Source organism: Erythranthe guttata, chromosome 1 (assembly GCF_056151865.1).
Source record: "Erythranthe guttata isolate IM_541 chromosome 1, IM_541, whole genome shotgun sequence".
NCBI classification, from domain to species: Eukaryota; Viridiplantae; Streptophyta; class Magnoliopsida; order Lamiales; family Phrymaceae; genus Erythranthe; species Erythranthe guttata.
This window is the reverse complement of record NC_142533.1, coordinates 6,301,280-6,445,458: the sequence shown is the minus strand read 5'-3', so window position 1 is coordinate 6,445,458 and position 144,179 is coordinate 6,301,280. Positions and strand designations below refer to the sequence as shown.

Below are 144,179 nucleotides of genomic sequence, written 5' to 3'. Positions count from 1 at the left end.
AATCCACGTATAATGTATCAATAATCCACATCTAGGGGTAATACAACAATAAAATATCACAAGAGTGAATGCATATATACATGAAAATTTTATAAATATATATTACATTGGCATTGTGTACGTAGTTCTTCATGATTGTAATTTATTTCAAATGCTATGCTTTCATATCACCGCTCGTGCAAGTTGGCATGATACATTTTTATATTACTAATTTGTTTTTCTATTTTTAGCTTGTAACACTAACCAACCATGTGTAAACTCTAATCATTGAAAATAACTCAATATATAAAAAGGGTTAAATACAAATTGTACCATATATTGTCACTATTGTCGCATATATCCCATGTATTATAAAATGCGACAAAATAACCCCTCAAGTTACCAGTCAACCCTCAGATCTTTAACACCGTTAATTTTTATAGGATAGTTACCCTTTTATGAGGTCGGCAAGGGTGTTCGGTGAAGGAGAGCGGGGGCTCAACTATGTTCAGTTTATTCCTGAAAAAGTTGCAATACAATCCATGGTCTTTGTTAAAAATTGAAGGGACTAAATTGATAATATTAAAAACTTCACATCGGGGCTTATTTCAAAAAAATTACATTAAAGAGTATACATGTCTTTCTAAGTCAAAACCAACCCCATGCCTATTTATGGAGAGTGTGTCACGCGGTCAACTCGCGCATGGACCTTGTTGGCTTTGAATAATTTTCATAAGGGGGACTTGTACAATTAGATATTAGAGAGGGGTGACTATTGTTGAAAGCCTTATTAATCCTATGAATAGTTCCATAAAAAATAAAAATACATATCTTATAAATAGTTGAGATTCTACTTTAGTAGTGAAACTATATTGATTGTTTTTACCTTTTATCGGTCATATTAAATTGATCAGGATATTGTTTAGTTTAAAATAATTTCATCAAGCAAAAACAAGATAAATAATTCGAAAATTATTCAATATACAATGAAGTGATGAACATAATCCTTTACATTAAAAACATATGTATGTCAATCCCTTTTGAACAATTATATAGTTTTAGTGGATCATATTCATATATATGAAATGCAAATAAATAAGAAATAAACATAATGATAATTTTTAATGCTTTGGATATCATTTTAACATATATATTTAATTAAAATTTATAGGACTTTCAAATACATATACTGAAAAATATACTTATTAGATAAATTGTTCATAAAAGATATCCATTATATTTCTTAAGTACATATTTATTCGTAGTAACCTCTTTTTAATTACAAAAAAAAAAAGATATATTTTTCCACTTTTGTTGTATTTTATCACATTTTTCATGAATAATAACAAATAGTGATAGATGTATTAAAAGGGGATAATTACAGTTTCAGTCCCCCAAGTTTACACGTTTTTCACTTTTGGTCCCTCAATTACCGTCGTCAACAAAATACACACTAATGTTGTCACATTTTAACAAATTTAGTCCCTCCGTCTGTTTGACTGTCAAGAAGTAATGGTCAACTGTTGAATTAGGGCTGAATTTGGGATTTTTCATAGAGAAAATTGCACTCAGACCCCTGCATTCTTTTAAAATATTCTAAAAATCCCTAAAAATTTATTCAAAACCTAATTTAACCCCAATTTCATCATTTAAATCAATTTTGACAAACGACCCCGATTCTTACGACCATTACCGCTGACCATTGACCGCCGTTGATTTTTTTTTCTTACTTTTTTTTCGGCATTGAGTTTTTTTTAATATTGTTTTTTACGCCGTTCACCGACATCGTATTCTCAGTTAACAATGTTGACTTTTTTATTTTTTTTTGTTTTTTTCGAACTATTTCCTGTGACTTTTTTTTTCCGATCAACACAATTACTATATATATAACACAATAATAATACTATATTAATATCAAGTGTTGTAATATTAAAGTTAAAAACTTCTAAAAAAGTATTTATTTAAAATTCTAGGGCCTAAATACAATTTTAAAAAAAAATCTAAAATCCATAATTTCTTCCCCAAAATTTTTTCTTCGTGGAACCGCCAGTGCATCCCAAATTTCTTGCCAAAAACATATGAAGAAGATGAAATAGGCATGTGTGGAGTAATTTGGAAATGAGATAACGACTCTAGTACAACGGTTTTTGGGGCTAACACCGGTCGTTAATTTTTTATTTTTCTTTTTGTCTTCAAAATTTTCCGTAATTGAGATGCGTTGGCTTTTTTCCTTTTTTTCTTTATTTTGACTTTTTTATGATATTATTTTCTCGCCGATTATCAGCTTTGAATTTTTTTAATTATGTTTTTCCATTACTCAACAATTTAAATAAAAGTAAAATAAAAATCAAGATAAAAAATGTCAACGTTGTTAACCCAACATTCAACATCGATCAACAACGGCAAAAAAAAGATCAATCGAAAAAAGAGTCAACCGAGTTAAAAAGAAAGTCCATGTCGGATTACCCAATTTTTAAAAATCAGGGTCATTAGTTAAAATAGGTTAATTGATGAAATTGGGTTAAATTATGGTTGGATAAAATTTTAGGGGTTTTAGAATATTTTGTAAGAATACATGGGTCTTATTGTAATTTTCTAAAAGAAAAAAACTCAAATTCAACCGTTGACCGTTACTACTTAACGGTCAAACAGACGGAGGGACTAAATGTGTTAAAATGTGACAACATTAATGTGTATTTTGTTGATGGCGGTAAATAGGAGACCAAAAGTGAAAAACGTGCAAACTTGGGGACCAAAACTGTAATTATCCCTATTAAATAAATACATATATCTAACAATATAAGGTTAGGAAAAATTGGTAAGTGAAGAAAAATATTATTTTAGATCAAAGCAAAATATTATGTTGGATGAAATTATTAGTTTAAGTTTATTGTTGAAGCACAATATAAACATATAGAGGAGGAATAGTTAAAATTAATTGTGACACCGCTTTCTCGGCGAACAAGGATTTCTTCCAATCTTCAATGATGGCGAGAGACGCCTATGGCGTCGCCTTATGGTGGAGTGTCGACCAAATTCCGGGAAGAATCCAACCGGTCGAAGGAGGATCGCTTGTAGCCTTAAAAGCAATCCACAAGGCATTGACCCAAGGTTGGACAATGATTATACTCGAAAGTGACTGTCTTCAAGTAACTACTGCTCTCCAGGACGAAGTTCGGTCGATGAGATCGTTTGGTGCATTCATTGATGATATTACTTATTAGGGTCATTTCTTCCTGTTTTCTGAATTGTTTATTTTCATTTGTTACAAGACATTGCAATAAGCATTGTCATATGCTTGTGAGTAACTTGAACCAGACATATAAGAGGGTATATACGTTTCTTCCTCCTGGTTTTGTCGATGGTTAATTAATATTGTCTTCTTTCTTAAAAACAAAGAAATGGATAAAACTACTAAAAATCCTCAAAACTATTTAAAACTAATTCTTGATGAGGAATACGTGAATTTACAAAAAATAAAATGAATAGATTTTTAGCATCAAATAGAAGAGAAAAAGGGCAATCGGTTCCGACTTAAACAACCAATAAGTATTGGTGGAGGGCAATCGATTCTGGTTTAAATAAATTAATTGACTCCAATTGAAAGGAATTTCCACCAATTAAAACTACAAAATATAAAAGCACCTGATTTACCAAAAAAATAATCATGACCATATTTTACCGGTGAAAATAAGTCCAAGTTTGCACTCCCCTGCAACATTCATTCCTACAAACCAAGAAAATTTGAGCTCATAATCACCTAAGAAATTAAAACAAATAAAGTTATCATAAAAAGGAAAAATAGCAAATAAATAAATGGGTTTTACATTGTTCTTTCCCGTTAGCATGATTATAGATCTCCATTTTAATGGTGCTCATCAGCATCACTTGAACTTGCATATCTTAATTTTTTTTATGTGCAAAGTGTTTCATAGAAATATGATTTTATCTATCCTACACCCGGTGAAGGTTACACCGGGTAGTTTTTTACCGTTGATCTACACATACCAATGTGGGTGTGTGTGTGTTTGTGTGTATATGAATGGTAAAGATCTACCCGGTGTATTTCACCCGGTGTAGGATCTCAAAAGCCTAGAAATATATATTTTTTTTTTGCATTTTGCTGAAAATTTAAACCACAATTGTGCGGGAGTTACGTACACATTGAAGACTAAACTTTAAAAATTCTCAAATCAATGAAACAATGCAAATTAAATATCAATAAACTTTAAGAATCAACTCAAGAGTCATTTTCTCATACACGTTAGAAGGTGAATCAAACATTAACTCCACCAAGTAGTTTGCCAACTAACGATTCACATTATATAATAAACTTTGAATTGTATTAATAATTAAATAATAAATAATATTACCAATATTCTCCTTCAAATCTTGTATATGAAACGGGTATTTTTGTACCTACAAAAAAGGGAAGAAACCACTAACTATATTGGTACTTTTATAAGTAGTATAGAGTATAGATAGATGAAGGAAACCGCAGCCAACCATATAGGTGCACTGGGTAAACCTACACTCTTGTATAATAGCTTGCAAACCATAGGAGAGATGTAAACCACACTAGGCTAACCATGTGTGACAAGCTCCACGTAGCGACCGTTGGCAAAATGATTAAAATTATGTCAATTGACACAAACTCACTTGCTCCAACCGCTAGGCCATCCCTTGTGGTACATTGTTCCTTATTTTAGTTGAATGAAAAGAAGTACAAGCTTCAAGAAGTTTCTCACACATCAAATACCATACCGAGATTGCAATTTAGTATTTTTCAACCGAAATCAATTTGGCAGCTTCACCAAGCAGCTCCACTTTGCACTACTCCTAATTGGGCAATTCTATTTAGTTATTGGGAAGTTAATGTATAATTTAATATAAATAGTTTTTCCTTGTTTAGTTTTTGGGTAGAGTCAAATAATTAACTTATGTCAATTTCTAGATCCTTGTCCTCTCCATATGAACAACCTATTTGGTGGAATTTTTTGTTCAATATTCTTGCATGAAACGTACCTTTGTGTGTCTTCAATTGTAATTTAAATGTACTTATTTTTGTTACATTTATCTTATAGATACTAGATTTTTGGAATGTGCGATGCACGAGATTGGAGTAAAATTAATATAGGGTAAAGTTCAATTTAAACGACAAAATTAAGATTTCAATTCATTTTGATGATGTTTTGCTATATGTATTAATGATAAATCCCCATCTATAAACGTTTTTCCCCATATTTATTAATTTAACTTTATGTAATTGATGTAATATGGTTGTATATTTATCTTATCCATGTTAAGAAAGAAGTCTGACGAATCTTCTTCTTTATCATCCATAACAGGCTTCAATTAAATGTAAATCAATGATGCCATTAAATCTCAAGGAATGACAATGAAATTGGGCTCAAATTGCTATAAAGACGTTACCTCCATAAATATAAGGGACTTGATATTTGTGGTAGCATTTTAAATGAATAAGGGTTTACAATTGAAACACGTTGTTATTTTAGACAAAAGTGTTTTTTAACTCTCTTAGTTTCAAACTAAATTTTAGTCATTACTTAGTGGGCTAAGTGTCATTACTTAGTGGGCTAAGTAGTGCTTAGTGGGTTTAATTGTGGTTTTTATTCTAACTTCCTAACTAACCCACTAACCTTTTTTCTTGAGTGCTCTTGTGGTTGGTTTCCTTGCAGATCATGGGCTGAGGAGTGGAAGCTTGGCAAGTCTATAAATACCAAACTCAAGACTCAAGAATGTTACAGATTTCGAAGAAACAAAAAGAGTGCTGAAGTTTTAATCTCGAGAATTTTAAGAGTGTTTCTAGGATCTGTTGTACGTACTCCTTACGAGTACATTCTTTGAAATCTAGAATTTTTAATATTTTTCTTTTAGTATCTAGATTTGATTGTAAGAATGATCATGAGAATGATTCATTCATAAGGAAGAAGTTTTCGCACCTCTTCTGTTTGTATTCTTAGAATACTGTTTTTAATATATTTTTCCGTCCTGTAAAGGGCAAGTTCACAAGTTTATACTTGTGAACATTTTAATATCTGAGTATTGTTTTTATCTAGTTATTTTTCCGCTGCATGTTTGTCTAAGTGTCATAACACTTAAGACAACATCTCTGTACTAAACGAATTCGGGACCATAAATTCTTTCAATTGGCATCAAGAGCCAACACTTGACGTATACTAAGTGTTTGTTCCTATTTTTCTTTACATAAACGAATTCGTGATGGATACTCAGATGACTGCTTCTATGCGACCTCCTGTACTTGATGGCACAAACTACACCTACTGGAAAGTCAAGATGAGGGCGTACATCAAAGCCATTGATGAGAGAGCCTGGAGATCTATTCTCACTGGTTGGAAGCCACCAACTATCACAGATGTGGATGGGGATGTGTTTCCAACACCAGAATTGCGGTGGACACCAGATGATCTAGCAAATGCTAACCAAAATTCAAAAGCGTTAAATGCAATTTTTAATTCAGTAGATTTAACTATGTTTAAATTGATCTCAGTATGCACTTCTGCAAAGGATGCTTGGGAAGTTCTTCAACTACATTGTGAGGGATCAGATAGTGTCAGAAGAACCAAGCTCAGATTACTCTCTTCCAAATTCGAGAGACTGAGAATGGAGGAAACTGAAACAATTTCTCAGTACAATGAGAAATTGATTGATTTAGCAAATGAATTTCAATCCTTAGGTGGTCCCTTGAGCAATGAGACTCTAGTAAATAAGGTATTGAAAACTCTTCCAGAAAGATTCAGCATGACGGTTACTGCTATTGAAGAGGCCAAAGACACATCATCTCTACGACTGGACGACTTAATTGGTAGTCTAAAGTCTAGAGAGATGAATTTTGAAGATCAAAGAAAGGAGAAAGGAAAGGCAATCTCAAATGCACTTCAGGCAGAATTAGAGAAGGAAGATGTTGCTCCGGAATATGATGATGATGCAGAAGAATGTCTCAACAATGTTGCATTTCAGATTCAGAAATTCAATAGGGCGTACAGACGAAGTGGAATCAAGCCCAGACAGTTGTTTCCAGAAAGCTCTCCACAAAATCGACAAACTCAGCCCCGGAACAGATCTATTCCACAGGGAACATTTCCTCAAACATCTTCTCCAAACACTTTGAAAAATTCTTCATTTATTCGTTCAAATTCTGAACCACCTAACTTGGATCATATTAAATGCAGGGCCTGTTCAGGATTTGGACATTATGCTAATGAATGTGCAAATACCTTGAGAAGAAGAGGAATGAGTTTGATTTGTGCTGTCAGTGATGAGGAGGAAGAACAACCTGAACAAACAGAGGAACATCAATCCTCTAAACAAGCTCTTTCTGTCAGATATCTCACTGGAAGTGCCTATGAAACAGAATCACAAGGAGTTTCTCTGGATACTGCAACACTTTCTGAAACACTTTCAGTAACTGAAATTTCTGAGTTAAATACTGATCATTATACCTGTTTAAACTCTATTTCTTTGAATGCAGCAGAATCCAGTAATGAAGCAGTTAGTGACGAGGAAGAAATGTGTAAGAAGCTGATCAGCAACTTGGAGAAGAAGACTCAAGCTCTAGATGCAGCCAACAAGGAAAATTCTTCCCTTAAAGAAACAATCACACATTTGGTGGTTGGTATCACCAAGAAGGATCTTGAACTGGCAAAGGTGAAAGATGAACTCAAAGAAGCAACTCTAGCAATCAAGAGGATGAATACCGGCACAACTAAACTCGAAGAGATTGTGTCATTGGAAAAGTACAACAAAAAGGAAGGTCTAGGGTTCAAGAAACAAGTGAAGAGACACAAGCCATTAAAGAAGAAAGAAATTGTCTTTGTCAAAGAGAAGGGTTCAAATGGCAAGGAATCCAGGAATTTCACAGTCACCACTTCAGAGTCCAGAACAAGGGGATACATTTGTCATTACTGTTTCTCACCAGGACATATTCGTCCATTTTGTGAAAAACTCAGTAGTGACAAAATGTTGTACAAAATAAGCCACATCACTCCAGGGAACACCTCAAAGAAAAAGGTAGAATGTACCAAAAAGGAGTGTAAAATATGGACTCCCAAAGGTAAACTTTTGTGCAAGGCAGTATACACCTCTTTAAATGCTAACATTTCAGGTTCATGGTACTTTGATAGTGGATGCTCTAGGCACATGACTGGAACAAAGGAATTTCTATCAAACTACCACACACTTAATGGAGGACGTGTAACCTATGGAGGAGGAGCTAAAGGCAAAGTGGCTGGACATGGAACACTCAGTATTGAAGGACTTCCAAAACTTTCAAATGTCCTACATGTTGAAGGATTGGGATCAAACCTCATCAGTATCAGTCAACTGTGTGATGATGATCTACGTGTAGAGTTTGATAAATACTGTTGTTCTGTGTTTGATAATCAAAATCATTGTGTACTGACAGGTTCCAGATCAATGGATAATTGCTATCAAACAGGTGACACCATCTCTTGCAAGAGCTCAAGAGTAAGTGAAGTAGAGCTGTGGCACCAGAAACTAGGACACACAAACTTAAAAAATCTGAAGCTGCTCAACAAGTACAATGCCATAAGAGGAGTACCAGATCTCAAGATCAAGGATATTCCTATATGTGGAATGTGCCAGAAGGGAAAGCAAACCAGAGTACCACACAAAGTGTTGCAACACGTTGGTACCACTATTTGTTTTGAACTTGTACATATGGATCTTATGGGTCCTATAGAGGTAGAAAGCCTAGGTGGTAAAAAATATGTCTTTGTATGTGTTGATGATTTTTCAAGATATACTTGGGTGTATTTTTTAAGAGAAAAATCAGACACCTTTGAGGTTTTCAAAAATCTGTACAGGTTTGTTAGAACTCAATTTCAAGTTTCTGTTCGTAGAATAAGATCTGATCATGGAAAAGAATTTGAGAATGCTTTATTTCTTGCTTTTTGTAATAAAAAGGGTATAAAGCATGAATTTTCTGCTCCAAAAACTCCTCAGCAAAATGGCATTGCTGAAAGAAAAAACAGAACCATCCAGGAAATGGCTAGGGTGATGATGAGTGCAAAAAATCTGTCTAAAAGGTTTTGGGTTGAGGCTGTCAACACAGCCTGTCACATATCAAATCGTGTGTATCTAAGATTAGGATCTACGATGACTTCATATGAAATTCTTTATGGTAAGAAACCTAATCTAGAATACATGCATGTGTTTGGATGTGTCTGCTATGTTCTAAATGATAGAGATCATCTAGCTAAATTTGATTCAAAAAGTGATTTGAGTTTGTTTATGGGATACTCTAATAACAGTCATGCTTATAGAGTATATAATCTAAGAACTCGAACCATTATTGAATCTGTAAATGTGGTATTTGATGACTTTGCTGATCTCCGCAGTAAAACAGCTGAAGATGAAGTTGATGACTTAATTGCTGAAAGAGAAACAACCGAAGAAGACACTTCTGCCACAGATGACCCAGATACAGACAATCCAGGTTCAAGAGAAGAAGGTGCTGAGCCAGGTGTTAACACATCTGACTCAGTACATCCTCCAGAGACTGAATTGCAGCCAACCATTGATGTCTGCAGAAAGGAACCCTCAAGTAGAATTCAGAAAAATCACCCATCTACTCAAGTAGTGGGAGATATCTTTGATGGAATGAGGACCAGAAGAAAAGAGAGAGTGAATTACAGAGATATGGTAAGATTTGCAAATTTATCTTCTGAATGTGCACTAACTGGAACCACTTGTTTTGTGTCTTCAGTAGAACCAAGGAATATAGCAGAAGCTCTGAATGATGAATTCTGGGTCAATGCAATGCATGAAGAATTGAATCAGTTCATAAAAAATGATGTTTAGTACTTAGTTCCCAGGCCAAACCATGTAAATGTGATAGTAACTAAGTGGATCTTCAAAAACAAAACTGATGAAAAAGGTACAGTGGTTAGATATAAGGCTAGGTTAGTAGCACAAGGTTATACCCAAATTGAGGGTATAGACTTTGATGAGACTTTTGCTCCAGCAGCTAGAATTGAATCTATTAGATTACTTATTGCTATAGCCTGCTTTCTTAAAATCAAACTATATCAGATGGATATCAAAAGTGCATTTCTGAATGGGGTTCTGAATGAGGAAGCATATGTAGAACAACCCAAGGGTTTTGAAGATTCTGCCAAGCCTAATCATGTTTTCAAACTTAAGAAGGCACTGTATGGTCTTAAACAAGCTCCTAGAGCTTGGTATCAAAGACTCACTGACTTCTTACTTGAAATACAATTCAACAGAGGAGAGGCAGACATAACTCTATTTATTAGAAGAACAAATAATCATATCATTATTGTTCAGATATATGTTGATGATATTGTTTTTGGCTCTACTTGTGCTAACCTGTTACAGTCTTTTGTAGATTCTATGTCTCACACTTTTGAAATGAGCATGGTAGGGGAGTTGAATTACTTCTTAGGACTCCAAATCAAACAGACAGGTGAAGGAATTTTCGTAAATCAAAAGAAGTATGCTCTCAATCTGGTCAAAAGGTTTGAGTTGGAGTCAGCCAAGCACATGAAAACTCCAATGGGTTCCAGCAAAAAACTGTCCAAGGATGATGTTGCAGAAGATGTTGACATCACTCTTTACAGAAGCATGATTGGAAGCCTTCTGTATCTAACAACAAGCAGGCCTGATATTATGTTTAGTGTTTGTGTGTGTGCCAGGTATCAAGCTAATCCCAAAGTCACTCATCTTAAAGCTGTGAAGAGGATTATTAGGTATGTTGCAGTTACAGTAGATTTAGGGATTCAGTTCTTCAAAGACACTAATACAAACTTGATAGGTTTTAGTGATTCTGATTGGGCTGGGGATATTAGTGACAGAAAAAGCAACTCAGGTGCATGTTTCTTTTTGGGGAATAATCTGGTTTCTTGGTTTAGTAGAAAGCAAAATTGTGTATCTCTCTCAACAGCTGAATCAGAATATGTAGCTGCTGGAGGATGTTGTGGTCAACTAATTTGGATGAAACAAATGTTGGGAGATTATGGGTTGACCAGTGATACCCTGACCATATATTGTGATAATTCAAGTGCTATTGACATTTCAAAAAATCCTGTACAACACTCACGAACTAAACACATAGATATTAAACATCATTTTATTCGTGATATAGTTGAGAAAAATATAGTGTGCTTAAAGTACATTCCTACAGAAGATCAGCTGGCTGACATCTTTACAAAGGCATTAGATTATGAGAGGTTTTCTAAACTCAGAAAATCTCTCGGGATGTGTACTCAATAAACATGTCCTGACATATGTTGCAGCACCTCATCAAACATCTTAAGCTGCAACATAGTTTACTAAAGCTTAGCTTCTTTAAATAATGACTTCACTGTGATGAATTATCTTTCTAAATAAGTAACTGGAAGTCTTTCACCTTGAAACGTGATCATGCTTCATGTAAACATTTGGGAAATAATTACACTCACATAAGTCAAACTCCTCTATTTTGATAGTCATATCTTAGTAACTGAGGAACCTTCAAACTGAACACTTGATCATGTTCCATGTGAATTGTTTGACTTGAAAAAAAAAAAAAAAAATATATATATATATATATATATATATATATATATATATATATATATATATATATATATATAGATTTAATAAAATCTATGCCTGTCAACCAATTCTTTTTCTCACTATTAATCATTAATAAATATGTTTTTTTTTTATTTTTGTGAATATTTCATGAGTGCTACGGTTTTATTTTTATTTTTTTTGAATTTCCCTATTTATATGGGTCATGGGTACATGGGATAGTCTCTTATTTTCCACTAAGTCCACTCCTTATTGTGCCATGTGTCACGATTTGCTTTAAACTGCCAAAGAAATTTTTATTCTCCTTAAACACACTTTCTCCAAGAAAAACGCACCCCACTTCTTCATCTTCTCCACTTCGATTTTTCTCAGCAAAAATTAGGGCTTATAAATTTCGTGCTTAATCTTTCAAAAATTCACACTTTCAAATCAAAAGCACAAAGAAGCAATTTTTTATCTACTGTATCATGGCATCTCCACCTAGAAATCCCCTTCCAGCCGAAGATGATGTCCACAACGATGCTGCAGCACCTGAACCAGCAGACCCAAATCTGGCCATCATCGTTCATCCGGTCAACCTTGATGCTCTTCCTATCAGCTACATTGAGCCCGGAGACGAGATGAATCCGATTGACCCAGACAACTTCGATTTCGTGGGTCCCTCTTCCACTGCCGGAAGATTTCCAACTCGCCGGTCCAAGCGCATGAACCCCTTCCCAGATCTGAATACGGCTGGGCCACAACGCCGGAGGGGAGAAAACTCTCCCAGAAGAGGAGGCAGAGGTGGAAGAAGAGGAGGCAGAGGTGGCCGTACTCCAGTTAGGCCAAATCCACCAAGAGGCCTTCATTTGGTGGATGAAGAAACTGATGATGAAGAAGGGGATCCTACTTTTGCAGCACCAGAGGCTCAAGCTCTGTCCTCCAGCTCCTCTGAGTCATCATCCAACGACTCACCTCCTCCAGCATCAACTCAGGGGGAGCCATCTCAGCCCAGCATGGCAACAGCAGCCTCTCAACATCCTGTTCCCGAAGGTGTTGCTGCACATGTTCCAGAAGATGCTGCTGCACCCACTGTCTCAGCAAATGTTCCTCAGAATGCTGCTGAGGATGCTGCTCCTTATCAGGATGAAGAAATGCCTGATTTTTCTGGGATGTCTTCTGCAGAGCATGTTGACATTCCCACTGTTGATGCTCAGGATTTCACCACTACTGAAGAAACCCCATCAGCACCTCATGCAGACCCTCTGGAAACCCTGGTAGAAGCAGCAGTTCAAGCAGATGCATCTCCTCCTCAGGCTGAAGAACTAGAGAAAAGTGATGACAGCTGGGAAGTTCCTCTAGCTGCTTTTCGCAAAACTTTGCCCTCCTCAGATTCAGACAGTGAATCTTCTGAAGACTCTTCTCAGCAGGAAGAAGATGTTGTCCCACCTGTTGCATCACCTGAACCAGCATACATTCCAGATGAACTGGAAGATTCAGAAGATGAGGACTCCTCAGAAGAAGAAGAACCAGACTTGGATGGGAAGAATTTGTCAACCCCTTTTGAGGTAAAAAATGCCTTCAGTCCTAATTTTTATTTTGAATGTGATTCCAGTTTGAGTCCTCAAGTCATGAATTGTCAATTCATTGAGGAAAAGAAAATTTCCAAGGAAGAGTTTGATAGGCATAGGATCACTGCTTTTCTTCATCAAAGAAAACTTCTTAGCCTAGTGGAGATTGCCTGTTCCTATGATCCCACTGTTGTGAAGGAATTTTATGCAAATTTGCAAACCTCTTTTTTAAAGAAAAACTCTCCTAACTTTGGAAAAGTTTTTGTGCGCAATTCCATCTTCTCCTTTTCTCCCAAAATTATCAACTCTCATTTACAAACTCCTACTGTGATTGATGAGGATAATTATGGTGATTTTAATGAGGTTTGTAAAGTTATTTCTGGAAACCGTTTAAGAAGTTGGCCTGCACACCCCAGAAAATTCAAGGTTTCTCAACTCACTGCTTTCTATTCTGTCTTGTTTAGACTCACAGTGATGAATTGGATTCCATTCAAAAATGTCTCTGTGGTAACTAAACCTCATGCAGTACTCATGTACAAATTGGGGGTGGGATTACCAGTTGATTTTGGCAAACTTTTCTTTAATACTATAGGTCATCTTGCCCAGAAAATCTCACCCACTACTCATCTCCCTTATCCTTCTCTCATCTATTCCATTTTACTCTCTCAAAACTTGGGCCAAGATGACTCAAAATATCTTCACACTCCACAAGGCATGATCTCTGTTTCTCAAAATTTTCTAAGAGCTCCTCATGTCCAAGATCTTCCCTGGAATGGAGATAACTTTCTCTCAGCTGAATCAGGTCAAAATAATCTGGGTACTGAAGGTGTTGCTCCTAATGTTGACAACACTCCTAACATTCTTGTGTCTGTTCCTAGAGATCTTCTGTTACAGCATCTTACTCACTCTCTAGCTCAGATTACCTATCATCAGTCTATGGTGGACATGCTTCAAAAGGCTCTTTCTGATCAAAAAGGGGGAGAAAAAGGTCATGAAGCTGAAGCAGGAACTTCTCACCCTTTGGATGCCAGAGGCAGAGGGCAAGAAGTTAATGAAGAGGGAGCAAAGAATGAGGGTGAAGATCAAGGAGCAGAGGAGAGCAGTGGATCCAGTGCTAGTGATGGAGGAGCAGCAGCTGACACTGAGGAGACTTTGGAGATTCTACTTTAATTGTTTTCATGAACAATTTTTTTATTTTGTTCTGTTTTTTTTATTTTCCCCTGAACTATTAATTAGGACTGCACTTTGGTTATTTCTTGTTTAAGTTTTGTTGGACTATCTTGCTGAATTTGTTTTGAATTGTTCTTTCTATATTATTTTTGGTATTTTCAAATTCAGGGGGAGTTCAAGCAATATCTCAGGGGGAGTTCTATCTAAAATTTAGTTTTGATCAGAAAGTTAAAAAGGGGGAGTTTGAAACACGTTGTTATTTTAGACAAAAGTGTTTTTTAACTCTCTTACTTTCAAACTAAATTTTAGTCATTACTTAGTGGGCTAAGTGTCATTACTTAGTGGGCTAAGCAGTGCTTAGTGGGTTTAATTGTGGTTTTTATTCTAACTTCCTAACTAACCCACTAACCCATTTTCTTGAGTGCTATTGTGGTTGGTTTCCTTGCAGATCATGGGCTGAGGAGTGGAAGCTTGGCAAGTCTATAAATACCAAACTCAAGACTCAAGAATGTTACAGATTTCGAAGAAACAAAAAGAGTGCTGAAGTTTTAATCTCGAGAATTTTAAGAGTGTTTCTAGGATCTGTTGTACGTACTCCTTACGAGTACATTCTTTGAAATCTAGAATTTTTAATATTTTTCTTTTAGTATCTAGATTTGATTGTAAGAATGATCATGAGAATGATTCATTCATAAGGAAGAAGTTTTCGCACCTCTTCTGTTTGTATTCTTAGAATACTGTTTTTAATATATTTTTCCGTCCTGTAAAGGGCAAGTTCACAAGTTTTTACTTGTGAACATTTTAATATCTGAGTATTGTTTTTATCTAGTTATTTTTCCGCTGCATGTTTGTCTAAGTGTCATAACATTTAAGACAACATCTCTGTACTAAACGAATTCGGGACCATAAATTCTTTCAACAATAATTCACTCTCTACCTCTCTTTCTCTTTCTAGAAAAAAAATCCTCTCAAGCTTTTGTATAAGAAATCGTCCCGAAAACTGTCTTATTGTAGCGATTAACGAAGGAAAATGAGTGCATCGGATGAATATTGAGATACACAATCCAATGAGGTAAAATTTGTTCGTTTTTGTTCTATAAATCGGGAAACCGTGACTCACGACCAAAGTGGGTGCTGAAAAATGATTTTCACGCTCAAACTGGACGCTAAAAAGACCAATCCACGCCCAAAGTGGGCGCCCAGTCGGCCTTTCCGTGCCCGGTTTGGGCGCGCAACACTGTTTTTCGCGCCTCGTTTGGGCGGCAACCACTTTCACAGTTTTATTTTTCTAATACTCTTTTAACATTATTTTGTTTCGTAATTATTTCAGGAAGAGCAACAAAATTTGTTTATGTTTGAAGTTGATTACAATGAGCATTTTATAGTAACAGAATTATTTAACTCGAGGGATGAGTTGATAGATTTTGACGATGTATTGGCGGGGTAGACGTCGAGCGTGGGACATTATAAACAGTAGGTGATGTATTTTTTTTGTATGTAGTTCTTGTATTGTTTAATGTTTATTCCCATTCTAAACAATTGTTGATGTATTTTCTTTTTATATAGTTCCGTGTTGTTTGATGTTTATGTAATATATTTGTTTGATGTTTACGTAAATTAAAAAAAAAACATAAAAATAAATAGTAATCCGGCCATAATTAAAAAAAAACATATAAGAATAAATAGCAGTTTGTCGATAATAAAAAACCTAAAAATACGTAGTAGTTTGACAATAATACAAATTAATTAACTAATGAATGAAATAAAAACCTGCACCAGTAGAGATTTCTCGATTGCGAAAAGATTGTAATTAAACAAATAAACTAATAAAAAGGGCATTTCCACGCCCAAAGGCATGTGAAAATCGTTTCCACGCCCATTTTGGGCGTGTAAACGATTATCACACGCTCATTTTGGGCGTGAAAATCGCGCAACATAACCCCCCAAAACACTATTTCTTGGGGATTTTCACATGATTAACACCAAATTAACCACAAATTAAACGCACATAACTAATTTAAATGAGAAATTACCTTTAATTTTAGAGAGATTTTCGAATTTGGGACGATTTGTGAGAATTGTTGTGGGGTTTTTTAAGTTATGGGGCTTTTGGGGGGTTTTGGTGGTTTTAGAGAGATAAAGTCAAGAATAGAATGAACGGTATTCGTAATTTCAATCCTGCGTAAATCATTTCAGTAAATATAATTAGTACAATTGATGATTTAACATTATCACTTAATTGCCTAATGAGAATTATCTATAATGTATAATATGATATTTTAACCCCTAAAAATACACCATTTTTTTTTCTTTTATACATAAGAGGGAAAATTACACTTTTTGTCCCTATACTTAACACATAAAACGATTTTTGTCCTTAAACATTTTTCGCCACGATTTTGGTCCTCAAACTTGTCACTTTTTGATAATTTTAGTTCGGCCGTCAAATTTAGCTGTTAAGTTGGATGGAGTCGTCACATGCGTCTCACGTGACGTCCATTTGGCAAACAAAAAATGAGGTGGAAGACACGGATCGGATAAGTCCCCATTCTCTCTACCCCATTCCCTAACCCAAAACCCTATGTAAACCCCCAAATTCACCTCAAAACAGTCATCTTGGACCACGGATTCAGATTCTTGACAAGAAATTGCAAGTTTGATTTATACACATTTATTTCATCAACCTGGCTGGATAGGAAATTTTCCGCAACTTCTTTCATGAAAATGCATTTGTTTCTTCTATTCGTCGGTTCTCTCCCTTTTTTTTAATAGTAATTTTGATACCTATAAATGTAACATTTTATTTTTATTTTTGGTAGAGTAGAGTATGAACCGGAAGTGATATGAAATTTGTTTTCAATTCCTTTATTCAATTTCATCATCCACCAAATAAATAGTTGATTGAGCATATTCGTAAGAGTTTGTCTGCAGTTAGGGATATGTTATAAAAAATTGCACGTCAAATTTATACACATGGGTTTTACCTCTCTTTCTATCTCTTGATCTATATTTCACAGTTGCTGACATGAGACTATAATAATAAATAAAAAAAATCATTTTCATTGCATGATAGGGATAGAGTTGGGTTACGAAATTGGGGAGAGAGAATGAGGAGTGATTAGCTGTCTTCCAGCTCATGTTTTGCCAAATGGATGTTATGTGAGGCGCACGTGCCTGACTCCATCCAACTTAACATCAAATCTAACGGTCGAACCAAAATTGTTAAAAAGTGTTAAGTTTGAGGACAAAAACCGTGACAAAATGTTTGAGGACAAAAATCATTTTGGGTGGTAAGTATAGGGACCAAAAGTGTAGTTATCCCTACATAAGATATATATATGGGCGAATGACAAAAAATGCCCATGACATGAGACTTAAATGCACTTTGGTCCAAAAAAAAACAGTTTCTCAATATTAAAGATGTAAGTGAAGGGACGAATTTACCCCTCAAAATCTCACGTGCAAAGCACATTTTTTAACATTCCGGTCAAAATTGCCGGAAAATTGAGTTTAGGGGGCACCGTGCAACGAATTAACGAGTTTAGGTAAAAACGTGCAAATTTTTTTTATTTGGGGAGTAAACTGCAAATCGGCCCTTAGTTTAGGGGGCAAACGGCTTTTTACTCTATATATATATATATATATATATATATATATATATATATATATATATATATATATATATATATATATATATATTGTAACACCCCACCTTTCCAAAACCCGAAAACTCTAAAACCCGAGAATAATATTCCCAACTCGAAAACCCTTAGGGAATATTATTACGTGATATTAATTATGTGAATTTAATTATGTTACTTACGTGAATAATTACATGCGCTATTATGTGTGCGAATTATATGATTTAAATTTCCGTAGATTAAAATACTATGGAATTTCGTGAATTACGTGGTTTATGTGAGTAATTGCGTATTCTTATTTATTTGATAAATTATTTGAAACTTGGTAAATTATGTGGAATATATATATGTATATACACACGTACATACATGCATGCATACGTATACATACATATATACTAGTACTTGCTCTATACATTTGAATATATATATATATATATATATATATATATATATATATATATATATATATATATGCCCGAAATTGTGTGTGTGAGTGTGTGTGTCCGGATTGTGTGTGTGTGTGGTATTTATGCAAGTTGTGTTTATTTTAATAAATAATTAGTGAATAAGTGTGCATGTTTTTACACTTGGCACACCCTAATCATTTCATCTAAACTCACACTCAACATTCTCATTAGTGAGATGAAGAGACACTCTACTATTTTCTTCTTCCAACACCTAAACCCCCTACTTGTCTTCCTCTTCTCCTTCCACCGAAACAATCACCACCATCATCGGCCCTCCTCTCTCCACCTCACTTCCCATTTTCAAAGAAAACCCCAAAATTAAAATGAGAGTTCCTTATTTAACTCTTGCCTTGGACTACTCCAAGAACACCATCAAGACCACTTGCCTTCTTGCGGGAGATCACAACTCCTCCCTCCTTGAAGCTCACACCATTTCCTTCACAATCAAGGTGGCTTGGTTGGATTTCGGTGCTTGAAAGCTTCCCTCCCTTTCGGCTATTTTTCTTTCTTCGATTTTAAGGTAAGAAATTCGATTTCTTGCTGTAATTAAGAGACATCAATAGTATTGAAAAGATTTTCATGAAATTTTAAAAGATTGGGGAAGATTTCGAAAATTTAGGGCTTTTTGAAGAAAAATGGAAAAATGAGTGTTCTTGCTAAATTCTTGTTCTTGCATGCATCATCTATGTTGATAGTGGTTAGATACAGCATTTATTGGCCAAAAGCCTTAAAAATTTCAGATTTCAAAAAAAGGGTTTTCAAGAAAAAAATGGATTTTTAACTTTTTGTGGTTGCATGTGTAGATCTTCGAAAGTTTGGGCCAAATCTGCAATTTTTGTGAAGTCTGTCCGAAAAATGTTTTCAAAATTGTTTTCCAGCAATTAATGAACTAAAATTTCAGATTTAAAGAATTTTTGTAAGAAAAAGTGATTTTTGAAACTCTAGTAGGCTTGCATGTGTAGATCTAGAGATTTTGGGGTAAATTATGTAATTTCCGAAATTTATGCATAAAGTGACTTTTCAACTTCATTTTCTGCATCTAGTAAAGTGGAATTTCAGATTTTTTAGGGGTTTTCATGAAAAAGTTGATTTTGAACTTCTAGTGTGGTTGCATGTGTAAATTTCGAAACTTTTGGGTCAAAACTGCAATTTCCGAAAAATCTTTCATTTTTAAAGTTTGGATCTGTTTTTTTTCAGCAACTATTAAATAGGAAAAAGTTTTATTTAACAAGTTTTTAAAGTGATTAGAGTTATATTAGAGTTTTGGATTTTTAAATTGAAAAAGGGATTTTTCCTAGTTTTATTTCAAGAAAATTCGAAACTTTGTAAAACTTTAAAATAATTTCAGAATCTGGAATTTGAGTCAGTTAGGAGTTCCAGGATTTAATTTGAGAAATTTTGGAATTAGTTTACTAATATTTCGAAATTTGGATAATGGGCATACCATTTAACATGTTTCGTGCTTTAATGTTATGTTCTTGATTTAATGGTGAAGAGTGCTGAATTTTGGTGTTTTGGTACTTTAATTACTGTTGGATGTGTTTAGTGGTTGTGAGAAATTGATTTGAATGGATTATTACCTAGATGTGGTAATAAGTCCATTAAATGAGAGGCAAAAAGGGGTAATTGTTCTTAAGTTTGCTTTGATGAATAATTAGTGGAGTTTAATGTGTTGAGTGCATGTGTGTGTGCTGAAAATGTGTGAATGTGTAAGTGCTGATTGTGCATGGTGTGTGTGCCGTGTGTGGTTGTGTGTTTATATGTGTGAATTTGGGATTTTTGCCCAAATCATAAATATGTGGTAAATTGTGGTATTTGTGTGATTTGTGGCACTTGATTGACATTTCTGATGTTATGTGTGGGTCATAAGCATAATTTCGAAAAGTTGCATAAAAATGATTTTTACTTGAAAGGTTAATGGAATATCGGGTAATAAACAACTCGGATATAGTGGGCCGGTATCCAACTAGGATGATGTGGTAGTGGTTTGATTCCACTTAGTGAAAACGGGCTCGTAACAGGTTTATTATCCGGTACAGAAATTAATCCTTCACGGATCCGATAAACCGAAAAATGTGTTTTTCATGATTTTCACAAAAAGAGCATTTTAGTCATTTTGCATAATTACGTGATCTTATTAAATGATGTGTTTTCGTGAGATGTGTGAATTGACCGATTGCCTTGTGTTGTTGTGCGAAACGTGGGTAAGAACGGGTATACAATAGTATATATTATATATAACGTATTTCCAAAGTTTGATAATACTCGGATTTCTTACTGAGCTTTATAGCTCATATAGATGTCTTTTAATTGCAGGTAGTAGTAATCCTCAACCGGAATGGATCGAGTAGTGGATCGAGGTCTTGCCCGGGGTTTTGGAAGACGTACGAGGACCTATGAACGATGCTAGACTTTTGGTTATTTTCTTTTGGTGGTGTAACCCTAAACCGTAATATTTCCCTTTCGTACTTTTGAACTCGTTTTTCATTATGAATCGTACTTATTCCCTACTTTAATATGTTGAGTTTCGTAAATTGCTATTTTCATGCCTTTGTTAGAAAACTTCGAATTATCCACCAAAATAACCTTTTCGAACTCTGATTTATTCTCGAACCGAAAAGAATGTTTAGTGAGAATGTAGCACTCGAATAAGAAACCTCCTTTCGAAACTTATTTCCAAACCAAGATTTATATTCGGCTAAATCAATTCAACAAAGTTTTCGAAAATGCAAAAGAGAACAAAGTTTTGATAATTGCATTTTCACCCCATTCCAACCTTTCCAAAATTACAAAGAGATCCTTGCTTCCGCTAGTTTAATAAATATTCCGATAAACCGGTTCGATTTATCGCCCGTCTAGAATGGGGGTGCTACAAGCGGTGGTATCAGAGCATTGTTCATAGATACTCGTACGAACTTCACGGGCTTAGAGACTACTCGAGACACGAAGCTCGGACCATCCGGTAACGTATGTGTACTATTTTCTTTATGTGTTTTATTTGCTTTACTTATTAATGGTAATTAATATAGAAATAATGGCGAGACTTATAACCCGAGCAAACCCGAGCAATCCCGCCGATGAACCACAAGACCCCAATCAAACCATTAATAATCTCTCGAACTTAATCCGAGAACAAGCCCAAAACCACCAACGTCAAATTGAACAACTTCTCCAACGTAACCAAACCCCGCCCCGAAATAATGCGCCTCAAGCCATATACGAACGATTCCTCCGAATGAACCCATCCGAATTCCACGGTGGAACCGACCCCACCATAGCCGAAGAGTGGATCAAATCGCTCGAGGTCATCTACGACTATATGCAAATGACCGACCGCGACCGTGTGCACTGTGCCATATTCCTACTCCGAAACGAAGCTCATCACTGGTGGGAAGGAATCAAAGAAGGAACGAACCTCGAGACTCTGCCATGGACCGATTTCAAAGTCCAATTCTTCGAAAAATATTTCTCGAAAGACGTGCGAGCCCACAAACTCAAAGAATTTCTCGAACTCCGACAAGGCGACTTACCGATGATCGAATACATCCGCCGTTTCGAACGTGGCTGCCTCTACGCCCCATTCATCGCTCGAGACGCCGAAGAAAAGAAGAACCATTTCATTCGTGGCCTTCAACCCGAAATCCGTAGAGACATTCGTATGTCCGACGCCTCAACTTTCCGCCAACTCGTAGACAAGGCACTCATGGCTGCCCAAGACGAGGGAGAAATTCAAAACAAACGCCGTACGACTCCAAATTTTCAACGTCCGTGGAAAAAGAACAACTTTGGCAACCGTCCATTCCGAGGAAAGGGAACGCAGCCCATTCGCCAAACAACCGGACCACCGCCACCGCCGCCAAGGCCAACCTGCCCAAAGTGTGGAAAGAGTCACTCCGGAGAATGCGTACACGGAACAAGAAGTTGCTTTCGATGCCATCAGCCCGGACACATGGTGAAAGACTGCCCGAAACCTCCACCGAACGTCCCCGGTCGAGTGTTCGCCATGACTCAAGAACAGATCGAGCAAGACCCGTCTATGATAGCAGGTACTATATTTATCCTCGAAGAACCCATTTACGCTCTTATCGATTCCGGCTCTACTCATTCCTTTATATCGAAAGACATAATTGCGCACTTAAATCTCGAACCGAACCGACTAAATTACGAATACCGAATTCTCATTCCCTCTGGCGAAGAGATGTGCTCTAACCTAGTCATAATCAATTGTCCAATCCGAGTTCATACTCAAACCATGAATTTCGACCTAATTCTCTTACCGATCCAAAACTTCAAAGTTATACTAGGCATGGATTGGTTAACCGAATTCAAAGCCCAAATCGACTGTGCCTCGAAAACGGTCATTTTTCCACTTCCGAACGGCGAAACCCTAAAATTCCGAAGTCAACCCAAACCCTCGATTCCAATCATATCTGCAATCAAAGCAGTCAAACTCATTCACAAGGGTCATTTCGGCTACTTAGTGGATATTCTAAAATCCGAGTCCGATCCCAAAGCCCAAATTTCCGACATTCGAGCTGTCCAAGAATTTCCCGACGTATTTCCCGATGACATTCCCGGACTCCCACCCGATCGAGAAATCGAGTTCGAAATCAATCTGATTCCCGGCGCTACGCCAATTTCCAAAGCCCCGTACCGTATGGCCCCGATGGAATTGAAGGAACTGAAGGACCAAGTCCAAGAATTGCTCGACAAAGGCTATGTTCGACCCAGCCATTCCCCGTGGGGTGCACCGGTTCTCTTTGTCAAAAAGAAGGACGGATCCCTCCGCCTGTGCATTGATTACCGTGAGCTCAACAAAGTCACAATCAAGAATAAATACCCTCTTCCTCGAATCGATGATCTCTTCGACCAACTTCAAGGCTCATCAGTCTTCTCGAAAATAGATCTCCTATCCGGCTATCATCAACTCAAAATCAAAGAATCCGATATCCCCAAAACGGCTTTCAGAACCCGATACGGCCATTATGAATTCGTTGTCATGCCCTTCGGTTTAACCAACGCCCCCGCAGCTTTCATGGACCTTATGAACCGAGTATTTCATCAATACTTGGACCAGTTCGTAATTATTTTCATCGACGACATTCTCATCTACTCCAAAACCAAAGAAGATCATATGTCTCACCTTCGTACCGTACTCCAAACCCTCCGATCGCATCAACTATACGCCAAGTTCAGCAAATGCGAGTTCTGGCTTTCGAGTGTGGCTTTCCTTGGTCACATTGCTTCAGAACAAGGAATCTCCGTTGACCCCAGCAAAATAGAAGCCGTGTCAAATTGGTCAATTCCGAAGAACGCGAAGGAAATTCGAAGTTTCCTTGGACTAGCCGGCTACTACCGCAAATTCGTAAAGGATTTCTCGAAGCTTGCCTCTCCACTCACCCGATTGACTCGAAAGGACGTCAAGTATCAGTGGACACCCGAATGCGAAGCCAGTTTCACCGAATTAAAAGCTCGACTCACATCGGCACCAATTCTCGCACTACCAGAGAAAGTCGGAGAATTCATAGTCTACAGCGACGCTTCGAAATTAGGTCTAGGCGCCGTACTCATGCAAAATGGAAAAGTCATTGCCTACGCCTCACGGCAACTCAAGGAGTACGAACGCAATTATCCAACGCACGATCTCGAATTAGCCGCCGTCGTTTTCGCACTCAAAATCTGGCGACACTACCTCTATGGTGAAAAGTGTACCATCTACACCGATCACAAGAGTTTGAAGTATTTCTTCACTCAAAAAGACTTGAACATGCGGCAACGAAGATGGCTCGAACTAGTCAAAGACTACGACTGCGAAATACTCTACCACCCCGGCAAAGCAAATGTGGTCGCCGACGCACTTAGCCGCAAATCGATCAACGCACTCATAGTCCAACCTAACTTGGGAGAATCGATCAAATCAGCCCAACAAAACGACCCTCAAATTCTCAAAATCCGCAATAACCTCGAATCCAATCCCAACTTTCAAATCACCAAAGATGGTCTCGTCCGATTCCAAAATCGCATTTACGTCCCCGAGGATCCAAATGTTCGCCGACTCATCTTAACCGAAGCTCACCAAACCACGTACACTTGCCATCCCGGAGAAACCAAAATGTACCAAGACCTCAAAAAGCTCTACTGGTGGCCTGGAATGAAGAAAGACGTGGCCCGATTCGTAGCAGAATGCCTAGTGTGCCAACAAGTTAAAGCGGAACATCAAAGACCCGGAGGTCTACTTCAATCGAACCTAATTCCGGAATGGAAATGGGAAGCTATCACAATGGACTTCGTGCAAGGATTTCCAAAGACCCAAAGAGGATCCGACGCCATTTGGGTGATCGTTGACCGACTGACCAAGACAGCTCACTTTCTTCCGATTCGAATGACGTTTAGTTTAGAGAAGCTAACCGAACTATATGTCCGCGAGATAGTCCGACTCCACGGTGTTCCCGTCTCGATTATTTCCGACCGAGATCCTCGATTTACGTCAAAATTCTGGAAAAGTTTACACGAAACCCTCGGAACGCGATTAAAATTCAGCACCGCCTATCACCCCCAAACCGATGGCCAATCCGAACGAACTATCAAAACCCTAGAAGATCTTCTCCGCGCTTGTATTCTCGACTTTGGAGGAAATTGGGAATCCCGCCTTCCACTAATCGAATTCGCATACAACAATAGCTTTCACTCGTCAATTGGAATGGCACCCTACGAAGCCCTTTATGGCCGCAAGTGTAGATCCCCGCTCCATTGGGACGAAATTGGCGAAAGAAAATTCCTTGGTCCCGACCTAGTCCAACAAACCGTCGATATCATCAAAACTATCCGAGAGAAAATGCGAATTGCCCAAGATCGACAACAAAGTTATGCCAACACTCGCCGGAGAGATCTCGAATTCGAAGTCGGGGACTCCGTTTTCTTAAAAGTAGCGCCTTTCAAAGGAATTATGCGATTTGGGAAAAAGGGAAAATTAGCACCGCGATTTATTGGCCCATTCGAAATTCTCGACAAAGTTGGTACTCGCGCCTACCGACTCGCCTTACCACCCAACTTATCCAACTTTCACAATGTCTTTCACGTTTCGATGCTTCGAAAATACATTCGCAGCCCCGACCACATATTGAAAACCGAACCGGTCGAACTAAACCCTAACCTTTCCTACGAAGAGAAACCTTCCCAAATACTTGATTTCAAAACCAAAACCCTTCGAAACCGAGACCTTAAATTCGTTAAGATCCTTTGGCAAAACCATACACCCGAAGAAGCCACGTGGGAACGAGAAGAAGAAATGCGCGAACATTACCCCGAGTTGTTCAGGTAACAATTTTGGGGACAAAATTTCTTTAAGGGGGGGAGATTGTAACACCCCACCTTTCCAAAACCCGAAAACTCTAAAACCCGAGAATAATATTCCCAACTCGAAAACCCTTAGGGAATATTATTACGTGATATTAATTATGTGAATTTAATTATGTTACTTACGTGAATAATTACATGCGCTATTATGTGTGCGAATTATATGATTTAAATTTCCGTAGATTAAAATACTATGGAATTTCGTGAATTACGTGGTTTATGTGAGTAATTGCGTATTCTTATTTATTTGATAAATTATTTGAAACTTGGTAAATTATGTGGAATATATATATGTATATACACACGTACATACATGCATGCATACGTATACATACATATATACTAGTACTTGCTCTATACATTTGAATATATATATATATATATATATATATATATATATATATATATATATATATATATATATATATATATATATATATATATATATATGCCCGAAATTGTGTGTGTGAGTGTGTGTGTCCGGATTGTGTGTGTGTGTGGTATTTATGCAAGTTGTGTTTATTTTAATAAATAATTAGTGAATAAGTGTGCATGTTTTTACACTTGGCACACCCTAATCATTTCATCTAAACTCACACTCAACATTCTCATTAGTGAGATGAAGAGACACTCTACTATTTTCTTCTTCCAACACCTAAACCCCCTACTTGTCTTCCTCTTCTCCTTCCACCGAAACAATCACCACCATCATCGGCCCTCCTCTCTCCACCTCACTTCCCATTTTCAAAGAAAACCCCAAAATTAAAATGAGAGTTCCTTATTTAACTCTTGCCTTGGACTACTCCAAGAACACCATCAAGACCACTTGCCTTCTTTCGGGAGATCACAACTCCTCCCTCCTTGAAGCTCACACCATTTCCTTCACAATCAAGGTGGCTTGGTTGGATTTCGGTGCTTGAAAGCTTCCCTCCCTTTCGGCTATTTTTCTTTCTTCGATTTTAAGGTAAGAAATTCGATTTCTTGCTGTAATTAAGAGACATCAATAGTATTGAAAAGATTTTCATGAAATTTTAAAAGATTGGGGAAGATTTCGAAAATTTAGGGCTTTTTGAAGAAAAATGGAAAAATGAGTGTTCTTGCTAAATTCTTGTTCTTGCATGCATCATCTATGTTGATAGTGGTTAGATACAGCATTTATTGGCCAAAAGCCTTAAAAATTTCAGATTTCAAAAAAAGGGTTTTCAAGAAAAAAATGGATTTTTAACTTTTTGTGGTTGCATGTGTAGATCTTCGAAAGTTTGGGCCAAATCTGCAATTTTTGTGAAGTCTGTCCGAAAAATGTTTTCAAAATTGTTTTCCAGCATTTATTGAACTAAAATTTCAGATTTAAAGAATTTTTGTAAGAAAAAGTGATTTTTGAAACTCTAGTAGGCTTGCATGTGTAGATCTAGAGATTTTGGGGTAAATTATGTAATTTCCGAAATTTCTGCATAAAGTGACTTTTCAACTTCATTTTCTGCATCTAGTAAAGTGGAATTTCAGATTTGTTAGTGGTTTTCATGAAAAAGTTGATTTTGAACTTCTAGTGTGGTTGCATGTGTAAATTTCGAAACTTTTGGGTCAAAACTGCAATTTCCGAAAAATCTTTCATTTTTAAAGTTTGGATCTTTTTTTTTCAGCAAGTATTAAATAGGAAAAAGTTTTATTTAACAAGTTTTTAAAGTGATTAGAGTTATATTAGAGTTTTGGATTTTTAAATTGAAAAAGGGATTTTTCCTAGTTTTATTTCAAGAAAATTCGAAACTTTGTAAAACTTTAAAATAATTTCAGAATCTGGAATTTGAGTCAGTTAGGAGTTCCAGGATTTAATTTGAGAAATTTTGGAATTAGTTTACTAATATTTCGAAATTTGGATAATGGGCATACCATTTAACATGTTTCGTGCTTTAATGTTATGTTCTTGATTTAATGGTGAAGAGTGCTGAATTTTGGTGTTTTGGTACTTTAATTACTGTTGGATGTGTTTAGTGGTTGTGAGAAATTGATTTGAATGGATTATTACCTAGATGTGGTAATAAGTCCATTAAATGAGAGGCAAAAAGGGGTAATTGTTCTTAAGTTTGCTTTGATGAATAATTAGTGGAGTTTAATGTGTTGAGTGCATGTGTGTGTGCTGAAAATGTGTGAATGTGTAAGTGCTGATTGTGCATGGTGTGTGTGCCGTGTGTGGTTGTGTGTTTATATGTGTGAATTTGGGATTTTTGCCCAAATCATAAATATGTGGTAAATTGTGGTATTTGTGTGATTTGTGGCACTTGATTGACATTTCTGATGTTATGTGTGGGTCATAAGCATAATTTCGAAAAGTTGCATAAAAATGATTTTTACTTGAAAGGTTAATGGAATATCGGGTAATAAACAACTCGGATATAGTGGGCCGGTATCCAACTAGGATGATGTGGTAGTGGTTTGATTCCACTTAGTGAAAACGGGCTCGTAACAGGTTTATTATCCGGTACAGAAATTAATCCTTCACGGATCCGATAAACCGAAAAATGTGTTTTTCATGATTTTCACAAAAAGAGCATTTTAGTCATTTTGCATAATTACGTGATCTTATTAAATGATGTGTTTTCGTGAGATGTGTGAATTGACCGATTGCCTTGTGTTGTTGTGCGAAACGTGGGTAAGAACGGGTATACAATAGTATATATTATATATAACGTATTTCCAAAGTTTGATAATACTCGGATTTCTTACTGAGCTTTATAGCTCATATAGATGTCTTTTAATTGCAGGTAGTAGTAATCCTCAACCGGAATGGATCGAGTAGTGGATCGAGGTCTTGCCCGGGGTTTTGGAAGACGTACGAGGACCTATGAACGATGCTAGACTTTTGGTTATTTTCTTTTGGTGGTGTAACCCTAAACCGTAATATTTCCCTTTCGTACTTTTGAACTCGTTTTTCATTATGAATCGTACTTATTCCCTACTTTAATATGTTGAGTTTCGTAAATTGCTATTTTCATTCCTTTGTTAGAAAACTTCGAATTATCCACCAAAATAACCTTTTCGAACTCTGATTTATTCTCGAATCGAAAAGAATGTTTAGTGAGAATGTAGCACTCGAATAAGAAACCTCCTTTCGAAACTTATTTCCAAACCAAGATTTATATTCGGCTAAATCAATTCAACAAAGTTTTCGAAAATGCAAAAGAGAACAAAGTTTTGATAATTGCATTTTCACCCCATTCCAACCTTTCCAAAATTACAAAGAGATCCTTGCTTCCGCTAGTTTAATAAATATTCCGATAAACCGGTTCGATTTATCGCCCGTCTAGAAGGGGGGTGCTATATATATATATATATATATATATATATATATATATATATATATATATATATATATATATATATATATATATATATATATATATATATATATATATATATATATGAAATATAAATTTGTTACCATGATTTCTGGCTGAAATCAAGGAAAATGAAATCAACCAAAATTTTCAAATTTTTTGGATCATTTAAATTGAAGATTTATTTATTTGAAGGATAGTGATATGTATAAGAAAAAAAAATGAAAATCTAAGCTATTTTAAAGGATATACGTGAATAATTATTACATAATTTTCTCATAAAAATAATATTAGGGTTTTTTTGCATAAGTTCCTGACCAATCATCTTTATTATTCTAGGTTCAGGGGCTATATCTCTTTCGCCAATAAATCTATCCCCTTAATATATATTATAATAAAGGAAAAAAATAATGTATATGACAAACTTACTCCTAACCCTTTACACCCAATTCTTAATTGTAACCCCAATTTAATCAATTTTGACCATAAAAAAATCCAATTTTGACTTTTTTTCTTTTTTTAACTTTTTTTTTCAGAAATTATTTTTTTGCCGTAGGTCTCCGGCGTTGACTTTTTCGATTTTTTTTACTCCCGCCGCTAAACGTTGACCGTAATTGTGCTGTCATTAACAGTAATTAAACCGTTAGTGACAGTAAATTAACGTAATTATGTTACTGTCGTTGACAGTAAAATAACTGTAAATACAATAATATTACTGTCAACCACATCAATATTATTATTTTTTGGGTTGTTTGTTTTGTTTGAGTTATTGACGGAGTAACGTAATAATATTATTGTCTATTATTGTAATATTAATGTAAACACAATAGTATTACTGTGGTTGACGTAATATTACTCTCAACCACAACAATACTAATTCTTTTGGTTTTTTATTATGTTTATCTTTATTGAACGGTCAACATGTTGATATGACTCTATTACACAATAATAATGACTTCTGTTGTGTTAATATTCGTGTGCTAGAGATTAATATAACAATATTATTGTGTTAAACTATAGTATAGTTAATTTTACTGTGTTTAACAGCAATATTGTTAATATTACTGTCAACCACAACAATATTGCTATATTAATCTCTAGCACACGAATTAACACAACAAAAGATATTTTAAAGAAAAAAAAAGGCAACGGCGGCGACAAACGAAATTGTCCATAAAATTGTGTTTTGGGTCAAAATTGAATAATTTGTGAAATTTGGGGTCAATGAGGTTAGACTAAATTAAAGGATGAAATTGGAGCATATTAAAATGTGAGGGGCTATTTTAGTCTTTTACAAACCTCTGGACCATGTGTGGATTTTTTTGTAAAATATTTTTTTTGTCTGGACCTCTTTATGAATAAGTACCCATGTGCTTATTTGTAAAATGGCCAACAATATTAAGTAAAATGGCAATTTTAGTGGGAAAAGATACGTAGATTTGGGGCCAAAAAATCTGGATACGTAACGAATTTTTTAAACTAGATTATATTAAATGAAATAAAATAATAAAAATATTTAATTAAATAAATAACAATTTATAACTATCAAATAAGCGGAAAAAATTTCTTAGGTTTTACCAGGAGCAATCTTACTTTTATTAATAAAGAGTGACGCGGAAAATAAAGTTAATTATATATACAATTTGTTTTTTATTTTTTAATTATTTTGACATCATGTAATTCGGACATAGCTCTCTCTTGTCGAAACTTCAAATGAAAAGATTACAATGCTACAATCCCGTAGTTTTCCTATACTTTGTGCTATGTGGAGGGCTAAGTGCATTTGCTATTGGGTCACGATTGAACCGGTCAACCGGGTTTTTTTTATTTATTTATATATTTATTTATTTATTTATGGGGTTTTTGTGCATAAGTCTCTCACCAACCATATTTATTATTCTAGGTTTATGGGCTATATCTCTTTCACCAATAACCACATCCCTTTAATATGTATTACAAATAAAGGAAATATTAATGTATATGACAAAATTACTCTCACCCCTTTACACCCAATTCTTCATTGTAACCTCAATTTAATCAATTTTGACCACAAAAATTCAATTTTGACTTTTTTTAAAAACTTTTTTCTTAAGAAATTATTTTTTTGCCGCCGGTTTTTGATTTTTTTTTTAGTTTTTTAGTTTCCGGCGTTTTTTGATTTTTTTAGTTTTTTTTTTCTGATCTGTTTTTTCCATCGCCAGTTTCCGGCGTTAACTTTTTCGAATTTTTTTTTCTGGTTTGTTTTCTCTGCCGCCTGTTTCCGGTGTTGACCGCCGGTTTCCGACGTTGATTTTTTTTAGTGAGTTTTTTTAATCCGTTGTTTACGCCCACCGGTAAACGTTGCCCGTAATTGTACTGTCACTGACAGTAAATTAACGTAATTATACTATCGTTGAGAGTGCATTAATGTAATTGTACCGTCATTGACAGTACTTTTATGTAATTGTACTGCGTTGACAGTACAATTTGAGTCAGCGACAATGTTATTATTTTTGGATTTTTTTTATGTAAAAATTTGTTTGATTTTTTGACAAGTCAACGTAATTATATTACTGTTGTTGACAGTAAAATAACTGTAAACACAATAATATTACTGTCAACCACATCAATATTATTATTTTTTGGGTTTTTGTTTTGTTTGAGTTGTTGACGGAGTAACGTAATAATATTATTGTCTACTATTGTAATATTACTGTAAACACAATAATATTATTGTGGTTGACGGTAATATTAGTGTTGTTACAGTAATATTACTGTCAAGCACAATAATGTTAATTATTTTGGCTTTTTATTATGTTTACCTTTGTTGAACGGTCAACATATTAATTTTAGTCTATTACACAATAATAATGACTTTGTTGTGTTAATATGTGCTAGAGATTAATATAACAATATTATTGTGTTCAACTGTAATATAGTTAATTTTACTGTGTTTAACAGTAATATAATTAATATTACTGTCAACCACAACAATATTGTTGTTTAAACGGTGGGGGAAGCAAAAAAATCAGGAAGAGGAAAAAAATAATTCAAAAAGTCAACACCGACGACCGGCGGAAAAATTAGAAAGAAAAAAAAAGTGTAGCACCCCCCTTAAAGAACGGGCGATAAATCGAACTGGTTTATCGGAATCTTTATTAAACTAGCGGAAGCAAAGGATCTCTTTGTAATTTTTGAAACGTTGGGATGGGGTGAAAATGCAATTATCGAAACTTTGTTCTTTTGGGTATTGAAGGCTTTGCATTTTCGAAAACTTTATTGAATTGATTTAGCCGAATATAAATCTTGGTTTGGAAATAAGTTTCGAAAGGAGGTTTCTTATTCGAGTGCTACATTCTCACTAAACATTCTTTTCGGTTCGAGAATAAATCAGAGTTCGAAAAGGTTATTTTGGTGAATAATTCGAAGTTTTCTAAAGAAGGCATGAAAATAGCAATTTACGAAACTCAACATATTAAAGTAGGAAATAAGTACGATTCATAATGAAAAACGAGTTCAAAAGTACGAAAGGGAAATATTACGGTTTTAGGGTTACACCACCAAAAGAAAATAACCAAAAGTCTAGCATCGTTCATAGGTCCTCGTACGTCTTCCAAAATCCCGGGCAAGACCTCGATCCACTACTCGATCCATCCCGGTTGAGGATTACTACTACCTGCAATTAAAAGACATCTATATGAGCTATAAAGCTCAGTAAGAAATCCGAGTATTATCAAACTTTGGAAATACGTTATATATAATATATAATATTGTATACCCGTTCTTACCCACGTTTCGCACAACAACACGAGACAATCGGTCAAATCACATATCTCACGAAAACACATCATTCAACAAGATCACGTAATTATGCAAAATGACTAGAATGCCCTTTGTGTGAAAATCATGAAAACACATTTTTCGGCTTATCGGATCCGTGAAAGATTAATTTCTGTACCGGATAATAAACCTGTTACGAGCCCGTTTTCACTAAGTGGAATCAAACCACTACCACATCATCCTAGTTGGATACCGGCCCACTATATCCGAGTTGTTTATTACCCGATATTCCATTAACCTTTCAAATAAAATCATTTTTATGCAACTTTTCGAAATTATGCTTATGACCCACACATAACATCACAAATGTCAATCAAGTGTCACAAATCACACAAATACCACAATTTACCACATATTTATGATTTGAGCAACAATCCCAATTTCACACACATAAACACACAATCACCCACGGCACACACCATGCACAATCAGCACCCACATATTCACACATTTTCAGCACACACACATGCACACTCAACCCATTAAACATTACTAATTATTCATCAAAGCAAGCTTAAGAACAAATACCCCTTTTTACCTTTCGTTTAATGGACTCATTACCACATCTAGGTAATAATCCACTCCAATCAATTTCTCACAACCATTAAACACATCCAATCAGTAATTAAAGTACCAAAATACTAAAATTCATCACTCATCACCATTAAATCAAGGACATAAACATTAAAGCACAAAATATGTTAAATAGTATGCAAATTGTCCTAATTTCGAAATATTAGCAAACTAATTCCAAAATTTCTCAAATTAAATCCTAGAACTCCTACTGACTCAAATTCCAAAATTCTGAAATTATTTTTATGTTTTACAAAGTTTCGAATTTTCTTGAAATAAAAACTAGGAAAATCCCCTTTTCAATTTAAAAATCCAAAACTCTAATATAACTCTAATTAATTTAAAAACTTGTTAAATAAAACTTTTTCCTATCTAATACTTGCTGAAAAAACAGATCCAAACTTTAAAAATGAGAGATTTTTTCAGAAATTGTAGTTTTGACCCAAAAGTTTCGAAATTTACACATGCAACCACACTAGAAGTTCAAAATCAACTTTTTCATGAAAACCCCTAACAAATCTGAAATTCCACTTTACTAGATGTAGAAAATGAAATTGAAAAGTCACTTTATGCAGAAATTTCGGAAATTACATATTTTACCCCAAAATCTCTAAATCTACACATGCAAGCCTACTAAAATTTCAAAATCAACTTTTTCTTACAAAAATTCTTTAAATCCGAAATTTTAGTTCAATAAATGCTGGAAAACAATTTTGAAAACATTTTTCAGACAAACTTTACAAAAATTACAGATTTGGCCCAAACTTTCGAAGATCTACACATGCAACCACAAAAAGTTAAAAATCTCATTTTCTTGAAAATCCCTTTTTGAAATCCGAAATTTTTTTATGCTTTTGGCCAATAAAAGATGTAGCTAACCACTATCAACCTAGATGATGCATGCAAGAACAAGAAATTGGCAAGAAACACTAAATTTCCATTTTTCTTCAAAAAACCCCTAATTTTTCGAAATCTTTCCCAATCTTTTAGAAACTTTGAAAATTCTTTTAATACTATTGATGCCATTTAATTGCAGCAAGAAATCGAAATTTCTTACCTTAAAATCGAAGAAAGAAAATATGACCGAAGGGGAGAGGGAGGCTTTCAAGCACCGAAGTTCAACCAAGCCACCTTGATTGTGAAGGAAATGGTGTGAGCTTCAAGGAGGGAGGAGTTGTGATCTCCCGTAAGGAGGCAAGTGGTTTTGATGGTGTTTTTGGAGTAATCTATAGCAAGGGTTAAATAAGGAACCTTCATTTTATTTTGGGGTTTTCTTTGAAAATGAGAAATGAGGTCGAGAGAGGGGGGCCGATGATGGTGGTGATGGTTTCGGTGGAAGGAGAAGAGGAAGACAAGTAGGGGGTTTAGGTGTTGGAAGAAGAAAGATTAAGGGTGTCTCTTCATCTAACTAATGAGAGTGTTGAGTGTGAGTTTAGGTAAAATGATTAGGGTGTGCCAAGTGTAAAAACATGCACACTTATTCACTAATTATTTATTAATATAATGACAACTTGCATAAACACTACACACACACACCATCCGAACACACACACACATTTTCGGATATATATATATATATATATTCAAATGTATAATACAAACATTAGTATATATGTATGTATACGTATGCATGCATGTATGTACGAGTATATATATATATATATATATATATATATATATATATATATATATATATATATATATATATATATATATATATATATATATATATATATATATATATATATATATATATATATATGTATATATGTATACCATTCACATAATTTACCAAGTTTCAAATAATTTATCAAATAAATAAGAATACGCAATTATTCACATAAACCACGAAATTCACGAAATTTCATAGTGTTTCAATTTACGGGAATTTAAATCATATAAGTCGCACACATAAAAGCGTACGTAATTATTCACGTAAGAAGCATAATTAAAATTCACGTAATGCATATAATCACGTAATAATATTTCCTAAGGGTTTTCGAGTTAGGAATATTAATCTCGGGTTTTAAGGTTTTCGGGTTTTGGAAAGGTGGGGTGTTACAATCTCCCCCCCTTAAAGAAATTGTGTCCCCAAAATTGTTACCTGAACAACTCGGGGTAACGTTCGCGCATTTCTTCTTCTCGTTCCCACGTGGCTTCTTCGGGCGTATGGTTTTGCCAAAGGATTTTGACAAATTTAAGGTCTCGGTTTCGAAGGGTTTTGGTTTTGAAATCGAGTATTTGGGAAGGTTTCTCTTCGTAGGATAGGTTAGGGCTTAGTTCGACCGGTTCGGTTTTCAATATGTGGTCGGGGCTGCGAATGTATTTTCGAAGCATCGAAACGTGAAAGACATTGTGAAAATTGGATAAGTTGGGCGGTAAGGCGAGTCGGTAGGCACGAGTACCAACTTTGTCGAGAACTTCGAATGGGCCAATAAATCGCGGTGCTAATTTTCCCTTTTTCCCAATTCGCATAATTCCTTTGAAAGGCGCCACTTTTAAGAATACGGAGTCTCCGACTTCGAATTCGAGGTCTCTCCTTCGGGTGTTGGCATAGCTTTGTTGCCGATCTTGGGCTATTCGCATTTTCTCTCGGATGCTTTTGATGATATCGACGGTTTGTTGGACTAGGTCGGAACCAAGGAATTTTCTTTCGCCGATTTCGTCCCAATGGAGCGGGGACCTACACTTGCGGCCATAAAGGGCTTCGTAGGGTGCCATTCCAATCGACGAGTGAAAGCTATTGTTGTACGCGAATTCGATTAGTGGAAGGCGGGATTCCCAATTTCCTCCAAAATCGAGAATACAAGCGCGGAGAAGATCTTCTAGGGTTTTGATAGTTCGTTCGGATTGACCGTCGGTTTGGGGGTGATAGGCGGTGCTGAATTTTAATCGCGTTCCAAGGGTTTCGTGTAAGCTTTTCCAGAATTTTGACGTGAATCGAGGGTCTCGGTCGGAAATAATGGAGACGGGAACACCGTGGAGTCGGACTATCTCGCGGACGTATAGTTCGGTCAGCTTCTCTAAACTAAACGTCGTTCGGATCGGAAGAAAGTGAGCCGTTTTGGTCAGTCGGTCAACGATCACCCAAATGGCGTCGGATCCTCTTTGGGTCTTCGGAAATCCTTGCACGAAGTCCATTGTGATAGCTTCCCATTTCCATTCCGGAATTAGGTTCGATTGAAGTAGACCTCCGGGCCTTTGATGTTCCGCTTTGACTTGCTGGCACACTAGGCATTCTGCTACGAATCGGGCCACGTCTTTCTTCATTCCAGGCCACCAGTAGTGCTTTTTGAGGTCTTGGTACATTTTGGTTTCTCCGGGATGGCAAGTGTACGTGGTTTGGTGAGCTTCGGTTAAGATGAGTCGGCGAACATTTGGATCATCGGGGACGTAAATGCGATTTTGGAATCGGACGAGACCATCTTTGGGGATTTGAAAATTGGGATTGGATTCGAGGTTATTGCGGATTTTGAGAATTTGCGGATCGTTTTGTTGGGCTGATTTGATCGACTCTCCCAAGTTAGGTTGGACTATGAGGGCGTTGATCGATTTGCGGCTAAGTGCGTCGGCGACTACATTTGCTTTGCCGGGGTGGTAGAGTATCTCGCAGTCGTAATCTTTGACTAGTTCGAGCCATCTTCGTTGTCTCATGTTCAAGTCTTTTTGAGTGAAGAAATATTTCAGACTCTTGTGATCGGTGTAGATGGTACACTTTTCACCATAAAGGTAGTGTCGCCAGATTTTGAGTGCGAAAACGACGGCGGCTAATTCGAGATCGTGCGTTGGATAATTGCGTTCGTACTCTTTGAGTTGACGTGAGGCGTAGGCAATGACTTTTCCATTTTGCATAAGTACGGCGCCTAGACCTAATTTCGAGGCATCGCTGTAGACTATGAATTCTCCGACTTTCTCTGGTAGTGCGAGAATTGGTGCCGATGTGAGTCGAGCCTTTAATTCGTTGAAACTGGCGTCGCATTCGGGAGTCCACTGATACTTGACGTCTTTTCGAGTTAATCGGGTGAGTGGAGAGGCAAGCTTCGAGAAATCCTTTACGAATTTGCGGTAGTAGCCGGCTAGTCCAAGGAAGCTTCGGATTTCCTTGACGTTCTTCGGAATCGACCAATTTGACACTGCTTCTATCTTGCTAGGGTCGACGGAGATTCCTTGTTCTGAAACAATGTGACCAAGGAAAGCCACACTCGAAAGCCAGAACTCGCATTTGCTGAACTTGGCGTATAGTTGATGTGATCGGAGGGTTTGGAGTACGGTTCGAAGGTGAGACATATGATCTTCTTGGGTTTTGGAATAGATGAGAATGTCGTCGATAAAAACAATCACGAACTGGTCCAAGTATGGATGAAAGACTCGGTTCATAAGGTCCATGAAAGCTGCGGGGGCGTTAGTTAAACCGAAGGGCATGACAACGAATTCGTAGTGACCGTATCGGGTTCTGAAAGCCGTTTTGGGGATATCGGATTCCTTGATTTTGAGTTGGTGATAGCCGGATCGGAGATCGATTTTCGAGAAGACTGATGAGCCTTGGAGTTGGTCGAAGAGATCATCGATTCGAGGAAGAGGGTATTTATTCTTGATTGTGACTTTGTTGAGTTCACGGTAATCGATGCAAAGGCGGAGGGATCCGTCTTTCTTTTTGACAAAGAGAACCGGTGCACCCCACGGGGAATGGCTGGGTCGAACATAGCCTTTGTCGAGCAATTCTTGGACTTGATCTTTCAGCTCCTTCAATTCCATTGGGGCCATACGGTACGGTGCTTTGGAAATTGGCGTAGCGCCGGGGATGAGATTGATTTCGAACTCGATTTCTCGGTCGGGCGGAAGTCGGGGGATGTCATCGGGAAATACGTCGGGGAATTCTTGGACAGCTCGAATGTCGGAAATTTGGGCTTTGGGGTCGGACTCGGATTTTAGAATATCCACTAGGTAGCCGGAATGACCCTTGTAAATAAGTTTAACTGCTTTGATCGTGGATATGATTGGAATCGAGGGTTTGGGTTGACTTCGAAATTTTAGGGTTTCGCCGTTCGGAAGTGGAAAAATGACCGTTTTCGAGGCACAGTCGATTTGGGCTTTGAATTCGGTTAACCAATCCATGCCTAGTATAATTTTGAAGTTTTGGATCGGTAAGAGGATTAGGTCGAAATTCATGGTTTGAGTATGAACTCGGATTGGGCAATTGAGTATGACTAGGTTAGAGCACATTTCTTCGCCAGAGGGAATGAGGATTCGGTATTCGTAATTTAATCGGTTTGGTTCGAGATTTAAGTGCGCATTTATGTCTTTCGATATAAAGGAATGAGTAGAGCCGGAATCGATAAGAGCGTAAATGGATTCTTCGAGGATAAATATGGTACCTGCTATCATAGACGGGTCTTGCTCGATCTGTTCTTGAGTCATGGCGAACACTCGACCGGGGAGGTTCGGTGGAGGTTTCGGGCAGTCTTTCACCATGTGTCCGGGCTGATGGCATCGAAAACAACTCCGTGTTCCGTGTACGCATTCTCCGGAGTGACTCTTTCCACACTTTGGGCAGGTTGGCCTTGGCGGCGGTGGCGGTGGTCCGGTTGTTTGGCGAATGGGCTGCGTTCCTTTTCCTCGGAATGGGCGGTTGCCAAAATTGTTCTTTTTTCATGGTCGTTGAGTAACTCCTTGTGGTCGGCGGCTGTTTTGAATGTCGCGTTCGTCTTGGGCAGCCATGAGTGCTTTGTCTACGAGTTGGCGGAAAGTTGAGGCGTCGGACATACGAATGTCTCTACGAATTTCGGGTTGGAGGCCACGAATGAAATGGTTCTTCTTTTCTTCAGCGTCTCGAGCGATGAATGGGGCGTAGAGGCAGCCACGTTCGAAACGGCGGATGTACTCGATCATTGGTAAGTCGCCTTGTCGGAGTTCGAGAAATTCTTTGAGTTTGTGGGCTCGCACGTCTTTCGAGAAATATTTTTCGAAAAATTGGACTTTGAAATCGGTCCATGGCAGAGTCTCGATATTTGTTCCTTCCTTGATTCCTTCCCACCAGTGACGAGCTTCGTTTCGGAGTAGGAATATGGCACAGTGCACGCGGTCGCGGTCGGTCATTTGCATGTAGTCGTAGATGACTTCGAGAGATTTGATCCATTCTTCAGCTATAGTGGGGTCGGTTCCACCGTGAAATTCGGATGGGTTCATTCGGAGAAATCGTTCGTATATGGCTTGAGGCGCATTATTTTGAGGCGGGTTTTGGTTACGTTGGAGAAGTTGTTCGATTTGACGTTGGTGGTTTTGGGCTTGTTCGCGGATTAAGTTGGAGAGATTATTAATGGTTTGATTGGGGTCGTGTGGTTCATCGGCGGGATTGCTCGGGTTTGCTCGGGTTATACGTCTCGCCATTATTTCTATATTAATTATCAATAATAAGTAAAGCAAATAAAACACATAAAGAAAATAATACACATACGTTACCGGATGGTCCGAGTTTCGCGTCTCGAGTAGTCCTTAAGCCCGTGAAGTTCGTACGAGTATCTATGAACAATGCTCTGATACCACCGCTGTAGCACCCCCCTTAAAGAACGGGCGATAAATCGAACTGGTTTATCGGAATCTTTATTAAACTAGCGGAAGCAAAGGATCTCTTTGTAATTTTTGAAACGTTGGGATGGGGTGAAAATGCAATTATCGAAACTTTGTTCTTTTGGGTATTGAAGGCTTTGCATTTTCGAAAACTTTATTGAATTGATTTAGCCGAATATAAATCTTGGTTTGGAAATAAGTTTCGAAAGGAGGTTTCTTATTCGAGTGCTACATTCTCACTAAACATTCTTTTCGGTTCGAGAATAAATCAGAGTTCGAAAAGGTTATTTTGGTGAATAATTCGAAGTTTTCTAAAGAAGGCATGAAAATAGCAATTTACGAAACTCAACATATTAAAGTAGGAAATAAGTACGATTCATAATGAAAAACGAGTTCAAAAGTACGAAAGGGAAATATTACGGTTTTAGGGTTACACCACCAAAAGAAAATAACCAAAAGTCTAGCATCGTTCATAGGTCCTCGTACGTCTTCCAAAATCCCGGGCAAGACCTCGATCCACTACTCGATCCATCCCGGTTGAGGATTACTACTACCTGCAATTAAAAGACATCTATATGAGCTATAAAGCTCAGTAAGAAATCCGAGTATTATCAAACTTTGGAAATACGTTATATATAATATATAATATTGTATACCCGTTCTTACCCACGTTTCGCACAACAACACGAGACAATCGGTCAAATCACATATCTCACGAAAACACATCATTCAACAAGATCACGTAATTATGCAAAATGACTAGAATGCCCTTTGTGTGAAAATCATGAAAACACATTTTTCGGCTTATCGGATCCGTGAAAGATTAATTTCTGTACCGGATAATAAACCTGTTACGAGCCCGTTTTCACTAAGTGGAATCAAACCACTACCACATCATCCTAGTTGGATACCGGCCCACTATATCCGAGTTGTTTATTACCCGATATTCCATTAACCTTTCAAATAAAATCATTTTTATGCAACTTTTCGAAATTATGCTTATGACCCACACATAACATCACAAATGTCAATCAAGTGTCACAAATCACACAAATACCACAATTTACCACATATTTATGATTTGAGCAACAATCCCAATTTCACACACATAAACACACAATCACCCACGGCACACACCATGCACAATCAGCACCCACATATTCACACATTTTCAGCACACACACATGCACACTCAACCCATTAAACATTACTAATTATTCATCAAAGCAAGCTTAAGAACAAATACCCCTTTTTACCTTTCGTTTAATGGACTCATTACCACATCTAGGTAATAATCCACTCCAATCAATTTCTCACAACCATTAAACACATCCAATCAGTAATTAAAGTACCAAAATACTAAAATTCATCACTCATCACCATTAAATCAAGGACATAAATATTAAAGCACAAAATATGTTAAATAGTATGCAAATTGTCCTAATTTCGAAATATTAGCAAACTAATTCCAAAATTTCTCAAATTAAATCCTAGAACTCCTACTGACTCAAATTCCAAAATTCTGAAATTATTTTTATGTTTTACAAAGTTTCGAATTTTCTTGAAATAAAAACTAGGAAAATCCCTTTTTCAATTTAAAAATCCAAAACTCTAATATAACTCTAATTAATTTAAAAACTTGTTAAATAAAACTTTTTCCTATCTAATACTTGCTGAAAAAACAGATCCAAACTTTAAAAATGAGAGATTTTTTCAGAAATTGTAGTTTTGACCCAAAAGTTTCGAAATTTACACATGCAACCACACTAGAAGTTCAAAATCAACTTTTTCATGAAAACCCCTAACAAATCTGAAATTCCACTTTACTAGATGCAGAAAATGAAATTGAAAAGTCACTTTATGCAGAAATTTCGGAAATTACATATTTTACCCCAAAATCTCTAAATCTACACATGCAAGCCTACTAAAATTTCAAAATCAACTTTTTCTTACAAAAATTCTTTAAATCCGAAATTTTAGTTCAATAAATGCTGGAAAACAATTTTGAAAACATTTTTCAGACAAACTTTACAAAAATTACAGATTTGGCCCAAACTTTCGAAGATCTACACATGCAACCACAAAAAGTTAAAAATCTCATTTTCTTGAAAATCCCTTTTTGAAATCCGAAATTTTTTTATGCTTTTGGCCAATAAAAGATGTAGCTAACCACTATCAACCTAGATGATGCATGCAAGAACAAGAAATTGGCAAGAAACACTAAATTTCCATTTTTCTTCAAAAAACCCCTAATTTTTCGAAATCTTTCCCAATCTTTTAGAAACTTTGAAAATTCTTTTAATACTATTGATGCCATTTAATTGCAGCAAGAAATCGAAATTTCTTACCTTAAAATCGAAGAAAGAAAATATGACCGAAGGGGAGAGGGAGGCTTTCAAGCACCGAAGTTCAACCAAGCCACCTTGATTGTGAAGGAAATGGTGTGAGCTTCAAGGAGGGAGGAGTTGTGATCTCCCGTAAGGAGGCAAGTGGTTTTGATGGTGTTTTTGGAGTAATCTATAGCAAGGGTTAAATAAGGAACCTTCATTTTATTTTGGGGTTTTCTTTGAAAATGAGAAATGAGGTCGAGAGAGGGGGGCCGATGATGGTGGTGATGGTTTCGGTGGAAGGAGAAGAGGAAGACAAGTAGGGGGTTTAGGTGTTGGAAGAAGAAAGATGAAGGGTGTCTCTTCATCTAACTAATGAGAGTGTTGAGTGTGAGTTTAGGTAAAATGATTAGGGTGTGCCAAGTGTAAAAACATGCACACTTATTCACTAATTATTTATTAATATAATGACAACTTGCATAAACACTACACACACACACCATCCGAACACACACACACATTTTCGGATATATATATATATATATATATTCAAATGTATAATACAAACATTAGTATATATGTATGTATACGTATGCATGCATGTATGTACGAGTATATATATATATATATATATATATATATATATATATATATATATATATATATATATATATATATATATATATATATATATATATATATATATATATGTATATATGTATACCATTCACATAATTTACCAAGTTTCAAATAATTTATCAAATAAATAAGAATACGCAATTATTCACATAAACCACGAAATTCACGAAATTTCATAGTGTTTCAATTTACGGGAATTTAAATCATATAAGTCGCACACATAAAAGCGTACGTAATTATTCACGTAAGAAGCATAATTAAAATTCACGTAATGCATATAATCACGTAATAATATTTCCTAAGGGTTTTCGAGTTAGGAATATTAATCTCGGGTTTTAAGGTTTTCGGGTTTTGGAAAGGTGGGGTGTTACAATCTCCCCCCCTTAAAGAAATTGTGTCCCCAAAATTGTTACCTGAACAACTCGGGGTAACGTTCGCGCATTTCTTCTTCTCGTTCCCACGTGGCTTCTTCGGGCGTATGGTTTTGCCAAAGGATTTTGACAAATTTAAGGTCTCGGTTTCGAAGGGTTTTGGTTTTGAAATCGAGTATTTGGGAAGGTTTCTCTTCGTAGGATAGGTTAGGGCTTAGTTCGACCGGTTCGGTTTTCAATATGTGGTCGGGGCTGCGAATGTATTTTCGAAGCATCGAAACGTGAAAGACATTGTGAAAATAGGATAAGTTGGGCGGTAAGGCGAGTCGGTAGGCACGAGTACCAACTTTGTCGAGAACTTCGAATGGGCCAATAAATCGGCGCTCTAAGATTCGGTAATGATGCAATCACTTCCATATTCTCCCAAGGCAATCCACATCCACTCAGGCTTATCTTCTTAATGTTCATAGGAAAATTCGGAACTGAACGAACGATTTGAGAGCTCAGATTAGGATTTACAACAATGCATTTGAATGACACAAATTCCTCATAGACAGAGGCTAAATGACCGAAAAAACTGAAGGTTTTGGTTGAGTCGTGTGCTGACTCAATTTGAACGGCTATTCTCGTTAGCTTGGGGATTCTTGAAAGCACTTCCATGGTACAACTGTGAATACTCACACCTGAAACTGTTAAGAGACTCTCAAGATGAGAATCACCGGGAGGAGGTGGGAGGTCGAAGCCCTTGCAATAAAGTTGCTTCAGTTTATGCATGTTCCAGATATCTATAGGCAGATAAGCTGGCCCTTTATTCGAAAATTTGATGTTATGATGCCGAGTGAAAATCAATACCTCGAGGTTCCAAAGTGTGGATATGGAGTTGGGGAGCTCTCTATCACACGTGATGGAAAGATACATCAAATGAACTAATGCAAGTAGTTGATTTGGGAACTCGTAGAAGCGGATCGCAAGTGCATCTAGTACCTTGAGCAATCTAAAACACAAGGGCAACAATACTGGATATTGTTGTTTTGGACCGAAACACAGAAGAGATCGTGCATTATGAACTAATTCCATCCATTCATGAACTTGTGTGAAAGCAAGAATAACATTATTGCGGACGCACAAACGCTGTTGCCTTCTGATGTTCTCCGGAGTACAATCGGTGTATTTTTTCAGGATATGGAAAAACTTTTCACTCATAGCTTCACTAACACATAGACTTCGAAAGGTGTAATGCAGTCTACAGTTCTTAAATCTATACGAATTGACAGAAGCGTGCTTTTCTCTCAAAACAACACTTTGCCGAATAAGTAGATCCAAGGTGTTTCCAGCAATTTTTTCAATCCCCGGCCGTGTATCCAGAAAGCCCTCAGACACCCATAATTTGATGAGCTTTGATCGAGAAATCACATAATGTTTTGGGAACACACCCATGTACAGAAATAATGGCTTTGCACACCAAGGCAACATCATGTAACTAAAAAATAGTGCCTTTGAGAGTGGCGTATCGTCATATCTTGTGATGGCGAGTGGATCTTCTTTTTCTGATAATGTCTTCCATTCTTCAAAAGATTTTCCATGTATATTTTCTGGGAAAATTACATTTTTCGTCCTCAAACTTTACCCGCTTTTTCGATATTGTTCCTAAACATTTTCAAGTTATAATAGTGGTCCCTAATGATGCCATTTTTAAACAATTTTCGTCCTACCGTTAGATTTGCTGTTAGTTTAGATGGAAGTATGACGTGGACTTGAAATGTGGACTTACTTATGTGAACAACTAATACACGTGGCCAATGGTTTTTGTTAAAAAGGTAATGAATTGAGATTTGTAGCTTTAGGCGTAGCATAATCATTTCTCCACAGTGCTACACCTCTCCACTCTCCATTTCTACGCACCGAAGCACCGACTAAGATATATCATGACACGCACCTCTCCATTTCTTAACTTTATCTCTGATCACTTTTTTTAGCTCGTATTACAGTCCTTACGTAGTTGTTTTATTATAAACTCGCTCCTCTTTTGCCTCGTTCCCTCCAACTCGTACTTTGTGCTGTTTACACATCAAAACAAATCTTAAAAAAATTGATTGAAGTATATGTACTAACAATTAAACGAGAATATATACGTATGTGAATTTTGCCGAAGACATAACATATATGAGTTGATTGTCTATTTTTCGAGGTGACCTGTTTGCATATTCAATTTTTTTGGGCTTCTCGTGGTTTTTCATATCAAAGTGGCGAAGAAGATGATGCAGATTATATGTTAGACGAATTTTATTCTTAATTTTGCACAATGTAAGCCTCACTTTGGATATTAATAACCAGCATTTTCGTCATTCTTTAGATATTTAAATTGTGTTTAAAATTAAAATTCATTTCAATTCATATTTACAACCATTTTTGATAATATTCAATAGAAGATTGATCAATAATATTGGTTTCAGACTTTGGTGGCAAATAATGAAGCCTATTTTGTTCTGGATGTTCAAATAGGAATCATTATTAACTAATAAGGACTTTAAGTTATAGAGAACGACAACGGAAAAAAAACAATCCAAACTAGCTAAAGTATATAAAGATGAAGCAGTTTGTCTCCCATATGCCATAATTATTCATCCTAAAGTAAGATGTAACAGTTTCTTTGTTTGAGGTAAGAGTTTCTTGGGTGTGAAATGAAGGAAAAATACATCGCACCAAATGGACACCGAAGCTAAGAACACATGTAAAAGTTGATCCAGGAGCTTTTGTTGAAAGGATTCAGAAAATAGAGTGGGAAAATGGTGATTATGTGGAGATGACTTAGTTTCTCGTATTTCATGACCAACACTTGAGATCTTTCATCACTTTCATCTTGTTTATCAATATGTTGGTTATGTGTGTATATCTATGTGTGTTGTGTCGTTTTGCGTAAACAACTGTACAAGGATTGTTGAACGATAAATTTCAGTCCAAAAATAAAGAAATAATTGAGAAAGAAAAACTTTCTAAATGAGTGTTTTTTTTTAGTTCAAATTTGAGATTTTCTTGTGAAGATCGAAATAACTCCAACACCACTGTATTACCAACTATTAATTCTGGGAGTTTTGAAATTGGTTTTTTGGGGGTCAAGTATGTGCTTTGTGATTCTCTTGCAAAGTGAAAATGGCTGTGTACTTGGTGTTTGTATCCTGAGGTAGTAAATGGATGGTTCTCTGGTAGTGTGCATGGCGACGTCTAACTGAGCTATGGTGCAACTCCAACCGAAACACGTGGGTGGTCATGTAGGTTATTTTTTTATTTTTTTTTATCAATTATAATAGTATTTATAATTCCACGTCATACTTTCAATCAAAATTAACAGCAAAAACTAACGGTAGGACGAAATTGTTTAAAAATGGCAACATTAGGGACCACTATTGTAACTTGAAAATGTTTAGGGACAATATCGAAAAAGCGGGTAAAGTTTGAGGACGAAAAATGTAATTTTCCCTAGATTCTCTCCAACCTGTATAATTGCTGCAGGGAGTCCTTCACAGTTCTTGGCAATCTTCTTCCCGATTTTCTCAAGTTCTCGACTGCACTTCTCCTCTCTATTACTAATAAATGCGGTCTGATGAAGTAGTTTCCAACTGTCGTCGTTGTCGTTGAGAAATGGTAATATAATAAACTTGTATGTATAAATGTAGTCATGAAATCTTTGGATCTGAGATATGATGATGATCAGACTTCCTTTTCTGTTTTCTGGAAAACCCTGAAGAATTAGATCAACGTCGGCAGCCCATACATCGTCTAAGATAATTAGACAATTTTGACTGGCTAAAGCCTCCGACAATTGCTTCTGCAAACAATCCTTGTCAAGTTTATCAGAAGGGATGACGACACCAAGTTCATCGAGAACACGCAGCATAATATCTACCGATCGAGTATAGTCTGGGCCGATGTGCAGAAATAAACGAGTTTCAAACTCTTGTATAACAAGTGGGTCGTTGTAAAATTGTTTAACAATTCCGGTCTTACCAATTCCGGTTTTACTAATTCCGGTCACAGGGATTGGGATCGAAAATCCATTTTTTTAGTGCCAATCCCACGAGAAAATTTTGTTCTTGATTCCAAGTATTATAATCTGAAGAAGTAGAATACCTGCTGCTGCTGCAGATCTGTTGTTGTTGGTCGTTGTCATTGGTGTTCAACGAACTTGCTGTGATAAACCAAGTAATTTCGTCTTTGACTATTTCCAGTTGTTGGGAGAGCGACAAAGTGAAACGGATGTCATCATGATCTGGATCCGACGAGTGGAAGTCGATAAGATGTTGGAATGTTAGGAGAGCATCTATGACTCGTCTTTCATAAGCTGCCGCATCAGCTATCTTGCTGCTAGGAAGCTCCGCCATTGTATCCACAACTGAATACATTTCACCAAGGATAGATAGCTCCGATAGGGAAAGAAGATTTTTGGATTCGGCTTCGGATTCGAAAATGCGTTTCATTGTCTGATTAAGGGAAACTACAGCAGCATAAACACCCATTTCGGAAATCCTCTCTCTCTCTGTGTGTGTGTGTGAGAAAGTACTAAGGTTTGTGCAATTTGATCCAACATGATAAATGCATCCGGTATCGATTGACTCATGAAATTTCCGCCGGTTGATGCATTTAAGACCGTTCGTGCATTCTCGTTAACCCCTTGGTAGAAGATGTGGATTTGCCGCCATTGTTCGACTCCATGTGTTGGACACTGCCTCAAAAGAGTTTTAAATCTCTCCCATGCCTCGTATAATTGCTCGCCTTGCTCTTGGACATAATTATGAATTTCTCGTCGGATTCTCTCGTCCTTCTCGGGTGAGCTATAAACTTTCATGAAAAGGTTGAGGAGCTGAGGCCACGACGAGATAGAGTGGGGGGCTTGGGACATCAACCATTGGCGAGCTCTTCCTTGTAAGGAGTGCTTGAAGAGAATTAATTGAAGCGCCTCTTGGGAAACGCCATTTTGACGGTGGGAATTACAGGTATCTAGAAAATTGACAATGTGAAGATGGGGATCTTCACCCGCCAATCTACTAAATAGCCCGTTATTTTGGAGCATCGTCAATAGGCCTTGCTTGATCTCAAAATTGTGCGCCTCAATGGGTGGATATTGGATGCTCGGACGGAATCCGTCGAGAGTAGGGATTATGTAGTCTTGAAGTGCCCGTGGCCGAACTGCTGGCTATAGTGGGAGTTGAGGGGGTTGGTTTTGGATTCGGTTTCCGTTGGCATCGAGTAAATAACCCTCTGCGTCTCTGCGTTCTTCGTCCTCCATTCTATTATTTGTGCGTTGAAGTCTCCTAGCGGCTCGAAAAGTACGTTCAATTTCTGGATCAAACGGTTCTCTAGCACGATCGAGTTTTCTACGCATAAAACGGTACCTAAAACAAAAATAAAACAAAAATTAAATGAGTGAATCGTGAAAATTGTTCAAATCTAGAGCTAGAATAAAATAAATAATTAAAATATTCCCCGGCAACGGCGCCAAAAACTTGTTGGTGGATAATACCTACACGCAAGTGCACGTATCGTACAAGTAATATAGTGGACTAAAAGTCCGGATATCGAACCCACAGGAAATATTTAATTATCTAATCCCAGACACTAAATTCTACCAATTATTATTAAGCCCACCCTACACAGTCGACTTTAGAGAGAATTAACTAAATTAAAATAAATTAAAAAGCGAATTAAAAAGACAATAGCACGAAAGCAATTAAAAACGAAGGTTTAATGAGAGTAAACAAGCCTAGGATTTTATTCTCCCCCCTATGTGATTATTATTCCTCCAATTCTTTCAATTATGCAAGCAATTAACCCGGATTATTAACCCGAGATGCTAAAATAACCATAACCCGCTTCCGCGTGTATTACGATTCTAATACTCTAGATTCAATTACTATATTCCTATGCAATTAATTCTAGAACACACCATTAAGCACAAATCTCAATAATGGCTACCTAAGAGATTAACTATATTCCTATGTTAATACCACAAAGGCTCTTCTACCACAGTTCTAATTATTAACCCGATCTTCCGATTCATGCGATTAACAATAACATAAAAGCACATAAGTTGATCAAGTTCATGCACTTAATAAAACAAGTAGGAGAAATAATCCGGAATTAAAATTTGCATAAAATCATAGAAAAGGGTTCATAAATCCCACATAGGGTTCCAAATAAAATCCTAGAAATAAGAAAATTAGCTACTCATAATTAAAGGAAAAATCGCAAATAAAATAAATCATAAACGATAAATCTTTGCTCGGAGTCTTCGAATTCTTCGTCTTCGTTATTGCTTTGTTGCTCTTGAAATTGCGTAAAAAAAATGGATACCCAATTGTGTGCTTGACTTGGTCTTATATAGGGTGAAAAACTTGGGGAAGAAGGTCGTTTCTTTGTGCAATTAAAATCTCTTTACTGCGCTGCCTCGGGGTCTTGGACGGCCGTCCCACAATTTGAACTAGCACTCGGACGGCCGTCCGAGATTTAAATCTTCAGAATTTTGATTTGTTTCACTTTTGGCCCATATTTTCTCTAAAATTGCAGTTTTGACCCCATACTTTTCCAATTCTTCAATTTGTACCTAAAATACAATAAATCAACTTTTTAAGCACCAATTATCGTTAAAAAACACCAAAAGGTCAAATAAAAAGGTACGATAAAGTGTAAAAATATACACTTAACACACCCCCAAACTTGAACTTTTGCTTGTCCTCAAGCAAAATCTACCAATAAGCAAATAACTCAACTACTACATCTCATTACATAGATCAATGATCAACTTGACGTTTTCAGAACTTGTAATTATAATGACAATTCTTAGGCATTCGCAAGCTCAAAATTCAACAACACTTAGTCACTCACCATTACCAAAAACCACAATTCATTCAATTGCTTCAAGCATCCAATATTTGCAAATTAAAAATAGAAAGAATTTATACTTACATGCATAAATTTGACTCCAAATACTCACCAAATTATTATACTCTACTAATATCGAACATTAAGCTATTGGGATCATTGGGGCTTTGTAGCTTTCAATTGTTAGACTCTTTGGTTCGAGGTAGGAAATATGAGAATATGTGGCTATTCTTCTTGAATTGAGGTGATTACGCCAAAATTTAAAGATAGGCGTTTGAAACAATGAGTTCACCTCTAAGGACATTAATAAACTCGATTGTTAAGAGTTCAAAAGTCTTCACTTTTGCTCTTAAGATAATGGATCGAGCTTTCAAAACAATTCAACAACTAGTCCTTACTTCTCCCTTCTAGTCTCTTCTTCTTTTTCTCTTTCGTTTTTTTTAATATATAAATAGAAGCATATATATTTGTCTTCTTTTTCGTTTTTTTATTTTATTTTTTATTTTATTTTATTTTTTCTGAAAAAGAAGAAGGACCTTATAAAGTTTTTCCACCGAACTCCAAGGGGTAATTTTTCAAGAATCTCCACCTATTCTACCGTACACATTGGCTAAAAGAAAGAACACCTTTTCTCCGAGGCTCAAATCAAGGTTCTAAGGATAATTTCGATAAAAAAGTCGGCTTGAAAGGCTCAAACGGTTCAAAGAAGGCCCAAATCATATCCCAAATCACTCACTACTCAATACTTCGTATCATAAATTTCCTAAGGTGAGTTCTAAAACCGAACATAGCATGATCTAGCACAAATTAATTCCAAATTTAAAATACAAAACATTCAACCAAAGCAATGCACAAAAAGTGATTCCTAGCAATAATTCGCTTCTAAGTTCCGTTGAATCGAAAGCTAAACAAACATCTAATCCTTAACACACAAAACGAGCAATCTCACCATCAAACATTGATCATCTCTCATCATCATAAATCATCGATGCATTCGACTCAAGCAATTTTTGTTTTTTGTTTTTTTATATTCCGGAAAAACGAGAAAAACGAGAAAAACAATAAAAACTAATAAAACCTAATGCATGCAAACTAAAACAAATAAGCACAAAAACATGTTTTTCACCCCCAAACTTAAAAGTTTCGTTGCCCTCAACGAAATAAGCACAAAGTTTAAGGATAGAACACACATGATTTAGTCGGAGTCGATGCGATCGGGGTGCTCCTCCCTAGCTCTCTCACGCTCCTCATCATCGGAAAGCTCGGGTACGGGAGGTGGCACTTTTCTTTCCCTTTCCCTTCCCTTTGGAAGATGATGCTTCGCTCGTGCGGCCTCGTTTGTTGGATGACATAGTTGGGAAAGAGGTTGGAATAGATTTGGTGAGAATTGGTCGACAATCGAACTCAAAATTTGGTTGGAGCAAATTGTCGAACACCTTGTGGGCGTGCCTTGAAAGAGTAGATTTTGAAGAATTTGGTTCGATTCTCTAGCCTCCATTTGTGTGTGGGAGTTTGAGAGAAGGAAAGAGGAGGGTTTAGGAAATAATGGGGGAGAAAATCTAAATTTTTAAAGTTAAAACGCCCCAAAAAATAGTCGGACGGCCGTTCCGTTTTTTGTGCTGATTTTCGGATGGCCGTCCGAATTTTTTTTTTCTTACTGGTTTTGGGACGGCCGTCCCACAAATTAGGCATGTTTTGGGACGGCCGTCCCACATGCTGTGCTGGTGGACTTTGCCTTCTGTTTCCCAGACGGTCGTCTGGGATTTTGCTTGCAATTTCGGACGGTCGTCTGGACCCCCTGACCATGTTTTCGACCTTGAAAATTAAAATTCAAATAAATTAATTAGAATGCATGCCTATGACAGTAAAAACGAAACAAAAAAGTAAAGAAAACTATGAAAAACAATAAAGCTCGGGTTGCCTCCGGAGAAGCGCTAAGTTTAAAGTCTTCAGCCGGACGTTGCTTCTTTATTTTCAAGCAAAAGTGACCGAAGTCACTTGGCAATCTTCACTCGCTTTCCAATACGGTTTGAGCCGGCTCCGCTTCACGTTGAACGTACGATTTGAATCTCGTTCCTTTATCTTGACTACCTCGTGAGGAAGAATTTCTTGGACAATAAACGGTTGCGGCCACTTTGATTTGCTCTTCCTTGGAAATAACCAAAGACGGGATTTGCACAATAACACCAATTGTCCTTTGTGCAATTCCTTTTTGATTTTATCCTTATGACCCCAATATCTAGAATCCTTATTCACTTGTGGCTTGCTCGAGTCTTTGGGTGGCAACATCTTCATTGCACTCTCATCGCCGTTAAGACTCAAACTCGTATGACTTTCTCTTGGATGAGTTGAAATTGAGTCCATGAAGTAAACTTGCTCCTTCCGATTCTCGTTTCCGCCATCATCTCCTGCACTCAAAGATGCTTTCCCATTGTCCAAGTGCAAAAGATCAAAATTTTCATGAGTTGTGAAATCCATAAGCTCAATAGCAAAACAATCATTATTATCACATGGATTTTTATTAGCGCTAAAAAAATTGAATTTGATTGTTTGATCATGAACATTCATTGTAAGATCACCACTAGCACAATCAAGAAGTGTTTTCGACGTGGCTAAAAACGGCCTCCCTACGATAAGAGGTATCTCCCTATCCTCATCTATATCAAGTATAACGAAATCTACCGGAAAGATAAATTTATTAACCTTCACTAACACATTCTCTAAAATACCTTTTGGGTAAACTAAAGATCTATCGGCTAATTGAAGAGTTATAGCCGTCGGTTCAATTTCTCCTAACCCAAGATTTTTAAAAGTAGAATAAGGCATAAGATTAATGCTCGCGCCTAAAGCAATGAGCGATCTAAAATTTTTACCTCTTATAGTACAAGGAATAGTAAACTTACCTGGATCGCCGAGTTTTTGTGGAAGGGGCCGAGTAAGAATTGCACTAATTTGCTCCGTGAGTTGGATCATCTCGTTCCCTTGCAATTTCTTACTTTTCTTTACGAGGTCCTTGAGGAATTTCACCTACTTTGGCATCTTTTGAAGTGCTTCAATGAAAGGAATATTTATGCGAATTTCTTTCAACTTGTCCAAAAATCTTTGATATTGGGCATCGAGCTTCTTCTTTATAAAATTTTGAGGATAAGGAATTGGAGGGACTTGTGAAGGCACTGTTGATGGTGGCTCTTCATGAGTTGATTCTTTTTCCTCATTCACTTTCGGCTTCTCGATTACCGTGTTTCTCTTCTCTTTTCGTGGGACTTGCTCCAATTGCTTACCGTTCTTCAAGGTGACTGCTTGGTACGTCTCGTCCTCGATCTTTTTCGTTAGCAACTTTGTGGATATGGGATTGGCTCGACCCATTCGGCTACAGTGACTCGCGGCTTGACTTGAATTTCTTCATTTTTCTCAATCTTGAAATTGATAGCTTGGCACGTCTCGAACTTTTGCTTTCGAGGATCTTCCGTATTCGATGGCAATGCTCCTTACGGACGGTTCTCTTGATTCAAAGCTAATTGAGCGACTTGATTCTCCAAATTTCGCAACGAGGCTTGGGTAGCGGTCATGAATTGGGCCAATATCTCATCCGTGTTTGATTTTTGGGCCGGTGGATTGTTGCCTTCATAGCTTTGTTGAGGAGGGGTTTGATTTTGGAATTGACCTTGAGGTCTTTGATATCCTTGGCCTTGTTGATTTCCTCCATATTGCCCTTGTGATCTCCACCCTTGATTTTGGAATTGGCGAGGCGCGTTGTTGACATAGTTGAGCGACTCCACATCTTGTTGGCATTGGAGTGTGTAATGATTTACCCCACAAATTTCACAACATGGAGAATCAATTGCTTGGACTTGTTGTGGTGGACTTGCTTTGATGTGCTGTAGAAGGAGTTGATTTTGTTGAGCAATTTGGGTCACTTGGGCTTGAAGGGCCGTAATTGCATCTAACTCCAATACTCCGGGAACTTTCTTGGCTCCACTAACCGTCCTCTCGCTTGACTTGGCAAACCTATTTTGTGCAATTTGATCCAACATGATAAATGCATCCGGTATCGATTGACTCATGAAATTTCCGCCGGTTGATGCATCTAAGACCGTTCGTGCATTCTCGTTAATCCCTTGGTAGAAGATGTGGATTTGCCGCCATTGTTCGACTCCATGTGTTGGACACTGCCTCAAAAGAGTTTTAAATCTCTCCCATGCCTCGTATAATTGCTCGCCTTGCTCTTGGACAAAATTATGAATTTCTCGTCGGATTCTCTCGTCCTTCTCGGGTGAGCTATAAACTTTCATGAAAAGGTTGAGGAGTTGAGGCCACGACGAGATAGAGTGGGGGGCTTGGGACATCAACCATTGGCGAGCTCTTCCTTGTAAGGAGTGCTTGAAGAGAATTAATTGAAGCGCCTCTTGGGAAACGCCGTTTTGACGGTGGGAATTACAGGTATCTAGAAAATTGACAATGTGAAGATGGGGATTTTCACCCGCCAATCTACTAAATAGCCCGTTATTTTGGAGCATCATCAATAGGCCTTGCTTGATCTCAAAATTGTGCGCCTCAATGGGTGGATATTGTATGCTCGGGCGGAATCCGTCGAGAGTAGGGATTATGTAGTCTTGAAGTGCCCATGGCCGAACTGCTGGCTATAGTGGGAGTTGAGGGGGTTGGTTTTGTATTCGGTTTCCGTTGGCATCGAGTAAATAACCCTCTGCGTCTCTGCGTTCTTCGTCCTCTATTCTATTATTTGTGCGTTGAAGTCTCCTAGCGGCTCGAAAAGTACGTTCAATTTTTGTGAAAGCCTGGAGAAAATATGAGACAGTAAAACGAATAAAACATATATATTCAATTATACTCTACTACATTAATCCAAGATCGTCAAAAAAAAAAAAAAAAAAGATAATGTAGGCCATTTTACAACAGGTTCTGAAAAAAGAAATACATATATATATATATATATATATATATATATATATATATATATATATATATATATATATATATATATATATATATATATATATATATATATATATATATATATATATATATATATATATATATATATATATATATTATAAATTTATTTGAATAAATGATAATATATAAATGGTATAAAAAAATTTGGGGGCCCTAATTAAAAATAAATAAAAAAATCTGAGAGGCCCCAGGCAACCGCCTACTCTGCCGCCTCTTAAAATTGGCCCTAGATCAAATAATGCTTCGATCTCTGTTGATGAAAAGTTGTCCTGTTTAACTTCGATGGGCTTCTTCAAAAGCTTCACACCTTGTTTCCAATGTCTTTTATCTGAAATATTCAGAGAAAATTAGTTTTAGTTAACAAAAGGAAACAACAAATTTCGGGTTGATTCAAATAGAACATTGAAGAAAAGACGTTAAAAATAGGAATCATTAAAGTTGAAATTAGAGTAGCGGACCCGGACCTGATGTCCACAAGGAACCAACCCTCATTGGAGTTGAAATTCCCACAATGCGGCTGTTTGTATTCGATGATAAGACTTTGCACCAACTTACTACCCCGGAACCTGTTGAGCTATACCCATGCGGGCACCAAACTTATTTCCTTCCTATATGTATGGTTGATAGAGCAATACGCATTTGTATTTCCTAGCATCAAAGTCGAGTCTTCTCAAACTCATCTGCTTCTTTTTATCACTTGCAAGCCATCCTGGCATGCTTCACTAGGAAGCCCTGAAGGGCTTCTCAGGTATGTGAAAGCTTTTGTGAATACTGAAATTATGTTTGCTAAGTGTTCTGAAGATGTTGAACTCTGTGGATATGTTGATTCTAATTTTGTTAATGACAGAGATTACATAAAATCCAATATCTCTTATTTGTTCACATTATGTGGTTCTTGCATTAGTTGAAAATCACAATTGTAAAACATTGTAGCCTTGTCAACCACTGAATCAAAATACAGTGTTGCAACTGAAGCCTTGAAAGAGGTAATTTGGTTGAAATGTTGAATTTCTGGACAAAAAAAGTAGTTGTTTATTATGATAGTCAATCTGGAATGCAACTCTCCAAAAACCTTGTTTTCCATTATAGAACAAAGAATATTGATGTGAAGTTTTATTTTATCAGATATATTGTAGAAAAAAGGGTTAATTGGTCTTGAAAAGATTTCATCCAACTTCAATCCTTCTGATATGGGCACCAAGTGTCTATCTGTTGAGAAATTTCGTTCTTGTTTGCAAATCCTGAACACTTTCTGTGTCACTTAGCAAATATTTAATAATTCAGACAATTTGTATGACCATCACTTCACTGTGTTAGCTTTTCTGTGTGAAATTGCTTGATTTGTACTGTATGATTACCCTGTTTTCTTTGTGATTACAAAACTAATATGAATGAATAAAACAGAGTGTATGTCCAAAGATATTAAAAAACGACAATGATGATTCATGTCTTAAGTTCTCAAATAATCCACTTTGGTTCCGGGTGGAGATTTGTTGGTTTTATGGCCAAATGAATTATTTCCCACTTAGTGCTCTTCACATGAGGCGGCCCAACAACACAAAGCTCATCTGAACTTAGCCCATTCTCTCGGTCATCTCTTGGAATGCTCCAGAACCATTGATCAGGACTGTTGATTCCTCCTTTTGATCTAAGACATTTATTCAAAGGGTTACACCCACCGCCTCTCTAGAAACCATAGTCTTCTATTATGCATCTTTCTCTCTCTCTCTCTCCTCTAGTCATACCACCGCATTGAATGCTCTTGGCATTTTCCGGCGACACACCAATTTGACTATGATGATGGTCGTTCCTTTGTTGTTCTCAGCTTTTGAGATCACATTGCTTTTTCATCTATATAATATAATAGACACTTTGTGAGAGAGAGAGAGTGGAACCCAAATTTTAATCTCTTCCAATGGTTTTCTTTTGTATTTTCTCTGTTTTTTGTGAAGTTGTGAGAAAACACTCTGAGCGTAGGAGCACGAGTGAGAGGTCATTTTCGGTGAGAATTGGGGTACTAGGAGAGGGTTGACAGAATCTGAGTAATTCTGGTCCGATCTAGGATTTCTGGGCTTTGTGGTGCTTCGTGATTTGTGTTGGTGCCACCTTCGGTGGTGTTAGACCGAGAAACATGACATTGGAAACTGAGCCGTTAATCATAAAGCTAGACTTCTCCGTTTTGGAGTTTCAGTCCACTGTATTGGAAAAATGTGTTTGCATTGTTTGTATTTTTCTTTACTTCAAACATGTAACAACAATTAGTTATCGATGCATAAACAGTAATAGAGCTTGTGCAAAAATGCAAACAAAATTATAAATCCAACACAAACATTAAGATATTAGTTCCAAATTTAGAGTCGCTGATTTGAAATATATCGTACATAAAAAAGCAGTTAAAGACCCTTTAAAAGAAATTTATATATATATATATATATATATATATATATATATATATATATATATATATATTGTTAGAATTTATTTCGTGCATATATTAATTATTTGTGTCAGATTCAATTTTTCGTTACTGTTGCGTGAAGTGTTGCATCAGTTCGTGAAACAGTTTGTAAAAACAGAATTAAACGAGACACAAATTTAATGTGGTTCGGATACAATTGTATCCTACATCCACGGGAACCTGCAAAAAAAATTTACTAATTTTTAGTTTTACGAATACAATAGTAGGACTTAATCAAATACAAAGACTCCCTCTTTGTTGACGCCGTTCTTGTATACTGCGCTGAATTATAAATCTTCAATTTGCAGCACGTCCCTTGCTCCGCACGGTTGAACTCCCTTCAACGCTGAATCCCTCAGTCGGCGGATCGATCTCCTCCCGAGATATGTTTAAGCCCCTCTCCCGAAGAACCGACCTTCTTTTTATATAAAAGAAGCAAACTTGTGATACTCCTTGAATCTTGGTGTCTTCACCACAAAGCCTTGAAGCCGGTACATTTTCTATGAAAATCACGTATCACCATGTAGCAATAAAAACGAGAGGAAAAAAATATTTTCTCTGAACTCTTCTCTCGATTAAAAAGGATGTTCCAGGCGCAACAATAAAAAGAGCAGAAAAATATAATTTTTCTCTCCAACGAAAGGCGTACAGTATGAGGCGCCGTTCTACTGTATTTATACATCTACGGGTGATAAGAATCCTACAAGGAAAATAGAGTCCATTAGGGTTAGGAAACTCTTAATCACGTAGGAAATAATATTTTCAATACAAGGAAACTCTTTAGAAGAATAATTCCTATTATAAATCAATTAATGACAAATTAAGAGAATTAAAAGATACAAGGACTCTTCCCTTCTTTAGCTCACGGTATATGCAAACTTCTGGTACAAGTTTTATTTAATTCTTGTATAATAGAATCCAATGGATTCTAACAATCTCCCCCTTTGTCGTTTATTGATTATAATCATTTTCTCCCCCTGAGTAAAAAACCTGAAAATAAAAACAATCAGATGATAGACGGAAGCAATAAAACTAAAGATCATCCTTAGCATTAAAGGAACAGCCAGCAGCAAGGGTGGCATCAACTGCTGCAATAGCAACTGCCACAGTTTCAGCAACTGTTCCAACAGCAGTGGCTTCGGCAGGTGGTTCACAACGGAGTCAGCTCCCCCTGCATGTGTTTCTCCCCCTATAAATGATCCTTAGGCAGCTCCTCTTGTAGATGACTTCATTCTTCCCCTTTGCTTACTTGGGTTGGTAGACTTGGAGGGCGGTGGATGACGACGTGGTAAATTATCCACTCAGCAAATAATGTCAGTATTAGCTCCTCCTTTTATATTCTTGTGAAGACCTAAACCAATTAATGACAATAAACACAATATTAGAAAAAGTGAAATTCCTTCTATTTAAGGATAACTCTTTCATGTGATTAATATGGAGAGATAATTTATTTAAACTCAAATTATCTAATAAGATAACTAAGGAAAATAAGGAAAACATGTCCCTCATATTAATGTACATCTCCATAGAATTCCACTTCGTGTTGTGGACTTAGAATCCCACGGTGATTATAACACTCTCCCCCTTTGGCATTGATTGGTCAGAACATTTACTCCCCCTAAATATATGATACATGCATGAACAAGGGTCAGCAAATTCAAAATAACATCTGCAAATATAAACTGTTGCAACAGTTTATCCAACAGTTCATCAGATTGTGTAAACTGTAAATAACCAATAGTTCCAAAATAAAAGGAGATAATTCGTTCAGATAAGCACGAGATAAAAGGATATGCGGTAGCAGAAACAACTTCTCTTCACAATGCTCATTATTTGTCCTGTATTTCTGCACTATTCTAGTAACTGTCTGATGCACTGTCATAACAGTTGTCTGAACTCACCCTGCATTCCTGCACTGTTCCAGCAACTGTTAAATGCACTGTAGCAACAGTTGTCAGAACTCCCCATGTGTTCATGCCATCTTTATTGTTCTTTTCTCCCCCTTTCTGGGCAATCACCATGCATAGATAAATCAACATTAACTAATGATCTCGATGTTTCGAGTAATCTGTTCAAACACTAACAAAAAGATCAAAACGAAGAGAAAATCTTGGAAGTAAGTGAGAAGAATCACTATACATAACGTGCACACAAAATCACAAACTCACAACCTCAATACCACACGATAATTGCAATGCGAAAATCAAAGGATAGTGATATCAAATCCAACATTAAATAACAAAGACTACATACTTTGCCAAACTTCATACGAAACGTGGAAATGTGAGGAGTAAGCTCAATAGATCCGGTTGCAACAAAAAATCAAATTTAACCAGCACATAAACAAAAATCCCGTCTTTTTTTTTTTTAAATAATGCCTAATGCAAGACAAAAAGTAAACATGAGAAATAAACATTAGTGAAGAGACATATGTGAATAGGATACTGCATGGACAAACAAAACATATGGGATTTATCTTCACATTCACGATAAGCGCAATCCCCAAAAATCCGACTACCAATGCAACCAATAAACTTAATAATTCCAAGTCAAACACAAAGATGCTCTTATTAAGTAGCGTACACACACGTCTAATGGTATCTTTTTCCTATGAAAAACAGAGCAATTAAAAGAAACGAGATTATGGTGGTCGTGCAATGTCTAGTCCCCTGGGCTTTCTAATTGAGCCTTGTAGTGAGTGTTCGGTCAAGTGGTTTACTGGCTCAACTCAACTAGGCTTCGAACTATTCACTGACCATATATATAATTTATATTGGCCGTGCAATGTGTAGTCCCCTGAGCTTTCTAATTGAGCCTTATGTGAGCTTTCGGCCACGTGATTTACTGACTCGACTCAAAAAGGCTTCGAACTATTCACTGACCAAATGGTTGTAGATATATATATTAGTAACAGTAGTTCAAGAGAACTTTCATGAAGAGGCAGCTTTTCCCTATAAAAACCAATGTTTTGAAAACCGGACCGGACCGGCCGGTCCGACCGGTTCAACCGCGAACCGGCAGGTAGTCCGGTCCGGTTGAACTTCAATACCCGGAATGTCATAAAACCCGGGTCAGTGGTCCGTGAACCGCGGAAATCCCGGTTGAACCGAAGAAAACCGGTCATAAAAACCGGTCTGTGCAAACACAAAAAAAAAAAAAAAAAAACCTGAGAAGAAATTGAAAATTTTTATACCTCTCTTCGATGTTTGTATTGTTGAAGGAGCTATCGTAGAAGATTAATACGTGATATTAGATATTGTGGTGGGGAAGCATTTGAGAAAGGAAGAGAAAAAAGAAAAGAAAAAAAAATTGTAAAAAAGAAAAGAAAAAAAAAATGTACAATAGAGAGAAGAACGTGGATGGTGGCGGCGGTAATTGGTAGTGATGTAGTATTCACAAACCAGTATTAGGTCTTTAGGGTATATATAATATATAATTGAATAAAAGTGTTATTGTAATTTTTTATTTTATTTGTATTTATTTACTTAACTTTTATTAATATATAAAATAATTTTTATTTATAAAGGCATATATGGTAAATGAAATAGACTTATCAATTTACTGTTTGAAAATATGTGAAGAATAATTAATTTTTTCTATATTTTTGCATAATAATTATTATAAAAATTATATATAAATAATTAAAAATAAAAAAATACAAAAACCCGGTCGGACCTCGGTTGGACCGGTCCAACCATGACCCAGTTATTTGTCCGGTTCAATATCCGGTCCGGTTTTGAAAACATTGATAAAAACATCCAACCATGACAAGACTATTCAGAGAAATAAATAAGTTGGAGCCTTTTAAGTAATCATTTTGGGAATTGGTGTAGTTCTACCCCCACAAAGTTTAGAACTACACGAAGTATCAAATTCACATTTGTCTCAATCATAAGCAGTATGCTTAATGCAAGTCCTATATGAGATGCAAAAACATATGAAGTGTCCTACCACTAAAAGTTGCAAGTCTGGACACACAGACTGTTGCAATAGTTCATGCAACTGCATCAGATTAAACAACATAAATTCCCAGCGATTTTCGCAAGGAATCAAATCTCTGTGCATCAAGGGTTTTTGCAAAAGCATCAGTTAATTCATTCTCCGTTGCAGCATAATCAATTGAGACAAACCCCTTTTCAACCAAGTCCATTATGAAACGATGACAAATATCAGTAAGCTTAGTTCTCGAATGCTAAATTGGATTTATAAACTTATTTTTCGCACACAAATTATCACAATTCAGATTACCAAAGTTTTTATTCCCCAAACTAGCTTTGTCACCAGAACTGTTAGAACAGTTAGTACTATCAACACTAGATTTTAAAGAAGTAATGGCAGATAAACAATTTAGATCAGACTTCTTTACCCAGATTTTTTGTTGAGTTTTATTCACTAAATCAACCTTTATCTTGGGGTTTTGAGACGACACAAAAGTGTGATCAATTTTAGCGGAAAGTGGTGAGCGGGCCATTATTCTTTTAACCATTTTCAAGTACTTAAAACACCTGGGTCGTATATGACCAGGAACATGACAAAAATGATAGGTAGGAACAAAAACTTTTCTTTGAAATGGCTGTGTTGGTGCAACTGTCGCAACAGTCTGTGAAACAGTGGATTGCTTAACAAAATTGATTTTTCTTTTAGGATTTTCTTTCTGTTTCGATGCATCAGTAGATAGATGATTACCCCCTATACCTAGACGACCATAGTTCGGCTGATTTTTGTTCAAAATCTCATTCAAAGTAACTCTACCAGAATTAAACTTAGAAATAGCATCTTGAGTCTGAGTAAACTTAGCCTGCAAACTACTTGTTTCTTTATCTACTTTAATAGCCATTTCCTCAAGAGTATAAATTCTTACCTTCAACACCTTGTTTTCCTCTATGAGAACATGCTTATACTTTTCAAGGCACTTATTTACCTCAGATACGTTGAGCCACTTCCGGTACATTTTTTTCATATGTATTTTTAATCTCTTCCAGGGTTGGCTCTTCATCATCACTACTGCTCTGAGAGTCACCTGCAAAATTAAATGGTGAAGTCGGACTCTTGTTCTTATCTGAAGATAATTCATCATACCTGATTTCTGTTGGACAGACTGTTGCCACAGTTTCAGCGACAGTCTCTTTGCACTTGCTTATCTGAGTAGTACCACTGAATGCCATAAAGTTTGTGGTTTGATCTTCTTTGTTGTTCTCATCCTCATCACTGCCCTCTTTATCACTCCAAACAGTGGTGAGTGACATCCTTTTTTTCTTCAAAGTGTTCGCACACTCGGCCTGAATATGTCCAAAACCCCCACACTCTCGACATTGCATTCTCCTAGACTTTGCATCATCAGAATAACCATTATTAGAAAACTTTTTAATTTTTTTAGGGTTAACAGACTTACCTGATTGAGAGGAACTTCCTCTATTTTCAAGCTTTTGACGCAGGCTTTCGAGGTTATTTGACATAATTGCTAAGGATTCTTCAACATCAATGTCATACTGATGAAATGTTTGGTCTTGTGAGATGCCATGGGAAGCTTCAGCCTGGAATGCCACATTCTTCACATTTTTCTTTTCTCGAATATTTGCTCTAAAATTCATTTCTTGGGTTTGCAGTTTACCGATGAGTTCATCTAGCTTCAGTGTATTGATATCCCTCACTTCTTCGATTGCTGCAACTCTGTAAGCAAATCTTTCTGGTAATGAACGTAGTGCCTTTCTTACCAACTTTGTTTCCGAGTATTGTTCACCTAGTGCATACGATTCATTTAAAATGTCACACAGTTTAGCGTGAAAATCAGCAATCGTCTCGTCCTCCTCCATATGAAGACTCTCAAATCTTGTGGCTAGCATCTGCAACTTAGATGATTTAACAGTTGATGTGCCTTCATACGTCACTTGTAGGATCTCCCATGCCCTTTTTGCTGATTCACAGATGCTATCAGTTTGAACTGATTGTCACCAACGCCACTGAAAACTGATTTTATCGCCCTCGAGTTGTAATTGGCAAGTAATATCTCTTCATTAGTCGATGCTTCTTCTGGTTTTACCGTTTGCATACCATCCGTTGGTTTAGCCATGGGCGGGGTCCAACCAGTCACGATAGCACGCCAAACTCGTTCATCAACTGACTTGATGAATATCTTCATCTTCGTTTTCCAGTAAGAGTAATTTGATCCATCCAAGAGAGGTGGTCGTACTGTAGACGCTCCTTCACGATGAAGCATATCTGCACATAACAAATTAAAAAATTAAATCCCAAAATCTCACTAAGTGTATCTAGTGACAGGCTCTTGATGTCAATTGTTAGAATTTATTTCGTGCAGATATTAATTATTTGTGTCAGATTCAATTTTTCGTTACTGTTGCGTGAAGTGTTGCATCAGTTCGTGAAACAGTTTGTAAAAACAGAAATAAACGAGACACAAATTTAATGTGTTTCGGATACAATTGTATCCTACATCCACGGGGACCTGCAAACAAAATTTACTAATTTTTAGTTTTACGAATACAATAGTAGGACTTAATCAAATACAAAGACTCCCTCTTTGTTGACGCCGTTCTTGTATACTACGCTGAATTATAAATCTTCAATTTACAGCACGTCCCTTGCTCCGCACGGTTGAACTCCCTTCAACGCTGAATCCCTCAGTCGGCGGATCGATCTCCTCCCGAGGTCTGTTTAAGCCCCTCTCCCGAAGAACCGATCTTCTTTTTATATAAAAGAAGCAAACTTGTGATACTCCTTGAATCTTGGTGTCTTCACCACAAAGCCTTGAAGCCGGTACATTTTCTATGAAAATCACGTATCACCATGTAGCAATAAAAACGAGAGGAAAAAAATATTTTCTCTGAACTCTTCTCTCGATTAAAAAGGATGTTCTAGGCGCAACAATAAAAAGAGCAGAAAAATATAATTTTTCTCTCCAACGAAAGGCGTACAGTATGAGGCGCCGTTCTACTGTATTTATACATCTACAGGTGATAAGAATCCTACAAGGAAAATAGAGTCCATTAGGGTTAGGAAACTCTTAATCACGTAGGAAATAATATTTTCAATACAAGGAAACTCTTTAGAAGAATAATTCCTATTATAAATCAATTAATGACAAATTAAGAGAATTAAAAGCTACAAGGATTCTTCCCTTCTTTAGCTCACGGTATATGCAAACTTATGGTACAAGTTTTATTTAATTCTTGTATAATAGAATCCAATGGATTCTAACATATATATTACATGCTAACTTTGATTCACGAGGAAGGCATGTTGTAGAATGACTTTCCTGTTGGACCGATCATGCTTCGATTTCATTCGACAAAAATTCATCCTCTTTAACTTCAACTGGCTTCTTCAGAAGCTTCACAATGTCGTTTATCTGCAATTTTCACAGTATAGTATTAATCAAACTTCAAGAAAACACGTACACATAATTACCTGTTGAGTGTGTATTTTACACTCAATGTATACTTTCTTACGAGGATTTTTGTATACTTTTATTGATTTAATGATGCTTAATGAGTGGTTTATTGTATTTTAGGTACAAATTGAAGAATTGGAAAAGTATGGGGTCAAAACTGCAAATTTGGAGAAAATATGGGTCAAAAGTGAAATAATCAAAAATATGCTGAAAATTGGCTGAAAACAGGCCCGCACGGCAGTGCCAAAATTTGCCTATTTTTGGCACGGCCGTGCCAAATGCAGAATTTGGGCAGAAGGTTTCGGCGATTCTCGTGCGGCCGTGTGAGATTTTAACTGATTTTCGCGCGGCCGCGCCAACACACGCTGGAGACAATTTTGGACTTTTAATCACACAAGGAAACCTAAAATCATCTACCAAGTTGGGGCATCTATTTAAGAGAAAACCAAGCACGAATCAAGGGACTTTTGACACAAGCTTGGAGCGAGAGGAGCGAGAGAACGAAGAATCGAAGACGGAGAATTGACAAATCTTCATCACAATTCTTCTTTTATCTATCTTTTCTTAATCTATGACTTTTATTACTTTTATTATGGTTTTCGTTATGAGTAGCTAAGTTTTTAATCTAGGATTTTGTTGGAACCCTATGTGGGGATGGTGAACCCGTTTTCTTGAGATTATGCAATTATGATTTTATGATTATTTCTTCTACTTGATATGATTGTTAGTGCATGAACTTGATCAATTTATGTGCTTTATCTGTGATTATTGGGATTGACTCGACAGAGCTATTTTGATAATTAGACGGTAAGTAGAAGAACCTTCGAGTAGTTTTCACCGGATGAGTGTGTCAATTGCATGTGGTGTCGTAGACATACAGATATCACCTTAGGTAGCCATTTACGAGACTTGTTAGTTAATGCTTTATTCATAATTGGTTTGCATAGACATATAGTGAATCGTTTATGAATAATAGACTCATAATACACGCGACAGCGGGTTATGAGTAAATTAGTGTCTCGGGTTAATAATCATGAATCATATATTTCATAATTGAGGGGTTTCGGGTGAGCAATTCTTGCATAGGGGGAAGATAAAATCCTAGGTCCGTTTTAATTGATATTTTTCTGTGTTATTGGTTTTCTTAATTAGTTTAGTTGTTTAATTGATTAAATTTGACAAACTTGCGTAGGGTGGATAAAAATCATAATTGTTAGAATTTGGTACTTAGGATTAGGTAATTTGCGTATTCCCTATGGGATCGACATCCGACTCTCACGAGTCCACTTTATTACTTGTTTGTGATACGTGCACTTGCGTGTTGGTATTTAGCACCCAACAAGTTTTTGGCGCCGTTGCCGGGGAATACTGCTAAATTATCTATTTATCCTAATATTAAATTTGAGCAATTTTTCTTACTTCAGCCGTTTTTTTTTTATTATTTTTTTTTTATTTATTTTATCATTCTTTTTGCTTTTTTTTTTTTTTTGTTTTAGGTACTTTTTATGCGACAATGGAAGAAGAGAATAACCGTAGGGGAGATGACCAAGGGCGCCTACCGAATGCGGCAGGAAATATCGTCAACGAGCAAGAGCAACTTCAGTTAATTAATCCACCACATCGTCAACGAGCATTGCATGAGTACACCGCTCCAACACTCAATGGGTTTCAATCGAGCATCCAACAGCCCCCCATTGAAGCCAACAATTTCAAAATTCGAGCGGGACTCCTTACTATGCTCCAAAACAATGGGTTGTTCAGCGGGTTAGCTCATGAAGATCCGCATCTCCACTTGGTCAATTTTCTCGAAACATGTGATTCGCACAAGATGAACGGAGTATCTCCTGAAGCACTGCAACTCCGCCTTTTCAAGCACTCCTTGCAAGGAGCAGCCCGAGAATGGTTACAAACTCGTGCACCACATTCCATCTCATCTTGGCCCCAGCTAGCACAGCTCTTCATGAATACGTACAACTCCCCAACCAAAACTGAGAGAATCCGAAGAGAAATACAAAACTTCTTACAAGAAGCCGGTGAAGCGTTGTTCGAGACGTGGGAGCGATTCAAACAATTGATTCGGAGATGCCCGAATCACGGACTTCAAGAGTGGCGGCAACTTCAAATATTTTATGATGGATTGCAAGATAATTCGAGAACGGTCCTTGATTCAGCAGTTGGCGGTATGTTCATGAGCTTGACCTATGACGAAGCTTACGAACTTTTGGAGCGGATCGCAAGGAACAAATACATGAGGGCATCAGACCGGTCAAATAGCGGAGCCAATAAGACGGGAGGAATTTTAGAGTTAGACGGGGTCACAGCAATCACCGCCCAGTTAGAAAAGCTATCAAAGCAAGTAGCAGCTTTGCAAACTCAGCAAGTCCATGCAGTCCAAGGTCCCGACCGATGCTTAGAAGAAATGGAGTCTCTAAATTACGTGAATGACACCAAACGACAACAGAGGAACCCGTACTCCAACACGTATAATCCGGGATGGAAAGATCACCCTAACTTTGGGTGGGGAGGAAATCAGCAAGGACAAAGGCAAGCTCCCGGATTCCAAAATCCGCCTCAAGCTCAACCTCAAGGTGGAGATCTCGCAAATATCTTGGCGCAATTTATGACAACCACTCAAGCCTCCATCCGAAATTTGGAAACACAGATGGGTCAACTTGCAACCCAGCTAAACGCGAGGCCATTGGGAGCACTGCCGTCGAATACGGAAGATCCTCGAAAGAGCAACATCGAGCAGTGCAATGCAGTAAGTTTGCGAAATGGGAGGCAATTAGAGGAAGGTCCTAAAAAGTCCGTAGCACCACCACCGATTGAAGAGGAGCCCAAGGAAAAAAATGAGGTAGGGCCAAGCAACACAAAAATCACAGTAAGTGAACCTACTCCCAAGGTACCCTTCCCTCAACGTCTTAAAAATTCTACGCTTGATTTGCAATTTCCGTTGTTTTTGGATTATCTTAAAAAATTGCATGTTAATATTCCTTTTGTTGAGGCACTTAAGAATATGCCAAATTGGGTTAAGTTTATAAAAGAACTTGTGTCGAAGAAGATGAGGCTTCCGGAGTGTGCAGCAATAGTAGACCTCAATGAGCAAAGTAGTGCTATCCTTGCAAATAAAATTCCACCGAAGCTTAGAGATCCGGGGAGTTGTACCATTCCTTGCACAATAGGTACTAGGTATTTTGGGCGGGCGTTGTGTGATCAAGGGGCGAGTGTTAATTTAATGCCTTTATCAATTTATGAGAAATTGAATTTAGGAGAAATTAAGCCCACTTTCGTGACCTTGCAGCTAGCCGATAGATCTTTTACTCACCCTTTAGGTATAGTTGAGGATGTATTGGTCAAGGTAGATAAGTTCATACTCCCGGCCGATTTTCTTGTACTAGACATAGAGGAAGATGAAAATATTCCCCTTATCTTAGGACGCCCCTTCTTAGCAACCGGTAGATCAATTATTGATGTAGGAAAAAGAGAGCTAAGAATGAGTGTGGGGGAAGAAACAGTGATCTTCAAGGTATACCGGGTGGATGAAAAGCCTATTACGGCTAATGGATGCTATCTTCTTGATGAGGTAAGTGATTCTAAACTTTTTCCTGTTAAATTACATGATTTAAATTTTTTTGTGGATACTAATGTGCATGTAGGAGAACAAAAGAAAAATGTTGAGTTGGTTACAACACCTACTCAAAACACCGTGATAAAAGACGATGTTGGCACGCCTCGTGACATCAAGAAAAATAAGTTCAAGGGCATTCCAAAGCGAACTAGTCGAAAGAAGAATCGGATCAACCCATTTATTCAAGACTTTCTCCAAAAGGAAGTAAGGAGATGGGTTCAAAAGCTAAGGAATTGAAGAACATGAACAAAGTCTGGCTGAAGACTGTAAACTTAGCGCTTCTCGGGAGGCAACCCGTGTAACACCCCACCTTTCCAAAACCCGAAAACCTTAAAACCCGAGATTAATATTCCTAACTCGAAAACCCTTAGGAAATATTATTACGTGATTATATGCATTACGTGAATTTTAATTATGCTTCTTACGTGAATAATTACGTACGCTTTTATGTGTGCGACTTATATGATTTAAATTCCCGTAAATTGAAACACTATGAAATTTCGTGAATTTCGTGGTTTATGTGAATAATTGCGTATTCTTATTTATTTGATAAATTATTTGAAACTTGGTAAATTATGTGAATGGTATACATATATATATATATATATATATATATATATATATATATATATATATATACTCGTACATACATGCATGCATACGTATACATACATATATACTAATGTTTGTATTATACATTTGAATATATATATATATATATATATATATATATATATATATATATATATATATATATATATATATATCCGAAAATGTGTGTGTGTGTTCGGATGGTGTGTGTGTGTAGTGTTTATGCAAGTTGTCATTATATTAATAAATAATTAGTGAATAAGTGTGCATGTTTTTACACTTGGCACACCCTAATCATTTTACCTAAACTCACACTCAACACTCTCATTAGTGAGATGAAGAGACACCCTTTATCTTTCTTCTTCCAACACCTAAACCCCCTACTTGTCTTCCTCTTCTCCTTCCACCGAAACCATCACCACCATCATCGGCCCCCCTCTCTCCACCTCATTTCTCATTTTCAAAGAAAACCCCAAAATAAAATGAAGGTTCCTTATTTAACCCTTGCTATAGATTACTCCAAAAACACCATCAAAACCACTTGCCTCCTTACGGGAGATCACAACTCCTCCCTCCTTGAAGCTCACACCATTTCCTTCACAATCAAGGTGGCTTGGTTGAACTTCGGTGCTTGAAAGCCTCCCTCTCCCCTTCGGTCATATTTTCTTTCTTTGATTTTAAGGTAAGAAATTTTGATTTCTTGCTGCAATTAAATTGCATCAATAGTATTAAAAGAATTTTCAAAGTTTCTAAAAGATTGGGAAAGATTTCGAAAAATTAGGGGTTTTTTGAAGAAAAATGGAAATTTAGTGTTTCTTGCCAATTTCTTGTTCTTGCATGCATCATCTAGGTTGATAGTGGTTAGCTACATCTTTTATTGGCCAAAAGCATAAAAAAATTTCGGATTTCAAAAAGGGATTTTCAAGAAAATGAGATTTTTAACTTTTTGTGGTTGCATGTGTAGATCTTCGAAAGTTTGGGCCAAATCTGTAATTTTTGTAAAGTTTGTCTGAAAAATGTTTTCAAAATTGTTTTCCAGCATTTATTGAACTAAAATTTCTGATTTAAAGATTTTTTGTAAGAAAAAGTTGATTTTGAAATTTTAGTAGGCTTGCATGTGTAGAGATCTAGAGATTTTGGGGTAAAATATGTAATTTCCGAAATTTCTGCATAAAGTGACTTTTCAATTTCATTTTCTGCATCTAGTAAAGTGGAATTTCAGATTTGTTAGGGGTTTTCATGAAAAAGTTGATTTTGAACTTCTAGTGTGGTTGCATGTGTAAATTTCGAAACTTTTGGGTCAAAACTACAATTTCTGAAAAATCTCTCATTTTTAAAGTTTGGATCTGTTTTTTCAGCAAGTATTAGATAGGAAAAAGTTTTATTTAACAAGTTTTTAAATTAATTAGAGTTATATTAGAGTTTTGGATTTTTAAATTGAAAAAGGGATTTTCCTAGTTTTTATTTCAAGAAAATTCGAAACTTTGTAAAACTTAAAAATAATTTCAGAATTTTGGTATTTGAGTCAGTAGGAATTCTAGGATTTAATTTGAGAAATTTTGGAATTAGTTTGCTAATATTTCGAAATTAGGACAATTTGCATACTATTTAACATATTTTGTGCTTTAATGTTTATGTCCTTGATTTAATGGTGATGAGTGATGAATTTTAGTATTTTGGTACTTTAATTACTGATTGGATGTGTTTAATGGTTGTGAGAAATTGATTGGAGTGGATTATTACCTAGATGTGGTAATGAGTCCATTAAACGAAAGGTAAAAAGGGGTATTTGTTCTTAAGCTTGCTTTGATGAATAATTAGTAATGTTTAATGGGTTGAGTGTGCATGTGTGTGTGCTGAAAATGTGTGAATATGTGGGTGCTGATTGTGCATGGTGTGTGCCGTGGGTGATTGTGTGTTTATGTGTGTGAAATTGGGATTGTTGCTCAAATCATAAATACGTGGTAAATTGTGGTATTTGTGTGATTTGTGACACTTGATTGACATTTGTGATGTTATGTGTGGGTCATAAGCATAATTTCGAAAAGTTGCATAAAAATGATTTTATTTGAAAGGTTAATGGAATATCGGGTAATAAACAACTCGGATATAGTGGGCCGGTATCCAACTAGGATGATGTGGTAGTGGTTTGATTCCACTTAGTGAAAACGGGCTCGTAACAGGTTTATTATCCGGTACAGAAATTAATCTTTCACGGATCCGATAAGCCGAAAAATGTGTTTTCATGATTTTCACACAAAGGGCATTCTAGTCATTTTGCATAATTACGTGATCTTGTTGAATGATGTGTTTTCGTGAGATATGTGAGTTGACCGATTGTCTCGTGTTGTTGTGCGAAACGTGGGTAAGAACGGGTATACGATATTATATATTATTTATAACGTATTTCCAAAGTTTGATAATACTCGGATTTCTTACTGAGCTTTATAGCTCATATAGATGTCTTTTAATTGCAGATAGTAGTAATCCTCAACCGGGATGGATCGAGTAGTGGATCGAGGTCTTGCCCGGGATTTTGGAAGACGTACGAGGACCTATGAACGATGCTAGACTTTTGGTTATTTTCTTTTGGTGGTGTAACCCTAAAACCGTAATATTTCCCTTTCGTACCTTTGAACTCGTTTTTCATTATGAATCGTACTTATTTCCTATCTTAATATATTAAGTTTCGTAAATTACTATTTTCATGCCTTCGTTGGAAAACTTCGAATTATCCACCAAAATAACCTTTTCGAACTCTGATTTATTCTCGAACCGAAAAGAATGTTTAGTGAGAATGTAGCACTCGAATAAGAAACCTCCTTTCGAAACTTATTTCCAAACCAAGATTTATATTCGGCTAAATCAATTCAATAAAGTTTTCGAAAATGCAAAGCCTTCAATACCCAAAAGAACAAAGTTTCGATAATTGCATTTTCACCCCATCCCAACGTTTCAAAAATTTCAAAGAGATCCTTTGCTTCCGCTAGTTTAATAAAGATTTCGATAAACCGGTTCGATTTATCGCCCGTTCTTTAAGGGGGGTGCTACAACCCGAGATTTTCTTTTTTTTTTATTTATTTATTTTTCTTGGTTTATTTTATTTATTTATTTTATAAGCATGCAAGCTAACAATTTAAGCATATTTTTAATTTTCAGGTCAAGAAATTGCTGCTTTGGAGCTCATACGGCCGTCCCAAAACAAGGCCAAAATCTCATACGGCCGTGCGAACCTCAACAGAAGCATACTAAAGGCGAGGGTGGAGAGCAAACCGGACATGGCCAAGACAACTAATTCAGGTGTATTCTATCCTTAAACTCCGTGCTAATTACATTGAGGGCAATGTAAATTTTAAGTTTGGGGGTGGAAAATTACTTGTTTTTATGTGCTTTAATTTTTTTTAGTTTGCATGCCTTAGGATTTTTTATTTTTATTTTAGTTGTTTTTGTTTATTTATTTCTTTCGGAAAAAAATTGTGTTGAGATAAATGCTTCGATGAATCATGACGAGGAAAGATGGTTGATGTTTAATGATGAAATTGCTTGCTTTATCTTGATTGTGATTGAATTTTGGTGAGCTTTTGATTCAAAGTGTCGTAGAAAGAAGTCATTGTTAGGAATCACGAATTATGCCTTGCTTTGGTTGAAAGTTTTGTGTTTTAAAACGTGGAATTAATTTATGCTATATCATATGCTATTCGGTTTTAGAACTTGCCTTAGGAATTTACAAAGTGAAATATTAAATTGTTGAGCAATTTGGGAAGTGATTTGGGCCATCTTTGAACCGTTTGAGCCTTTCAAGCCTACCTTTAAATTTTTATCATTCGAACCTTGATTGAGCCTTGGAGAAACGGTGTTCTTTCTTTTAGCCGAAATAAAGTGGGTAGATTAGATGGAGATTTCTTGATAAATTATCCCTTGGAGTTTAGTTGAATAATTGTTACGTTTTTCGTCTTCTCAAAAAAAAAAAAAAAAAAAAAAAAGAAAAAAAAAAGAGAAAGAGAAAAGAAAAAAAAAAGGGAGAAGAAGAAGAAAGTTAGAATAGAAGGACTTGAGAAAGATTTTGAAGTAAAAACTCGAACCATCATGTTAAGGGCAAAAGTGGAGACTTTTGAACTTTTAACAAATCGAGTTAGGTTATAAGTCCTTCGAGGTGAAACAATAATTCAAAAAGCTAAATCTTAGCGAAAACACCTCTAGTCAAGAACGAGAGTTAAAAATTCCGTCAAGTGCAACTCTTAGTGACTAATTGTGAGATGAAAGGAGATGAGTAGCCACTTTTACCCATATTTTCTACCTTATACCAAAAGCCCAACATTCGAAAGCCAAAAAGTCCCAATGATCCCAAGAGCTCAATTATTTGATACTAGCCGAGTAAAGAAATTTGGTGAGTCTTTGGAGTTGAATATTATTATGTAAGTATAAATTTTCTTCATTTTTAATTTACAAATATGGGATACTTGAAGCGATAGCATGGTTCGTGGTTTTTGGCAAGGGTGACTGAATACGTATCTTTGAATTACGAGCTTATAAATTTTTGAGAATTGTCATGATAATTGCAATTCTGAAAATATGAAATTGACCATTAATCTATGTGATGAGAGGCATTTGTTGAAAGTGTTGCTTTGATAGTAGCTAGTTTTTGCTTGAGGACAAGCAAAAGTTCAAGTTTGGGGGTGTGTTGAGTGTGTATTTTACACTCAATGTATACTTTCTTACGAGGATTTTTGTATACTTTTATTGATTTAATGATGCTTAATGAGTGGTTTATTGTATTTTAGGTACAAATTGAAGAATTGGAAAAGTATGGGGTCAAAACTGCAAATTTGGAGAAAATATGGGTCAAAAGTGAAATAATCAAAAATATGCTGAAAATTGGCTGAAAACAGGCCCGCACGGCAGTGCCAAAATTTGCCTATTTTTGGCACGGCCGTGCCAAATGCAGAATTTGGGCAGAAGGTTTCGGCGATTCTCGTGCGGCCGTGTGAGATTTTAACTGATTTTCGCGCGGCCGCGCCAACACACGCTGGAGACAATTTTGGACTTTTAATCACACAAGGAAACCTAAAATCATCTACCAAGTTGGGGCATCTATTTAAGAGAAAACCAAGCACGAATCAAGGGACTTTTGACACAAGCTTGGAGCGAGAGGAGCGAGAGAACGAAGAATCGAAGACGGAGAATTGACAAATCTTCATCACAATTCTTCTTTTATCTATCTTTTCTTAATCTATGACTTTTATTACTTTTATTATGGTTTTCGTTATGAGTAGCTAAGTTTTTAATCTAGGATTTTGTTGGAACCCTATGTGGGGATGGTGAACCCGTTTTCTTGAGATTATGCAATTATGATTTTATGATTATTTCTTCTGCTTGATATGATTGTTAGTGCATGAACTTGATCAATTTATGTGCTTTATCTGTGATTATTGGGATTGACTCGACATAGCTATTTTGATAATTAGACGGTAAGTAGAAGAACCTTCGAGTAGTTTTCACCGGATGAGTGTGTCAATTGCATGTGGTGTCGTAGACATACAGATATCACCTTAGGTAGCCATTTACGAGACTTGTTAGTTAATGCTTTATTCATAATTGGTTTGCATAGACATATAGTGAATCGTTTATGAATAATAGACTCATAATACACGCGACAGCGGGTTATGAGTAAATTAGTGTCTCGGGTTAATAATCATGAATCATATATTTCATAATTGAGGGGTTTCGGGTGAGCAATTCTTGCATAGGGGGAAGATAAAATCCTAGGTCCGTTTAAATTGATATTTTTCTGTGTTATTTGTTTTCTTAATTAGTTTAGTTGTTTTCTTAATTAGTTTAGTTGTTTAATTGATTTAATTTGACAAACTTGCGTAGGGTGGATAAAAATCATAATTGTTAGAATTTGGTACTTAGGATTAGGTAATTTGCGTATTCCCTATGGGATCGACATCCGACTCTCACGAGTCCACTTTATTACTTATTTGCGATACGTGCACTTGCGTGTTGGTATTTAGCACCCAACAAGTTTTTGGCGCCGTTGCCGGGGAATACGGCTAAATTATCTATTTATCCTAATATTAAATTTGAGCAATTTTTCTTACTTCAGCCGTTTTTTTTTTTGTTTTTTTTTTATTTATTTTATCATTCTTTTTTCTTATTTTTTTTTTTTTTTGTTTTAGGTACTTTTTATGCGACAATGGAAGAAGAGAATAACCGTAGGGGAGATGACCAAGGGCGCCTACCGAATGCGGCAGGAAATATCGTCAACGAGCAAGAGCAACTTCAGTTAATTAATCCACCACATCGTCAACGAGCACTGCATGAGTACACCGTTCCAACACTCAATGGGTTTCAATCGAGCATCCAACAGCCCCCCATTGAAGCCAACAATTTCAAAATTCGAGCGGGACTCCTTACTATGCTCCAAAACAATGGGTTGTTCAGCGGGTTAGCTCATGAAGATCCGCATCTCCACTTGGTCAATTTTCTCGAAACATGTGATTCGCACAAGATGAACGGAGTATCTCCTGAAGCACTGCAACTCCGCCTTTTCAAGCACTCCTTGCAAGGAGCAGCCCGAGAATGGTTACAAACTCGTGCACCACATTCCATCTCATCTTGGCCCCAGCTAGCACAGCTCTTCATGAATACGTACAACTCCCCAACCAAAACTGAGAGAATCCGAAGAGAAATACAAAACTTCTTACAAGAAGCCGGTGAAGCGTTGTTCGAGACGTGGGAGCGATTCAAACAATTAATTCGGAGATGCCCGAATCACGGACTTCAAGAGTGGCGGCAACTTCAAATATTTTATGATGGATTGCAAGATAAAACGTGCACTTGCGTGTTGGTATTTAGCACCCAACATTACCCAAGGAAACAACACCAAATTTCGAGTTGATTAAAATTAGAATGTTTAAAACAAAATATTAGCAACGAGGGTGTTAGTTGATTTATCCAAAAAAACACACCTGGACCTGTTGTCAAAATGGTATTATCCTCCGCTTGCATAACCCAATCAATCCAAAGCACAAATCCGTGGCACATTCAGGATTCTCTAAATTGAATCTGTAGAACAAGTAGCGGTATAAATGTTAAGTGTATATTTTTACACTTTATCGTATCTTTTTATTTGAGCTTTTGGTGTGTTTTAATGATAATTGGTACTTAAAAAGTTGATTTATTGTATTTTAGGTGCAAATTGAAGAATTGGAAACCTGTGGGGTGAAAACTGCAAATTCGGAGAAAAAGTGTGCCAAAAGTGAAAATATTGAAATTTTGGAGAATTAAGAACCGGACGGCCGTCCGGATTTTAAACCCTATTATCGCACGGCCGTCCGGATTGACGTATTGGCGCAGTGAAAGGATTTTAATTGCACAAGGAAACTGCCTTCTTCCCCAAGTTCTTCACCCTATATAAGACCAATCCAAGCACACAATTGAGGATCCCTTTTGACGCAATTTCAAGAGCAACAAAGCAATAACGAAGACGAAGAATTCGAAGACTCCAAGCATAGATTTATCGTTTATGACTTATTTTATTTGTGTTTTTGCTTTAATCATGAGTAGCTAAATTACTTATTTCTAGGATTTTATTTGGAACCCTATGTGGGATTTATGAACCCAATTCTATGATTTTATGCAAGTTTTAATTCCGGATTATTTCTTCTACTTCTTTTATTAAGTGCATGAATTTGATCACATTATGTGCTTTTATGTTATTGTTAATCGCATGAATCGGAAGATCGGGTTAATAATTAGAACTGTGGTAGAAGAGCCTTTGTGGTATTAACATAGGAATATAGTTAATCTCTTAGGTAGCCATTATTGAGATTTGTGCTTAATGCTGTGTTCTAGAATTAATTGCATAGGAATATAGTAATTGAATCTAGAGTGTTAGAATCGTAATACACGCGGAAGCGGGTTATGATTATCTTAGCATCTCAGGTTAATAATCCGGGTTAATTGCTTGCATAATTGAAGGAATTGGGGGAGTAATAATCACATAGGGGGAAGAATAAAATCCTAGGCTTGCTTATCTTGATTAAATCTCCGTGTTTAATTTGCTTTCTTGGTTTTTGCTTGCTTTCAATTTAGTTTAGTTTAATTTAGTTAATTTTCTCTCTAAAGTCGACTGTGTAGGGTGGGCTTGATAATAATTGGTAGAATTTAGCGTCTAGGATTAGATAATTAAATATTCCCTGTGGGTTCGATATCCGGACTTTTAGTCCACTATATTACTTGTACGATACGTGCACTTGCGTGTAGGTTTTCGGCCAACAAGTTTTTGGCGCCGTTGCCGGGTAATATTTTAATTATTTATTTTATTCTAGCTCTAAATTTGAACAATTTTCACGATTCACCCAAATTAAATTTTTTTTTATATTTTTTTTTTCTTTGGTTACATGTCAGGTTACAATTTTCGCGAAACTCAAAGGGGATATGAATGGCTTCCGTCTGGCGAATACCTCCAAAATACCTATAATATGCCGTTACTTTGTTCAAGATGTGGTGGAGATCATTACACTAATCAATGTTGGTATGCACCGAAAGCGAATAATTTCATAGATAACACCAACGGCGGTTATTGGAACACATACACCAACACGCCACGAGAGCCCACTGTTCAGGAGTGTTATTTGAATTCCGTCCTTGAAGAATTTATGAAATCCACTCAAGCATCTATCTGAAGATTGGAAATAATGTTGGAAGAGATGAAGCTCAAGAGGTCTCTTGAAAATATTTCAAACAATATCGAGAATGGTTGCAACAAAGAAAATCCGTCTGAAACTTGTGATGAGAAAAATCCTGTAGACCTAGAAAATAGTGTCGATGAGAGGGAAAAAGAAATTACGAAGACACTTGAAGATGATGAATCAGACAATGAAATCGAGCTCAACTCCAAAGATGTCTCGGAACTAGAGAAGAAGGAGATGGATGTGGTTAGTGCAAATATTCAAATTGAGGATATTATGGTTATTCCTGACGTGGCTTTGAAGGCATCAATAGAGGTTGATGAGAAGACGAATGTGTTTGAAGTGGAGGTTATACGCGGACGTGAGGTTTTTGTGTACCGATTTGAGGGAGCGGGTGATGAAGATCCCATCTTGGCTTCGTACCGATTGATTACAACTAAGAAAGACTACAAGCTAAGGTGGACCCTGACATATTGCAATCCTATCCTTGTATCGGTTGCAATTGAAGTGAAAAAGCTCATGGATGGATGCACAATCTACAAGGCTTTGGATTGGACATAAAACTTTCAACAAGCAAAGTCTGGCTGAAGACTTTAAACTTAGCGCTTCTCGGGAGGCAACCCGAGCTTTATTGTTTTTTGTATTTTTCTTTAATTTTTCGTTTCGTTTTTAATATCATAAGCATGCATTCTAATTTATTATTTGAATTTTACTTTTCAGGGTCGAAAACGTGATCGAGGGTCGAGTCGGTCGTCCGCGAAAAAAAAAAAAATAAATAAATAAATAAAAAATAAATAAATAAGGAGGTTGAGACGGCCGTCCCACAAAAAGGCACAAAACCGGGACGGCCGTCCCCAAACCAGTGATTGGTGGCAAACTTCGGACGGCCGTCCCAAAAACCGGACGGCCGTCCCCAAAACAGTGAGGGACCGGTAACCCTCAGACGGCCGTCCGAGAACAAGGCATAATATGGGACGGCCGTCCCACAGGCAGTGTTTAGGCAGAACGCTCGGACGGCCGTCCGAGAAATAGGCTAAAACATGGGACGGCCGTCCGAGGCTATAATTCGGCGTTTTAACTTCTAAAAATCAGATTTTCTCCCCCATTACTTCCTAAAACCTTCTCTTTCATCCTCTCAAACTCTCACACACAAATGGAGGCTAGAGAATCGAACCAAATTCTTCAAAATCTACTCTTTCAAGGCACGCCCACAAGGTGTTCGATAATTTGCTCCAACCAAATTTTGAGTTCGATTGTCAACCAATTCTCAACGAATCTATTCCAACCTCTCTCCCAACTATTGTTTCCAACAAAAGAAGCCGCACGAGTGAAGCTTCATCTTCTAAAGGCAAAGGAAAAGGTAAGAAAAGTGCCACCAAAACGACGATTCCTCTTCCAAAGCCGCTCCTCAAGCCCGAGACGATCCCGAAGCCTCAAGCTCCCGTGCCGATCGACGATTCCGAATGAAGATGGAGCGAGAGAGCTTTCCGATGAGAGAGCTAGGGAGGAGCACCCCGATCACATCGACTCCGACTAAATCAGGTGTTTTCTATCCTTAAACTTTGTACTAAATTCGTTGAGGGCAACGAAAATTTTAAGTTTGGGGGTGAAAAACATGTTATTTTTGTGCTTATTTGTTTTAGTTTGAATGCATTAGGTTTTATTCGTTTTTATTGTTTTTCTCGTTTTTCCGGAATTTAAAAAAAAAAAATAAATAAATAAATAAATTGCTTGAGTCGAATGCATCGATGATTTATGATGATGAGAGATGATCAATGTTTGATGATGAGATTCCTTGTTTTTGTGTGATAAGGATTTGATGTTTGTTTAGCTTTCGATTCAACGGAACTTAGAAACGAATTATTGCTAGGAATCACACTTTGTGCATTGCTTTGGTTGAATGTTTTGTATTTTAAATTTGCAATTAATTTGTGCTAGATCATGCTATGTTCGGTTTTAAGACTCACCTTAGGAAATTTATGATACGAAGTATTGAGTAGTGAGTGATTTGGGATATGATTTGGGCCTTCTTTGAACCGTTTGAGCCTTTCAAGCCGACCTTTTTATCAAAATTATCCTTCGAACCTTGATTTGAGCCTCGGAGAAAAGGTGTTCTTTCTTTTAGCCAATGTGTAAGGTAGAATAGGTGGAGATTCTTGAAAATTTACCCCTTGGAGTTCGGTCGAAAAAAAAACAAAAAATTTTAAGGTCCTTCTTCTTCGTCGAAAAATATATATATATATATATATATATATATATATATATATATATATATATATATATATATATATATATATATATATATATATATATATATATATATATATATATATATATATATATATATATATATATATATATATAAAATAAAAAATAAAATAAAAAAAATAAAAAAAAAAAAGAAGAAAGAAAAAGAGAAGAAGAAGAGACTAGAAGGGAGAAATAAGGACTAGTTGTTGAATTACTTTTGAAAACTCGATCCATTGTCTCAAAAGCAAAAGTGGAGACTTTTGAACTTTTGAGAATCGAGTTTATTAAAGTCCATAGAGGTGAATTCATTGTTTCAAACGCCTATCTTTCAAATTTTGGCGTAATCACCTAAATTCAAGAAGAATAGCCACACATACCCATATTTCTTACCTCGAACCAAAGAGCCTAACAATTGAAAGCCACAAAGCCCCAATGATCCCAATAGCTTAATGTTCGATATTAGTAGAGTAGAATAATTTGGTGAGTATTTGGAGTCAAGCATATGCATGTAAGTATAAATTTTCTCTATTTTTAACTTGCAAATATTGGATACTTGAAGCAATTGTATGAATTGTGGTTTTTGGTAATGGTGAGTGACTAAGTGTTGTTGAATTTTGAGCTTGCGAATGCCTAAGAATTGTCATTATAATTACAAGTTCTGAAAACGTGAAGTTGATCATTGATCTATGTGATGAGATGTAATAGTTGTGTTATTTGCTTATCGGTATATTTTGCTTGAGTACAAGCAAAAGTTCAAGTTTGGGGGTGTGTTAAGTGTATATTTTTACACTTTATCGTATCTTTTTTTTTGAGCTTTTGGTGTGTTTAAATGATAATTGGTGCTTAAAAAGTTGATTTATTGTATTTTAGGTGCAAATTGAAGAATTGGAAACTTGTGGGGTGAAAACTGCAAATTCGGAGAAAAAGTGTGCCAAAAGTGAAAATATTGAAATTTTGGAGAATTAAGAACCGGACGGCCGTCCGGATTTTAAAGCCTATTCTCGCACGGCCGTCCGGATTGACGTATTGGCGCAGTGAAAGGATTTTAATTGCACAAGGAAACTGCCTTCTTCCCCAAGTTCTTCACCCTATATAAGACCAATCCAAGCACACAATTGAGGATCCCTTTTGACGCAATTTCAAGAGCAACAAAGCAATAACGAAGACGAAGAATTCGAAGACTCCAAGCATAGATTTATCGTTTATGACTTATTTTATTTGGGTTTTTGCTTTAATCATGAGTAGCTAAATTACTTATTTCTAGGATTTTATTTGGAACCCTATGTGGGATTTATGAACCCAATTCTATGATTTTATGCAAGTTTTAATTCCGGATTATTTCTTCTACTTCTTTTATTAAGTGCATGAATTTGATCACCTTATGTGCTTTTATGTTATTGTTAATCGCATGAATCGGAAGATCGGGTTAATAATTAGAACTGTGGTAGAAGAGCCTTTGTGGTATTAACATAGGAATATAGTTAATCTCTTAGGTAGCCATTATTGAGATTTGTGCTTAATGCTGTGTTCTAGAATTAATTGCATAGGAATATAGTAATTGAATCTAGAGTGTTAGAATCGTAATACACGCGGAAGCGGGTTATGATTATCTTAGCATCTCAGGTTAATAATCCGGGTTAATTGCTTGCATAATTGAAGGAATTGGGGGAGTAATAATCACATAGGGGGAAGAATAAAATCCTAGGCTTGCTTATCTTGATTAAATCTCCGTGTTTAATTTGCTTTCTTGGTTTTTGCTTGCTTTCAATTTAGTTTAGTTTAATTTAGTTAATTTTCTCTCTAAAGTCGACTGTGTAGGGTGGGCTTGATAATAATTGGTAGAATTTAGCGTCTAGGATTAGATAACTAAATATTCCCTGTGGGTTCGATATCCGGACTTTTAGTCCACTATATTACTTGTACGATACGTGCACTTGCGTGTAGGTTTTCGGCCAACAATAAACCAATCGACCCGAGATTGTTTAAGCTCATTGGAAACTTCTATCGAGCAAAAAACAAAAAATATATACATACATACATACATACATACATACATATATAATAACGTAATTCTTGTTATACTTAATTTATAATTTTTGTTCTAATCGAGTCGAGCTCAAGCTCATATTCAAGTCAGTTATTGTTTCGTAAGATACCGGAGTTTTCCCAGAACACGAGCTCATTGGTTTTGAAAAATCTAACTCCAGGATTGTGGCCGTTTCACTGAGTATCTGAACACAAATTACATTGACATTAAAAAAATAATAATAGGATCTATTCTTTGTTGCAACTGAAAGTGAGAAAAATAAATAAAAAAATTCAAACGAAAAGTTAAAAGCCGATGTTGTAAATGGGAACCTGAAGTAAGAATAATTAATTCGAATAAATGTTACAGCTTTTTCAATGGCGTTATGCATTAAAAATATCCAACCAATATCTCCATATAAAGCGTTTCTTTCTGGTGACGGAACAATCTGAAAATCGTCGGTACAGGCATCAACATCCGCCACCGGTCGCTTTTCGTTGTAAAGTTTTGAAGTCATATGAGATGCTCGTTTCGATATGTAAAGCGTGTAAGTGAACCTCTTCGTCTTTTAAGACTGTCATATCTAAGCTTTGTGTGAACCAAATTATGGGGTCTTATTGTACATTGCAATCAAACCCTCCAGTTTCTTGGCTCTTTTCTGAATAATCCTTCTTTCCTTTGCCAGTTCACCTTCTAGCTTGTTCGATTTTTCTTCTTTCTCTTTGTAACAAGCCACTTCACCTTCAACTTGGTTCAATATTTATTCTTTCTCTTTGAAGCAAGCTAATTCACCTTCTAGTTTGTTCACTCTCCTAAGCAATCCGGGGATAATCATCTTGGATCTACCACATATTTAAGGATCCAACCACTTGAATACACCACAGTAGGTTGGTTTCTTTAACGAATCCCGAAATCTGAATCAAAGGAGTGCATTTTACCCCATTATTTGGGCAAGCTTGAAATAACAAATTCAATATACAGTAATGAACAAATAAAAAGGAAAGTATTTTACCCCACAATTTGGGCAAGCTTGGTATATTCTCCCTGGATTGTCTGGCGTTCATGATGTAATCACTGGCAAACGAAATCCACATTTACAATTGATTGTGTAAAATGTTGAATGAGCATCAGAGCTCATTGATGATGAGCTCCGACAGCCATGATTAGATCCTTTACTCATATTTTATGCTACCTCGAAAACATTGAGGTAAAATTAACACTACAAGTAGACTAATTACCAAAATCGAAAATTGTTCAAAGATAACAACTTTGAGGAAACTTACCCAAATCTAAAATTGGTTTGCAATTGTGACGCTTTAACTACTCGGACATTCAAAAACATGAGAAGACGATTCTGCTATTTTCGAATTTCACCTCAATTGAAGGATTCGAAATGGGATTTTAGGGATTGGATTTACGGGTTCACTGGTGATATGGAGAATTATGGATTTTAGAATAGAAATATGGGAGGAGAATGACGTGTTGCTCCACATCACGTTTCATCGGCCAAGTAGACACTGGGTGTTGTCCAGCTCGACATTTAACGGCCACATAGACGTCACGTGAGCCACGCGTGCTATTTCCGTCGAAGTTAGTTGCCGACGTTAACGGCATAACATAAAGTGATCAAAAGTGGCAAGTTAAGGGACATATTTCGTGGATTGAAATATTTGACGACATAAATCGTTTTAGTGGTAAAGTTTAGGGACATAAACTGTAAATTTTCCCGCAATATTCAGAGAGAAATAACTTTAGTTAACAAAAGTAAACAACAAATTTCGAGTTGACTCAAATAGAACATGGTTTATTAGGGAGAACCCCCTTACTACAATTTTCTAGAGGAAAGGGTCCAAACTATTTTTCACTATTAGGTATAAGTCCAAAAGTGCATGCATGGCAAAAATTATGATTTAAAATTCCCAATATAACCTCAAAATACCCTATATATTCTCTATTATCTCTACAAAACTCTATATCTCCATTTAGTTTTTTAGGCGAAAGAGTGCCGCCGCCGGGTTCGCCGCTTCCACCTCCGCCGCCGCCACCTCCGTCACCGTTGTCGCCTCCTCCATCGGCGTCGCCGCCAATAACGTTACCGCCTCCTCCATCATCGGCGCTGGCTCTTCTCCCGTCACACACCAAAGTCACCACCATCACCTGCACCGCCACCATAGCCATAAGCAACACCTCCACCACCACCACATCCGACCAGCTTCACCTCCAAGACCTCCAAAATCGACCAAGACCTCCGCCGCTCCCGCCTCCAAGGTCGTAACAATCAATTTAGGAGTGATATCGTCGTTGGCCGCCGCCGCCGCCGTCACTGCTCCAATCTAGGGTTACTCAAATCTAGGGTTTTGATAATTAAACCGTTGTAATACATTAGTATACTATTATGAATAACGTATGATACTACCATTATCATTTTATTATACTATTATGAGATTATTAATGTACTAGAGTTTTTTAACTCGACATATTGGTTTGATTGTGTTATGATGTTTTTAAGTATTTTATTGGTTATGTTGGAATTACTTTTACGTTGGTTTTGTTCTCAATGTTCTTGTCATTTTCAGTGGTATATTGTTTGTAACACAATATTGAAATCATAGCAGATTAATGTACTATATTGAAATCATTAATATACTATCATAGCAGATTAATGTACTATATTGAAATAATTAATATACTATCATAGCAGATTAATGTACTATATTGAAATCATTAAAGTACCGGGATTTGTGGGATTTGATTGAGGGTACTGATGGAATTTAGAAAAATATGGGTTTTTATCTAAATGACAAATTTGAGTTTGAATCTACCCCTATTATTTGTAGGGTCCATTTGATATACACCCTTAATATGGAAAATATATAGGGATATGTCCACCCCTAAAATTCTTCCTTTGAGATAACCCCTGGAGAGGCAAAAGTACTATCGTGCCCTTATATCTAATTTTTGCCCAACTGCATTCAGTATTTTTACTAACTGCATTCAGCATTATGACCAACTGCAATTAACATTTAGACCTGCATTTATCATATTATCAGATTTTTTAATAAAAAATTATAAATGTTTATTTTATTATTATTTTTTATATATACCTCTGTTGTATTTTTAATTTTTTTAATTTTTTTAATTTTTTAAAATTGTTTAATTTTTTGTAATTTTTAATTTTTTTAATTTTTTAAAATTTTTAATTTTTTTAATTTTTTAATTTTTTTAATTTTTTAATTTTTTTAATTTTTTTAATTTTTTTAAATTTTTTAATTTTTAATTTTTAATTTTGTTTCAATATTTTGATAAATTTACTGTATTGAATTTGACTACACATGACTATTGTATATATATTACATATGATTATATAAAAAAAACTTCATCTACACCAAAAACAAAAATTCACAATTTAATCTTGATATTATAAATCAATTAATACCCAACAAAAAATTGGAAAAACACAATCATCAACATCACTATACATCAGAAAAAACACATAACTTATATAGCTTATATATAACAATATATTACTACGAGTTACTACACGTGACTATATATGACTACATGTATATGACTACACATGACTATATATGACTACATGTATATGACTACACGTGACTATATATGACTACATGTATATGACTACACGTGACTATATATGACTACATGTATATGACTACAAGTGACTAAATATGACTATATGTATATGACCACGTGTGACTATATATGACTTGATAACGCAAATCTCTCCTACACTGAAACAAGTACAGCCAAGTTTCGAATAAGACGTAATTTTCGAGAAACTGCGGGTCCTCCCACAGTATCATCACCGACTCGCCTGACAGACTCCTCATCCAACACGAGAGTAGCTTCTAGAGTTGGTAGCCAATCTGCTTGTTGAAGCCAATGTCTCAAAGAAGAATTGCCATGATACTGAACATAAAAATAATTCAGACCCTCAATCATCTTGGAAATATGAAATCATTAGCACATTAACTAACAGAATAAATGAAAACGGGAGCACCCCTCTAGATTGACTTTTTGAGAAAGAGAAACTTACACCATGTACTAGAGTAAATGAACCACTGTCATCATTTGTGGATGAACATATATAGCCATGAACTTGAACCGAGTAAGAATGGTACATTACTCTACGGTGAGCCAGTCTTTTCAATACCTGAATGTAATTTCACGAAGAAGACATCAAAGTCGGACAATATATCACCATTTTCAAAATGTAACTTACTAATGTGTCAACTTAGCATACCTCTATTGCCCTTATTCCCCTACGTTGCGCCTGATTGATAACCAGTCGCCGAAGCACAACTTTCTTATTGAACAGTGGACTGCATTACTAGAAAGAGAGCATTATTAGAATTTCTATTTCTCTTCATGATACTTCGGTTGATAAAATCCTGAAACGAATGCCGTAAATCTAAACAAACCTACTAGCTTCCTTCACTGTAGCTTCATATACAATTTCATCACCCTGCATTACAACTCAACAAAAGCACAATGAACACAGTCAGATCATAGCAACATGAAACTTTATGAACTCAATCTTACAACATAAATAGCAAGAGAAGCCAATAAACTGCTACTTACCCTAATAATTACATGTAGTCATGTACCTTTTTTTGCCCCAATATCCATTTTCCGAACAATTCACCAAGAAATTGATTACAGGAAAAAAAAATCAAACACAATACGACTGAAATTATTAATAAAATTAAAATCATCTTTCTCAAAATCATCTTTCTCTCTCCATTTTTCCTTTATTGTACACATTGTACAGAGAGGGTGAGTTTATGAGCATACCCTCTCAAAATCATCTTTCTCTCTCCAGTTTTCCTCTGCATTCATTTTATTATATTGAACAATTGGAACAGGAAAATTCAGAGAAAATAATAAATTAATAAAATATGAAGAAAAAAGACTTACGGCTAGATTATCACCAGGGGTAGTTGTCTACCTGGAACGGGATCCCGTGCGGCGGAATATGGATCCCGTTCTCCTCGTAATCGTCGTCGATCTCCGTTCGACGATTCTCTTTGCAGGCGTTATCTTCTTGCCGACCTTCGGCTTCTTCTGGGCTGCCGACGCAGGAAGAAATTTTCGATCGGGTGGCGGAGAAGAACGGGTGGTGCTCCGACTATGTGAAGCTACGCAGACCGCCGTTCTCCACCATGATTCCCGCAACCTTCGCCGTTGCTCTCATCGCGCCGCCTCCCATGTTATTTTCAGATTTGGTGGAGATTAATTTCGAAGAAAGAAAAGAGTGAACGAGAGATAGAGAAGGAGAGATGAAGAGAGTGATGTAACGGCGATTGTGGGTTTGATGAGAGAGAGAATGTTAGGGTTAGGGTATATATTGAATTTAAATTAAAAGGGCAAAATATGTATTTTAAATTGTCTAGGGGGGTCTTACTAATTAAGATCAGGATTTGGGTTTTTGACTAGGAGAAAAAAATTTATTGGACCTCCTCATATATATTTTCAAAACAAGGGGGGTATCACTCATTTCCCCTTATTTGTAAGACTAAGGGGGTTATATCTAATGGACCCATAGAAGATTGAAGAAAAGAACATTAGAAATAGGACCCATCAAACTTCTTTCCTTCTTATGTGTAAGGTTGATAGAGCAATACACATATTTGCTAGCATCAAATTCGAATCTTCTCAAATTCCGTGCTTCTTTTTATCACTTGCAAGCCATTGCAAAAGTAAAAATCATAGTTAGAGCCCGTTTGGCTAAACTTATTAAAAATAGCTAATAAGATCTTACATATGATAAGTTGTTTTATTTTTTACGTCTTATTTTAGAATTACTTTTTAAAGTGTTTGGATACTGAGCTTATAAGCTATTTTTACTCATAATAAGATCTTAAATAAAATGTGCAGTAGAGTACTTTTTAAAAAAAAATTTATAAGCTCTCAGGCAGCTTAGTTTTTGAATTTTTAAAATATTTTTTAAAAATTTTCCCAAACTTTGAAAGAGTTTATAAGCCCTTAAACATCTCATAAGCTTTTTTTTTAACAGCTTAGTGAAACAGCCTCTTAGTATCCACCCAAAAAACATCACTATTTCCTGAATAAAATTAATAGTCTTTTACATTACAAGAATGGCCTCAGGAATAAATCAATAAAATATCCAAAACATAAGTTTCAATTATCACCAAAAAAGAAAAAAAATAATAAAAAAAATTTGGGGGCCCTAAGTTTAAAAAAAAAAATTAGAGACCCTAAGCAACCTGAGAGACCCAAGGCAACCGCCTACTCCACATCCTCTTAAAATCGGCCCTGAATCAAATAATGCTTCGACCTCTCTTGACGAAAACTCGTCCTCTTTAACTTTGACGGGCTTCTTCAAAAGCTTCGCAACTTGTTTCCAATGTCTTTTATCTGCAATATTCATAGAGAAATAGTTTTAGTTAACGAAAGTAAACAAAAAAATTCGGGTTGATTCAAATAGAACAAAAGAACATTAGAAATAGGACCCATCAAACTTCTTTCCTTCCTATGTGTAAGGTTGATAGAGCAATACACGTATTTGCAAGCATCAAAGTCAATCTTCTCAGACTCCCTGCTTCTTTTTATCACTTGCAACTTGCAAGCCATTGGAAAAGTAAAAATCATAGTTAGAGCATGTTTGGCTAAACTTATTAAAAATAGCTAATAAGATCTTACATATGATAAGTTTTTTTAAGAGCTGATAAGTTTTTACGTCTTATTTTTAGAATTACTTTTTTAAAGTGTTTGGATACTTAGTTTATAAGTTTGTTTTTACTCATAATAAGATCTTAAATAAAAATGTGGAGTAGAGTACTTTAAAAAAAAAATTAAAAGCTCTCAAACAGCTTAGTTTTTGAATTTTTAAAATATTTTTTAAAATTTTTCCCACACTTTAAAAGATATTATAAGCCCAAACATCTCATAAGCTTTTTTTAACAGGTTATAAGCTTACTCAAACAGCCTCTTAATATCCACCCAAACAACATCACTATTTCCTTGGTAAAATTAATAGTCTTTTACATTACAAGAATGGCCTCAGGAATAAATCAAGAAAATATCCAAAACATAAGTTTCAATGATCACCAAAAAAGAAAAAAAAGAAAAATCAAATCAGCAACAGATTTATTTGAATACTTGAGGCATTTCAATCGCTGAGCAACACACGATAAGCCATGTGAATATGATGATGTTGTTTGGAATATATTATTATCCTCTTCAACGCCTGCACACACATATAATAAATGGCATGTGCAGAAAAATCAATCAAAACCTCTCTTCAACGATTTCAAGGATCAAGCTATCCAAATTCAAAGACAAAAAGCAAAATCCACCGTGCAGCTAAATTGAAAATCAACATAGATTTGACGACCATTAATTACCTTTATAGATCTGTAATTGAAGAATGTATTTTAGCTTTTGTACCATAATCGGATCGCCACTCGCGCATTTTCTTCATAAAGGATGGGCTGCAATCATCTACCTCTAGTATTTCGGTGTTCTTGAATTGATTTGAGATGTTTTCCAATTTATAGCAATGCCTAACAATCACCCACCTTAAGTATAAAATGTCAAATTCCAAGTTCTCTATATCCAAGTCTTCCAGCAGCAAGAATTCCAGACTGGGGAACTGTCCTCGTCTTTGGCTGGTTTTCCACAGAGGGCCGCAAAAGGCATACCAGCGCAGCTTGAGCACTACAAGATTCGGTAATGATGCAATCACTTCCATATTCTCCCAAGGCAATCCACATCCACTCAGGCTTATCTTCTTAATGTTAATAGGAAAATTCGGAACTGAACGAACAATTTGAGAGCTCATATTAGGATTTACAATAACGAATTTGAATGACACAAATTCCTCATAGACAGAAGCTAAATGACGGAAAAAACTGAAGGTTTCGGTTGAGTCGTGTGATGACTCAATTTGAACGGCTATTCTCGTTAGCTTGGGGATTCTTGAAAGCACTTCCATGGTACAACTGTGAACACTCACACCTGAAACTGTTAAGAGACTCTCAAGATGAGAATCATCCGGAGGAGGTGGGAGGTCGAAGCCCTTGCAATAAAGTTGCTTCAGTTTATGCATGTTCCAGATATCTATAGGCAGATAAACTGGACCATTATTCGATAATTTGATGTTATGATGCCGAGTGAAAATCAATACCTCGAGTTTGTAAAGTGTGGATATGGAGTTGGGGAGCTCTCTATCACACGTGATGGAAAGATACGTCAAGTGAACTAATGCAAGTAGTTGATGTGGGAACTCGTAGAAGCGGATCGCAAGTGCATCTAGTACCTTGAGCAATCTAAAACACGAGGGCAACAATACTGGATATTGTTGTTTTGGACCGAAACAAAGAAGAGATCGTGCATTCGGAACAGATTCCATCCATTCATGAACTTGTGTTAAAGCAAGAACAACGTTATTGTGGACGCACAAACGCTGCTGCATTCTGATGTTCTCCGGAGTACAATCGGTGTATTTTTTCAGGATATGGAAAAACTTTTCACTCTTAGCTTCACTAACACATAGACTTCGAAAGGTGAAATGCAGTCTACAATTCTTGAAACTATACATATCTACAGAGGTGTGCTTTCCTCTCAAAACAACACTTTGCAGAATAAGTAGATCCAAGGTGTATCCGTTAGTTTCTTCAATCCCTGGGTCTGTCTCCAGAAAGCCCTCAGAGACCCATAATTTAATGAGCTTTGATCGAGAAATTGCATAATGTTTTGGGAACACACCCATATACATAAAGAATGGCTTTAGATGCTGAGGCAACATCATGTAACTAAAAAATAGTGCCTTTGAGAGTGGGGTATCGTCATATCTTGTGATGACGAGTGGATCTTCTTTTTCCGATAATGTCTTCCATTCTTGAAAAGATTTTCCACGCAGATTTTGTCCAACCTGTATAATTGCTGCAGGGAGACCTTCAGAGTTCTTGGCAATCTTCTTCCCAATTTTCTCAAGTTCTCGACTGCACTTCTCCTCTCTATTACTAATAAATGCGGTCTGATGAAGTAGTTTCCAACTGTCGTCGTCGTTGAGAAACGGTAATATAATAAGCTTGTCTGTATGAATGTAGTCAAATGATATTTTGATATGAGATATGACGATGATCTGACTTCCATTTCTGTTTTCTGGAAAATCACCAGGTACTAGATCAGCGTCAGCCCATACATCGTCTAACACAATTAGATACTTTTGAGTAGATAAAGCCTCCCAAAATTGATTCTCCAAATAATCCGTGTCTAGTTTATCAGAAGGGATGACGACACCAAGTTCATCGAGAACACGCAGCATAATATCTACCGGTCGAGTGTAGTCTGGGCCGATGTGCAGAAATAAACGAGTTTCGAACTCTTGTATAACAAGTGGATCGTTGTAAACTTGTTTAACAAGACTAGTCTTACCGATTCCGGTCATGCCCACAACTGATTTAACTAAGTCATGGGAATTGGGATCCAAAATCAATTGTTTAAGTGCTCTAATTTGGTCATCGAATCCCACCAGAAGATTCTGTGGTTGATTGTGAGTATTATAATCTGAAGAAGCAAAATTAGAATACCTGCTGCTGCTGCAGATCTGTTGTTGTTGTTGTTCTTCTTCGTCAGTTGCTGTGAGAAACGAAGTAATTTCTTGTTTGACTATTTCCAGTTGTTGGGAGAGAGACAAAGTAAAACCGTCTATGTCATCATGATCTCGATCAGACAAGTCGGAGTCGATAAGATCTTGGAATATTAGGAGAGCATCTATGATTCGTCTTTCATAAGCTGCCGCATCAACTTTCTTGCTGCTGGGAAGCTCCTCCATTTTATTGAGAACTGAATCCATTTCATCAAGGATAGATAGCTTGTCTGATTGGTAAAGAAAATCATCCGATTCGGAAATGCGATTCAGTGTCTGCTGAAGGGAAATTACAGCAGCAAAAGAACCCATTTCGTACTAACCCACCTCTCTCTCTCTCTCTGTGACAGAGAGAAAGTAATAATAACTTTTTTTTTTTTTTTGATTAAATTCAAGTCCATTACAAGGGGAAGTAGGGGAGGGAGGGACTCGAACCCTAGACCGTTACCCTATTGGTAAAGGCTAGGTACCAACTCTCCTAATAAGGCTCAATTTGATAAGATTTGCAGAAAAGAAGTACTAAGGTTTAATAATAATAATAATAATAATAATAATAATAATAATAATAATAATAATAATAATAATAATAATAATAATAATAATGGTGGCTAATTACGGCCCACCCCTGAGTTATGGTTGTATTACGAAAACCCTCATCTTGTTTGGGTAATTACAGCCACCCCTCAACTATGTATTATCTTACGAAAATACTCATCTAGAGGTAAATTTAAGGATGTTAAGTCGGCAAAACCGAACCGAAATTTAGGTACGCCGGTATGAATAATTTAGGTACGCCGACATTTCATACCGATAATTGGATAATTTAAGAAAACTCCCCCAAATGCCTTTTGCAGTTAGTATAGAGCCAAAAAACTATTTTTTTTTTTTTTGTGATAAATCCAGAATTTAATTTTAAATTATACAATACTATTATACCCCCACAAAACTCATATCCAACACCTTTTAACTCTAGCCACACCAATTTTCTATCCTTCTCTCTCGATCAATATTTCTCTAACGACGAGATTTGGTCCCGATGACCGGATGTAGAGCCGCCGAGCAGATCTTTGTCGGGGATTTCTTTCCTCCCATCTCCGTCGTTGCTCTTCTCTCTTTTTTTTTTTTTTTTTTTTGACCTTAACTTTTTTCTCCACCGCCTCCCTTTTATTTTTTCTCGTTCAACCGCTGCTTCAAGAACGGATCGTAGTTAGAGTTTCCTCACTAATTGGTGTGCCTCCAGCAAAGATTTCGGCTACTGATTTACAGATTGATAGCGGGAGTTAGGGAACCAACGAAGTTTCTCAGCCGACTACATGAGGGCAAAGGAAGGTGTCCCTTTTCTTTGTGTTTTTTGATTTTACGGTGCATTTGGATGGAGGGATTTGGGGGAGGGATTTCAAATTCATAATAACAAATCCCTCGGACTTGTTTGGATTGAGGGATTTGGAGATGGATTTCAAATTCCCACCCCTCCTTTTTAGTTGATTTTGGAGCAATAGTGATGGATTTCAAATGACTCCAAAATTGGAGTCATTTCAAATTCATTCCCCAAATCAAATCCCTCCCCAAATCCCTCCATCCAAATGGACCCTTAAATTTTGGTCGGCATATTCATCATTAGGGTCCATTTGATATACACCCTTAGTATTGGAAAATATATAGGGATGAGTCCACCCCTAAAATTATTCCTTTGAGATAACCCCTGGAGAGGCAAAAGTACTATTGTGCCCTTATATCCAGTTTTTACCCAACTGCATTCAGTATTTTTGCTAACTGCATTCAGCATTATGGTCAACTGCAATTAGTATTTAGACCTGCATTTATCATATTATCAGATTTTTTTAATAAAAAATTATAAATGTTTATTTTATTATTATTTTTTTATATATACCTCTGTCGTATTTTTTTCATTTTTTTAAATTGTTTAATTTTTTGTAATTTTTTAATTTTGTTTCAATTTTTTGATAAGTTTATTGTACTGAAATTGACTACACATGACTATTGTATATATATTATATATGACAATATAAAAAAAACTTCATCTACGCCAAAAAGAAAATTCACAATTTGAATCTTGATATTATAAATCAACTAATTCCCAACAAAAATTTGTAAAAACACAATCATCAACTCACTATACATCATAAAAAACACATAGCTTATATAGCTTATATATAACAATATATTACTACGAGCTACTACACGTGACCATATATGACTACACGTGATTATATATGACTACACGTGACTATATATGATTATATGTATATGTCCACGTGTGACTATATATGACTTGATAACGCAAATCTCTCCAATACTGAAACAAGTATAGCCAAGTTCCAATCTGGAAAATATTATGCAATTGCATTACCCGTGCTCTTATTGGAAAAAAAAAAAAAAACCAATCATAAATAAAAATTCATGACCACTACAAGAAAAATGAATTTTAGTGACAACGTAAGTTGTCACATTAGATCATAAAATTGTCACAAATGAAATTTAGTGTCAATATAATATTGTCACTACGTTGTCACTAATTCTGTGTCGCTAATGCTCATTGGTGATAACTTACAAAATATTGTCACTTTAGACTTTAGTTAAAGTGACAACATTCATATTGTCACTTAAGCAAGAAGAGTGACAACTTGAATGTCGTCACTAATAAAATGAACCTAGAATGACAACTTGAATGTTGTCACTAATAAAATAAATATAGAATGACAACTTGAATGTCATCACTAGTTAAATGTAGACACGGCCACGGGCCGGTTTTGGGCCCGGAACCGGCCCGAACCGGCTCGTTGACCGTGTGAACCGGCCCGGAACCGTGAACCGGCCCGTCCTACCCGGGACGGGCCCAGTTCTTAGATTTGGTGAACCGTGAACCGCCGGGCCGGCCCGGCGGTTCACCCGGATTTAAAAAAAAAAAAAAAAAAATATTCAAAAAAATTCAAAAAAAAAGCAAATAACGGCTAGTGAACCGGCAGTTATTTACTTTTTTTTGAATTTTTTTGAATTTTTTTTCCCCCCCAATTTTTCCTATAAATACCCTCACACCCCAATTTTGCTTTTTTTTGATTTTTTTTTGCCCCCAAACCCCCCCAATTTTTCCTATAAATACCCTCACACCCCAATTTTTCCTATAATTTACTTATTCATCAAATATTTCAAACTTGTGCTTCTAAATTGACTTTTCATTTATTTCCTTTTCCTTTATCTATTTAAAAGTATTTCTTTTAATTTACTTATTCATTAAATATTTCAAAAAAAAAAAAAAACAAAAACAAAAAAAAAAAAAATTCAAAATTTCCGGGCCGACCCGGAACCGGCCCGGATAGGCCCGTGAACCGGCCCGAACCAGCGGGCCGACCCGGCCCGGTGAACCGTGCACGCCACGGGCCGGTTCCGGTTCCGGAAAATGTGAACCGTGAACCGGTCCGAACCGGTCCGAACCGGCCCGAAGCGGCCCGTGGCCGTGTCTAGTTAAATGAACCTAGAGTGACAACTTGAATGTTGTCACTCATTCACTACATTTTGTGAAGCATATTTATACACATTTATTTATGTTTGCCCTGAACACCAAACAATAAAAAAAATCCAATATTATAAATATTGAGATACTATTTCAATCAAAATTTCCACTACAAATCAAGACATATAACAATAAATAACAAAAATAACATTTACCAAAGATTTTTTCCTTACAATACGATTTGTGGAAAAAAAGTACATATATTGTAAACTAGTCTGGTCAATCGTAAACCTAACTCTAATCAGACAAGAACTCCGTAAAATGCAGCAACAATACAATCGATATCATTTCTTTCTCTTCACTGTTTCTTTTTATCAATTGAACCTGCTATTTACAAATTATATATTTACGCTCGAATATATAATAAATGTACTGTTTAAAGAGGATTAATAAAAATAATCAAAATAAGACCACTTTTTGGGTGTTATGTATTGTACTAACCGTCACACAATTGCGGTTCCATGGCTCGTAACTGGAGTTGGAGCTATGTGCTCTCGTTACTCAGCCCTGATGTATCTCTCTGTAATAAAATAATAATCCACCAAACTATAAGGCACATTATAACTATTTCACCTGTTTTCATTAACCAAAATTGCACAAAGCTCTTAAAATATAGCCATTTCATTAACTAAAGTTCTTTCTTTTCCACCATAATTGCACAAGCTCTTATGTGCTAATACAGTAATACACACACAATAAATAAGCTAATTTGTCCATCAATTTCGACATGCATTTTTCCTGATTACCTGAGAATGTGAACGATCGACGAGATGATTATAGTGCTGAATCTGCCCTCGGCATCCATTTCAACCACATTGAATAAATTTCAGATTCTTGAATTTGTCCAAGGAGTTATGCGCTTGCCATATAAAACTTTTTGAGTTGTTGCGTGTAATGGGCCTTTGGTTGAAAGAAGGAATTGCCCTTGTCGAATTAAGCCTTTTGCTGCATGTTCCTATGCCTAGAAGCTCTTAGGACCAAGAGGACTGTCTGACACTTGGCATTTCCTCTTCTTCATGTTGTCATCTTTAGCTTGATCTTCCTTTATGCTCAAAGGCTAAAAAAAACAGAGAAGAATCAGAAATCAAAGAATGAAACATGAAAAACAATAGACATTACTATATTAGCATTTTTTAAGATTCGTGCAACACTACGAAAACATATAGTGTAGATTTAAGAAGTCCGAGTTCGGATTTTCTTAGAATGAAGGCACGCTTAACGTGCAAATGAACCTAAAAATATAGTTTTAGTGGGAAAGACAATCATTATTTGGCGAAGAACTTCTATTATTATTGTTCATTAGAAATATTAAAATAAAGAAGACAGTTCGCTTTCTTGATTTTATAGGTCTGTATCATGTAAAGAGAATTAGTATCTTTACTGGCAATGGTGGAACCAGGATTTTATCTTCACTCGGGCCGTATATAGAATATTTTTTTTCCAAGGGGTCATTTAGACTACTCGAAAAAAAACAAATTTCTCTATAAAATACTAGGCTACGTTTGTAAAAATAAATTAGCTCCACCACTGATGGATGAGAAATTTTAGTGAACGACACTGCATGAATTTGAATTATGCATTTCCCTACAACTAATTTAATTTTATCCAGACAAACTACCTCAGAAATTGATGATATGAAAAACAATACCTTATTTTCTGTCAAGTTTTCCTCCGATTCAGGGGCATCTCCGATAAGCAATCCAAGTGATAGCGTCAATTTCTTTAACTTGCTCAAAGCATCAATCCTACTTTGTTCTGTTAACCTTGCATGCTTTCTTGCTTCCTCCAACTCAAAGTCCCTCACCTTCATTGCCCCATTCATCTCTGTAACAATTTCCAATAAGCTCGAGCATGTTCCAATTTTCATTTCAACAAACTCAACCATAGGCTTACACATTATTTCCACCAATTCACATACTTCATCTGCATACAGTCTAAGGAAACCAAACTTTCTTTAAGTATGGTAACTTGTGATGATTAATTATTAATTTTATTGTGGGAAAGAGGCATGTCAAAGATTCACACTCCTTACAATTTATTAGGCTTAACAATTATACTGATTGAACACGAGTCCCCTTCATCATATAGTTGAGCATGATTTCAGCTCTTAATACAGTTCTTTTCCAGCATAACTAGTCTTGTCTTATTTACTTGTACGCTAATCTACTTTGGTGAATCACGAAGAACGATTTAGTTATGGTCTCACTACTTCACCACTCCTGCCTATACATAAGACTTTTATTATCGTTCGTCTAACAGAAACACATAAACCGTGACTACGCCTATTTCACATCTTAAAGACCTGAATATTGTTACAAGGCACAAGCACTAAAGGATCATATAAAATTTGATTTGTATCCAGAAAATCCATTAAAAACCTTAAGATCTAATTTCAATTAAAATAACTTATATTATTGGAGTATTCCAATAATAGTGCTGGAAAATAAAACTCATCACAATTCCAATTTATCAAATATAGAATTATCCAAGATATGCAAATACACATACCTTAAATTCTCAAACTTGCTTTTGTTGCTTAGTTTGCAGTCTACCAATGGTGCTCAGAAGTTCACCCACCGACAATTTTGTACGCTCGTTAAGTGCTTATGCAACAACCTTCCCTAGTTAAAATTCTCTTAGTTCTCGCCTAAAATTGTTATGCTCTTATTCTCACCTGCAAATTTATTTGGAAAATATTTATGAAACTAAGTACCATAAGTGAAAAATAAATACACACACAAGCATAGTCCCTTCTTTATCTAGAAAAAAAATTAACGAACAAGATTTGCACATTATTCTATATCTCAAGAAGCATAATCACCCAACAAACACATAACAATGTTGATCCATTTAAATTTCCAAGACTATTCCGTTGAAATTCAAGTTTAATATTATATCCTTTTTGAGTCCTTGCAAAGACGAAAACAATGAAAAGAGTTGTAAAATTCCAAGTTACTGACCTCTTGTTATTTTTCAGTGATGATGACCCTACTTAGTCATTGTCCTCCCGCCCGAAGTTGTATATAATCTCAATCTGCAGTAACCACATAATTAGTGTTACAAGTTGTGCAATGGCAGAGAAATGCTTAAAGGCTAATCAATTGAGAGACAATGTTGTAATAGCATAATAGAAGAACTTCCTTTTCTATTAGCAATTGATTTGGAAGATAAATGCAAACAAAAAGACGAACGAAAGCTCAAACTCGTGCAAAACTTTACAATCAACTAATACATAATCCATGCAATAGATAAAATAGGCTCCAGGGATAGGAATATAAATACAAAATTATGCAAAGATTCATTTTCGTTACTCTTGCACGTATAATGGACGGGATATGAAAGCCTACATGAGAGTAAAACTTTATGTTGTTAAGAGTAAAATGCCAAGTAAAACATACAAAACCCAGATTGCCCTTATGATGGAAAACATAATGTAGTACTGTAATACAAAAAGAACGTACCAATTCTATTTATCCCATATATAACTGTAAAGAGAAAAACACAAACACATTTAAGGTGCAACAGAAGATATTATTTAAGAACGAACCAATTATACTCACTGACATGCAACAATGTTTACAGTTAATAACAACTTAAATCTAACTAACTTTTCCCTAAAAATCTTTCACTAACACCATTTCTATTAAACTTACCTAATAAATAAACCAAAACAAGAGTCTAATTCACCTCCCCACCAATTGCTTCATTCACAAAAAAATTAGCATGTCGTTGCCCCGCCATGTTCCCGGATTATAAATAACAGAATTCCAAAATGAAACACGAATCAAACAACGAGAACTTCAACAATTTTTTTTATTTTGCAGACAAGTCCTTCAACAATAAATCCCGAATTTGAAGATCTCTATGAATTCACATATATACATATTATTAAACTGTAAAATAAACCTGTAAACCTAACCTGGAAACATAAATTTTAGATGTTTGAGGTCCAATTGTCGTGTATGCTCACTGATTTCCACTGAATTGTGACCGCCGAGGAATTAATCAGGAGTCTTATTATAAAAACTATAGAGACGGAGAATCAAACAACGAGAACTTCATAAATTTTAAAATAATTGAAAAGGGAAGAGAAATAATTTTAAAATAATTGAAAAGAGGCGGAGAAATCAAACAACGCGCCGATTGAAATTATACCTCGAGCAAACCAGTTCTAATCTGGTAATGGAGCGGATCGAAGGCGATTTTGAGCTGTTCGCGGCCGGAGACAATTCGCCGGAGCTTGGTTTGAACAGGATCGAAACCTAATTGAGACGATTCACCAGAACTTGGTTTGACAGGTGCGAAACCTAATTGCGAAAATTACAGAGACCAGGGAATCAAATGATCGACAGAGATCTCAAAAATTGGAAAAATAATTGCAAAGAAACGAAAAAAATCAATGGAAGGTGTTTGGGCTGGGAGCAATTTTTGGCTGGGTTTGGGTTTTGCCCTTGCTATCGTATTTGTGATAAGGATGAAATCCCCTTGTAGGAAAACAAAGTGCAACTTTTGTTTTTCAACTAAAGTGCGATTCAATTATCAAAAAAAAAAACTAAAGTGCGATTTTGCATAAATCCCTTTCTTTTTTTCCAAATAAAGTCATATTTATAATTGGCAAAATATATTATGTATACATTTTTTTTACTTATAATTTGTTTTGTCTTTTTAATTAATAAAACAAAATCAGTGTCTTTTTTTTTACTTCATTTTTTTGTGTCTTGAGCTAATCTCATTTTAATTAATCAATTTTTTGATAAAATATAATTAAGTACTTGTAATTTTTTCTTTTTTTATCAAAGTACTCAAACCTCAATTTCTTTTTGCCTTTAGGGATGAGTTCGATTAAGAAAGTATCATCAATGACAATAGTATGTTATCACTAAAAAAAATATGGTATTGGTGACAATAAATAAGTTGTCACTACAGAAAAGTGGTCATTGGTGACAAGTGATATTTTATCACTAAAGAGAAGTTATCATTAATTACAACTTATATGTTGTCAATAAAAAAAAGTATTATTAAGTATTATTAGTGATAATAAGTAGACATGGCCACGGGCCGGGTTTGACCCGGACCCGGCCCGGACCCGCACCGTTGTCTGCCCCGCGCCGCCCCGTTGACCACGGACCCGGACCCGCCCAAGCACGGGTCGGTTTCGGGTCCAGATATTTTGGACCCGAGACCCGGCGGGGGGGCCCGAGGACCCGGACCTAGGGGTGTAAACGAGCCGAGCTCGAGCTCGAGTTTATTTTGTCGAGCTCGAGCTCGAGCTCGAGCTCGCGAGCTCCTCTGTTTTTTGCTCGAGCTCGAGCTCGTATCAATTTTGTCGAGCTCGAGCTCGAGCCCATTGTCTTTTTTTTTTTTTTTTTTAAATATTTTTTTAATTATTACTTTATTATTAAAAATTATTTAAAAAAATAAAAAATAAAAACAAAATTGTAATTATATATATTTTTAATATTTGTATTTATTTCTATAATATTTTACATTATTATACATTATTTAAATAAAAATAACATATAAAAAATAAAAATAAAAATAAAAAAATAATAATAAATCCGGCTCGCGAGCTCATGAACAACTAAAAACCGGCTCGAGCTCGGCTCGTCAGAAAGCTCGAGCTCGCGAGCTCGAGCTCGAGCTCGAAAATCTCGAGTCCGAGTTCGAGCTTTTTACGAGCCGGCTCATCGAGCTCACGAGTCGGCTCGGCTCGTTTACACCCCTACCCGGACCCGAGGACCCGTCGGGTCAACCCGGGTTTTGGGCCTTTTTTGTCCAAAAAATGGACATTGAAGGATTCAAACTCGAGTGAATGGGGCATAATTAGGCAACTCTAACCACTCGGGCAAAGAGCTTATTTGAATAAATGTAGACAATAAATATATATAATATAAAATACAAATGTAAAATGATAAATATGTTAAATAAATTATTAATTTTCATATTAATTATTATTAAATATTTTTAATTAAATTATTAACAAATGCAATATAATAAACTTTTAAAAGTATATATAGAATCACGGTTCAATACTTCAAAACATCTATTATTAATTACTATATCAATATAATCTCCACTATTGAAAAATATAAAGTATTGAATCAATTCAATATATAAACAAACGGGTTAACTTAATACAAACTCACTTATGTTATTAAAACCGATAGTGTGAAAAATTCGAATGAAAAATAAAATAAGATGTTTATTAAAAAAAATAGATTATAACTCATTTCAATTAATTTAAATTGATTAACCTCAATTGTTGACAAGAACTTATTAACATCTATATATAATATAAAAAAGATGATCTATGGCCTCAATGATTGACATGTGGCAAATGATGATGTCATTTATCAAAATTGCTTAGTTGGAGTTCAATTGATGAGGTGGATTCTTCAATTGGTGAGTTGTCAATTTTATTTTGGTATGTATTTAAGTTATTTCCTATTTAACATTTATACACTCATTTAAACAATTACCACATGTATATATATTATTTCCAAAGTTAATATTTTATAAATTCGAAAAAAAAAATATTATTTATATTTTCAGTATTTCAAAATTCATTTATTGAAAAAATTCATGATACTCAATTTTTTTAAGAATATTCAAATAATTTTCAGAAAAAAATATTTTTTTAATATTAAAATATTAAACTAAAGTAATACAATTGTTTTTTTTTTTTTTGAATTTTCAATGTTTTGGAATATTCAAATATCCATTCAATAAAAAATTGGGATATCTGTATAAAATGAATATATTAATAAATTAATATATATATCATAATTTTTCATTTGAATATATAAATATATTCAAATATCTTTATACATGAAATTCATATATATATATATATATATATATATATATATATATATATATATATATATATATATATATATATATATATATATATATACCACATGTATATATATTATTTCCAAAGTTAATATTTAATAAATTCGAAATAAAAAAAAATCTCATTTATATTTCAGTATTTCAAAATACATTTATTGAAAAAATTCATGATACTCAATTTTTTTACGAAATTCAAATAATTTTCAGAAAAAAATATTTTTTTTAATATTAAAATATTAAACTAAAGGAATACAATTGTTTTTTTTTTTTAAATTTTCAATATTTTGGAATATTCGAATATCCAGTCAATAAAAAAAATTGAGATATCTGTATAAAATGAATATATTAATAAATTAATATATATAAAAACTAATATATATATATATATATATATATATATATATATATATATATATTAATGATATGCCTAATTGGGCCAACCCAATGGGCCTACAATTTCTTTACCTACTGGGCTACGAGCCCAATATCGAAGACTAATATCACCGAGGCACAAACACCTTCAAGTAAGGCTTGGGCCCAACATAACAAACCCAACCCAATAAACGACATATAAATAGAGGTTTTACTCATTTTATTAAGGTATGTCCTATTAACTGAGCAATACTGCAATACGTATTCTCTGGACTATTTCTACTATCAGCATGTCTGACTTGAGCGTCGGAGGGGTTTTCGCCGGATCAACCCCCGGCTTAGTTCATGTGTTCTATGATCGCAAGTACCTCAGGATCATCAAGTTGTCAAGCTACTGATCTGCTTTGCTCTCCCAGCTCATTTTCTACACCACCCTAGGTGAGCTATATTTTAGCATCATCATTTTGGCGCCGTCTGTGGGAACGATGCAAACCAGATCACGTAGCCAACAAGATCCTCCTGAGGCGTCTGCTCAGAGAGAAAATGACACAGCTAACGACCTCCCACCTCGTGGAGGCTCTGGCTTGCCACCTCCTCCACATTCCATGGATCCACCTCGCGAGGTTCAGGTGATCCCCCCTCGGGACCCACCACTCGCCGATCCACCACTCCCTGCTCCTCGAATGGTTCAAATAACCGAGGATGCGCTTCAACGCATGATAGCAGAAGCTTCAACTCGTGCTGCCACAGAGGCCGTGACCCAATATATCGCCACGATGGGAGCAAATGCTCCCAACGCGATACCAGCACCTGCTCCACATGTGGAGCCACCTATGGCACCACCGCCATCGACTCCCTGGGGGCTTACACCTGCCCCCAAAATATTTCGCTCGCCAAGGGTTATCGACTCCCCGGGGGCTTACATCGCCCCCAAAATATTTCGTTCGCCAAGGGTTATCGACTCCCTGGGGGCTTACATCGCCCCCAAAATATTTCGTTCGCCAAGGGTTATCGACTCCCTGGGGGTTCACAGTGCCCCCAAAACATTTCATTCGCCATGGGTCATCGACCCTCTGGAGGTCTACTTCCGCCCCCTCGAACGGTTCAGATAACGGAAGAGGACCTTCAACATATGATCGCCGAACCTTCAACAAGATCAACTTCTACTTGCTCCTCTAACGGTTCAGATAACCGAGGAGGCCCTTCAACTTATGATTACGGAAGCATCTTCCCGCGTTGCTACTGAAGCAGTAGCACAACGCATCGCCACAACGGAATCTCCTTCTAGACCATCATGTGATGATCCTCGAGACATATCTCAGGACGTCACCTGACGTCGTGACCGAGATCCCCTTCTAGACCCCCTCGTGATGATCCTCGAGGCTATCTTCGAGATGACACTTGAGGTCGCGCTCGAGATCCACTTCGAAACCTTCAGCAAGACCCTCATCAACCAGCTCCACCTCACATGGTTCAGATAACCAAAGAGGATATTCGACATATGATCGACTAGGCCATTCAGATGTCCTACTTCAGCTACATCTGATGTCATACCTCAGGTACATCAGATGTCAACTACATCTGATGTCATACTTCGAGTACATCAGATGTCCTACTTCAACTACATCTGATGTCATACCTAAGGTACATCAGATGTCCTACTTCAGCTACATCTAATGTCATACTTCAAGTACGTCAGATGTCAACTACATCTGATGTCATACTTCGAGTACATCAGATGTCCTACTTCAACTACATCTGATGTCATACCTCAGGTACATCAGATGTCATACTTCAGCTACATCTGATGTCATACCTAAGGTACATCAGATGTCCTACTTCAGCTACATCTGCTGTCATACCTCAGGTACATCAGATGTCAACTACATCTGATGTCATACTTCGAGTACATCAGATGTCCTATTTCAACTACATCTGATGTCATACCTCAGGTACATCAGATGTCATACTTCAGCTACATCTGATGTCATACCTCAGGTACATCAGATGTCAACTATATCTGATGTCATACTTCGAGTACATCAGATGTCCTACTTCAACTACATCTGATGTCATACCTAAGGTACATCAGATGTCCTACTTCAGCTACATCTGCTGTCATACCTCAGGTACATCAGATGTCAACTACATCTGATGTCATACTTCGAGTACATCAGATGTCCTACTTCAACTACATCTGATGTCATACCTCAGGTACATCAAATGTCATACTTCAGCTACATCTGATGTCATACCTAAGGTACATCAGATGTCCTACTTCAGCTACATCTGCTGTCATACCTCAGGTACATCAGATGTCAACTACATCTGATGTCATACTTCGAGTACATCAGATGTCCTACTTCAACTACATCTGATGTCATACCTCAGGTACATCAGATGTCATACTTCAGCTACATCTGATGTCATACTTCGAGTACATCAGATGTCCTACTTCAACTACATCTGATGTCATACCTCAGGTACATCAGATGTCATACTTCAGCTACATTTGATGTCCTACCTCAGGTACATCAGATGTCCTACTTCAACTACATCTGATGTCATACTTCAAGTACGTCAGATGTCCTACTTCAACTACATCTGATATCATACTTCAAGTACATCAGATGTCCTACTTCAACTACATCGGATGTCCTACTTCAAGTACATGAGATGTCTTATAGCCATGAGAGAACTCTCGAGTCGCTACTACGTCGCAGCGGGACAACTCCCCCGACGCCTACACTTAACCTCGAGACAGCTCTTGAGTCGTTACCACGTCGCAGCGGGACAACTTCCCCGACAATAATATTTAGCCTCGAGACAACTCTCGAGTCGATATAACATCTGGGCGATACAACTCCCCAGTTACTACTTACCCGTGTGACAACTCTCGCGCTTCAACTAAATTGTGGTGAAACATGTCTCAAAATGCTCGGCCCTACCACCTCGCGACGAGACAACTCGTTCGAGGCTACCACGCGCAAACGCGACCTCCGACGCCCAGGCCTTGCGCTGCAATGCCGCGCACGCCCTTGCCGCCGCGCGCGCCCGCCGGCCTTGCGCCCCAACACCGCGCCGCGCGCCCCCTAGCCTTGCGCCTTTAGCAGGCGCTAGCGCCGTGCGCCCTCGCCGACGCGCGCTAGCGCCGCACGCCCTCGCCGACGCATTCTAGCGCCGCGCGCCCTCGGCGAGCGCCTTCGCTGACATGCGCTAGCGCCGCGCGCCTATCCCTCGCGCATCATCGCCTTGTGCTCCCACGCCATGCGTACCATCCCCGCATCACGTAACTCCTCCTGAGCTGGGGGGCTAACACACCCCAAGGGTTGGACATCCCATCCCACAGGCTGGGTATCCCCTCATCTCTCTACATCAATTTCAGCGTATAATCGCGGAAGCTTCAACTTGTGCTACCACTGAAGCAGTGGCACCATACATCGTCATAGCAGGAGCCAACGCTCCTCCTCGTGAGGCCCCACTGGGTCCTCAACATGATCAATTTCTACTTACTTCTCGAACGGTTCAGATAACCGAAGAAGACCTTCAGCGTATGATCACGGAAGATTCAACTCGTGCTGCCACTGAATCGGGGGCACCATATATCGCCAAGGTTGGGCATCTCACCCCAATGGTTCGTGATCCCTTCATCCTAAATGGGGGGCTATCCCATCCTAAAGTTGGGTATCTCATCTCAAGGGTGGTACATCCACTTACCTTTCAACCCCAAGGGGTTTCACATCCCATCAAGTGTTTCACGTCCCTACTTCAAAAAACAGAAAAAATGGTCTGACGCACACGCGCGAACCAGCGGCACAACCGTGCACATCCACCTCAGACCATAGGTCTCGAGCGCCACATCCTACAGTGGGCAGTTATCCCCATCCTAAGGTTGGGCATCACCCTTACCTCTCAACCCCAAGTGGGTTCACATCACATCGCAAGAGACGAGGATAATCTTCCTACTCAAAAAATAGAACATCCCCAAGGGGGTACACATCCCATATCAAGGAACGAGGATAATCTCCCTACTCAAAAAATAGAACATCCCCAAGGGGGTACACATCCCATCTCAAGGAACGAGGATAATCTCCCTACTCAAAAAATAGAACATCCCCAAGGGGGTGCACATCCCATCTCAAGGAACGAGGATAATCTCCCTACTCAAAAAATAGAACATCCCCAAGGGGTGAATATCAACCAAAAAAAAAAAAAAAAAAAAAAAAAAAAAAAAAAAAAATCGGGCACGATTCCCGAGGCAACCACGGGCACGATTCCCGAGGCAGTGCGCGGGGCACGATTCCCGAGGTGCGCGCGGGCACGCTTCCCGAGGCGCGCGCGGGCACGCTTCCCGAGGCGCGCGCGGGCATGCTTCCTGATGCAAAAAAAAATTAATCGGGCACGATTCCCGAGGCAGCGCGCGGGCACGCTTCCCGATGCAAAAAAAATAATCGTGCACAATTCCCGAGGCAGCCACGAGCACGATTCCCGAGGCAGCGCGAGCACGCTTCCCGAGGCAGCACTCGGGCACGCTTCCCGATGCGCGCGCGGCACGATTCCCGAGGCAGCCACATGCACGATTCCCGAGGCAGCCACGGGCACGCTTCCCGGGGCAGAAAAAAAAAAACAAAACCAAAATGAGAAGAAGGAAAAAAGAAGAAGAAGAGAAGAAGAAGAAGATTAATTAAAAAAAAAAAAAAAAAAAAAAAAAAAAAAAGGGCGGAGCGCGTACACAGCGCCAGACGCGCGACCCCATGCGCGCGCGTTCTCACAGCGCGCTACCTCCTACTTTGGAGCGCGCACAACTCCCGCTATTCTCCACCAAATTGCGCGAACTCTCCAGCGCACCTCACTAACTCGCGCACGCTCTCTTACAGAAAAATAAAAATTATCATTTCTCCACACCACGCCAGCGAATAACGGTACACTATAGCACCAATCTACTCTCGACACGATCCGGTACCTTTTTCGACTAGGCTCCCACATCGAATCGAGAGTGGGGGGCTTGCGAGACAAACCCGCCGCGAGACAACTCCCACGAGGAGCAAACTCGCTCGGCCCTACACACCCGTTGCGAGACAACTCCCACGAGGAGCCAACTCCCTCGGATCTCAATACCACAGCGAGACAACTCCCACGAGAAGACCACTCGCTCCATCCTATAACATGTTGCGAGGTAACTCCCACGAAGAGTCAACTCCCTCGGGTCTACGAACCCACAGCGAGATAACTCCTACAAGGAGACCAACTCGCTCGGTACTACGACCCGCAGCGAGGCAACTCCCACGAGGAGCCAACTCGCTCGGTACCACAACCCGCAGCGAGACAACTCCCACGAGGAGCTAACTCGCTCGATACTACAAATCCATTGCAAGGCAACTCCCACATACAACCACCTCGCTCGATAATAAGACTCGCTGCGAGACAACTCCCACGAGGAGACAATTCGCTCAGGGCAACCTCAATCCGCACGCTCCTCAATCGCGCGTCATCCAATGCTCCTACAACTTCGCTGCAAGACAACTCTCTTGAAGAGACAACTCGCTCGCAATGCACTACATAATCGCAAGCTCAAGTTAGCACGATTACAACCCTAGAAACACTTAGAGATATTATGAGAATCTATATAGCCTGGCCAGCTTGATTACTCAAAATTTATCTACATGTTTTCGATGGGTCCTTCATTAAAACGTGGCCACGGTCCAAACATACTTACGACCCACGAGGTCTAACAAGGGGCACGATCCCCATAAAAAAACTCTTGAGAGCCTGATCCCCTCCTCAAGTACATCACGCACAAGGCTATATGTAAACACATACAAGCAACGCGTCAAAACATTGACAATGTCGATAAATAACAACTCCCACGAGGAGAATACTAGCTCCGTGCTACTACATTATCACGAGACAACTCCCATGAGGAGATAACTCGATCAACACTATTACCCCGCGACAAGACAACTCCCACGAGGAGATAATTCGCTACTACATCGTCGCGGGACAAAACCGACGACTCAATTAACTTACATCGCGACAACCTTGTCGCACTACGCGCCAACGCGCATTCACGCCCCTCCGACACACGCTCCAACGCGTTTTCACATACCATTAGGCCATACGCCAACAATCGACTTCTACAATTTTTACTCTCGACACGATCTGAGACCCGTCACAACATGCCCCCCACATCGACTCGAGAGTGGGGGGCTTAATGATATGCCTAATTGGTCCAACCCAATGGGCCTACAATTTCTTTACCTACTGGGCTACGAGCCCAATATCGAAGACTAATATCACCGAGGCACAAACACCTTCAAGTAAGGCTTGGGCCCAACATAACAAACCCAACCCAATAAACGACATATAAATAGAAGTTTTACTCATTTTATTAAGGTATGTCCTATTAACTGAGCAATACTCCAATACATATTCTCTGGACTATTTCTACTATCAGCATGTCTGACTTGAGCGTCGGAGGGGTTTTCGCCGGATCAACCCCCGGCTTAGTTCATGTGTTCTATGATCGCAGGTACCTCAGGATCATCAAGTTGTCAAGCTACTGATCTGCTTTGCTCTCCCAGCTCATTTTCTACACCACCCTAGGTGAGCTATATTTTAGCATCATCATCATATATATATATATATATATATATATATATATATATATATATATATATATATATATATATATATATATATATATATATATATATATATATATATATATATATATATATATATATATATATATATATATATATATATTCTAATTTTTATTAATATATTAATTAATAATTCAAATTAATATATTAATAAATTAATTTATCAATATACATGGAAATAATTATATATAAACTATATCATTGATTGATATAGATTATATCAATCATATTAATTTGGATTTATTTTATTTCCTTTTGCAAATATAGTATATATATGGACTTGGATGTTTAAAATTTAAAATTTAATTAATTTGTTGTTTAATATATAATGAAATTTATATTTTTATTACTATAATACGTAAAAAGAAAAAAAGATAAAAAAATAGTGTGTATATTTAATATATTTTGATTTTTATTAAAATTCGAATATGCATTTATTATCTAAATCATTTATATATTCATATCTATAAATACATATATATATATATATATATATATATATATATATATATATATATATATATATATATATATATATATATATATATATATATATATATATATATATATATATATATATATATATATATATATATATATATTATCAATATCATATCTATTATATATTGATAACTTATGGAAATAATATCACCATAATTAATTTTAATTTACGTAAAGTTTGACTTTCAATTATTAATTATTAATAAGTTATTTGAATTTGTATCAAATAAAATTAATCACCGGATTTGTTGTCAATCATGTCTATTTTTTATTTTATGAACTCAAATTAAATTTATTTTAATTATGTCCAATTATGGTGCAATATGTATACGTATACATGTTTTAGTATATATGCATTTATATATATACATTAACTAATATAAACAATATATGATTTCCTTAAAATCATTTTATTTACTTATTTAGTGTGTGAAAGTTAAGTATAAATACCCCCAATCTCAACCCCAACTCATTCATCTCTCTCTGCATCTACATATTATGTTATAATCATGCTAAGGTCCTCATCTAAAACTCTTTTTTTTATTCCTTTTGTTTTGTAAATTCATAATGCAATTAGTATTTATCCATATGTTCGCTTGAAGCATTTATTTGTCGTTGAATATTTATGATGTTATTCAATGATTATGTATGTGTACATATAACAATCTAACTTATGTTTTTGTTTTGTTGTTTTTGTTTTTGCAGATCCATGGATATCATCGTTTGTGTTATACGCGGCGACATTAGCAAGAGAGAAGCCCTGCGACGTTGTATAGCACGCATAAATATGATCCGTGTATATTATACGTGAGATGATTGTAAGCTTGGTTTCGATGAAAAATAAATTGAGATTAATGAACTTGATTGAACATGTAATAGATTATTTAGCGTTTACATATTTTTGTAAAAATATTAATTTTTGTGTCCATTAATAATGCTTATTTGTATCTATTTTGTTCATATGCACATACATTATTATTAATTTGTAAGTTCATATTAGTTTCTATAATTTTATTTCAATAAATGTGGATCATATTTATTTGTTTATTTTTATTATTATTGTAAATAAAACTGTATTTACCATCTATATATAATATAAAAAGAGGATCTATGCCATCTATGAAAGAAATGTGGCAAATGTCTATGTTATATCTCCAAATTGCTTAGTTGAAGTTCAATTGATGAAGTGTATTCCTCAATTGATTAATTGACATTTTGATTTTAGTACGTATTTAAGTTCTTACATATTTAACATTTCTACACTCATTTAAATATTTACCACATGTGTGTGTCTATATATATATATATATATATATATATATATATATATATATATATATATATATATATTATTTCAAAATTTTATATTCGATAAATCCGAAAGCTATTATCTTATTTATAATTTAATTTTCCGAAAAATGTAATATTTTGATTTTTTTAGTATTATTTTTATTTAAATTTTTAATTAAATAGTTATGTTAATAATTTTGTAATTAAATATACGTTCAAATAATTTATGAAATTTTAGTGTATTTGGAATGATTTGAAAAAATATATTCATTTCATTTTAATTATTTTAAACATTTTGCAATATCTATATAAAATTTGAATATTTATATTTTTTTAATTTAATTATATTTGATTTATCGTCTTAAAATAGTACATTACAATTAAAACTAAAATATTGTTTTAATATTTTTTAATATATATATATATATATATATATATATATATATATATATATATATATATATATATATATATATATATATATATATATATATATATATATATATATATATATATATATATATATATATATATATATATATATATATATATATATAATCTGCTATATTAAATGGTCAATATAAATGTTACATATAGATGATACCCACATATTTTCTCGATACCCATTGGCCATTATATATTGATAGCTGTATTTCCAGATTTTGTTTCATAATTTGCTATTTACTTTCTATTATTAGTATTAGTATTAGTATGAGCATCAATATTAGTATCACTATCAGCATCAATATTAGTATTAGTATTAGTATTAGTATTAGTATTAGTATTAGTATTAGTATTAGTATTAGTATTAGTATTAGTATTAGTATTAGTATTAGTATTAGTATTAGTATTGGCGTATTAGTATTAGTATTAGTGTTTGTATTAGTATTGGCGTATTAGTTTAAACATTAAATATTCGTATTCGATTTGGCGTATTATTACTAATAGTAGTGTTGATATTAATATTAGTATTAGACTATTAGTATTAATCATTGTATTAATATTAGGATTAGTATTAATATTAGTATTATTAGTATTAGTATTAGTATGATTTTAGTATTAGTATCAGTATTAGTATTAGTATCAATATCAGTATTAATATTAGTATCAGTATCATTATCAGTATTAGTATCATTATCAATAACAACACCAGTATGAGTATGAGTATGAGTATTTATGAATATCAGTATCAATATGTGTATAAGTATTGGTATGAATATTAATATTGATATTAGTATTGGTATTAGTATTAATAATAGTATTAGTATGAGTATTAATATCATTATCGGTATCGGTATCAGTATCAATATATGTATGTGTATCAGTATGTGTATTAATATTAGTATCAATATTAATATCAGTAGTAGTATCAATATCAATATCAGTATTATTATCATTATTATTATCATTATTAGGATTGGTATTAGAATTAATAATAATATTAGTATGAGTATTAGTATTTGCCTTGGCGTATTAGAATTAACATTAGCATTAGTCTTAATATTAATATTAACATTAGTATGAGTATTAGTGTTCGTATTAGTATTGGCGTATTAGTTTAAACATTAAATATTCGTATTAGAATTGGCGTATTATTATTAGCAGTAGTGTTGCTTTTTTTTATTTTTTTTTATTTAGTAAATTCAAGTCCATTACAAGGGGTTCGAACCCTAGACCTTTACCCTATTGGTAAATGTTAGGTACCAACTCTTCTATTGAGGGTTGGTTAATAGTAGTGTTGATATTAATATTGGTATTAGACTATTAGTATTAATCATCGTATTAATATTAGGATTAATATTAATATTAGTATTATTAGTGTTGGTTTTAGTATTAATATTAGTATTGGTATTAGTATTATCAATGTTGGTTTTAGTATTAATATTAGTAGTTGTTGTTAGTGTAATATTAGTGTCAATATTAGGGTGACATAGGCAATTGTACGCCGCAATGTCCAGAGTTAAAAATAGATTTGAGATAAAGATATTTATCAACTCAGAATCGGGCGATATAACTAGCTTTACGAGCAATGTTGTGTGCACAAAAGATTTTCAGCGAATATGAAGGTAAATCACAAACAAATGTATATTTTGATTCAATAATTTTTTTTTTTGGTATTATTTACATGTATGTCAACTGTTCAAAGTTTTCGTTCGTTTTATTTTATCCAAAATAAATTTTAAAAAATAATTGATCTCGTGCATCGCACGGGTGAATTACTAGTTATTGATTATTTTATCATAAGATAATTATTTAAAATATAGATGATGTTTATTTTAACAAAAATAGATTATATCTCATTCTAGCTAATTAATTTTTTACTTTAAAAATAAAACTATATATGACGAGTACAATCAAAATATTATGATGTAATTTCTCTTTTAATAATTGGTTTAATTTGTTAAAATCGTAAGAATTAAATCGTAGGTCATATGATTTAATAATTTTTTTTTACATTTACATTTTATTCAAATATTAGAATCGAATCGTAAGATTTAAATGAATTAAGTTCATGCCCTTTCAATTTCTTTTATTTTTTTATTATATTATATTTGTTAATAATTTAATTAAAATTATTTAATAATAATGAATATGATAATTAATAATCTATTTAACATTATTTATTATAATCATTTTACACCTTTTGTTTATGTTATATATATTCCTTGTTATAATAATCCTAACTATAAGTATATAAATATAAATAACATTATAAAATGATTATAATAATTGTATAACTAATGTTTTATAAGTTATTAATTGTCATGTTGACTATTATTAATATCAAAAATCTCGACTAATAACAAATGCATACATATTTAATCTCAAAGTCTTAATCGTTTCATTTTTTTCTAAAATTGTTTAGTGTTTAAATTCAATTACTTTTTTAATTTTGAATTTAAATTTAATCTCGTGTTTTTTCCAAGTTTCAATATAAGTTTTTTTTTTCTTTCTTAAAAAAAAAAAAAAAAATTGAAAAACCGGGTGGACCCGGACCCGACCCGGACCCGGATGGACCCGGGTGGACCCGCCCCGGACCCGGACCCGCCTACCCGCGGGTCGGTTTCGGGTCCCCTAAAAGTCGGACCCGGACCCGGCGGGTCCGACCCGGACACGGACCCGACCCGCCCCGTGGCCATGTCTAATAATAAGCATGTTGTCATTAAAAATAAGGGAAAATTTGAGAAAACTCCCCCATTATACAAGGGTCATTACAATAAGTCCTTTTTATTTTTACATATTTAAGATAAATCCAAAAATAACTATTATTAATTAAAACACTTAGGGCCCTTTTGCTTTGAATGATGTAGTGAGATAAATAAAATACTCCCAATGTATCTTTTGTTTGGTTGTAATTTATAGTGTGTGGATTAATTGCGGGTCCCACCAGCAAATCCCACTACTCTATGATTCTCGTATCTCACCTCCCAGGTGAGATTGCCCAATCCCTCTCCATTCTGCCATGGCCCACCACTACTAGAAAAACCATCTATCGGGACGCCGTAAACCATCACCAAAAGTGGCTATCGTGACGCTTTTGCAATTGTGACGCCTCGACAAAGCGTCACATAGGTGGCCGTGGTAATAGGTTATTGTGACGCTTGGGTAACGTCACAAAAACATTTCTTTAAGGACGCTCTCACTCGTCTCCAAAAGGGACTTTTGTGACGCCTAGTGGTGTCACATTAATTCTTTCCAACAACTTTAACAGCCTATATATGTGACAGTTTAAACCGTCGCAACAAACATTCTTGTGACAAATAAAAACGTCACAAATGCGTGGATAAATGCTATCAGACTATTATGGTTCTTCACTTGCCTACTATACCAAGACAATCAATTATCCGTAAAGCAATTCAATAAAAAACCATTATCTATTATGAAAGAATATTAATGACTGAATATAGATGAATAACAATTTTATTTGTTTATTTGCCTAAAACACATTGACAGTAGAGTACATAATAGCATCTTTACTCTATTCACACCTCAAAACATTTTAGAGGTAAAAAATCAATAGCATTCTAAATATTACAAAGTAACCCGGAACATCAATGTTATCGAAAATACATTATCCTGAACAAAACAATCATCCAAGAATAGCATGCATCAGACCTTGGAAGCTCAATCTTGACAATTCAAATCTCTTGCCATCAAAATCCTTCTTTTATGATGACCTATTAAAAGAATAAAATAAATCAAGGAAAAATGAATAGTCATATTATAAATAATTTCTTGGGAGATAATTGAACATCGATTATAATTATAAGAGAAGATAAACTTCAATTCATACCATTAATTCGACAACAAGTTGCATTTCTGCATTCTCTTGCTGAACAAAGTTTGCTTTATCATCACGATGAGTGAAGTTTCCCTGAAACAAGAAATCACGTCTTTCCCACATCAAATGAGAACCTTCCGATTCACCTCTTTGATTTCGTCTATTAAAAGTTGTTCCTGTATAAACAGATAAAAAAGAAAACACAGAAAATACATTAACCTTAAGTACTCACGGAAAGTTGTTCTTCATAAGATACATTTATGAATATTTTGTTATGCAGGTTATGTGCATATGGTCAATTGGTACAGTAATCAAATCTTATAGAGAAACATAAAAGTAAAACTATATAGAATACATGTGAGCCCCTCAAGTTCCATATGCTGCCAACAAAACTAGAACGTATACTTATAAAATAGGAACTATTGTTAAAATAATCATCAGTATTGTCATTCCAAACAAATAAATATCAAGTATATCAGCCCAGGTTCCATGATTAACATTTTTTTAATAAAAAAACTACATTAATCAAAATATACAAGAATGTTCATCCAGCATCTTTATGATGTTTTAGCATCTCCTAGCAACACTATGTACTCAAAATAGGTTAATGGACATCAAACATTAAAAAATCCAAGCATTAAAAATTATGTCCTTGAATTTTAATGTTAATACAATAATTATAATTACCATTATACATTGCTTAAGATGAAAAGTTTTTTTACCTTACAAATAAGATACACCTAATTTTCTCAAAAAAACATATGTGACTATTAAAAACAAAACCATTAAATTTGCACAAACAACAATCACAATCAGAACGAAGCACTCAAACTTACAAATTCATTATCTTAATCTAGATCATTAGCAAATGTGAAAAATATGTTATATAAACTAAATTAAATACAAGAAGCAATTAAATAAATAGTAAAATACAATAGATACTCTATGCATCTCAGCAAATCTATAAAATTTAAAATCAACTATAAACTAGAAATATAATCATCAATAAAATCATTAACCCCAAACAAACAAGTTGCACATATTGAATTTTCAGCTTTATAATTCAAGCACAATTCAAACCCAATGATAAAAAAAAGGGCAACAGCAGAAGGAAAGTCAAATAAGGTAAAAAACAAATAGGAGAAAAAAAAAACTTACGGCGGGGTAATGACTATCGAGCTTCTTCGTCATGGCGCACTCAGATTTACTGCGGCATAACAAATTCAACTAAAATTAGGGATAAACTATAAGAGGAAAAGCAGAATTACTAACCTATCTCCATGAAATCGAATAAAAAAAATAGGATTCTTCGATCCGTATCCGAAATTAGATACAGTGTTGAGTGTTCAATCTATCTCGATGAAATCTCCATGAACGAACATGTTGTTGCCCAAATATGAAAATAATCTTCTTCTTTGACGGGGTATTGGAGTTTGCAATTTGTTGGAGGAAAACCAAAATTGCAGTTAATTAAAATTGGGGACTGCACGTTGGTGAGAAGAGGGGAAAGGGCAGAAGAATAGGGCGGAAATTTTGTTTGGGGATTGTTATATTTAACGATTTGTTAATAGGTTAACTTTAGAATTTATTTATTTTTTACGCGTATGAGCGGGTATTAAAAAAATTTCTCAATAAAAATAATATATTATGACGATTTATTCAAAAGCGTCATTAAATATATTTTTATAAAATAAAATAATAAAAAAGAAACAGGTATCCGTAGAGGCGTCTCAATAGAATACCTATTGTGGCCCATTTTAAAGCCTGTCATAATAAGGTGCCGTTAAGGCGTCATTAAAGGCTAATTTTCTAGTAGTGCACGCAATTAACATTCATTTGCGTTGATATATTTTTGTGCGAAAACCCCAAAAAACCCCAAGTAGTGGCCAAAATTACAAATCAACCACATATAAATACATTTTTTTCCCCTTTCCCACTTTGGCAACCCTAGCTGATGATTTTTCGGTGAAGCATATCCCGTAAATTCAATTTCCTTTTTTCACTCTTTTATTCTGTATCTATTTGTTTCCGTCAACACATTGAACACATAAATCTTATTTTTCAGTGGATTGTTTTTTTTTCGTATTTGTTCAGTTGTGGCTGAAGATCGAGTGAAGTGAAGGTGAAATTTTGGTTTTCCCAATTTGAAATCCGCCCAGGTTAGTGATGGTTTTTCGTGTTTTTGCAATTTTGCTACAATATTGTTCTTGTTCGTGGGTGTTTTTTAATGTGTTTTTTTGTATTTTGGCCTGGCCTATTTAAGGATGTTGAAACTGCCAGTGTGAAAAAATTGATTGTAGTATGTGTAGTGTTACTTATTTGATGGTATTTTTGACGATTATGTTGTTGTACTTTTTCCACAATTTTAATCTAAATAATATCAACAATTTTCCCTTGCTGTGTCATTTTTCTTGCTGAATCCCTCTTGTTTATGAATGATTTTTTTGAAAACAGCCTTGCCATTTGGATTGATGGATATTACCAGAAAAGAAGAAGTTACGGTTGTACTAAATCAAGTAATAGATGATATTATGCTTGATATTGTAACTTTTGTTCAATTTTATTTGTCTGTGAGGCGTCGTCGTCTCACCAGTTCAGCCCATGTTCCGAGATCATATAGTTTGATTGCTAAAGCACCATTTCAAATGAACAATTTGAATGACCTTCTGAGTTTTAATAATGTGACATGTCATGATAATCTTAGAATGAACTTGGACACCTTTAAACGTTTTTGTTACCTTCTTGAACATCTTGGTGGTCTTCTTCCAACAAGAAATGTCCAAATACCCGAACAAGTAGCTATGTTCTTACAAATCTTGGGTCATCATACGAAAAATATTGTTGTCCGGTCTTCTTTCAAAAGATCTGGGTTCACCGTTAGCAAACATTTCTATGGAGTGTTAGAAGCTGTTCTAAAATTACACTCTGTCCTCCTGGTTAACCCTCAACCTATAGCTGAAAATTGCGATAATGAGAGGTGGCACTTCTTTAAGGTACAGTCATATTATTGCTGCATATTTTCCTTCAAATTATCATTTTTTCATAATTTAAAATATATAACATCCATGGCAATATTTTTCCCACTTGATTAGGGTTGTCTCGGTGCTCTAGATGGCACATATGTTGATGTTAGAGTTCCCTTACTTGACAAACCAAGGCATAGGAATCGGAAGGGTGATATATCTGTTAATGTACTTGCTGTTTGTGATGTTAACCTCAATTTCGTATATGTGTTGACGGGGTGGGAGGGATCGGCAGCGGATAGTAGAGTCCTTCGTGATGCAGTCACTAGGGCTAACGGGCTAAGAGTGCGTAAGGGTAAGAACCTTAATAATTCTTCTTTTAGAATCCGAAATGAAATACTACGTAATAACAATGTCATGTCAAACTATAGGTCACTACTATCTCGTTGATAACGGCTACACTAATGGGGAAGGTTTTTTGTCACCTTATCGACATGTTAGGTATCATCTTAAAGACTACGCTGTAGGCACACTTGCACCTCAAGACTACCAAGAATATTTCAACATGAAACATGCTAAAGCCCTTAACGTGATAGAGCGTGCATTTGGAATTTTAAAGTCCAGGTTTGGTATTCTTCGGAGTGCCGCATATTACCCAATCAAAGTTCAAAACCGCATTATAATGGCTTGTACTTTAATTCACAACTTTATAAGGACTACGAATGACTACGACCCCGTGGAGGCCCTTGTTCCTCAATTTATTACAACCAACGAAAATACTCCAAACTGTGTCGAAGTCATACGAAATGTCGAGTCATCCCAACAATGGACTGATTGGAGAGACAATCTTGCGCATAACATGTATAACGAGTGGCGTAGTAGTAATTAGTAAAACCATGTTATATTATTGTTACATTTTCGACTATTTTATGAATTGTAATTTTATTTAAATTTATGTTCCCATGACTTTGTAATGTTCAACTGTTTTTGGTGTGTTATTTATTTTATTAAATGGTACTTTTATTTTTATGTGCTATAAAAATGTGTGATTTTTTCATTTGTATTAGTTATGGAGGGAACTAGCATGTCCCAAAGAAACTCGAATTTGAAAGGGAAATCGGGCATCTCACGTAGGACTTGGACTTTGGTAGAAGAACAAATGTTGATTTCTGCTTTGAAAGACATTGTTGCGCGTGGGTGGAAATGTGATAACGGGTTCAAAACAGGTTATCTTGCTACACTAGAGGGTGCGATGTCTGTTCGTTTCCCGGGACGGACTTGAAGGCTGAGCCCCACATCCATTCCAAAATTCATGTTTGGAAAAAGACTTACGGTTCATTGAGTTCAATGTTGTCACGTAGTGGTATCGGCTGGAATGACTCGTCATCTACGATTGATGTGCAAGATGATGAGGCCTGGAATGACTACGTGAAGGTATACTTTATGTTATTATAATTTATGAAAAAATATGCATTTAATGACATTTCCTAACTTATAAAATATGTTCACATTTATAGACCGACCCAGCTGCCCGTACTATGCGCTACAAGGCATGGCCTAACTACAAGGACTGGCTTGTAATATTTGGCAAAGACCGGGCCACTGGGGAGCATGCCGAGGCCTTCGTTGAAGCTGTGAATGACTTAATTGGTTCTTCTAAGGGAAAAGAACCGACAAGTGTTGGTGGGGGAAATGTTTCTTTAGGAGACGCATCGTTTGATGGTGACAGTACTTCATTTGTGTCTACCGGAGGTGAGAGTGCAACTAGCCCTAAAACCACGCAAAAAATAAGAAGAAAAGGGCCCGCGCCGATGACGTAGACCTTCAATTGGTTGACATGATGGCGAAGTTCTTCGACAAAGCCGACGAAAAATTGGGGCGCCTTGTGAAAAGGGTTGGTTTTGAGTTTGATGTGTCGGAATCGAGAAAAAAGGTTTTCGATGCCCTTAGCTCATTCGAATACTTGACAGGCGAGGATAAGTTGCATGTGACAAAGGTTCTATGTGAAACGGCCAAGGACATGGACATATTTTTCAGTGTCAACGACGAACACAAGGAGCTAATGGTGGCTATGATTCTTCAAGGGCGTTATTAAATTAAAATAATGAAAACTTGTTCAAACTATTAGTAATCTTAAAAATATTATTCCTACGTGTTTATCGCCATTTTTTGATGTAGTGCAGGCGACGCGCAAACTCGAAAACCTTATCATTCGCTCACTTTTTTTGGTAATGTTCCGTAAAGTATGTATTGATATATGTACGTAGTGTGTTTGTATTGAATACTTTTTGTAGTATTAACGGTTCAAATTTTTTGATGTACTTATTGCGAAATGTATTATTCCAGCTATTTGTTATTCAAATACACCATCAATAGAACAAATAAACAAGCTGGATGAATATAACTATGTAGGAGCCACTGGTCAATATTAATATACCAGTGAACACATATTGATGCCACCGTAAAATACACTGTCATATTAATACATTTCGGAAATTAAAGTGCTTACAATCATTGAAATATTTTTAATTCCGAAAAGGACAAAAAAAGCACACACACGAAACATTATAGAATTATACAAATAATGCCGATTCAAAAATTATATTTTGGTTTCATCAAACACTCCTCTCATATATCCGGGTTATTCGAACAAATTGAGGTACATGTCTTATCTTTTTTTGGATAAGTTCGATTGTTACCAGATTTTGGACTCGGATTTGGGTGGGTTCGTATCCCGGCAGCACCACAGTTGAAAGAGTTCGCGTCACTATAAATTGTTTTTGATGAACCCTCGGAGTCGGAGTAGTAATTGAAATAGTCGGAAATGTTGAACTCCTTACTCTTTTCCGAAGTAGAAGAAATATTGACGACGGAAATTATACCTTTTTTAGCTTGTGCAACAGTGCCTTGTGGGACAACCACCACGTTCTCTTCCTTCGGTTCACCCTCGCTATCGGACGAAAGTACAACAACGTCGGGGCAAGGTTGAGCATACTCCACAACATCTTGGAAAAGAATCGATAACTCTTGCCATTTGAATTCACCGGATACACGGTATTGGTATGCAGAATACTTCTCCTACAACATTGGAAACAAAAAAAAATTCATTACACACACATTCGAATATCGATGGTGATTATATATAAGTTCTGGTTTACCTTCATTACGTAATCCCATATTACACCGACAGCAGTTACAATGTTGGTTTTCGGATTATAGTACACACCATCCAACTTCAATAACCATTGGAAGTTTCCAAAACGATCACAAAGGAGGCCGAGTTTTTTTAGCAAAAAAGCTTCGGAAAAAAACAGTCCGTGCTTCGTTGTGAACATATCTTGTGCTAGGAACAAAGAGCCATCTGTTTTGTCGGGCCAAACAAAGCTACCAAGTTGCACTTCAACGACCATGAAGTCAATGAAAATATTTTCAATGTCTTCAACCCAATTTATTTGCATTAAAAACTCTCCCCTTCGAAATATTGGCTGTTTTTTCGGTGCCATAATATTTTGAAGACTTGAATAACCAATGCACATTCCCACATACTTTATACAATTTAGAAATTTTATTTTATTAATAAAATAATTTACATAATGTGCATTTATTCGTAGCAATCAATAAAATTGGGTTGGTAAATGTCTTTTCTGAATTTTTACATCAAGCCTTTTCAAAACAATAAATCCCAACCACTTCATTTCTTCCAACAATTAAGAACATGCTGTCATTAATTATTGAAACTGCTTTGCTTATTTTTAATTTTCAGATAGAATAAAGAATACGGATAGTTGGCATTAATTCATGCATTGGAGAACAAAATTCTCGGCTGATGTGAAAATAATGTCAATTGCAGTCATTTATTTGTACGAAACGTAAAGAAGAGTGCATTGCAATAAATATTTGAATGACCTCTCATCTACTACCATTTCTATAGTAAATGCATGCTTCCCTTTCTACCTATAAATCAACCCATATTTAGGGCAGGCTGTAAAAACAATTAACAACAAATTAAAACTAAAGGAAAATGCCGAAAACACGAAATCAAATAATCAATGGGTTCTTCAACACCGAAGAATGGCCGTCAAGTTACGACTTGCTGATGATGCATTCAGTCCATGAGAATTGCATTCATATGGAAACCCTAGATACAGTTGAGGTATTCAACGACGTCCTACACCGCGCTACAGAGGAGATTTGTGACTACATTTCAGATGAAATCACTTTTGAATATGTGAAACTAAGAGTTTATACCATTCGAAAGCGATTTTATGCGTTCTTAAAGTACATTTCGAAGCCCGGAGTGAAGTTCGACCCTTGCACGAAAAAGGTTGCAGTCGACATGGTTATATTCTCCAAGGAGAATAAGGTATTTATTTCGGTCAAGTATTTATAAATTGTATGTTAGGATGAATGTTCGTCTAACGGTGGTTAATGAATATTTTATGCAGGAGACATGGGAGGAACGTTGGTTTCGTGTGAACGGGTTTCCTGTCTACGACTCATGCGTGATCATATTTCATATTAAGAATGCCGCTCCAATAGACTTCACCGGCATGACAGGGTATTCTGAAAATGAGCCGCTACTTATTGAAGATGGGGAAGACAGTGAAGGGTCAGAAAAGGGCGTGGGGGAAGCTGTTAATGGAAAAGAACATGTGAATGAAAATATGGAAGGCATATCTGGTCATGAAGGAAAATAACCTGGCCATGAAAAAATGGAAGGCATATCTGGTCAAGTTGGGGAAGATGTTGGTGAAGCTGGGGAAGAAGTGGTTGCTGAGTCGAAGGATATGTTAGATTAGTTGGGGTCTACTCTATTATGTACTAATGTGTTAGAATTTGTCTTTTTTTTTCTGTTATCCTAATAGATGATGTGTTTTCTTTTTTCTTTTATGTTTTTTAAGTGTGATGTAGTAATGGAATATACCATTACTACTATTAGCCTAAGATGGCAAATTTTGTAATGTGAAATATCTTATTAGCCATCAAAATTGTGCCGGTTTCAAATCCTACATTTTATAATTCAAACCATATTTATAAAAGACACAGCGAACAGTCATATATACAATACATGCACCTTATTTAAAAAAAAACTAAATTAAAGTATATTGTGATTTATAAACTATCATAAACCACAACAGACAACAATAGAGAGCAACAGACACAAAACTCACCACACAAGTGTCATAGAACACAATATTTCACAAAAAAACACATATTACAACTACGAAGTACACAACACTAGCACATGTAATGAACAAATATAATTATACACCCAACAAGTATTGCCTCCCTTATTGTAGGTAAGTAAGAGTGCTTACTTGTTGGAACCACTTTCTTAAATTGTGCATCTACTAGCTGTTGTTGTACCAGTTGTAATTGAGTTTCGAGTCGATTGATTTTTTTCAGCAAACCGGGAATAATCAGTTTTGATCGGTCACACATCGGAGGATCGTACCATCTGAATAGGTCACAACTTTGTACCTACAAAACGTTCAACATTTAAAAGTACCATCAATGAATTGAAATACCAAATTAGAACACCACCAATATGAACAACAGATTCATTTCAATTATAACAGTTATATGTCAAAAGATCCCCAATATAATTAGATCTGCAATTTCCTAAACAAAAAAAGTACCCAATCGAAACCCTAATACTTTTGTAACCCAAAATACAAATAATTGAACAACAACAAGAGAAATTCGTAATACTTACACCTCTTCGAGGACAGGAGATAAATCGACGCCCAGGATTTTTGTCTGACCAAGACGTTTGCAAACCCATATTCAAATTGCAACCACATAACCCAAAATCGTTTGGGGTAAAGCTGTCTTCACGGTTGGGTTTGTGAGACGCGCTTCCACCGACGCCGTTGTTTGACCCAGAGCTCATCTCAAAATGTATTAAGGTCGGAGCAGAATCGACTGAGAAAAAAATGAAAGAAATCGTCGACTTCGCGATTTCTCTCTTCGGTAGAGAAATGTGAAATCGATTGTTTGTTATTTCATTATGTATGAAAATATTGTATTACAATTTATTATTATTCATACAAAAAGGGCATTTTGGTATATTTCTCAATAATTATATTAGCTCACACAAACCAAACGTGTGAGTAATTTGTCATCACAAATTTACTCAAAAAAAGCAAACAATAGGATAGCAAAATTAAATTATCATCTCCACCACAAATCTATCTAATCTATACTAACATACTAATCCCTTCCACAAAAGCAAAAGGGCCCTTAAGTAATACAATTATACCCCTAACTAATCCCACGATATATCTTTTGTTTTTATATTAAAAGATATATAATATCTCTTCCATAAATATCATATTTAACACATTCTTTAATTAATCCAACGATTCCCTGTCATTGATTTTGGGATTTCCGTTTCGGTGGAGTGGGGAAGTCTAATTCTTAGAAATTTTTCTGATGTGTGTATGATAGGATAATTGACGTTAAAGATACACATAGTGGTTTTCTAAGGCGGTAGAAACTTCGGTAAATTATGTTAATATATTCGTGGGTTTGTTTAAAGTTTATATAAAGTGGTTTTCATGTTTATGACTGTTTATACGGAGTGATATTCATGTTTATATAGTTGTATACACAGAGTGGTTTTCATTTTTATATAGATGTATATACAGAGTGGTTTTCATGTTTATATTTATTTGTACAGAGTGGTTTTCATCTTTACATAGTTGTATACACAGAGTGGTTTTCACCTTTACATAGTTGTATACACAGAGTGGTTTTCATGTTTATATAGTTGTATACACAGAGTGGTTTTCATGTTTATATAGATGTATGTACAGAGTGGTTTTCATGTTTATATAGCTATTTATACAGAGTGGTTTTCATGTTTATATAGTTATTTATACAAAGTGGTTTTCATATTTACATATTTGTTTGTATACGTGTTTCTACACCATAATTTTAGAAACAAAAAAATAAAAGAACAGTAGTTATGGTGTCAATTAATATTGAGATAAATTTATTAAAATTGTATATGCAAGAAACTATATAATTAATATATTAATATAGATAAAATTACAGTACCCATACCCAGATTTTTCTTCTTCAATCCAATTATTAAAAAGGGTAGGCAACAATATTCAAATCCTCGGCCAAATTACTTGATCACAAAATGTTCAGAGAAATGTATGATTGACTGGTGTGTATATACTTGTTTATACACCATGTTTCTTCCTGATCTCCATTGTTTGAATGGATTTGGTGTAGACGGTGGGTACACAAGATTTTTCGGATTTGGGAGCGTGATTTTGGGGCAGAAATTTATGCAGGAGATATCGGTGCAGATTAGGGTTATTTGGGAGCATGATTTGGAATTGATTTCCCGTATTTTTAATTTTAATAATTATACTAATTAGTGGGGGCTTATATGGTTTTTCAGGCTCATTGGATTTATCTCAAATATCATTTATAAATAAAGGATTTATCAAGAATTGAAATCCCAACGAAGGGTGTTTGGCATATAACCCCTAAAAATAAATTACTAATAGTGATAAAAATGCATATTTTGTCACTTAATATAGTTGTCTAGTGATGAAATTCATCTTGTCACATACTTTGTTGTCACAAATTAATATTTTTCTTGTAGTGGACAAACATGGTAAAAAAAATTACTTAAATGAAACAAGAATTCACAACAACCGATGGCAAAAACTATTAAACCTTTCCATCAAAAGAAATGCCTTCTATACTAATTTTATCTATTTCTTTCTCTCTCCGTAACACGGATTCTTCATCATCATGTACAACAAAACAAAATTTCATATGTCACATACACTTTGTATAACATATAAATTTGAAAACACTGTCTTACCTAGCACAAATATTTTCCATCGGCTCGATTAGCTAGAAAGATAGCACACGGAAAAGAAATCATATCCACTTGATCCTCCAATTTCAAACCATCGATTCAAAAAAATTATGGAATTTTTTTTTAATTTATGAACTATCAAACGACATGAACTTTGTCAATGACCCAAAAAAAGGCAAAAGTTCTTCTTAAAATTAAATGAACGCTGCAATACCTAATAATTTATGCATCATAAAATTAATGGAAGCACTTCTAAACAATTATATTGCTACGTTAAGCAAAGTGGAAAGAATATAGTTTTTTAAATGAAGTCAATTATTTACCCTGACAATTCACAATCAAATTGTAGCATAATATTTGTACTGTAGCACATGTATATGTTGTGTTTCTTCTTCCTCTTCTTCGTCGGCGCCAGATCTGGCGAGAAAGAGTTTAATGAGAGAAGATCCGGCAAAGAGGGGAGTGGTGATGGGCGGCGATGTCGCCGGAAAGGAGAGTCGCGCAAGGCAGACGGAAAGCGGCGGCGGGCGACGGCGGAGTGGCGGCGGTCAGCGGCAACCGACGATGGAGTGGCGGTGGGGCTGTGGTAAAACGAGATTGAAGAGAACGGGAGTTGCGGAGAGAGAGAAAAAAGAAACGCAGTGATTAAATTGTGAGGTTAGGGTTTTGTCTAGGAAATACATTAAATTGAAACTAAAAGGGTAAAACAGATATTTTAAATTATCTAGAGGGTCTAACAAATTAAGATTAAAATTTGGGTTTTTGCCTAGGAAAGAAAATATTATTGGACCTATACATATATATTTCCAAAACTAGGGGGTATCCCTCATTTTCCCTCATTATTATATGGAATCGTTCGTTCGCGACCTATTTGATTTGTTTTAGTGCACTTCCTATCAGAAGGTCACTGGTTTCTAGTTAATTTTCACGCCTTCTTACATTTCCTTCTAATTGTGAATATTCTGATTTTTTAGCTTATTTTGTTTCTTATTGTTGTGTTCACATATCCCTTTGTTGTGTTCGCGTATCCCTTTTGTTGTGTTCACATATCCCCTTTGAAACTCAAAAAAATATTTCGCAGATTTTGATTTTTTGTAGCAGTTTTTGTTAGATTTTGTGAGGCGTTTTGGTTTTATTTTAAGCACATTGTACTTTTTTGGTCTCACTGATTTTCATATCTATATTTATAGAGTTCGCTACTAAAATTTTGAAGTGAATTTCGGTAGTTTCATAGTGTATATCAATAATTTCCTTGTGGATTTTGGGTAATTTTCGTTGTCGATTTTGATAGTTGTAGTGCATTTTCGTTGTGGGTTACATTATTTACATAGTGCAAAAATAGTTTAATTAGTGCAAAAATAGTTTAATTATATTTTTATGAATACTAGTAACTCACCCGTGCGATGCACAAGAATATATTCTAAGATTGAAATGTATTAATTACTAATACACGTCGACGATGTAAATCAAATACCTCTATAAATGAAAAGAGAGTGTGCTAATACGATTCATGGGAACAATTTAAAGAAATGAAAATATGATATAATCCAAAAACTTAAAAAATAATATATGTTTTATTTGATTTAAGTACCGAGTTAAACAAAATAAATGATAAAATAAAATATAAAAAATTATAAAATTGTGATACAAAAAATAAATATTATTTGAACCAAATGGTACAACTATCTCGTCTAAGACACTTGAATTCTTAATATGAAACTTAATTATCAAAGTAGTGTTTTACAACACATGCATTGAAATAGCCTATAATTCATCTAATTCCTTGCGAATAACATGCACATTTTTTATTCTTCAAATACAATCAGTGATATAATAAACGGAAAGCAAAACACACACGATGTTGTCTATGGATCTGAAAATTAAAAGGAAAGCAAAACAATGATTCGTTAGATTATTATACATACGCATACATAATAAAGGGATAACATAATAAACATTTGACGATAAATAAAATGCTTCAAATCGAGCACATCGCACAATATATTGATTGCATTATGAAATTACAAAACAGAAAGATGAAAAAAAAAATTTTAAGGTGAGGACCTTGGTTAAGCATGATCATAACAAAATGTTTGGATAAAGAATGAGATAAATGAGTTTGTGTTGATGGTACTTAATAATTTTCACATACTGAATAAGTTAATAAAATCACTTTAAGTAATCTATATATTTTATTATTTTTTGTGTTAATCGGTTAGAACAAATCAAACAAATTCAAACAATTAGAATTAATAAGAATTCGAAATTATTGAGATGCATAGTTAATAAATGCGATTGTTAGGGGTACTAAAAGAATTAAGATTCAAATCACGTGCATTGATTTGATAATAACAATAAATAGTAATGTATTAAACAAAATCAGAAATGATATAACCAATGAAACATAAAAAAAATAACCAAACAATCAAATCAGTTAACCTACCTCGTAAAAATTGGCTAATTGATATAACAAAGTCAAATTAAAGATGTGAAAGCATAGTTTTTAAAATATTACCACTTTTACGTGTTTATTAGGTATAAAATATTATGCTTATAATTTATTTGCCATTATCTCAATTGAAAAATTATAACTTGAAACAAATAAGTTATCTTTTACCATTATTAATATTCTTCTACTCATTTTTAAATATTATATCTAGTCTTGTTAACAACAAACCTAGTATAGAATTTATTACCTATATTTAAATGAGTTTAATTAGTAAAAGTAATTAAAATAGTTCATCGCATGTAATTTACCAAACAATAAGTTTACAAATAAAAAGAATATATGATTTTACCTTTATTATAGGGCATATTACAAATAAGCCCATCATTGGGTACTTATTCATAAAGAGATCCAGACAAAAATCTTCTTTACCAATAAGTCCACACATGGTCCAGATTTTTGTAAAGGACTAAAATAACCCCTCATACTTTAATATGCTTCAATTTCATCCTTAACTTAATTTAACTTCAATTTGACCCCAAATTTCACAAATTATTCAATTTCGACCCAAAACTTTTTTTTTTTCAAAAACTTTTTTTTTTCCCGCCGGATTCCGGCGTTGACTTTTCAACTTTTTTTTTCTTTCTTCCGAATTTTTTCGCCGGATTCCGGCGTTGACTTTTTTTTTTTTTTTTTTCTTCTTTTCTTTTTTTCTGTAACTTTTTTTTTCGTTTAAACAATAATATTGCTGTGATTGACAGTAATATTAACTATATTACTGTTAAACACAGTAAAATGAACTAATCTATAGTTTAACACAATAATATTGCTATATTAATCTCTAGCACATTAATATTAACACAACAAAACTCATTACTATTGTGTAATAAAGTAATATTACTATGTTGACCGTTCAACAAATGTAAACATAATAAAAAAAACCAAAAGAATTAATATTACTGTGAGTGACAGTAATATTACTATATCAACAGTAATATTACCGTCAACCACAGTAATATTACAATAATAGACAGTAATATTATTACGTTACTCCGTGAATAACTCAAACAAACAAAAAAATACAAACAAAATAATAATATTGATGTGGTTGACAACAATATTACTATAACAACAATAATATTACCGTCAACCACAGTAATATTATTGTGTTTACAGTAATATTACAATAATAGACAGTAATATTATTACGTTACTCCGTGAATAATTCAAACAAAGCAAAAACCCAAAAAAAAAAAAAAATTGATGTTGTTGACAGTAATATTATTGTGTTTACAGTTATTTTACTGTCAACGACAGTAATATAATTACGTTGACTTGTCAACAAATCAAACAAAATAAAAAAAATAACAAAAAACAAAAAATTATAATATTACGTTAATTTACTGTCAACGGCAGAACAATTACATAAATGTATTGTCAACGGCAGTATAATTACATTAATTAACTATCATTGACAGTATAATTACGTTAATTTACTGTCAGTGACAGCACAATTACGGTCAACGTTTAGCGACGGACGTAAAAAAAAAAAAAAAAAAAAACTTAAAAAACTCTAAAAAAAGTCAACGCCGGAAACCGGCGAAAAAATCTGGAAGAAAAGAGAAGAAAAAAGAAAAGGAAAAAAAAAAACGAAAAAGTCAACGCCGGAAACCGGCGAAAAAATCCGGAAGAAGAAATTTTTTTTTGAAAAGTCAACTCCAGAATCTGGCCGAAAAAAAAATTGAAAAAAAAAAATTGGAAAAAAAAATATTTGGGGTCAAAATTGAATAATTTGTGAAATTTGGGGTCAAATTGATGTTAAATTAAATTAAGGATGAAATTGGAGCATATTAAAAATTGGGTGGTTGAGGGTAATATTGGGATATTCATGAATGTTTCCTTTATTTATAATAAATATTAAAAGGGTGAGCTTATCGGTAAAATAGATATAGCCCCTAAACCTAGAATAATAAAGGTGTATGGTTGGAGACTTTATCACAAAAACCCCTTTATTATATTGTTGTTTACCCAACTTTTAAAATATTTTATCTAGTTGTGGTAACAAAAAAAATATTTTAATGTGTCTATCCCAATTTAAGTGAGTTTAGTTTTTTTTGGAACAATAAAATAATAAAATACACATAATTCAGAAACAAATAACTTAAAAAAAAAAAATTATCATTTCGACCATAATAAAAATTCATACACCCATTCTCAAATACTGTATCTTCTAATGGTAACGAAATAAATATTTTAAAAATTATTTACCGAAATTTAAATAAGTTTAGAATAGTCAAAGTAATTAAAATAGTTCAATACAAATAATTCACCTAACAATAACTTGCAAAATTTGTTATTTTAGCATAAAATAAATTTGTTCACCCATTTTTTTTAAAATCTTTCATCTTACACAGTAGGTATTATAAAAATTATGTATTTAAATTTAGATGGGTTTAGTTAGTTAAAACACTAAAATAGTTCAACCATTTTTTTCTACCCAATTTTGTAGTCTCATATCTAGTTGTGGTAACGAAATATAAATTTTGAAACTTAGCTATCTCAGATTAGTCTATTTGATAAAAGGGAAAATTTGACAAAAGCCCCCCATTACACAAGTGTCATTACAATAAGTCCAATTTTATTTCTCATTTTTAAGATAAATCCAAAACAATTTTTATTAATTAAAAACACTTAATTATCACCATTATACCCCTAACTAAAAAATTAGGTATATTTAATTTTGATATTAAAAAATATATAATATCTTTTCCATATATATCTTAAATAACACGTTCTTAATTAATTTCCACGATTCACGCTCATTGATTTCAGATTTCGGTTTTGGTGTAGTTCTAACTTCTAATCCTCAGAATTCTAATTTACGTCTCTCTCTCTGAGAGTGATTTTGTGGTGTGACTGTATTTGGTTTAAAACCCGTTTAATCAAAATGATTTTAGACTCAATTAAAATCATGCATCAAGAGTCTCAATAGGTCGTCTTCTTAGCAGCGGTTGCGAAAATTGGAAGGGAAATGGAACGAATCAGATTGTTGTTTCTTTGACTAGGGTTGCTACTGGGAGTAATTGAAGAAAATTTGGATCTTTGTTTCTCTTTATTTGTTTGGTTATATCGATTGCTCTCTCTCTCTCTCTATCTCTCTCATAATTGTAGCAAGTTTTTTAATTATTCATTAATTTCCATATTCTGCATTTATCGGGCAACAGAACAAACTCCAAGAAACTAGCAATTGCACTTGGAGTGAGCTTTAGCTTCGTCTCCATTTTATTCGTAATTTTCGCAACTCTCTTCTGGAAAAGAATCTGGAAAAGAAACAAGAAGATAAAACAGTCCCTTTTGAATAGTACTTGTCAGTAATCTCACATCAAATACACATATATATATATGTATCTATTCGTATGGAGAGTTCGTAATTTTTCGAATTATGTTACAGATGTTCAAGAAGAGGACCTCGACCTCACGAGGTTCGGGAATCTCCAAAACTTCACATTTAAAGAGCTGCCTGCATCAGATGTTGATTCTCTCGACTTCCATCTTCCTTTTTTTTTGGTGATTTTCAATAATTATGTACACATTTTTATAGTGGTTTTCAATATTTTTACATAAACCACTATAAAAATATATACAACAATTATAGAAACCACTATAATTTTTGTACAGATTTTTATATAACTTTATATACAGAGTGGTTTTTATGTTGACATAGTTGTTATACAGAGTGGTTTTCAAGTTTACATACTTGTTATACAGAGTGGTATTCATGTTATAAAATTGTTATATATAGTGGTTTTCATGTTTATAAAGTTGTTTATACAGAGTGGTTTTCATGTTTATATATAGTGGTTTTTATTTAAAAAAACTGGAAAAGAAAAACCATGAAAAAACGAAAATAAAAATAAAACCATTTTTTTAAATTAAAATTTAAAACATGAAAAATATAAATAAGAAAAAAAGTAATTTAAAATAAAAAACCGAAAATAAAAAAATAAAATAATTACAAAATTTTCTTTTAAATTGAAATAAAGAAAGCTATTAAACAAAATAAAAAAAAAAGGAAAAAAAAATAAATTGACGTGATGAGGGGAATAATTTTTGGAGAAGATTTGGGTGTAGATTATGGGTATAATTTTTAAAATTAAATAATTATACTAATTAATAAATAGTGGGGACATATATGGTTTTTCAGGCCCATTGGATTTATCTCAAATATCATTTATAAATAAAGGATTTATCAAGAATTAAAATCCCAATGAAGGGTGTTTGGCATATAGCCCCTTATAAATAAAGGATTTATCAAGAATTAAAATCACAATGAAGGGTGTTTGGCATATAGCCCCTTGATAAAAATAGTTCAATGTAAATAATTCACCAAACCAATAATTTAAAAAATAAAAATTGTTATTTCCCCTTTATGAAATATAGTTTACCTTTTCTTGAAATCTTGTATCTAGTGATTGCAACAATATATAAATTTGAAATATTATTTATCTCAATTTAAATGGGTTTTAATTTTTTCAAAATAATTAAAATAGTACAACTCACATAATTCACCATACAATAACATAAAAATGATAATTACTATTTCACCCATAATATATAAAATTTTATTTACCAAGATTTGAACCTTTTGTCTAGTTGTAGTAACGGAATTAATTTTTTAAAATCTATTTATCCCAATTTAAACGGATTTAGGGTTATCAAAATAATTAATTCAACACACATAATTCCCCAAACTGTAGCTTAAAAAAAATATTATTTTAGATTTTAAATTTTTTGTTACCATTTTCTTAAATATTTAACTCTAGTTGTTGTAACGAAATATATATTCTAAAAATTATATAGATGTGTGTTGGAATATTAAAATAGTAACCAAACAATAAATTACAATAAAAAAATATTAATTTACCATTATAAAAATATCGTTTACCAATTTTTAAATCTCTTATCTCGTGGTGGTAAAGAAATAAGTATTTTAAAAGTTATTTACCGAAATTTCCTCAAAAGAAATAAAACTATTTATCCAAATGTGAGTTTGTGATTACTTAAAGTAATTAAAATAGGCCAATACATAATTCACCAAATAATAACTTACACAAAAAATAATTACCATTATAAAATTTTATTTACACATTATTAAATATTTTATTTAGTGGTGGTAACAAAATGGGTATCTTATAAATTATATATAAGAATTTATATGCATTAAGATTTTTTAAATAAATGTTGATAAAAAAAATATCTTTTAAATAAACTCAAATAGTTCAAAGTTCAAACCACACAATTCACCAAACAATAAGTAAAACCACACAATTCACCAAACAATAAACTCAAATAGTTAAAAATTATTTGTTGTAATTTAAATGAGCTTAAGTTCGTCGTGTAAGATATTAAAATAGTTCAAAGCACATATATAAGTCACCAAAACATAACTTTGAAAAAAATGAAAATTATTAGTTATACCATTATCAAATTGCCGTTCACCCAATTTTTAAAATCTTGTATCCCGTGGTGGTAACACATATTTTAAAAATTATTTATCCATATTTAAATATTTTTTATGTTTTTCGAAACAATTTAAGTATTTCAACACACATAATTCACCAAAATATAACTTGAAAAATGGAAAAAATTATTTTACTGGTATAAACAAAATTATCCATTATATTTTGTCTAAATTTATAACAAAACGGATATTGTATAGATAATTTATCCCAATAAGTGAGTTTGGGTTTGTCAAAATAATAAAAATAATTAAATAAACAATCATTTAAAAAATAAAAATTATCAGTTTACCATTATAAAATCTCGTTTATGAAATTTTAGAATCGAATAATTATAGTATAATCACATATATAACATAATTGAACTTTTTTTCTTATAAAGCTTACGTATACAAATTTTCATATAATTTTCCTTAATCATTCCATAACCGTGAATATAAATTTCCATATAATATGTATTAACAATGCATGATTAGAGGATATTATCAATTGATTTCATAATTATGCACAGTTTAACTATACTAAGGCAAGATTGCAGTAAGGTCAACATATTAAGTGTAGTATGGTACGCAAAAAAACAGAAAAAATGGAAAAGATATACATAGTTATCAACAATGGACAATGAACATCAAGAACAACTTTAAAAAAAATAACAACAAAAAACCATGGAAAAAAGAATATCAAGAATAACATGAAAATAAAAAATAAGAACAAATAATAGTGTATTACAATAATGGAAAGGAAATATCATAATATTTACAAACCACAAAACATTGAAAAAAATATAAGGACGTCATAATTAGGGTTGTTCATGGGTCGGGTCGGTTGAATATCGGCCGATTATCGGCCCGACCCGACCAACCGACTATTGCAAAAATGTAAAACCATTATCGGCCCGACTATTATGGGTCGGGTAACAGTTGGCAACCGACTTTGTCGGTTGCCGAAATAGTTCGGTTCCCAATTATCGGCCACAGTAAAATTAAAAAAAAAAAAGAAAAAAAAAGAAAAAAAATAGAAAAAAAAAGGAAATCAGATTTTTTGATTTTTTGCTTTGCCTGATTAAATTAAGGGTAAACTTCATTTTACCTACCTGAACTATACCCAACGTATAAAATACTCCCCTGAACTTCAAAATGAATCAAAATAGCCCCTCCGTTTAAGATCCGTCTGCTCACGATGACGTGGCATTTTGACTTTTGCATTTATAGTTATTTTAAATAATTGTTGCATGTGGTTTGACATTTTTACCCCGTAGCCTATATAGCTATATGTGTGTGTATATTAATTCCCACCGAATATCTTATAAAAAAATAAAAAAATCATCGCATATACAGTGTCTCCACCGGAACTCGCAACCTTCGCCGGGACCCGCAAGCTCCGCCACCAATATCTCCGATGCACAATTCTCCACCGGGAAAGTGAAGGAAAACTGGCGGTTTACGAAACAACTGGTTTCTAAAACCATTAAATTTCGTTTTGCAATAATCCAAAGAGACGAAGAGATAACACAATTTCAACACTTCCCTTCACAGAAAAAGAAAAAAACTCTGGAACTTGTTAAGTATAACAATTGAATTCAACCCAATAATAGCCCACATTCAAGAAATTGTCAAAATCCAACTTGGTCCCATCAAACCCAGAAAAAATGTATTAGCAATTTCCCCAATCATTCTCGCTAAAAAAAACTTTGGGTTGAATCTTTCTCCCGCCGACAAGGTTGTTGAGAAGCTCGACGGTCTCCTAAAATTTGGCGAACTCACAAGTCACAACCCATATCCACCTTCGTGTAATTTTGTTGTGGAGGTGTGGTTTGGGCTGGAATCCTCATCTGGGTTGTTCTTGAATTTGTGATTTTTAGTGAGTTTTGGGGATTTCGATTGATTGGGGGTTCGGATTTGGGTTGGGTGATACATAATTCTTTGGTGATTTCTCACAAAAGCATAATTTTTGAATTCCTGGAATTTGAAATATAAATTCATGGGTTTATGCTAAAAAAATTCTGCAAGAAAGAAAATAAAAATATAAATGAAAGGGACGAAGAAGAAGAAAGAATTGGACGAAGAAGAAAAGGTTGGAGGGCGAAAAAGTAATAAGACATAAAAACTAACGGAGTTACTATTTAAATTGAATTTAACGTTGACCCAAAATCTGGAGGGGCCATTTTGGTTCATTTTTAAGTTTACTCTTAAATTAATTTCCCCTAACAATTATAAAACTACATCCCAAAATCAAGTTTCAACATGTATCTCAAATTACAGACTTCAAATTCAAAAAAACAATAAAAAATACAAAAAAGAATAAAAATAAAAAATCCAGCAATAAAAATAAAAAGTCGGTTGGTCGGGTAATATCGGCCAACCGAATTTTCATCACATTAGAAACTATACCCGACCCAACTAAACATGGGTCGGTTAAAATTATCGGCCCGACCAGAGCGAGTCGGTTGGTGGGCAATTATCGGCCAGAAAAGTCGGGCCGATAGTGGGTCGGTTGTCGGGTAAAACCGACCCATGAACAACCCTAGTCATAATGAAAAAGCAAACGAATAAGTGAGTGGAGTTTATTGCAATTACTACCTCTGTGAAAATCGCAACTGCGTGTTATCATAAAAAAATTAGCAAATACCCCCCTGTATTTATTTTTAGGTAGCATACTCGACCCATTCCCCTTTTTCCTGTTGACCGGTTGTGAAAAGATAAAAATACCCTGAGGAGATTCCTGAAAAAAAAAACTTGGGGACCAAATTGAATTACTGAAAAATTGTAGGACCTTAATCAAATAATAAGTTAGGGACTGAATTGTAATTTTCAGGAAATACATAAGTTAGGGACTGAAAAATTGTAGAACCTTTCACCAGAATTTTCTCCTCTCTTCTGTCGCCTACGGCAGCGAGGAGCTGCAGAAATTGAGCGGCTGGTGAGCTTTGTCGAAACTCGGAAGTGAGTTTGTGGCACCCCACAAACCCGATTATACTGTGAGAGAGTGGTGTATATGGCGCACAAAGTGGTGGCGATTTGGTGTCCCCTTCCGTGGACTGTGGTGGGAACTGTGGTGGTTTTGTTTAAGAATATTAAATATTAATTAATTTCTTTTTTAATTTATTACTTAACTAAAAAAAGGGAAAAGAAAAAAAGAAGTTGGGGGCAATTTTGTCATTTCCTGCAACAAAAGGAAGAAAAATCGCAGAAACCGCGCGTGAGACACACGATTTGCGATGAGGGGGGTTTTCGCCTTTGACTAATAAATACAGGGGGGTATTTGCTAATTGTTTTATGACAAGGGGGAAACACGCAGTTGCGATTTTCACATGGGTAGTAAATGCAATAAACTCTAAGTGAGTGATAACAATGGAGGGAGTATTTATAGGATTTATGATGTGGTTAATGTAACAATATCTTTTAGATTTAAATAAATTAGAAGATTATATTATTAATGATATTAATATAAATATGTAATTAATGTGGACCAATGAACAGATTGATTGATTGCAGATTAATGTGTAAATTGTCAATATTTTCAAAATTTATCTATTACGCAATTATATGAATGAAAATAATAATTAAAAAGTTGGATTTTTTTGGATAGTAAATGGAAATCTTCTAATGCAGTACAAAATAACCAATCAAGCTATGGAAAAAAGACGAATTTTGTGGACGATGTGGTAAATAATTAATAAATAAATTAATGTACAAATTATAAATATTTTATTTTCAGAGGTCACAAATACAATTAAAGAACTTATTTAATCATTGTACACAAACTCTGTCAAAGGAACAACGACTTCAACATGAGTAACGAAGAAAAGGGATACACAACTAAAACAAATAAATAAATAAACTATGATAAACTTGTTGAAGCTCTAATGAAATTTCCTAAGCGAACACACTATTTAAAATAAGTCGTCTTATGTTTTGTAACATCGATACTTTAGTCGGCGATTCACCAAAAATGAAGAAGTCAATACGATTAATTTTTCCAAATCATAACTATTAATTTCTCCATTCAATACCGCATCTGACATTCATCTATAACTTTCGGCACACAAATCTTTCCACAAACGATATGATTGGATCATATTGAAACCAATAATCAATATGAATGGTCTCTTACCGAAATCTCCGATTTATAGGTTGACATCATATTCATCTGGAAAATAAAAACATATATATATATATATATTAATAGATTATAAATATATATTTGATATATGTTGATACCAACGAAAAACAAAAAGAAATAAAGACGACAATAAAAAAAATCGGAAAATACAACAAATAGACGATAAAAAACAAAAAATGCACAATGTCATACGTTTAATTTGAATGAAATGCAGTGGTGGAATGGATTGAAGTTGTAGGGGTTTATATCGGGGTCCATTTGGATGGGGGGATTTGGGGAGGGATTTGATTTGGGGAATGGATTTGAAATGACTTCAATTTTGGAGTCATTTGAAATCCATCACTATTGCTCCAAAATCAACTAAAAAGGAGGGGTGGGGATTTGAAATCCATCTCCAAATCCCTCAATCCAAACAAGTCGGAGGGATTTGTTATTATGGATTTGAAATCCCTCCCCCAAATCCCTCCATCCAAATGCACCCTCAATGTTTTGAAAACCGGACCGGACATCGACCCGGCAAAGCTACCGGGTCGCGGTTGGACCGGTTCAACCGGGGTCCAACCGGTTTTCTTATTTTTTTTATATATATAATTATTTTATTAATTTAATACCTCAAATAAAATATATTTTATATTTTTATATTTCCTTCCCACTTTTATTACTTTATTATCCTACTTACCCCACCTTTTTTATAAAAATAATTTAAAATTATTAATTTCTCCACACTCCCCTCTCTCTCTCTCCTCTTCTCCTCTTCCCCTCTCTCTCTCTTCGTTCTTCTTCCTCCCGTCTTCACAGATCCCCATCCCCTTCTTCTTTTCTTCTCTTATTCATTGTTGTTTATTCTTAATTATCATAATTTCCACACAGACATATACTCTATTTCCTCAACTTATTTTTTCATTTTTTTCATCATTTTCACTTTCACCTTCTTCGTTTTCGTTTCTTCGGTGGAAAGCTATGGCGGCCACCAACAATCTTGGACTGGGTCACATACTACCCAGATCCGTTCACCAACAAACTTTTCCGACAAGATTCTATCACCAGCGACCACCATTGACGAAGATCCGACCATAATTTTTTTTTTAGCTGAAAACCGGTTTTCGGCCTGGGTTCCGGGTTAACCGGTTTTTACCAGTCGAACCGGAATTTTGGCAGTTGAACCGGGTTTTTGGGCTTTTCGGGTTTTCACAACTAACCGGACCGGACATGGCAGCGGTTCGCGGTTGAACCGGTCGAACCGGCCGATCCGGTCCGGTCCGGTTTTCAAAACATTGGTTTATATACTTGTGTTTGCATGATCAAAATAGAGAATATCAATTGAATATGGTAATAATATCAATAATATTAAAAGCAATATCAATCTTGTCTTTATAAATTACTAGCATCTTTTCCCGTGCGATGCACGGGATATTATTTAAATTGTGGAAAAAAAAAAATCAAAATACCATTAGGGTTTTTAAGGGTTGCTCAGCGTTTCTTTCTTTTATATATGTATTATTCATATTGAATTTCTAGCTTTATCTCTTAAGATTTGAGATATATTGATGAAAATTAGGAGATCAATAATTGTTGAAAATTATAGTTAAAAAATTAGTACAGGAAAATTAATAAAAATAAATAATTACATATGTAGCAATTTTGATAATTGTTACAAATTATAGTTAGAAATTAGTAGAGAACAAATATTAAAAATAAATAATTACCGAAATACCATTAGGGTTTTTTAGGTTTGCTCAGCGTTTCTTTCTTTTATATATAAGATATAAATAAATAGATAGATGGTTGTTATATGTAATTAAAAAAATAGTACGTAGAATATATATATATATATATATATATATATATATATATATATATATATATATATATATATATATATATATATATATCCGGATGATATATATTGATATGTATAGATTGATATGACAAACCTTCTTTCAATATAAACTGATATGTTTACTATATATGGACATAATTAAAATTAATAATATTTAACTCTAAAAGATAACAAATATAAATGATTAATAAAATATAATAAATACATGAGTCTAAATTTATAAAATATATTAATGCATTAAATTTATTTTAAAAGATTCTGAATATTATTATAATAAAAATATCGAATTCTTTTTGCGTAGAATTCAAAAAATTTCAAAATCTATTAAAATTAAAAAAATATATACGTTTTAAAAAAAAATTAAAATATATACATAATATAAAAAAATGAATATTATGCATTAAAGAATAAATATTTTTCGAATTTATATATAGATTAAATACATTAAAAAATATATGTATATGTGGTAATGTTTAATATATAGATTAAATAGTACAATTAAAAAAATAAAATATTTTTGTATAATTATTTTTAATGGAATGGATATTCCAATATTACAAAATATTGAAAATTCAAAAAAAAAAACAACTGTATTCCTTTATTTTAATATTTGAATATCAAAAAAATGTTTTTTTTTTCTGAAAATTATTTGAATATTCGTAAAAAAATTGAATATCATGAATTTTTTCAATAAATATATTTTGAAATACCGAAAATATAAATAAGATTGTTTTTTCGAATTTATAAAATATTAACTTTGAAAATAATATATATATATATATATATATATATATATATATATATATATATATATATATATATATATATATATATATATATATATATATATATATATATATATATATATATATATATATGTGGTAATTGTTTAAATGAGTGTATAAATATTAAATTGGAAATAACTTAAATACATACCAAAATGAAATTGACAACTCACCAATTGAAGAATCCACCTAAGCAATTGAACTCCAACTAAGCAATTTTGATAAATGACATCATTATTTGCCACATGTCAATCATTGAGGGCATAGATCTTCTTTTTATATTATATATAGATAATAGGGGTAAATGGGGTATTATGTTAAGTGAGGGAGTTATCCTAATAGTTGATAAAAAATAGATTTATGCCTCTAAGGAAATTGTACGAGGTGTTATCCCATATAACCCCTTCTATTAAATCAAAGCAAAAGCGTATAAACAGTTCATCGAAGTGTGTAAATTCCTAGCAGGAAAACATAAACCAAAAGGCAGATAATTTATCCATATGTATATTTTTGGTAAAAAAGACATTATAAAATTTTTATTATTCGATTATCGGAAAAGTATATAGGGCCTAGTTAAAGTTTGTGGGCCTACACAAGGATAAAAAAAATACCCCTACAATGGCAATAAAAAGTCAGAGCAATGCCTGCATACGAAGACTAAACCCGTCAGAGCAATGCCTGCATACGAAGACTAAACCCCTCCCCCCCCCCCCCCCCCCCCACCCCACCCTATGTGCTGTTTTTGAGAGAAATATACTTGCTGAAAATTCCAAAGCGACCCCCATTTGAGCTGCTAGTGCAAATATGTATACCAAATTTCTATAAATCCCCAAAAGGCCCCCATGTAGGGGCGAAACTGCCAATCTGTAAACTGAAGCCATCAAACCACGACCAGATTCAGCCAAACCAATTCAATCAGTTCGTCATCATTTGAAACCAATTCAAACCAAATTTCATCATCCGTATGAGGTTTATGCCATGTTCTAGCATAGTAACTCCACACTCCATGAGTTGCATCAGAGTGAACAAATAAATGATTTAAGCTTTCCTGTTGAGATGAAACACAACAATGACATTTAGACGGGACCTTGCAACCTCTTCTACGCAATATAGTATCTACAAGGATGTTGGAAAATGGAGAGCACACTCACTCAACACTCACACACACACACACGAGAAGTGGAGGAGAATAGGAGAATTCTATTAAACTTGAAAACTTGACTTGTTACAAATGGCTAGAGTTCATGTGGTATTTATAGGATTTTCCCAACATGAATCTAGTCTAGTACATGTATCACTATTTAATTTAATTCCTCCCCTCTAACTAGTACATGAACTTTAATTAAAACCAAATACATGAATAAGCTAATACATGAATTAACCTTCTAGAATATTCCTTAATATACTTAATCTAGTTTATTATTTCAACACTCCCCCTTAAACTAGATTCATCACACCAAGAGACATTCGCAATCTTTGAAACACGTCGCTCTTCAATGGTTTGGTGAATATGTCGGCAACTTGATCTTGAGACTTCACAAACTCAAGTTCCACTTCTTTCCTAGAAACACTTTCTCGTATGAAATGATACTTTGTATGAATATGTTTGCTCCTTTCGTGAAATACCGAATTCTTCGACAATGCAAGTGCTGATTTGTTGTCAACAAAAATCTTCGTCGAATCTTCTTGTGGTTCGTGAAATTCTTCCATCAAACTCCTAAGCCAAATCGCATGACGAACACAAGAAGTAGCTGCTACAAATTCCGCTTCACAAGTAGAAAGAGTAACAATGGGTTGTTTTTTTGAACTCCAAGTAAAAGATGAATTTCCCATAAAGAATACAAACCCGGTAGTACTCTTACGATCATCAATGTCACCGGCCCAATCACTATCACAAGAGAATATAAAATCCCATAATCAAGTGTACCTTTGATGTACCGAAGTATTCTCTTTGCAACCTTCAAATGATAAGTAGTAGGAGCTTCCATGAAACAACTAACTAACCCAACGGCAAATAGAATATCCGGTCGTGTACAAGTCAAATACCTCAAACTGCCAATCAAACTTTTGAAGTTTGTAGGATTGACTTTCTCACCATTTCCTTGTCTTGATAGCTTGACTCCACATTCCACCGGAGTGCTAACCGGTTTGCAATTCTCCATATCAAACCTTTTGAGAATTTCCTTGGCGTATCTTTCTTGAGAAATAAAGATACCGTCACTTCCTTGTTTCACCTCAATGCCAAGGTAGTAGGACATTAAGCCAATATCTGTCATCTCGAACTCTTTAGCCATAGCCATCTTGAATTCCTCGAACATCTTTGGATTATTTCCTGTCAAAATCAAGTCATCCACGTACAAACAAACAAGAAAAATGTCACCACTTTTAGATTTCTTCACATAAAGTGCATGTTCGTGTGGACATTTAAAAAAATCATTTGCTTGAAAATATTGATCGATTCGACTATTCCATGCACGAGGTGCTTGCTTTAAGCCATAAAGAGCTTTCTTCAATTTCAAGACCTTGTCTTCTTCCCCTTTAACTTTATAACCCAAAGGTTGATCAATGTAGACTTCCTCTTCCAAAATACCATTCAAGAAAGCGGACTTCACGTCCATTTGATGGATTTGCCATTGATTTTGGGCTGCCAAAGAAATCATTAATCGAATAGTTTCCAAACGAGCAACTGGAGCAAAAACCTCACCATAGTCAACACCGGCCTTTTGTTTGTAGCCTTTTGCCACCAATCTTGCTTTATATCTCTCCACCTCGCCTTTGGAGTTTCTTTTTATTTTGTACACCCATTTGACTCCGATGGTGCTTTTACCGTTTGGTAATTTTGCCAACTCCCATGTTTCGTTTTTCTTGATTGCCTTGATTTCTTCATCCATGGCCTCTCTCCATTTCTTATCACATGCGGCTTCTTCATAACCTAGAGGTTCACAATCACCAAAGAAACAAAATTGGTTTAAATTACCAAAATCTTGTGTTACCTCTTCGGTTGCATCATACAAGTCTCTTAGACTTCTAGTTCTCCGAGGTCCTTCGCTAGAACTTGCCTCTCCAATTGCCGGACTTTGTGGTGGAGGTGGACTAGTAGGATGTAAATCACCATCATTTTCATCAAAGAATGGATAAAAATTGTACTCCTCTTTTGAATTATCCCATTCCCAATTGCTTTGTTCATCAAACTCAACATCTCGACTGAGAATAATTTTTCCATGCATG

At 35.2% G+C, this 144,179-nt stretch overlaps 5 protein-coding genes, 4 long non-coding RNA genes and 2 pseudogenes across 18 annotated transcripts; 2 read left to right on the top strand and 9 right to left on the bottom strand.

Annotated features, from left to right (window-relative positions):
- Nucleotides 1-32,598: 32,598 nt before the first annotated feature.
- Nucleotides 32,599-34,693, bottom strand: LOC148772711 (uncharacterized). The gene is made up of 2 exons (XR_016031594.1): nucleotides 34,546-34,693; nucleotides 32,599-32,751 (listed from the first exon to the last, which is right to left on the bottom strand). It is a non-coding gene; the product is annotated as an uncharacterized LOC148772711 (long non-coding RNA).
- A 4,444-nt stretch (nucleotides 34,694-39,137) lies between these two features.
- On the bottom strand, nucleotides 39,138-39,875 carry LOC105972136 (uncharacterized). Its single transcript, XM_012997077.2, has one exon. It carries the CDS (start codon nucleotides 39,873-39,875, stop codon nucleotides 39,138-39,140), a length of 738 nt encoding a protein of 245 aa, XP_012852531.2.
- A 3,555-nt stretch (nucleotides 39,876-43,430) lies between these two features.
- LOC105966276 (late blight resistance protein R1-A) lies at nucleotides 43,431-52,237 on the bottom strand. Its single transcript, XM_088818537.1, has 5 exons — nucleotides 52,020-52,237; nucleotides 51,419-51,490; nucleotides 47,718-47,870; nucleotides 43,736-44,984; nucleotides 43,431-43,644 (listed from the first exon to the last, which is right to left on the bottom strand). Exons 4-5 carry the CDS (start codon nucleotides 44,866-44,868, stop codon nucleotides 43,431-43,433), a joined length of 1,347 nt encoding a protein of 448 aa, XP_088674663.1. The 5' UTR covers nucleotides 44,869-44,984; nucleotides 47,718-47,870; nucleotides 51,419-51,490; nucleotides 52,020-52,237.
- On the bottom strand, nucleotides 49,516-92,299 carry LOC148772710 (disease resistance protein RPH8A-like). Its single transcript, XM_088818972.1, has 2 exons — nucleotides 89,688-92,299; nucleotides 49,516-49,990 (listed from the first exon to the last, which is right to left on the bottom strand). Exon 1 carries the CDS (start codon nucleotides 92,246-92,248, stop codon nucleotides 89,690-89,692), a length of 2,559 nt encoding a protein of 852 aa, XP_088675098.1. The 5' UTR covers nucleotides 92,249-92,299; the 3' UTR covers nucleotides 49,516-49,990; nucleotides 89,688-89,689.
- Nucleotides 85,694-87,393, bottom strand: LOC105957693 (putative plastid-lipid-associated protein 14, chloroplastic). Of its 9 annotated transcripts, none has more exons than XR_016031589.1 (6): nucleotides 87,238-87,393; nucleotides 87,115-87,149; nucleotides 86,742-86,785; nucleotides 86,564-86,650; nucleotides 86,357-86,473; nucleotides 85,694-86,229 (listed from the first exon to the last, which is right to left on the bottom strand). XR_016031589.1 is itself a non-coding variant. In XM_088818947.1 (4 exons), the coding sequence occupies exons 1-4, from the start codon at nucleotides 86,789-86,791 to the stop codon at nucleotides 86,047-86,049; spliced, it is 429 nt and encodes a 142-aa protein (XP_088675073.1). In that variant the 5' UTR covers nucleotides 86,792-86,895; the 3' UTR covers nucleotides 85,694-86,046. The 9 variants fall into 9 exon arrangements, 1 of the variants encoding a protein (XP_088675073.1); XR_016031590.1 differs by having other exon boundaries at nucleotides 86,564-86,642; XR_016031588.1 differs by lacking the exon at nucleotides 87,115-87,149.
- A 3,915-nt stretch (nucleotides 92,300-96,214) lies between the features above and the next one.
- Nucleotides 96,215-99,788, bottom strand: LOC105955012 (uncharacterized; annotated as a pseudogene). Its single transcript, XR_016031188.1, has 3 exons — nucleotides 99,624-99,788; nucleotides 97,117-97,356; nucleotides 96,215-96,525 (listed from the first exon to the last, which is right to left on the bottom strand). The product of XR_016031188.1 is annotated as an uncharacterized LOC105955012 (transcript).
- Nucleotides 97,975-99,449, bottom strand: LOC105965237 (uncharacterized). Its single transcript, XR_016031583.1, has 3 exons — nucleotides 99,388-99,449; nucleotides 98,429-98,502; nucleotides 97,975-98,084 (listed from the first exon to the last, which is right to left on the bottom strand). It is a non-coding gene; the product is annotated as an uncharacterized LOC105965237 (long non-coding RNA).
- Nucleotides 99,789-115,058: 15,270 nt separating the features above from the next.
- On the bottom strand, nucleotides 115,059-117,014 carry LOC105971394 (uncharacterized). Its single transcript, XR_016031581.1, has 3 exons — nucleotides 116,589-117,014; nucleotides 115,443-115,606; nucleotides 115,059-115,326 (listed from the first exon to the last, which is right to left on the bottom strand). It is a non-coding gene; the product is annotated as an uncharacterized LOC105971394 (long non-coding RNA).
- A 2,379-nt stretch (nucleotides 117,015-119,393) lies between these two features.
- LOC148772709 (uncharacterized) lies at nucleotides 119,394-120,213 on the top strand (annotated as a pseudogene).
- A 745-nt stretch (nucleotides 120,214-120,958) lies between these two features.
- On the bottom strand, nucleotides 120,959-122,401 carry LOC148772708 (uncharacterized). The gene is made up of 2 exons (XR_016032615.1): nucleotides 121,552-122,401; nucleotides 120,959-121,471 (listed from the first exon to the last, which is right to left on the bottom strand). It is a non-coding gene; the product is annotated as an uncharacterized LOC148772708 (long non-coding RNA).
- Nucleotides 122,402-122,414: 13 nt separating this feature from the next.
- On the top strand, nucleotides 122,415-123,090 carry LOC148772707 (uncharacterized). Its single transcript, XM_088821077.1, has 2 exons — nucleotides 122,415-122,756; nucleotides 122,839-123,090. The coding sequence occupies exons 1-2, from the start codon at nucleotides 122,415-122,417 to the stop codon at nucleotides 123,088-123,090; spliced, it is 594 nt and encodes a 197-aa protein (XP_088677203.1).
- The last annotated feature ends 21,089 nt before the right edge of the window (nucleotides 123,091-144,179 follow it).

Coding starts and splice junctions, on each gene's coding strand:
- LOC105966276 (XM_088818537.1), bottom strand. CDS start 44,868: ATGATGTTGCCTTGGTGTGCAAAGCCATTATTTCTGTACATGGGTGTG. Junction 43,645..43,735: donor CGAAGTTCTCGACAAAGTTG/GTACTCGTGCCT, acceptor ATACATTCGCAG/CCCCGACCACATATTGAAAA.
- LOC148772707 (XM_088821077.1), top strand. CDS start 122,415: ATGCCGAAAACACGAAATCAAATAATCAATGGGTTCTTCAACACCGAA. Junction 122,757..122,838: donor TATTCTCCAAGGAGAATAAG/GTATTTATTTCG, acceptor TATTTTATGCAG/GAGACATGGGAGGAACGTTG.
- LOC105957693 (XM_088818947.1), bottom strand. CDS start 86,791: ATGCAGGGTGATGAAATTGTATATGAAGCTACAGTGAAGGAAGCTAGT. Junction 86,643..86,741: donor ACAGTGAAGGAAGCTAGTAG/GTTTGTTTAGAT, acceptor CTAGTAATGCAG/TCCACTGTTCAATAAGAAAG. Junction 86,474..86,563: donor GGGGAATAAGGGCAATAGAG/GTATGCTAAGTT, acceptor AATTACATTCAG/GTATTGAAAAGACTGGCTCA.
- LOC148772710 (XM_088818972.1), bottom strand. CDS start 92,248: ATGGGTTCTTTTGCTGCTGTAATTTCCCTTCAGCAGACACTGAATCGC.
- LOC105972136 (XM_012997077.2), bottom strand. CDS start 39,875: ATGGCGAGACGTATAACCCGAGCAAACCCGAGCAATCCCGCCGATGAA.